At 43.1% G+C, this 121,896-nt stretch overlaps 1 protein-coding gene across 1 annotated transcript; it reads right to left on the reverse strand.

Annotated features, from left to right (window-relative positions):
• Positions 1–45,998: 45,998 nt before the first annotated feature.
• On the reverse strand, positions 45,999–109,457 carry OSTF1 (osteoclast stimulating factor 1). The gene is made up of 10 exons (XM_082243541.1): positions 109,406–109,457; positions 91,587–91,633; positions 88,658–88,708; positions 72,462–72,525; positions 70,716–70,769; positions 69,239–69,346; positions 64,148–64,197; positions 60,849–60,927; positions 56,467–56,565; positions 45,999–46,326 (listed from the first exon to the last, which is right to left on the reverse strand). Exons 1-10 carry the CDS (start codon positions 109,437–109,439, stop codon positions 46,268–46,270), a joined length of 645 nt encoding a protein of 214 aa, XP_082099667.1. The 5' UTR covers positions 109,440–109,457; the 3' UTR covers positions 45,999–46,267.
• Between the last annotated feature and the right edge of the window lie 12,439 nt (positions 109,458–121,896).

The following is a 121,896-nucleotide window of genomic DNA, read 5'->3' on the forward strand; positions in this document are numbered from 1 at the left end:
TCAACAAAATTTCAAAAAGCTGAAAGTGGGCTCATTGCTGGAAACTAGTCCAATCAAGGTTGCCAAATCTTAGGAAATTTGTCCCTAGCATCTATGAATATCGCCGTAAGCTTCTCGTTTGTACACTTCTCGTTCATTGGGAATAGGGTCCACATCCACTAGATCAATGCATGTCCACAAAGAAGACGACTCCCCAGCATATAGCTGTATCAGAGGTGCAATTTGCACTGCTTTTTAGTAGTGTATCAAATTTGGAACTCCCAAACCACCTGCATGCTTCTGTTTGTATAGCACCGCCTGATTCAATCTTGGTCTGGTCAAACCCCAGACAAATTTAAGAATATGATATTGCAAAGAAAGCAAGAAATGTGGGGGGGACTGAAAGATTATAGACTTGTCCCACGATTCCAATAAAGGGGTGAGTGATCTGATAAGGGAGGGATAATTAGCCATATATAATGTACAGTAAATCGAGGTTAAATGAATCCCCAAATAGGTAAGAGAGGGTGACCACTGAAATGAGAAGTCAGTTTCTAAAGACCGTTGAACTGAGTCATTTTGTGCATGGGATTTAGTGTGATTAATTTGAAGTCCCGATAAGGAGGCAAAACCGTGCATAAGTGAGAATAAATTAAGGAGACTGGTATGAGTAGACGTGACATACATTAGGACGTCATCTGCGAACAACGCCAATTTATGATGCACTCCTTCCAATTCCAGCCCCCGAATATCGGGATTCAAGCGAATGTGTTCCGCCAAAGGTTCAAGGGCTATTATAAAGAGAAGAGATGATGGGCAGCCATGACATGTACCACGTAAAATGGGAAATTTAGAGGATTCAAACCCTATATATTTGACTGAGACCTTCGACTGGGAATACAACTTATCGACCCGTCACAGAAAGGTATCACCCAGGCTTCTATAGCAGGGAGTTTCTTTCAAGTATGCCATAATAAAGTGTCAAACACCTTCCTAATGTCCAAGGACAATAGCATGAGGGGTATAGCTCGGTGATGGGCTAGATGGATTAGAAAGAGCGTATGGCGTATATTATCAGTGACCTGCCAGAGATGTAAAATCTTGTTCAAGCAACTAGCGAGCACCTTGGTTAGAAGTTTAACGTTGATATTATTAAGAGAGATCGGCAAAAATTCGCCCATGACTGTGTATCTTTCTTAGGTTTTAGAAGCATCACTATTGAGGCCTGTAGCATATCCACAGAGAAATGGTCATCCTTCTTCAGACAATAAACATAGCTGTATGATGAGGGACCGAGGGACCACTATATTTGGTAATTTTATATAAAATAAGGCCGTAAAGCCATCCGGCCCAGGGCGCTTATGCACTTTAAGTGCTTTAATTGCAAGACGCACTTCATCTTCAGTGATATCAGCCCCAACTTACGACTCTGGGATTGTCATAGAGAAGGTAAAGCAAAGTTTTGTAAAAAGACTTGAATCTCAGCAGTAGAGGCAGTAGCCCGATGAATAAAGCTTCGCTAGATAAAAACGAAATTCATCCAAGATTTTAACTGGATTAGAAGTTCAGGCCTTAAACCTTGTTTTAAATGATAAAGCTGGTTTCTGGAATTCAAAGGATTTAGATTTATTAGCCAATAACAAACCTATCTTGTTAGCATTGGCATAAAACTTTTGTTTAGTCAAGCGTAAGTGGCGTTCCGCCCTATCCGTCAAGCAAAGGTTAAGGTCATGGCGCAATTTGTCAACCAAACCTCTATTACGAGTCGAGGGGTGACGTTTCAACTTAGTAGTAGCAGAAGCCAGTTCAGCTTCCAGATGGCTAATCTCAACCTGCTGCTCTTTCTTCCTCCTCTGTAAAAAAGGATGACCACAGATCACTGCTTTATAGGCCTACCAAAGTGTAGACAGAGAGGAAACTGAAGAAACGTTGAGTTGAAGGTATTCTGCCGAATGGGAACGTAAGTCGTTGACAACCGTATCATTGGATAGGAGGGAATCATTCAGACACTGGCTAGATAATGGGGCCTTAAGCAAAAGTGAATCACAAGCTACCAAGATCTGGTCATGATCTGACCAGGGCACCATTAATATAGAAGCCAAGCAGACTCGAGGAATAAGCTGGCGAGAAACATACGCATGGTCAATATGAGAGTAGCATGCATGGGGGTGGGAATAATAAGTATAATCTTTTGTCAAAGGATGTAAATCTTTTCAAATGTCCACTAAACCCATAGTATCTAGGAGGTCCCTGTAGGATCTGGAGGGAGAGTCCTCATCCCCTGTGTCAGGGACTGAGCGGTCCAGACTGGGTTTGAGCACCATATTAGAATCTCCAAAGAACAACAAATTGTCCTTTGAATGGGTGAGTACTAGGTTAAATAGATGAGATAAGAAAGGGAGCTGATACTTGTTGGGAGAATATAAGGAACAGATTGTCACCTCCAGATCCATCAGGGTACCCTGAAGTAACAGATAACGGCCCTGTGGGTCTGCAATGGATCTCTCCTATATGAAAGGAACTCGATTGTGAAACTTTTAGGATTCCCCATTGTTTGGTAGAGACAGTAGCGTGATTCAATTCGCGATAACGGGCGTGAAAATATCGTGGAGTCAAGGAAGATGCAAAGTGCGTTTCTTGTAACAAGCTATATCAGTTCTATGAGAACAGAGGTAACAAAAAATCTTAGTACATTTTTGGGGCAAATTTAGTCCCTGAACATTCAGCAAAAGCCAATAAGGGACATAGGAAAATCCTAAAGAATTATGGGCAGGACATCGACTGAAATGGCCATAGGATCCCAGGGGCAAGAGAAAAAAGAAGAGAAAGGAAAAATAGTTAGTAGAAAACAGAAACCAAAGAACTGAAAACAGAAAAGCCTCAGCAAAGAACCAGCCCAGCTGGGGGAAATGTCTGGTTCCGAAATGGTACACGTCGCATACAACACTCGAAGGGGAGGAGCCAACCAATGGTTGTAGATAAGCTCCGCATCAAGGGGGACCCATCTCAGCCAATGGAATGAGGAAGGCATGAATTACTTCAGGCGCAAAGGGCCTCCCAAGCAAAAGATCATCCTTAATAATGGCAGGATGCCCATAATCGGTATTATGGAGGGAAGAAAAAAAAAAACACACACAACTCTCTCCATAGATCTATATCAGGTACCCAACCATATCCCCATTTATGGTAACTTCTGAGAAATTTAGTTATGGTTCAGACCACAGTACATATAAGTATTACCATTAGCAGGTGGGGGGGGGGGAGGAGGGAAAGAAGAGAAAGGGGGAAGAATAAAAACAAAAAAGGGGGGGGAGGGAAAGGAGTATGGAGAGGGAAATACAAATTCTATCTGCTAAGAGCATGAGGTGGAAATGGAAAAAAAGGCACAGATATGAAAACTTTATGCAGTAATAATACGTATATTGAAAAACAACCTAAAAAACCAACTGCAATAACAATAGGTTCCCCGCAGTGTGGCATAGAGGCCTCCAGAAAGACTAGCCTGCCAGTGAAGGACACGTAGCCCCCCTACTCTAGGCCCAAAAAATCAATCACAGGGGAAGGCCCCCAGGGGCCAAAAGAGTCCAGAAATTTGGGCCCAGGCCTCACCACAAGGAGGGAAACCCCCAGAACCTTAACATGATGGCTCATCATTGCAATAGAGTAAACAACAGTTAACAACTCCATGAAGAACTTTCACATGTAAAAGTAAGCAGAATAAGTCCCGCCCCCCCTCCCCCCCCAGAAATAATATGCTGTGTACATATTTATCTGAAGAAGTCCAGAGTAGCTTGTAAAAAAAAGAAATACACTACAAGCCCCCCCCCCCTTCTCCCTTTTCAGAGAAACACATGTAGCCATACTAAATGCATGACAGATTGTGAGAGTCACTAATTAGAAAAACAGTGGAAAATCCCATCACAGGAGATGACAGCCATTGTGATGATCCTAAGGGTAACCAACTCCCGAAACCCAATATGTTCCAACACTCACAACAGTACGTCACCCAACCATTGGCCAAGTCTATTTGGATAGAAGATAATAGAAGCCAAAGATAGCATCCAAGAAAATTTGCGGTTGCCCACAGCCTGGAATGCCTGGGAACCAAGGACTTGCAAAAGGCATGCCTGTGACTTTTGAGAGCCTGGCTTGTGATTTGGACGAGTGAATCCCACTAAAGTAGATCTTGTGGTGCGCTGGTTCTCCACTGTCCATTTTCACTGGCTCCTTTCTCCACTCTTCTCCGTCCATTTTTACTGCTTCTTCTTCCTTCTCTCCTCAGTCCATTTTCACTGTCTCCTCTCTCCACTCTTGTTATTTCATTTTCAGTGCCTCCTCTCTCAACTCTCTGCAGTCCATTTTCACTGGCTTCTCTGTCCACTCTCCTCAATCCATTTTCACTGCCTCCTCTCTCTGCTCACCATTTTTCTTGGAAGGCTTCCAACAAAATGGGGAGTGCTGACACTTTCTGTGTGAGATCAGTGACTCCAAGATTGTTCCTGGGGTGAGCAATGCGTTCCCTATACTAATGATTGGCAGCACTTTAACCACTTATGGATCACCTCACGAAGATATACTGCGGCAGTGCACCCTCCTGCACGAATTCATGTACCTATACATGATTTCATGCACAAGGTCTATGGCACGCACAGTGGGAGAAAATCAGCGGGTCCAGTGGACACAATGTCCGCCGGGACCTGTTGATCATTCATTGGAGAGGCAGAGCAGCGGTCTGCCTATGTAAACAAGGCAGACCGCCGTTCTGTCAGAGAGGAAGATGGAGATCTTGTGTTTCTGCGAAGTAGAAACACGGATCTCTGTCTTCCTCCAGTAACGCCATCCCCCACACAGTTAGAAAGCACTCCCTAAGAGCATACTTAACCCTTTGATCGCCCCTGATGTTAACCCGTTCCCTGCCAGTGTCATTAGTACAGTGGGAGTGTATTTTAATAGCACTGTATTAGTGTCACTGGTCCCCAAAAAAGTGTCAGTTAGGTGTCCAAGTTGTCCGCCACAATGTCGCAGTCCCGTAAAAATTGCTGATCACCGCCATTACTAGTAAAAAAATAAATAAAAATAACATAACAATATCCCATAGTTTGTAGATGCTATAACTTTTGCGCAAACCAATCAATATATGCTTATTGGGATTTTTTTACCAAAAATATGTAGCAGAATACATGTTGGCCTAAATTGATGAATAAATCAGATTTTTTACATTTTTTTTATTAAATATGTTTTATAGCATAAAGTAAAAAATATTGTTTTTTTTTTCAAAATTGTCAGTCTTGTCGTAAAAAATAAAAACCGCAGAGGTGATCAAATACCACCGAAAGGAAGCTTTATTTGTGGGAAAAAAGGACATGAGATGTATTTGGGTACAGCGTCGCACGTCCACACAATTGTCAATTAAAGTAACGCAGTGCCGTATCGCAAAAAATGGCCTGGTCATGAAGGGGGATAAACCTTCCTAGGCTTAAGAGGTCAAACATTGGTGTGTTTAATTGATATCTCTGGTGAGTGCAAACCCTTATGGGAGAGGGACTCACGTGGTGACAATCTGGGGATTTGTACATGTAACAACCCTTAATCAATACGAGGCTAAAAGGATATTGGGCACCAAGAGACTTTCTTTTCACATACTCACAGGGTGGACTCTAATAACCTATGTGGTCAACACATAATTGTTGGCCAATTGTTGAGACTTTGGATGGAGCGCCGCTATTAGTATTTTGACTATTCTCAATGCTTTTATGTGTTATAAAAGTATAATATATTGCACTTTTTACTACCCCCTCTGCCCACTGTCCTCAGTCCATTTTCACCCTCTCCTCTCTCCACTCTTTTCAATCCATTTTCACTGCCTCTTCTCTCCACTCTTTTCAATCCATTTTCACTGCCTCTTCTCTCCACTCTTTTCAATCCATTTTCACTGCCTCTTCTCTCCACTCTTTTCAATCCATTTTCACTGCCTCGTCTGTCCCCTCTCCTCAGACCAATTTCACTGTCTCGTCTGTCTACTCTCCTCAGTCCATTTTCACTGGCTCCTCTCCCCACTCTCCTCAGTCCATTTTCATTGTCTCCTCTCTCTACTCTCCTCAGTCCATTTTCATTGTCTCCTCTCTCTACTCTCCTCAGTCCATTTTCACTGTCTTCTCTCTCCACTCTCCTCAGTCCATTTTCATTGTCTCCTCTCTCTACTCTCCTCAGTCCATTTTCACTGTCTTCTCTCGCCGCTCTCCTCAGTCCATTTTCACTGCCTCTTCTCTACACTGCCCTTAATCTAAATTCTACTGTGAACTCTACTCAGCCCATGTTCACTGTCTTCTTTGTCCACTGTCCTTAGTCCAATTTCACTGACTCCTCCCTCCACTCTCCTCAGTCCATTTTCACTGTCGCGTCTGCCCACTCTCCTCAGTCCATTTTTACTGCCACTTGTCTCCACTCCCCTCAATCCATTTTCACTGCCCCTTCTCTCCACTCTCCTCAATCCAAATTTCACTGTCTCTTCTCCCCACTCAGCTCAATCCATTTTCACATTTTATATGTGTTAAAAAATATAATATATTGCACCTTTCAATGCCTCCACTTCCCACTGTCCTCAGTCCATTTTCACTGCCTCCTCTCTCCGCTCTTCTCAATCCATTTTCACCACATCCTCTCTCCACTCTTTGCAATCCATTTTCACTATCTCGCCTGTCAACTCTCTTCAGTCCATTTTCACTGTCTCTTCTATCCACTCTCCTTAGTCCATTTCCACTGGCTCCACTGCAGAGATTGAAGAGGTGGGGAGGTCAGCTTGTCAATGCTCAGATCATACGCCGCACACTGCATCAAATTGGTCGGCATGGCTGTCGTCTCAGAAGGAAGCCTCTTCTAAGGATGATGCACAAGAAAGCCCACAAACAGTTTGCTGAAGACAAGCAGACCAGTGTTAATTTTGGCAGCAAATTTCAATTTAGTTTTAGTCTTAGTCTTAGGACTAAAATGGCATTTTAGTTTTACTCCCATTTTAGTCTTCTGCAAGTGTTTTAGTTTTAGTCGTATTTAGTCGACTAAAACTCCAGTACATTTTAGTCGACTAAAACGTCCTACATTTTAGTCGACTATAACTCACTTTAGTCATCTATAATCGAATGGGTGTAGTTCAATTGTAATGCATTATTTAAGCACTTCTCTCATAGGTGTGCGCAGTCCATTGCATTAGGGTGTGCACCCAAAAGCTCAGACACATGTCTTTCTCTGCAGCCTTAGCTGCACGGGGCAGCGAATAAATGGGAAGTGCTCTGTGCTGAGTGGCTTCCTGTTCATTCACAAACTGAAGCATAGTAAGCACAGCTATGAATGGACATAGTGAGTGAGTGTGTTCACTGTGTTCATTTAAAAAAGGAAGGGGCCAGTAAATTACATATTTACTAGCCCCTTCCGCTGTTCTCCATTCTGAAACATCACCCGCAGCAGCTGAGAGGAGAGGAGAGAAGGGAAGCCAGCAGAGCTGTGGGGGGAGGCACAACACGTGGGGGGGGGGAATCCTGGCCAAGAGGGGGAATCAGCACCGCACATAGTGATTAGGGTGTGCCCAGGCACACCTGGCACACCCCCTGCGCACGCCTATGACTTCTCTACAATTTCCAAACTCATTATATACTACTGCTGGTCCTGGAGTGAAAAATCGACTATGTTATTATTTATGCTATTAAGCTTTGAGCATGCACCAGTGTTAATTTTGGCAGCAAATTTTGATTTAGTTTTAAGTCTTTTGACTAAAATGCCATTTTAGTTTTAGTCGTATTTTAGTCTTAAGACTAAAATGCCATTTTAGTTTTAGTCGTATTTTAGTCATCTGAATTGTTTTCGTTTTAGTCGTATTTTAGTCGACTAAAATTGTGTTAATTTAGTCTACGAAAAAGTTTTAGTCGGTTTTAGTCGACGAAATTAACACTGAAGCAGACTAAGGAAATGGATTACTGGAATCATGTTCTGTGATCTGATGAGACCAAGATAAAATTATTTGGTTCAAATGGTGTCAAGTGTGTGTGGCGGCAACTAGGTGAGAAGTACAAAGACAAGTGTGTCTTGCATAGAGTCAAGCATTGTGGTGGAAGTGTCTTGGTGTGGGGCTGCATGGGTGCTGCCGGGCACTGGGGAGCTACAGTTCATTGAGGGAACCATGAATGCTAAAGAAGCTGTTGGTAAAGGTGATGGACTAGCCAAGCATGTCTCCAGACCTAAACCCTATTGAGCATCTGTGGGGCATCCTCAATGGAAGGTGGAGGAGCGCAAGGTCTCTAACATCCACCAGCTCCCTGATGTCGTCATGGAGGAGTGGAAGAGGACTCCAGTGGCAACCTGTGAAGCTCTGGTGAACTCCATGCCCAAGAGGGTTAAGGCAGTGCTGGAAAATAATGGTGGCCACACAAAATATTGACACTTTTTTTTAATTTTTACTCAGAGGTGTACTCACATTTGTTGCAAGTGGTTTAGACAATAATGGCTGTGTGTTGAGTTATTTTGAGGTGACAGAAAATTTACACTATTATATAAGTTGTACACTCACTACTTTACATTGTCGCAAAGTGTCATTTCTTCAGTGTTGTCACATGAAAAGATATAATAAAATATTTACAAAAATGTGAAGGAAGTACTCATTTTCGTGAGATACTGTGTATATTGAACACCAGAATTGGCAGGTCCACTACTGGCACTCTGTGTTTTTCACAGATGAGAACAGGGTCACCCTAAACACATACGACAGACGTGAAAGGGTCTGGAGAAGCCGTGGAGAATGTTATGCGGCCTGTAACATCATTTAGCATGACTGATTTGGTGGTGGGTCAGTGATGATCTGGGGAGGCATATCCATGGAGGGACACACAGATCTCTACATGCTAGACAATGGCTAGACTGCCATTAGGTATCAGGATGAAATCCTTGGACCCATTGTCAGACTCTACGCTGGTACAGTAGGTCCTGGGTTACTCCTGAGGCACAACAATGCCCGGCCTCATGTGGCGAGAGTATGCAGCCAGTTCCTGGAGGATGAAGGAATTGTCCTGGTCCAGATCTGGGAGGAAATACCCCAGAACACCATCTGTCATCTCATTAGGAGCATGCCCCAGCATTGTCAGGCATGCATACAAGCACGTGGGGGCCATACAAGCTACTGAGTACCAATTTGAGTTGCTGCAATGAAATTGGATTAGTGTTTTTATGCTGAACATTGAGAATTGTATATGTAAGTGTACTATTTTGATTTATTCAAAAAATTGACACTACTATGCTATTGAAGATCCCGCGCTGCTGTATTATCAGTCTGGCTGGAGGGGAGTGTTAGATGGACTAGCAGATTTAGAGAAACTAACAGATTGAAGTCAAACTCCAAGTAATACTTTGTCAGAAACCATGAATCAGACAGACAGAAAATGCAGTCATAATCACACTTTTAATGTAAAGGTAAAAAATGGTACAGAATAGTAAAGGTAGTCAAAACATAAGCCAGGGGTCGGAAGCCAAAATGGCAAGTCAGACGAGCCAGTGTTTAGGAAACCAGAAATCAGCGTAGGCAGAGGAACAGGATCAGGAACCAAAAGGAATGTCAGCCAGGCAAAGTCTTTCACAGGAACACAGCAGAGAAACTCCAGATATGTTGACCAGGCAAAGGCAGGAAAAGAATGAACAAGGCAGCCTAAATAGCTAAGGGTGGTGGCTGTAGGCCAGACTGACGAGCGGATAATGATAACCAGGTGAGCCAATGAGGAAACAATGCGTGCTAACAATTATCCGATAACTGAGCAGGCTGCGGCCCAGAGAAGAGAGTGGCTGCGAGCCCAGCCCTGACATACTTTAAAAAGACTTACTGGCAAGGAAAAAAACAAGTAAACCGTTGGTGCAAAGCACCTGTCCCTTGCGCTCTGAGTGGTGCAATCCTCTACCCAGCTCAGCTAAAAACTTGCAGATGTTGAAAACTATTGACATGGCAACTCTGGAAAGCTTTGGCCTTGCAGCCCCTTACAAGACCAGGGTAGTCTGGGAACACTACAAATGACAAACAAACATAGGGGTGCACCGGCCTAGTGCATTATCCTTCAAACAGGTTTATTTAAAATAGTGGAATAAAAATACTCACAAACGAGTTCTTGCTAAAAGCACATCAGACAACATTTTAAATCCTCAGCATCGAGATTGGGAATGAGTCATCCCCTAAGGCTGTATACTGGATAATGGCAATGTCCAGTATATAAAGCATAGGCTTAGACATGCTTTCCAGGCTCTGAAGAAGAGGCGCAGCCTTGAAACGCGTAAGCCTATACAGCTTCGGAGGACGACACATTCCCGATCTCGATGCTGAGGATTTTAAATTTTGTCTGATGTGCTTTTATCAAGAACTCGTTTGTGAGTTTTTTTATTCCACTATTTTAAATAAACCTGTTTAAAAGATAATGCACTAGGCCGGTGCGCCCCTGTGTTTGTTTGTCGTTTTTACTGGCAAGGAAAGAAAGACTAATGCTGTCACCACATCTAAGAATTGGTAAGCTGCCATATAATAAATGTTTACCTTGGAGTTATTACCACTCATTCATGGTTCCCTCAATGAACTGTAGCTCCCCAGTGATGGCAGCACTCATGCAGCCCCAGACCATGACACTCCCACCACCATGCTTGACTCTAGGCAAGACACACTTGTCTTTGTACTCCTCACCTGGTTGCCTCCACACACGCTTTACACCATCTGAACCAAATAAATTTATCTTGGTCTCATCAGACCACACGACATGGTTCCAATAATCCATGTTTTTAGTCTGCTTGTCTTCAGCAAACTGTTTGTGGGCTGTATTGTGCCTCATCTTCAGGAGAGGCTTCCTTCTGGAATGACAGCCATGCAGACAAATTTGATGCAGTGTGCAGCATATGGTCTGAGCACTGACAGGCTGATGCCCCAACCCCTTCAACCTCTGCAGCAATGCTGGCAGCACTCATACGTTTATTTCCCAAAGACAACCTCTGGATATGACGCTGAGCACGTGCACTGAACTCCTTTGGTCGGCCATAGCGAGGCCTGTTCTGAGTGGAACCTGTCCCGTTAAACCACTGTATGGTCTTGGCCACCGCGCTGCAGCTCAGTTTCAGGGTCTTGCCAATCTTCTTATAGCCTAGGCCATCTTTATGTAGAGAAACAATTATTTTTTCAGATCCTCAGAGAGTTCTTTTTGAGAGAGTGAGAACGATAACACAAAATTTAACACACCTGCTCCCCATTCACATCTGAGACCTTGTAACCCTAACAAGCCACATCACCCTGGGAGGGAAAATGGCTAATTGGGCCCAATTTGAACATTTTCACTTAGGGGTGTACTCACTTTTGTTGCCAGCAGTTTAGACATGAATGGCAGTTTGTTGAGGTATTTTGAGGGGACCACAGCAAATTTACACTGTTATACAAGCTGTACACTCACTACTTTACATTGTAGCAAAGTTTAATTTCTTCAGTGTTGTCACATTAAAAGATATAATAAAATATTTGCAATAATGTGAGGGGTGTACTCACTTTTGTTGCCAGCAGTTTAGACACGAATGGCTGTTTGTTGAGGTATTTTGAGGGGACAACAGCAAAGTTACACTGTTATACAAGCTGTACACTCACTGCTTTACATTGTAGCAGAGTTTAATTTCTTCAGTGTTGTCACATGAAAAGATATAATAAAATATTTGCAATAATGTGAGGGGTGTACTCACTTTTGTGAGATACTGTAACATTTCGGTAGTCCATGGAAGTATTGAAGGACATTTTGTAGTAATATAAGCTACTCTACAATTTGGCTGTGTGTGGCATCACGTAAACATGAAATGTATTAGAGCGCAGTGCCATTAGTCTAATGGTCCATGACTACATTTTGGATACGTTTATTTTTGCCTCTATAGCGGATTTACCAATGCTATCCCATGTTAGACATTTTTGGTAAACATACATTTTGTTACACCCTGAGCAGGCACACTTTTGCTAATCTACGATAGAATTTTAGGTAGTTGCTTTGCTGTATAAAATGTTTGCTTTGTGGTATAAGCCTTTCTTTGCCTTTTAATCTTTTTTTTTTTTTAATTTCACTTTGAACAAAATTAAAATTTGAGATGGAAATGATAAAACTAACGCTTCAAGAAAGATTAAATCCAGACACTTGTTAAAAGAGAGCCTTGTGGATTAATTAATTTTTGTACACAAAGACCACATGAGGTTAATGAAGAAATTTTTACCAGGAGCCATTTTTATAATGAAAAAAAAAATCCCAGTACCTCATTTGTCGTAATTGTGGTGACCTTTAATTACTTAGTTTTGTTTTTCAAGTTCACATATTCTGATACCTTTTTAATCTGCAGTATTAGAATATTTAACAGCACTTACATAACTTCACTGATTGCTTACATTATCATGTAATGTATATTTCAACAGGAAGCAGTTAAAAGATGTTGTTGAACCATCTTCAGATACTGACATGTATTTTGCTATTAGCGGATCAGATTCTTCTTTTATAACAATCAGGCCCTTTTGAAATTAAACTTTCACACATGATTCGTATTCACTGTTAAGATCAAATACTCCCCATAGGCATTACTGGCCTATCTGTGCTAAGTCAGCAAAGAACAATAGGAAGGTACACTATATTACCAAAAGTATTGGGACGCCTGCCTTTACACGCACATGAACTTTAATGGCATCCCAGTCTTAGTCCGTAGGGTTCAATATTGAATTGGCCCACCCTTTGCAGCTATAACAGCTTCAACTCTTCTGGGAAGGCTGTCCACAAGGTTTAGGAGTGTGTCTATGGGAATGTTTGACCAGTCTTCCAGAAGCGCATTTGTGAGGTCAGACACTGATGCTGGAGAGAAGGCCTGGCTCGCAGTCTGTGCCTCCACCCAAAGGTGTTCTATCGGGTTGAGGTCAGGGCTCTGTGCAGGGACAGTCAAGTTCCTCCACCCCAAACTCCCTCATCCATGTCTTTATGGACCTTGCATTGTGCACTGGTGCGCAGTCACGTTGGAACAGCAAGGGGGCCATCCCCAAACTGTTCCCACAAAGTTAGGAGCATGAAATTGTCCAAAATGTCTTGGTATGCTGACGCTTCAACAGTTAGTTTCACTGGAACTAAGGGGCCAAGCCCAACCCCTGAAAAACAACTCCATACCATAATCCCCCCTCCAAATGATTTGGGCCAGTGTACAAAGTAAAGTCCATAGAGATAAAGACTTGCTATGTGGATGAGAGAGTTTGTGGTGGAGGAACTTGACTGGCCTGCACAGTGCTGACCTCAACCCGATAGAACACCTTTGGGATGAATCAGAGCAGAGACTGTGAGCCAGGCCTTCTCATCTACATCAGTGCCTGACCTCCCAAATGCGTCTCTGGAAGAATGGTCAAACATTCCCATAGACACACTTCTAAACCTTGTGGACAACCTTCCCAGAAGAGTTGGAGATGTTATAATTGCAAAAGGTGAGCCAACTCAATATTGAACCCTACGGACTAAGACTGGGATGCCACTAAATTTCATGCGCGTGTAAAGGCAGGTGTCCCCATACGTTTGGTAATATAGTATATGTGCATACAATAGGAACACATGCACTAGTTAGAATACCTTTTTATAGTCACAGATGATTGTCAGAGCTGCATACACACACCATTATATTTATTAAGGAAAAGAATCCGCATTTTGGGACAATTTTTTTTTTGTCCAGTTTTTGATAGCAACATCTTGTGAGCATGGGTAAAATGTATCAACTAGCCCTTATAGGTGCCTGCTGATATATGCTCCTGCAGAGTTCACCTTTGACCCTTTTTTCCACATACTTTATAATAATCTGTTGAATGCTGTTGCTCCTGTTGTTTTATTTTTTTTGGCTTATCAATCACCTGACATGTAGATACTTGGAGTAAAAATACTTGAAGGGCAAGTGCTTTAACTGTAATTAAGGGCTGCATTAAAGAGGAAGAGTTAGAGATTTTTTGCAGTGGGGGTCTTGTCCCCTAAGTGCCCAGTACATTTTGTGACCACGAGGGCCCTTATTAAAAAAGAACTTTAATGCGGCCTTTTAAAAGCGATCAACATCTGTCTTAGTTAGCCTCTTTGAAGTTCATACAGTTCTCATATGTACACATCCAAGCAAGGTCACTTGTATTAAGTAGCATTCCTGCTAAAAGGAGAGGAATATGCTTACCTTTCCAGTGATCTGTCTCTTAAAAGGCTACTGCCTTGCCCCTGCAAGTATTCATACAGTCCGAAGGGTTGAAGACCTATTTGCTCTGCTGCACACAGGGTTCCTTCTACCTGTTCCTACATATTGTAGCAAATTATGGGCTGGCAGGAGGAACCACAAAATGCAAAGGAGGAACAGGTATTCCAAACGCTTGGATGTAAGAATACCTGCAGCTGTGAACAGAAAAGCAATGGTGTTACAAGATATGAGTTGCTGGAATGGTAAGTAGATTTTCCTTATTTTTTTTTTTAGCAGATATGCTTTTAGATATATGATTTTATTAAATAAGTGCTAAAGCCCCACAGTTTTTATCCTAAACACATTAACGGAACCAGATATATAAAACAGAATCCAAGGGCACCCTACTGACCAAGTCCATTTTTATTGGGGATTGAGCAGGGCAAAGCAGGGGCATGGATAATAGGGACATGTGAAACACACTGCATCAAATGAAATAAATAAAATAGCGTAGCATCATATCAACATATATATAACAGTCCAAATAAAGTTATATAATCAATGTAAAGTGCTCTTGGGTTCCAATCTTCTTAAAAGTAGAAGAAGATTGGAGCCCAAGAGCACTTTACATTGACATTTTATTCTTCTTAAAAGTAGAAGAAGACTGGAGCTCAAGAGCACTTTACATTGATTATATATACCCTTTATATGGTTATATGTTGATATGATGCTTGCGCTGTTTTATTTCTTTCATGTTTAAAAGTGAATCACACTTAGTGCACAGCTGCTGCTAATTATTCTTTTCTTTTCACTTTATTTTTACCATAGCGCAGGTATTTATTTTTATATACACTTGCACTGCATCAAAAGTTGGGTGTGGCAAAATCGTCCTAACAGTGGGGGTGGCTTAAATGGTTAAACCAATTCCGAACCGCCCAACGTGCATTTACGCTGCTACTTTGACGTAAAATACCGGGGTTATGGCAGCAGATAGAAATAGCTGGCAGATAGAATTATGGCAGATAGCTACCATAACCCCGGTATATTTTTGAACGGCAGACGGTCCGCTTTAACCTAAAAGTGGTCCCAGTAGCGGATTTGCTATGGGATCACATTTATGGGCAGTCTGGGAGGTACCCACCTCCCACCGCTTCCCAGAAGTTTCCACTGCCTACCAGAGAGATCGCCAGTGGCAGAAACGATCTGATCCTGTGTACAGATGGGCAGGAAGTCGAGTGAGGGCAAGATGGCCCCCGATCAACTCTATGCCCTTGGAGGATTGTATGCCCCGGAGGATTTGGCTGCTCAAACACCAGGGCCTATTTTGCGATTCGGCACTGCGAGACTTTAACGGACAATTGCGCGGTCGCGCGACACTGTACCCAAATTAAATTGGCATCCTGTTTTTCCCACAAACAGAGCTTTCTTTTGGTGGTATTTGATCACCTGTGCGTTTTTTATTTTTTGCGCTATAAACATAAAAAGAGCAACAATTTTGAAAAAATAACAATATTTTTCACATTCTTTTATATGAAATTCTCTAAAAAAAATGTAATAATCGAAATTTTTTAACATTTTAGGCCAATTTGTTTTCTGCTACATATTTTTGGTAAAATATAAGCGTATATATATATATATATAAGCACAATAAGCGTATTTTGATTGGTTTGCTCAAAAGTTATTGCGTTTACTAACTACGGGAAAGATTTACATCATTTTTATTGTTTTTTTTTTAACTAGTAATGGCGGCGATCTACGATTTTTTTTGCGGGACATCGACATTGCGGCGGACAGATCGGACCCTTGACTGGCCTTTTTCGACCCTTTTGGGGGTACCAGTGACAATACTACAGTAATCAGTGCTATACATATGCACTGTTACTGTAAAAATGACACTGGCAGGGAAGGGGTTAACTTTATTGGTGATCAGTGAGTTAAATGTGTCCCTAGGGGCGTGATTCTAACTGTGAGGGAGCGTGGCTTGTGATGTAACCACAGAGACATACGATCCTACATAGCAGGATTGTACAGTCTCTGCTGTTACACCAGGGAGAATGACAGGAGGCTTTGTTTACATCAGCCGCCTGCCTTTCTCCCTCTCCAGCGGGAGATTGCGAGTGGCCGGCGGACATCGGAGCCGCCGGTCACTCGCGCGGGGATGTCAGGAAATGAGCGCGGGCGGGAGCCCGCCTCTGGCGGCGTGCGCTCGCCCCCTGCAGGCTCCTGGGCGAGCGACGTAGTCCTACGTCGGTTTGCCCAGGAGCGCCAGACTGCCGCAGTAAATAGTCGTGCGGGCGGTCGGCAAGTGGTTAAGTGTAGATGTGAGATCTGAGGTCTTTTTGACCCCAGATCTCACATTATAGAGATCCTGTCCTGCTTATTTCTATTACAAGAGATGTTTACATTCCTTGTAATAGGAATAAAAGTGATCAAAAACATTTTTTTAAAGGGACGCAGAAGCGAACGCATACACGAGTCGTGCCCATATATGTAAACTGTGTTCAAACCACACATGTGAGGTATCACCGCGATCGTTAGAGTGAGAGCAATAATTGTAGCACTGGATCTCCTCTGTAACAATAAACTTGTAACCTGTAGAAATTTTTAAATAGCCGCCTATGGAGATTTTTAAGTACCAAAGTTTGTCGCCATTCCACGAGCGTGCACAATTTTAAAGCATGACATGTTAGGTATCAATTTACTTGGCGTAACATTATGTTTCGCATTATAGAAAAAATTGGGTTAACTTTACTCTTTTCTTATTTTTTAATTTAAAAAAGTGTATTTTTTTCCAAAACATTCCATTTGTAAGACCGCTGCACAAATACAGTGTGACATAAAGTATTGTAACGATCCCCATTTTATTCTCTAGGGTCTCTGATAAAAAAAATTATATATATAATGTTTGGGGTTTTTAAGTAATTTTGTAGCAAAAAATACTGATTTTAACTTGTAAAAAAACAAGTGTCAGAAATAGGCCTGACCCTTAAGTGGATAATAACACTTAATTCTGCTTTGCTCTGGGTTAAAGGCCCTGTTCACACCCGAGCGTTTTTCAGCTCGTAAAACGCTTATCTCTGAAGTCTCAAAATGCCCAACAAGCAAAATCCCATTCATTTCAATGGCCTCTGTTCACATATGAGTGTTTTGTCGCCTGAAGCTCAAAATAGTACATGAGCTTCTTTTTCTGCAGATTACAAGCACTTTTGTTAGATGTCAATGCCTGCCTCCAAACACCTGCAAAAAAAACGCCCAAAAAAATGCCTGAAAAGCGGCAAAAAAAAAATGCCTGAAAACGATACGCTTAGGTGTTAATGGAGCCTTAGCGTGCATAATATGTACACGTGTAAAAGCAAAAGCATGTAAAGCACATACACCTCAATTTTACTTATTGGACCTTGGCATGGCATTGCTGGTGAGACCGTACAGTCCACCATCTGCTGGGGGGGGTTCCCTCCCCTTACCTCCAGTGATAGCACCTGTACAGCCGCAGAAGGCACCAAATACTTTTAGGATGAGGAAGAGTCTGTGGCATCAGACTGAGTCCGTCACCTCTCCAGCATCCCCATGCCTTGCTCTGCACAGGCAATCACCAACATACTCATGACACAGTTCATGTCCCAGGATGCATTTAGAGGTAGCTGCCAGCAGAGGGCTCTTCAGTTCAGTAAAGTAATGTCACAAAGTGCTATTGGTGTCTACTACAACAAATGTACTAATTTGCCACAGGGCAGCCCTCTCCCCGTTTCTCCACATTATAAAACTGTACATGGGCCAGCAGCTGTATTCATTCATTCAAAAGTTAATTTCATACTGGACAAATATATACAAGTTACCAGAATCCACCCTGTAAGTATTTGAAGGTATTATTACAGGTATAAAACTCTATTTAGGAAGCGGTCACTACATGGTTATACACAAGGTCAGACCTTTGCATTGGTCTGATCATTTTTTTTCTACAACCCCCCCCCCCACTTCAAATCAAAAAAGAGGGGCTGCATCTGCAGTCTGGAGCTCTTCTTTTACCATCAAACCAAGGAACATCAGCCAAGATCTATGAGAGCATCTGATCCATCTTAAGGGCATTGATTGGTCTCTGCTGGTTTCCGAGTATACCTGTCTGTGGTGACAGTGTCTATTACGGACGTTTGCTGGGTGTCCAGTATGCCCCTGTGCTTTTAAGGTGGGGTGGGCTCCTTCCAGGCTCCACTGCCGTCTGCCTATCCATTATAATGAATGTGCTCCTATCATTAGGGCTCTCAAAATGTATAGAGTTAGGACTGCAGATAATACTGGGGTGCCTTGTCATGGCCTCTGCAGATTATGCATGTTACTGTATTTACAAATGTGTGCAAACTAAACTGTTTTTCACGCAAATTGTTAGACAGGATAATTCAAGTGGTTACAGGCTGGCTAGCGAGTTGAGCTGGGAATTTTCTTTGGTTTTGTTTTATTACAGATGTTTATTTAAAGTTATGTGTTATCGCTAATATTGTGAACGTTTGATATTTTCCGATAAAAATATCTGGTGGCAGAGTAAAGAGTTAACTGTGTAGTTAAAACCCAGCAATGATTGCTGGCTGGCACTTAGATTGTGATCCCACAAGCTGGAAAATATTGCTGCATGGTAAGACTGAGAGTACCATTATCGCGTAATAGTGACAGGGCAGTGTGAGTTTGACCAGCCATTTGTCACAAGTTGGTGAAGGTGGCTGGGGTCTGACGCCACGTCCATTACGCATAGGGCCATGCAAGACAACAGAGCCATTCAAGAACAAGAAACCTGCAGCAGTGCCAGGAAAAAGTAATCTAGCGCCCAGGGCAAGGATGCCAAACTGCGCCCCCTTTCCCGTAGGGTTAGGGTCAAGGTGCCCCCCCATCCCTGCAATAAACCATTGCGCCCAGGGCAACCGTCCCTCCTTCCCACCCTTTGTACTGGCCCTGACCTGCAGCAAGGATCGTTGGACCAGCTTAATACAGAAAAAGGGCAGACTTTTAAAGAAGCAGCAGCAGACAAGGACATAAAAGCAAAGGTAAACTGCTGTAATTTCTTTTATAATGTTAGTTTTTTTTAATAACACTTTACCTGCGCTCACCCTATTCACAACACTAAACAAAACTAAGCTGCCACAGTGTACAAACTGTAAGCATACAAAGAAAATCTGATCAATCAAATACTGGAAAGATAGTCTCAGAGGTCATACATGATTCATTTTCTTTTGCTCAAAGAGCAGGTTGAACAAAAGAAAATGAATCAATTTTCCCATGCACACATTCGAGGTGGATGGGGGAATCCCTCCTGCAGAGCTATTGTATTCTGACAGCGGGGAGAGTTCCCTACCATAAGAATACACTCATCAGCACTGCTGACTATAGCCAAAGACACTTACTGAGCAAAAATTTTCCAACAGGTTGGTTGTACAAAAGTCGATCGAGAGATGCCCATAGATGGATTGAAATGCCCATAGATGGATCGAAATGTGGTCGGTCCATGCTGAACATGAACAGAGCTAGCCACTATTCATTATATTTAAAGTGGTTGTAAAACCCTCACCTATACCCAGTGAAAGGACTATCCTCCTACATAAGTTTTACTTGTTTATCTGCAGTCTTCTCTTGTCTACACCCCTTTAAAAGGGCAGAAAAGTGTTAAAATTCTTCTCCATCTGTTAGTATCACAGAGGTGGGGGTGGAGAGGCAGCATTTACAGTGTGTGAGCGCTGATTGGAGGAAAGGAACACACCCCCCTCCACACAGCAGAGTAAACAAACTGTCTGCTGAGCTCTCCCCCCCACCCCCTGACACAAATGTATCTCATGTGTTGGGAAAACTACTCAGAAGTGACACTTAGAACTTTGGAGAGAGATAAGTAAACACTACAGATACTGTATATGTGCTTTGCTCAGATTTCATGACTGAAGTTTACAACCATTTTAAACAACAAGTGCTTATATCATGGCATAAATCTTGTGAACAAGAACAAATATTAATATGATATACAAATCATGCGATCAGTATTTTTTAAAAAAAAAAACACCGTAAGACAACAAACTCCCTAAAAGTCCAAACAACGTTCCTGTGTTCATCCACTTCTTTGAGCCAAACTGTACTCCCAATCACCAGGTCTCTCCTTCTGGACATATGCTCACCTGGCCTATATCCTTTCTATTAGAGAAAGGACAGAGCACCCACATCTATATTAAACCTCATCTGACATGTGGCTGCCCATCTCTCAATTGTAATTGCAAGGACTTCCTGTAACATTGTTACATCCTGTGCTGCGTTTATTACTCTGCATAGCTTGTTGTTATGAGCAAACATCAAAACTGAACTCTTACTTTCGACCTTGTTATCATTTATGAACAAGTTGAACAGTATCGGCCCCACAACAGAATCTTGGGACACACCACTCACAACCTTATCCCATTTAGAGAAAGAACCATTTATCACAACTCTTTGGGCACGTTCCTGTAACCGGTTTTCAATGCATGCACATACATTTTTTTTAACGCCAATATCCCTTAGATTGCTCATTAAGTATTTATTAAGTACATTGTCAGATTCCATGGTAAAATTCCAGTGAACTTCATCTGCTAGACTTCTTCTTCTATCTAATGTACTGCTCACTTCCTCATAGAACGTTATCCGGTCTGAAAGGAACAGCCACAGTGTAATTCATATATGTTGCAATACGGAAGTGGAAATTCTTTTTTGGTGCCACATACAGTATGTGCGGCATGTGTTTGTGCTGGGAGCATGCTCATGCACCCCCCAGCATGGAGACTAAGCTGTCACTGACAGCACTTCTGATCTCAGAGTAACGACTGGGAGTCAAAAAGAGTTCTTGTCTACGTGATCACTGTCATAGCCAATTACTAGAGGGGAGGACTGTGTAAACTAAAAATAGACAGTTGAAAAACAAGAGAAAAAGATAAAATAGTTATATTAGGGCTTAATCTAGGTTAGTGTCAGTGGGTTTTAGGTAGGAAAAAAGTTGAATATTTAGTATTAGTGTGTTTAGGTAGGAAAAAAACAGAATGCACACTGTTGTTTCTTGATTCTACTATAGGTAGAAAAAAAAATAGTGCAAACATATGTTGTATTCTCTCATACATGTCAGGTGATTCAACATGATAAAGGCATAAAATATACAGCTAAAGTTTTCAAAAGTACATATTTCACTATTTTGGCCCAGTTTTTCTATGATATATATATAAAAAAAAAAAAAAAAAACAGTACATATACATCAATATGTACTACCAAATGAATGCCCGATTTGTCTTGAAAAAAAAAAAAAAAGCACAATGTAATTTACCTGGGGTGCCTCAATATTTTGCAAGATTTTAAAGGGCGCCATAACTGTAAAAAGGTTGAGAAACACTGACTTAGCTTACAGAAGAATAAAACAAAGCAAACATTGCCACCTAGTGGTACAATTCACAATGGACCGGGCAGTTTACGAAATCGAAAAACAAAAACATTGTATTCTGATAACTGCATGTGGTAATACAAGTAATGATAGTATTCACGGTATGAATTCCATTTTTTGTCACATAGCTTTATTATTATTTATAGTGTTCTGCCTATTACAAGCAGATCCAGCTGCTCAGCAAAATGGCAATGACAGGGGTTCTGAAATTGCCAAGTGAGATATAAATGGTAATATTCTCTAGAAGTGATTGAGTAGTAATACTATCATTACATAACGGTATACAGTTATATGAATCCTATATTTTGCTCCACAGTGATCACAATTGAGAGCTGCTTGTTATTTAATACAAATACTTATAATGCTTAAAAATGCTCAATGGACCCCATAGTATATATGTTTGTATATGTTCGCAACCCATCAGTGGTATATGGGCAGTAGTTGTGGCAGTCACAGCTACTACTGGGCCTCTATTCCAAGCTGGCACACACATCCTCTCTCTTATCCACCATTCACACCTGAGCATGCTTCCTGAAGTGCAACAACCCTCATCGTGAACATTCCTTTTATATTCACATTGGCTGCCGAAAATACATATGTCAGGGTTTCTATGATTTTAAACCATGAAATATGACTTTTGAGGGATAATGGAATGGAATTCAGATCTAAGGGTCACATGACTGTTTACCAATCTCAGGATTACATAACAGGGATTTGCAACATGAAAAGTTTGTTCTGCAAGCAAAGTTGTGTACAAGTCAATTAAATTCATGGAGGTGAGTACAATGAAGAAATTTACTATCCACACAAGATGGTACAGCTGTCCTTGTGTTGTTTTGGGCAATCAGAAATACCAACAAGCTGAGTAGAAGAAGTCTATTAATTTAGTTGACTAAGGCAGTTCATGCATAGTCGATCGATCGATCAACTTGGGTATAACCAGCCTGCTGGGTCTTACCTGCGATTATTGCTAGCGGCTGCTATCAGAGTATTCTGCCAGCAGGGACGGCTTCCCCTGCCCCGAGAAGACAATGGCTTGGCAGCAGGGATTCCTGCATCAACACTGTCTGTGTTGAGGGGGGAATTGAGCAAATTGTTTTCCTGCAACCCGTGGTTGCAGAAAAGACATTTGCACTGTGTATGGTCAACCTAAGCTTTGGAAACACCACACTCTCTGCCTACACAGCTGGTCATTGTCTTTCTGTTACTAAAATGAAGAATATGTTTCTGGACATTTTTCTATAAGGCAAAAAATGGATTTTTGTAAGAACTTACCGTAAAATCCTTTTCTCTTAAGCTCATTGACAGACGTAGTCTTCTTGATTCTCAAGAGCTGGGTTATGTTGTCTCCGCAGGAGTAGGACTAGGCAGAATGACAAAACGTTCTGGCTCCACCCTAGGGGGCAGTCCCTGAGGGTATATCCTCCCTCTCTCTGCTACAGGGAATCAGTTCTGTTTAAAGCAGTACAGAGAAATTAACCCAACCCAACTCAATGATAGAGGGGCGGGTACTACGTCTGTCAATGAGCTTAAGAGAAAAGGATTTTACGGTAAGTTCTTACAAAAATCCATTTTTCTCTATCGCTCATTGACAGACGTAGTCTTCTTGATTCTCAAGAGCTGGGACATCCAGAAGCAGTGCCACAAATGAGGGGTGGGATTGACAAATCAAATCCAATCTAGTAGGCCCAACCGGTGCCAAACTAGAAGTTTTAAAGGCTCATTATAAACAAAGAATGAGACTAAAGAAAAAATTTCCAACGGAAAAAAACCCTCGAGGTAGACCACTGGTCTCCTCAAATTGCGGCCTGCAAAACCTTGCGGCCAAATGAGGCATCAGACGATGCCATTACATCAACCTTATAATGTTTTGAGAAGGTATGCACCGACGACCAGGTAGCCGCCTTGCACACCTGGACCACTGACGCCTGATGGCGAAAGGCCCATGACGCACTAAGTGCCCGAGTGGAGTGCGCCTTAACAGGGAACGGGGGCTCCCGACCCTTAATAGAATAAGCCTGCACTACCGTCTGTCTGATCCATCTGGAAATGGTCGCGGCAGATGCAGGCAACCCCTTTTTGGGTCCATCTGGGATCACAAAAAGTGAATCCGTCTTGCGAAACGAGTCTGTCGTTTTCAAGTATACCCTGATCGCCCGGACCACATCCAAGGAGTGCAAAGCAAATTCCCGAGGATGACTGGGCTTAGGACACAGGGAAGGTAATACAATTTCTTCATTCAGATGAAATTCTGAAACTACTTTTGGTAGGAAGGATGGATTCGGACGAAGAACCACCTTATCTCTATGAACCACCAGATATGGTGAACGACAAGATAATGCGGCCAGTTCTGACACCCTGCGTGCAGAAGTAATAGCCACCAAGAAGGCCACCTTCTGGGACAACGTGGGTAGAGGAATCTCCCTAATATCTTCAAAGGGAGGTTTCTGAAGAACCGACAACACTAAATTAAGATCCCAGGGGGGTAACGGCGCGTGCACTGGCGGAGCCAGATGTCGCACCCCCTGGATGAAATTCCGCACCAAGGAATGAGTAGCCAAAGGCTTCTGAAAGAAGATGGCTAATGCTGAGACCTGACCCTTGATAGTACTCAAGGCCAGTTTCTGCTCAACCCCTTGTTGCAGAAAAGCCAATATTCGACTAATCGAATAAGACCGAGGACGGAACCCCAAAGGTTCACACCATGCAATGTAGGACTTCCATGTGCGATGATAAATCTTTCTGGAAGTCGCTTTCCTTGCTTCAACTAGAGTAGGAATAACTGAAGCTGACAAACCTTTGTCCTTCAGCACCTGGGTCTCAATAGCCAGGCCGTTAAAGCCAGCGATCGTAAAGCAGGATGGAAGATCGGTCCCTGAGACAGTAGATCCTCTCTGAGAGGAAGTCTCCACGGGACGTCCGCCACCAGTCTGACCATGTCGGCGTACCAAGCTCGACGAGGCCAGTCCGGAGCTACCAGGATTACTGGGATTCCTTCCTCCTCTACCCTGCGAAGAAGTCTTGGCAGTAACGCGAGAGGAGGGAAGGCATATATTAGCTGGTATTGCCCCCACGGGGCGATCAGTGCGTCTGCGGTTTCTGCTAGAGGATCGCGGGAGCGAGCCACGAATCTCTGAACTTTCCTGTTGAATCGTGATGCCAACAGATCCACATCCGGGGTGCCCCACCGTAGGCACAATTGGTGGAAAACGTCTGGATGGAGGGACCATTCCCCCTGATCCAGGGTCTGACGGCTGAGATAATCTGCCTGCCAATTCTCCACCCCCGGAATGAACACCGCAGAGATTGCTGGAACAAATCGTTCCGCCCAGCGAAGAATGCAAGCCACTTCCTTGGCCGCTCGGACACTCTTGGTGCCCCCCTGGTGATTGACATAAGCCACGGCCGTGGCATTGTCCGACTGGATCCGAACCGGGCTGCCCTGGAGCTGCTCGGTCCAGTGAATCAGACAAAGTCTGATCGCTCTTGGTTCCAATACATTTATCGGTAATCTGGATTCTTCCGGGGACCAAAGTCCCTGGGCAGATAATTGACCGAGAATTCCTCCCCATCCGGATAGACTGGCATCCGTGGTCACTATCGTCCAATATATTGGCAGAAATGACTTTCCCTGGCTGAGCATTGGAGACCGAAGCCACCAAACCAGAGACTCTCTGGTCTGTTTGCTCAATCGTATCTGATTGTCCAGGGATTCCGGATTCCGATTCCATCTGAGGAGAATCTCTTGCTGAAGAATTCGGGTATGGGACTGGGCAAATGGGACTGCTTCGAAGGAAGCCACCATCAACCCCAGAACCCTCATGCAAGTCCGAAGGGAAGACCAGTTGTTGGACAGTAACAACTGGACTGCTGATTGAATCTTTCGAAGTTTCCCTACCGGAAGAAACACTCTTGTCCTGACTGTGTCTAGAATTAGACCCAGATATTCGAGCCTCTGGGTGGGAACCAGAAAAGACTTTTGCTGGTTCACCAGCCACCCGAATTCCTGTAAAGAAATCATAGTAATTTCTATGTTTTGTAGCAAGGTCTGAGGAGACTCTGCATGAAGCAGAAGATCGTCTAGGTAACCTAGAATCGATATACCTCTTTGGCGCAGAAGTGCCAACATTGGGGCCAACACTTTTGTGAAGACCCGCGGAGCCGTGGCGAGACCGAAAGGTAACGCCACAAACTGATAGTGGTTCTCCTCTACGGAAAAGCGTAGAAAACGCTGATGTCCTGCGAAAATGGGAATGTGAAGATAGGCGTCCTTGATGTCTATGGACGCTAGGACATCCCCTGGATGCAGGAAGGCTGCTACCGTGCGAATGGACTCCATTCTGAATCTTCTTATGTTGACGAAAGAATTGAGTGCTCTTAAGTCCAGAATTGGACGCACTTTGCCCTCTTTCCTGGGTATTGTAAACAGGTTTGAATAAAACCCTTGAAACCGTTCTGTCCAAGGAACGTGGACTACCACTCCTTGTTGTAGTAGATCTGTGACTGCTCTCCGCAGATCTTCTAGACGATCCGGAGATAGTCGGATATTGGAAGGGAAGAATCGCGCCGGTGGGAGAGATCGAAACTCGATCTTGTACCCTGACTTTATGACTTCGCAAACCCATTTGTCCGGGATTCTGGAAAGCCATGGATCCGGGAACCGGCGAAGACGTCCCCCCACCCCAGTTATGGGTGGGGGCGCACCTTCAGGCTTTGGATGGTTTATCTTCAGGTCTGGAGGGGGCGGGCTTTTGCTTGCCCGACCAACGACCCCTGACGCCTCCTGTAGGAACCTTGGAGGACTTCGTTTTTTCACCCGCTGGACGAAAAAACCTCTTGTGAGCAGAAAAAGAAGGCCCTCGTCTTTGACGAGTTCCTCTACCTTTAAAATTTTGCGGTAAAAAGGTGCTTTTTCCACCGGTGAGATCCTTAATGATCTCATCTAAGTTGGCTCCAAATAGACGTTCTCCTGAAAAGGGGATATTAGCCAATGCTTTTTTGGAACCTTGGTCGGCTATCCAACCTTTTAGCCACAGTGTACGCCTGAGAACCACTGCTGAGACTGATGCTCGCGCCATTAATGGAGTGGCGTCTAACGCCGCATCACATACAAACTGTAACCCCTGTATCATTTGTTCCAACAAATCTGATACCGCCTGAGGGACTTCTTCTAAGTCCCGGCGTAACCACTTGGTCCATTCAGTTACAGCCTGCGAAACCAGACCAATAGCAATTATTGGCCTGAAAGCTGATCCAATCAAGGAAAACATGGTGCGAGACATAGCTTCTATCTTGCGATCCACTGGATCTTTAAAAGACGGAGCGTCTTCTAAAGGAATAACCGTGGCTTTATTCAATCTAGCAATTGGTGAATCCACCACAGGTGGTTCTGTCCATTTCTTAATAAGGGTTTCCTCAAACGGATAACGCCTGTCAATGCGTTTGGAAATATTAAAAGTGCGTTTTGGCAGACGCCATTCTTCATCGATTGGATTGCCAAAACATTTGGGCAATGGAAAAACCTTTGCCACTTTGATGCGCTTTTTAGTCCCAAAAGGGATCTCAGTTTCAGCTATTTCTGATGGAATACCCTGTAACCTTAAAGTCTCTTGAACAGATACAATGAGTGCGTTTACCAACGCTTCCTCTCGGGCTATGGCAGATGCCGAAACATCCTCCTCACTGTCTGAAGAGACAGGACCCGAGACACCAATACCAGATGAAGTACCTGCAACTGCAGAAATAGGCTCAGAGTCTGAATCCGAGGTTTCAGATAATAAGGGGTTAGGCGGGGGTCGCTTTCTTGCGCCCTGTCCCTGACAAGCCACTTCCACCCGGGACACAAAAGTTTCCATAATGGCTGACAAAGATTCAATTGTCAATGGGGTGCTGGAGGATCCCGCAGACCCCTCGAGGGGATCCGGAGGAGATACATGAGTGGCAGGGTCCATGTTAATACAGGACACTTTTTGCCAGCAATAAACAAAAAAACTCTTTTTTTTTTTTTTTTTCGTGTGTCTCCCCCTAGCGCAATAGCGCCCCTCAGAGTACCTGCTTCTCGATCCCAGAGAGAGAGAGAGGGACCCCCAAGGCTCACCAACCGATGCAGTGCAGTTTCCAACAAACTGCAGCCAGCGTCTGTCTTACACAGACTGGAAGGAGCTGTTTGCTTTTTCCCGGGCAGAAGGCGTGGCTCCGCCCCCTGTGTACGCCTTCGGGCGTTCCCAGCCCTCCACGAGGAAGCTGGGCTCACAAAACATGGCCGCCCCCATAGAAGAGACATAAGACTCCAAAAACATGGCGGCCGGCGTGACCTGAGGACATACATACATACGGTCTACGGCAAAATGGCGGCGGACCGCCGATATCGTCTTCCCAGCACATCCACCTGCACTCTGCTGAGAGGTGACATATGGATCTACAGAGATACATTGCACATAAGGTAGGATTATACCTCCTATGTTTGCTGTAATGTTACAGTCTGCTGGGTAGAGTGTTAGCTCTTGAACCAAGTCCACTTCCCACAAACACATGCTGTATTACAAAGGGGACTTGTAAGTGTCAGATATATACTGATCATATATGGAGGGGCCCATAATATATACTGCCTCATAAATGAGGAAAAAAAGGGAACGTTTTACTCACCATACCGAACCGACAGGCACCCTCTCTTCATAATACCCTCTCCACCGAGGTGGGGGTTTGTGGACGCCTCGACTCTCTGGTCCTGGCGTCCAAGCGAGCTTTTAACTCGCAAAGTCAGTCCCTTTACTGGGACTCCGTCGCGGCCGACTCAGCGCACTGGTCTGCACGCGCTTTTAGGCAGAAACCGGGGTGACCACTGGATCTCACATCCAGCCCGTCGCCCGGCCCCGCATACTTACTTGAATATGTCGCGGCCGACCAAGCGCAATGCCTGGTCTGCACGCGCTCGTAGGCCGGCTGGGGTGACCACAAGTGTCGCCCAGTCCGGCATTTTTGCTTGAAGATCTCACAGGAAAAAAACACTGGAGAAAACTACCTAAAAAATGTCTTTTTCTTAAAGAAAAAAAGTCTTGCCAGGACCAAAAGATCCCAGCAAGGAACTTAGGTCCTTACTCCTGACTAGACAGAAAAAAACTGATTCCCTGTAGCAGAGAGAGGGAGGATATACCCTCAGGGACTGCCCCCTAGGGTGGAGCCAGAACGTTTTGTCATTCTGCCTAGTCCTACTCCTGCGGAGACAACATAACCCAGCTCTTGAGAATCAAGAAGACTACGTCTGTCAATGAGCGATAGAGAAATAATTTTAAATATCACAGACATGATTGGAAATAATGACTAAAACAGTAAAACCCTGTTCAATTTATGTATATAGCCAAGATATCATAGTATCTAAAAGAAACGCAATCATGGTAGGAATTAGTGATCGACCTATATCAGTTTTTCATTGCCGATACCGATATTGTGGCCAATGCATAACGGTATCAGCCGATATTTTCGTACATTTAAAAAAAAAATATTTAATTTGCCAGGTACTCTTGTGGAGGGATCTTGGGGTCTAAAAGACCCCAAACCCCTCCTCTGCATTTAAAGCATTCAAAACACCAAGTTTGGCTGTTTTGAATGCTGTCCTTTTTTTAAATCTGGCGGCAGTACCCGGAAGGGATGTCATGACGTCACTTCCGGGTTTTTGCATGGAGGCCCGATCGAAGCCGAATGCGGCTTTGATCGGGTCTTCGGCAGCCGTGCAGGATGGTTGCCCTGGTCTTCCGGTGGGACGGGAGACCCGGACGAGCCGCGGAAGGTGGCGGGGGGGCATCCCCTGGGGGATGTCCCCTCCCGCTCCTTGTAATGACAGACAAGTGGCTTCTCTGCCACATCGATTGTCATTACAAGACAGCCGACCGTCGGCTATGGGCACCGGTACCGGGGTGATACCTCTAGCTGCAGGCATCACTCCGGTACAAACACTTTCTGAAATAATATCAGTAACCTCAGGGGCCGATTCCGATATATCGGGGAAAGTGCATATCGGCCCTCGATATATCGGCTTTGCCGATAATCGGTCGATCTCTAGTAAGAATACTATTACCATGTTTATGTTTGATTGTAATCCTTATCATAAGAAATATGGGTGTTTCATAAGCTACAGTATATGTTTTCTGGAGTAAGGTTCCGTTCACATCTAGGCGTTTTTGGGAGATTTTTTAAGCCTCAGCTCTAAAAACATCCAACAAGACAAATCCTATTCATTTCAATGGCAGACGTTTCGTTGGCAGACACCTCCACCCGTGGTTGCTGGGCTCTTACCGGGAGCCCAAGAACATAACCATTGGCCTCAGAGGGGAGAGCAATGTGAGACAACAAAACCTCATATTTTCGACAGTACCAAAAAAAGTATTATATTGTGTGTGTTTGCATACATAATTATATATCGTGTGTCTGCTGTGTCCATTGACACCCTGCTCCCATGTCACAGGATTTGATTGACAGCAGCGGGAGCTAATGGCTCCTACTGCTATTAATCTGTCCAATGAGGAGAGAGACACGGCTGGAGCTGCTGTGCTTGTGCACATCGCTGGATGGGATCGGGCTCAGGTAGGGAAAAGGGGGGGGGGTCTTGGGGGAGCTGCAGCAGAGAAGGTTTTTCACCCTAATGCATAGAATGCATTAAAGCAGAACTCCAGCCCCCCACCAAAACATTAAAAGTCAGCAGCTACAAATACTGTAGCTGCTGACTTTAAATATTAGGACACTTACCTGTCCAGGGAGCCCACGATGTCAGCACCCCAGCCGATTTTTCAATGGGCTCTCAGGTGCTGCCACTGCCATTCCTTGTAAGGAAAACTGACAGTGAATCCTTGCAACTTCACAGCCAGCTCCCTACTGCGTATGCATGAAGCGCGCTGCACTTTGTGAATGGCATGTCAGCAGTGAAAGGAGGAGGGGGGGGCAGAACGTCAAAAACAGGTACTCACTCCCCCCCCCCCCCCGAAAGGTGCCAAATGTGGCAACGGGGGGGAAGCAAACAAGCAGAGCTTCCTCTATTGGGTGGAGCTTCGCTTTAAGGTGAAAAACCTTGAGGCTTTACAATCACTTTAAGAAACATTTGAGCAAACATCATTTGACATAAAAATTGCAACTATCAACTTTTTCTGCTTTTAGAAAATCTATATTGTTCTGGAGGTTCAAGTAATTTTATTCCCAAAATTAAGATTTTTTACAATGCAAAAAATAAAATAAAAAATAATCCCATAAACACCCTGGAGTAATATATACCCTCTAAGTAAATTGACCCATTTAAATTAATCTAGAGATAAAAACTATGTTATCTACTCTAGTCAAATAAATGTACTTTTATTCCCAGAAAACCTAATATAGGGATTTCTAGTCTTAGGGTGCCATCTGATGGACAAGTTAATCTATTGGCTGTGAAAAATAATTAGTTAATCAGTAATATTACTCCCAAATCAGAGGTGAGTAAACATTCTAGAATACACCCTCTGGGCTGATCCCAAGCAATTATCTTAATTCATCTTGAGATCATATTTAATATTAAACTTCGTCCATCATCATCCAGCTTTATCCATATACATCCATCTTGATCGATCTTGCTTCATCTTGAACCACCATCTTGAATCATAATCCTCATCTTCATCCTAAACTTGATCCTGATCCTCCCCATCAGCACGACCTCTTAGAGGTCACTCTCAGAATCCCTAAGATGCTCGATTGATCTCTTTGAAGGTCCTACCAGGGTGTGGCTCTTAACTCAACACTCCTCGGGTACAGTATAATTTGCTCATTATTTCAGAAATTCCATCTTACTCATTAATACAATTTACATAGAAATATTTCCTTATTTTAATGATAGATTTTTGCTTGTTTGAGGTGATATTCTGCTCACGGTATTGTAACTTCTTGGGACTGAATAATTATATCTAAGCTGTATTAACACAGCTTGTAGATAGACTCGGACCCTTAATTCTGCTGCAGGGAAGCAAAGGGAATGTTCTGATAAAGGTAGACATAGTTGCCTGCTAGGTTATATAGATATGTGATATTTAGTTATGATACCTACAAGTGGAAATTAAATTAATCAGCTCACTCTAGTTCCCAGGCATCTCTCAATTTTAGTTGTGTATAGTGAGGTATTTCTTTGTTGAATACAAATTTTACATGTCTATGTCACACAGTTTATTCTGCTGCTATAAATGATTGTTAGTGACTTAATTGTAAAATAATTTATTTTTCTATTTTCATAGTCTATACTTTTACATAATTGTATTGTGCTTAAGAAAATCTGCATAGAGCACTAATTTTAGAAAATAATTAACTTGGCCAGGTAATTATAATCATTTATTTTATATTGGAGGCACTGTCATATATTGATCAATATAATGATCAATATCGCTGACTTTATTAATCGTTCAAACTTTCTGAAACATGACACAAGCATTTGAGGGTCATCTTTGTGCATTTTTACACCAAACAACCACTCTTTTCCTTCTTGCATAACGAGCGAGAATGTCTCAAGAGCTCTGATAGCATAAGTGACAACACCGTACAGGAAAACCAGGAAGCAGAAATAAGGACAAGGATGACATATGATGTCATAGATGACATTGTTTTCCATTGGCTTAAACAAAAATGAATGAAACCCTAAAAACAAAAAAAATAAAAATAGAAAAAAGGTATTTGCATTGTATTACAGTAAAGCAAGATATAAAAATCGGCGCAACTATACAATAAATATGTGTCCTAAAATGACAAGTGCATGACTAATATGCGTAAAATACCTAAAAAATACAAAAAAGTGCACAGTGCTGAATGGTAAGTGGTTACAATATACACATACAAAAAACTATATGCATGTGATCAATGATCAAACATGCAATAGTTGAAATGATTAATGCAAAAAATGTGCAAAATACCGCACATAATTTAAAGTGTTAATTTGTGCAATGTCTCTGAATAAATAAATTATCCACAATTCATACCAAGATAAATGTAAAAATATCAAAAGAAAGAAAAAATGTTTTTGTTCTTAAAAAGTAGATTAAATTAATTAAAACAATGAAATCAACTAAATTAAATCAAATTAATAGTGGTCCACAAAAGTCCCAAGACAAAGTCCAATAAAGCACAACAACAATAATTGTGCAAAATGTGCAAACTGTGTGACTCTTCAGAGGTAAAGTGCAAATTGTGCCAACGCAGAGAGGCGCCCTTTGTGCTGCTTCCACCAATCACCCTCTAAAATGACTCACCAAATGGAATAGGTGGTAAAATTATAAACCAACAGTAGTGCTTTTTATAAATATATTTATCTGATTTCCCACTTCACTCAGTCCTCCTCAGACAGACAGACATGTAGATTCAGGTAGGGATGTATAGGAGAAAGGATAGGCTGACATAGTGTAATATAAAATACACTCACATTTTATAAGTGTCCTCCCGACACTAAGGCTTATAGCAGAGTTGCAGTATCAAGTAATTATGTAGGCATTATTGTGTTTTCAAATCGTCTGTCTCTGGCTACACTCTATACCGTCGTGAGACCAAGACTGACCTGCGCAGTGTGTTTCTACTTCCTAGACATGCCCAACTAGTTTCGTCGCTGTGACGTCTTCACAAAGCAGCCTTTGTAATTGTATTACAGTACCTTCTTTTCATGTCAAACTGTAATTTGTAAAACCTTTAATAAAAAAATTTTTGTGAAAAATACTTCAAAACAACAAATTTCCGTCTGAAAATATGCTCAAAAACTGCTTTAAAATCATTTGAAAATACTCACGCTCAAGTGTGAATTGGGGCTTACTGCCTCAGAGTAGTAACACCTACAGCATTAAAGTGCACAGCTCCAAGGATGCGATCCAATGTACCAAACTACGCAGGAAAGCTTCCTGAACCACTGGAGAATAAGGCTCCTTTCACACGGTCCACCTCCATAGGCGGATCCGTGCTGCTCAGCTCTCATCCAATCCCATCCGATCCGCTGGATGGATGGAAAATAGGGTTTCCATCCGTCTGGATTTCACAGATAGGATCAGATGCGGATGGCAGCGGGTGTCTCCGCTGACATCCGCTGCCCCATAGGGATGCATGGAGGGATCAGATCCGCCTAAAAAACTGACAGGCGGATCTGATCGGAGCGCTTGTGTGAAAGGACCCTAAAAGGCTGCTTCCCCCAGACTACGCTGGACAGCTTTGCAGGATCATCTGACTTCATGACTTTTTGACTCTGCCTAGGGTGTTGTGCTGCTGAAAGTTGTTAATACTGAGAGGAAGGAAGAGGAGGGTCGGTCAAGAATGGAGTGCATAGAAAGGGGTCCACTGCCTAAGATTTTCACTGGGGCCAACCCCTATGTAGCTATGCCACCTCAATCTACAGCAATATACTGTAAATATATAGTAGTGTATACAAAGAATTTACATTGGAGGCTCAGCTCCATGCAGATACAAAAAGACACCAAGTAGTTTAGGTTTTAACAAATAAATGCATGCATTTTAATTACAAACATAGATGAGTGATAGCAAAAAAAGACCAAGTGGTCCATCGAGTCTGCCCCATTTGTTTTTTCTGTTTATGGTTTTTTTTTTTTTTTTTTTACTTTTTTTGTCTTAGAATTGATCTAGATTTGTCCTAAGCATGTTTATTTATTTGTATTTTTTGCAGATAGCATAAATACATAAATTTGTCCAGATAACCATCTGTAATCTCCTGCATACCCCACTCCAGCCAGAAGAGAGAGGACTAGCACTAGCCAAGTGAGGTCTGGTGCAATATCCATGTACTTACAAAAACATGTTGACAGGAGTAGAGAGCAGAGTGAGGACCCATCATTGTTCTTTTGTCCATTCAAAATTTTGTTGCAGTAGGGTGATCAAATTGTGTTGCTTTGGTGAGCATTGAGGCTCTTGCTGTGCTGTCTGCCAAGAGTGACAGAGGGCTTGTTCACACCACAACACCCTGTGCTGCAAAGCATCTCTTTTTGTGTGCATTAGGCAGCCAACCCAAAATGCACCTCAATACGTAAAAAAAAATAGAGCTTAATACATTTTTTTGCAACACATTGTAAAGTACATTGTGGTCCACTGAGGCGTGTTGCAGTGTAGGTGCATTAAATAAACATTAGTATGTTGCATCACAACACATTATTGCAATGGCCTGGTGTGAATGGGTGCTGAATAAAAACCAAGGGTGCTGAATAAAAACCAACTTTTGGTAGATAAAACAGTTCCCGTAACTGTATTTTAATGGTATATTTAGCTGTTTTCCTAGAGTTCAGATTTAATTAGTAATGTGAAACAGGACACTGAAACGAGGTAAAATTTTCCGGAATTTACTTATCACTATTTCCTAGCTCCTAAAAAATTACAATAGGCTAAGGCAAGCAAGCTAAATTATGTTTTTTTTTGTTACTTTTGTTAAGAGGAAGTAAACCCTATAGGTACTGTAAATATCTCCTAAATATGCACTGTTTAGGAGATATTTACTTTGCATGCAGCCAGTGACATCACTGAGCGGCCGTTCCTTCAGAGCCCTGTGCCATGAACGTCGGCTCCCACGCGCATGAGGGACGTCATCGCGGCTCCAGCCAATCAGATGGCCGGATGCCGCAAACCCGGAAGAAGGGTGACAAAACATGTCATCCGTGAGAGAGGTGTGCGGTTGGCACTGCGGGGCTCCATTCTAAGATAAGTATTTCATAATGAGCTAGTTGTTTTATGTGTTTTTCTTTCAGGTGTTTTTTTTTTTTAATTCTGAGGTTTAAAACCTCTTTAACATCATAGATTGTCATTGACATAGGGGGCCACACCCCGAAATGCAAAACCATGCCCATCTTTATCACACATGACATCATCACGACCATTTTGTGGGCCTGCCACACTTCCCTGCTGTCCACAGTGGTTCTTATCCATGTTATTTACACACGCAGTCTGCTCCTTCTGCTGGTTCTTCCTGGCGCTGGATCTATGGACCAGTAAGTGTCCTACTACAGGATTTCTAGCTGCTGACTCTACAGAGTGGAGAACCACTTTAACCTAAATTAAAAAAAAAAAGCCCTATTAGTGTACAATAAAATACAAATATCACCCATAAAAAAAATCTCCCTTTTTAAAGGGAAGCTTTGTCGCAAAAAAAAGTTTCTCCTAGGAGGCCCTATCAACATAAAATAATAAACAATATACTCCCAAAATAAGTAAAAACCTTGACATAATGCCCACTAAAAACAAATGCCCATTTTTCAGAGAAGTCTTGCTGCAAAGAAAGTGGTAGAACATTTTTTACTTAAATGCAGGGGATGCATTAAAGTGGTTGTAAAGTCACTGTCCCTAATTACTAGAATCCCCTCTGTTATATGAAGCTATGTTGCACAGCGTCTTTGTTTTAGAAAAATTATGCAGCGCAATACCTTCTTTCGCAGTGCCGCTGTGCGGTTTCTTGACATCCTACCACTCTCCTTTCCCGATCTGAAGACAACAGTGGGAGGGGCTGAGAGTCCCCTTTGATGTCAGCCAGAAGAAGAGGAGTGCAGCAGGTGGTCACGTGACCACACAGCGACATTTTGAAATAAGATATTGAGCTGCATCCTTTTTAGAAAACAAAGACACTGTGCACCATAGCTTCATATACAGAGGGGATTTTAGTCATTAGGCATAGTTACTTTACACAGAATAGCAGCAGGAGGGGAGGGGGGCAGATCGGCATGGCTTAATAGCTGACCGGCAGGGAGGGAGGGGGAGAGACTGCGGGCTACCAGAGGCACATAAACTGACCACAGTATCATGGATCAGCAGCCATGATTACCATGGTCAGCATACACAGGGGGACACAGGCAGAATCACCCAGGTATTTTACAGCATAGTAAGGGACCAATGACTCCGCACAAGCACTTTGCTGTATATCGTGCTTTAAAGGAACAGGATCATTTTTTGTTTTGCTTAGGGTTACAACCGCTTTAGGGTACAAATCGTTTTACCTTAAGAACCACTTAATCTCGCAATATGTCGTTTGTCAGCTTTCCCTACAACAGTTTTGGGTTCACTGACACTATGGCTGCCCTGTGTCTGCCTTTATAGTTAGGAAGCTGGCTTATTGAAAAGCCCCTTTGTGGCCTACTGGCCATAGTTTAATTTGATTGATTTACTTCAACCTGAACCTCATCCCTAAGAGCCGGTTCACACCGGGGCGACCTGGTCGCCTGACAGGTCGCCTGCCATAGAGAAGCTGTGGACCCATTCTAATAGGAGCGACACAAGTCGCTCCGACTTAGAAAAAGGGTCCGGAGCTTCTTTGGGGCGACCCGGAGTGACCTGCATTGACTTCAATGTTATGAAGTCCATGCTGGCCGCTCCGAGGTCGCGGTGCGAGCTGCGCACCGCGACTTGTGAGGTCGCCCCGGCAAGTCGGATCGCTCTAATGTGAACCGGCTCTTATACTATCCTGGCCATGTACTAGTAGACTTTCGACCAAACATTTGTATTTGTACAAAAATTCTCAGTACATTTAACCACTTGCCAACCAGCCACTGCAGATAAACGGCGCAGGTCGGTAGGATCCCGCAAATTGCTGTACCTGTATGGCGCTGCACGGGAGCGATCGTGGGGGCATGCATGCGCGCCCATCCATCAGTGGGGTAGCTGATCTGCAGAGCCGGTGGCTGTAATTGCCGCCGGACACCCGCAATCGCTCCCTGTGTAGAGAGAGCGGCAGTCTGCTGTTGTAAACAGAGCAGGCCGTTGTTCTCTCAGCAATCATCACAGGGCTCCTGTGTTCCTCCTATTTAGAAACACGGGTCCCTGTGTTGATTCCAAACGCCCACCCCCCACATAGTTGGAAAACACCCCCTAGGCATACATTTAACCCTTTGATTGCCCCTGGTTTAACCCCTTCCCTGCCAGTATCATTAGTACAGTAACAGTGAATATTTTTAGCACTGATTACTGTAGTAATGTCACTGGTCCCCCCAAAAAGTGTGAAAAATGTCAGTTAGGTGTCCGATCTGTCCACCGCAATGTCGCAGTCCTGCTAAAAATTGCTGATCGCCCACCATTACTAGTAAAAAAATAGATAAAAATGACATAAATCTTTCCCCTAGTTTGTAGACGCAATTACTTTTGTGCAAACCAATCAAAATACGCTTATTGGGATTACAAACAGAATACAAATTGGCCTAAAATGATGAAAAAATTTGATTTTTAATTTTTTTTATTGGGAATGTAATATAGCAGAATGTGAAATATATATATATATATATATATATATATATATATATATTTTTTTTTTTTTTTTTCAGAATTGTCCCTCTTTTGTTTATAGCGCAAAAAATAAAAATCGCACAGATGATCAAATACCACCAAAAGAAATTAGGGAAAAAAGGACATCAATTTTATCTGAGTACAACCTCGCACGACCGTGGAATTGTCAGTATTGCAGTGCCGAATCGTAAAAAATGGCCTGGTCATTAGGGGGGAAAATCTTCCGACCCAGAAGTGGTTAATGACTTGACAAATGTTGTACGAAAGTACTTCAAAATTGTGTTTACTTTTATCATTCAAATTTGGTGTGAATGTGATTTCTCAAACCAACACCACATTCACCGTTTCATTCAAAAAAATTTTCCACCCTACTCCTTCGAATTTTCTTGTCATGATGGTCGAATACGAACAACAATTGGACTCCACTAATGATTAGAAAAATCAAACAGACATTCTTAGCGTATGCCCAGCTTCAGAGGCAGATTTCTTTGACATATTTGTAGATGATGATTCAAGAGATTAAACTGACATGTCACGACTGGTGCATGTAATATCCTATTGTAATCTAAATGTAAATGAATGTTTGCTTCTATTTGAAAATTGGAGCGCTTTGAACCAGTTCCGTTTTTTCCCATTAGCAGAGGACTTTACAACATGATTTATTTAACTTGCAATTAACTGAATACGGAGAGTAGAAACGCATTAAAGAGCTGGCAGTGCAGAAGGAAACATCTGTGCTATGCTTTAATATGTCTTAAAATAGTATTGAATAAAATCAGGCGGAATGCTGATGTAGAAAACCAATATTAATCTTTTAACTATCATAAAAGTGAGATGATGTGTGACAAACATCATTAAACAGAAGAGATGAATAAGTATTTCTGGTCTCCTCAAAAAGACAATATTTAAAGAGAACCTGTACGCTGCAAACTCTGTCACATTACAGTAAGGAAACTGAAGCAAGAGACACACAGCCCATAGTATTAACCACCTAAATTACCTTTACTTCGGTAGGGCGGCCCTTACGCGCAAAATCATGTACCTGTATGTGATTTTTTAAGAGGACTCTCTAGGGGGCGCCGTCACATGCCCCCGGAGCCACGCTCCCGCTGTGATTGGACACAGCGGGTACCAATCAGCAGGTCTGGCAGCCGCGATGGCTGCCGGCCAACCGTGATCGTTCAGGAGAATGACAGAACAGTGGTCTGCCTATGTAAACAAGCCAGACCGCTGTTCTGTCAGACAGGAGAGAGATATTGTGCCCCTACTAACAAGGAACACAGATCTCTCTCTCTTCCTGCAGTCAGTCCATCCCCCACACAGTTAGAAAGCATTTCCTAGGAGCACACTAAACCCCTTCCCTGCCAGTGTCATTTATACAGTAACAGTGCATATTTTTAGCACTGATCACTGTATTGGTGTCACTGGTCCCCAAAAAGTGTCAGTGTCAGATTTTCCCCCGCAATGCCGCAGTCCCACTAAAACTCACTGATCACTGCCATTACTAATAAAAACAAGATAAAAAAGAATAAAAAGTCCATAAATCTATCTCATAGTTTGTAAATGCTATATCGTTTGTGCGCAAACCAATCAATATACGCTTTTTGGGATTTATTTTACCAAAAATATGTAGCAGAATACAAATTGGCATAAACTGATGAAGACATTTTTGATTTTTTACATTTTCTATTGGATGTTTTTTTTTTTTTTCTTAGCAGAAAGTAAAAAATATTGTTGTTTATTTCAAAATTGTCGCTCTTTTTTTGTTTATAGAGCAAAAAATAAAAACCACAGAGGTGGTCAAATACCACCAAAAGAAAACTCTGTTTGTGGGGAGAAAAAAGGACATCTATTTTATTTGGGTACAACGTCGCACGAATGCACAATTGTCAGTTAAAGCATTGCAGTGCCGTATCCCAAAAAATGGCCTGGTCATTAAGGGGGAAGACCTTTCGGAGCTGAAGTGGTTAATCATAACTGGTGCCACTTTGGTTATTGGTATGGCTTCCAGAAATTAAAGAGAAAATAACCTAAAGCATGCCTGATGAGCATTTGACCCATCAAACTGCTTAGTGCTTCTTCTTTGCAATTCAGTCTTTGGACCCTGATAAACATCCCTAAAATTGTTGAAGTTATAGGCTAAGTATTATTATAGTCTCAATTAAGTATGCATAGAAGAAATATTCACCCCTTTCTACTTTCTAGGACATGTCATCCAACTTTTTTATATCAGTAATACACCCCTACTACGTAACCTGGCACACCTACTGTTACACAGGGTACCTGTTGTAAAAAAAAAAAATAGGACTATATAAATATATATATATATATATATATATATATATATATATACACACAACATTAAACACTGAATTTCAAAAAAAAAAAATTAAAGGAAAGCTTTTTAATTAGAGTGTAGCATCAAGTCAATTAAACTCCTGGGATATTGATCTGGTCAGATAAGTAGCAGATGGGGTTGTTAATCAGTTTCAGCTGCTTTTGTGTTAATGAAATTACCAGGAGCACTAGATGGGCAACAATAAGATGACCTCCAAAACAGAATGGTTTTACAGGTGGAGGCCACTGAAAATTTTCTGATGGTTTTTCACTAGTTTTGCATTTGGCTAGAGTCAGTGTCACCATCGGTAGCATGAGGCGATACCTGGGCCCTATAGAGGTTGCAAAGGCATTCCAACTCCTCCAGGATGCTACATCATTATGTGCCATTGCCAGAAGGTTTGCTCTGTCACCCACCACCATCTCAAGAGCATGGAGGAGATTCCAGGAGACAGGCAGTTACAGAGCTGGACAGGGCCAAAGAAGGTCCTTAACCCATCAGCAGGACTGGTATCTGCTCCTTTGTGCAAGAAGGAACAGGATGGGCACTGCCAGAGCCCTACAAAATGATGTCCAGCAGGCCACTGGTGTGAATGTCTCTGACCAATCAGAAACAGACTTCATGAGGGTGGCCTGAGGGCTCAACATCCTCTAGTGGGCTCTGTTCTCACTGCCTGGCACTGTGGAGCTCGATTGGCATTTTCCATTGAACACTGCTGTTGGCAGTGGTGGACCTGCTAACAGAATTGGCAGGTCCACCACTGGCGCCCTGTGCTTTTCACAGATGGGACCAGGTTCACCCTGAGCACATGTGACTAACGTGAAAGGGCCTGGAGAAGCCGTGGAGAACGTTATACTACCTGTAACATTGTTCAGCATGACCAGGTTGGTGGTGGGTCAGTGATGGTCTGGGGAGGCATATCCAAGGCTAGATAATAGCACCCTGACTGCTATTAGGTTTTGGGATGAAACCTTTGGACCCATTGTCAGACCCTACTTTGGTGCAGTGGGTCCTGGTTTCTCCTGGTGCACAGCCATGCCTGGCCTTATGTGGTGAGAGTATGCAGCCAGTTCCTGGAGGATGAAAGAATTGATACCATTGAATAGCCCCCATGTTTATGTTTGCCTGACCTAAATCAAATAGAACAGTTCTAGGAGATTATGTTTTGGTCCACCTGACGCCACCAGGTTGCACCTCAGTCTTTTCAGGAGCTCAGGGGTGCCCTGGTCCAGACCTGAAAGGAAACACCCCAGGACACCACCCGTCATCTCAAAAGGAGCATGCCCTGATGTTGTCAGGCATGCCTAAAAGCACCTGAACAAAAAAACCCCACTTATCCAACATAAACTTCTTTTTCAGCTTCTATCAGACTCCATCTTTGAGAAAATAATGCCTACCGTGTAAATGCCATCTTCTTTATCTCATGTACCTCTACACTTCTGTGCTGTAATGAGCAATGCCAGGATGTTTACTGGAAGCAAATTGAACAAGAGAAGTTTTTTTTACCACAATGGTGATATCATCATCAAATTTTTGGTAGTGCTAGCTACAGTTTTTGTTTGCATTTGCGTCAAACAATGAGAGCAGCGCTGGTTATGTTTCTAATCCTAACTGTTTAGTAGAAAAAAAAAATCCTCATTAATCACTTAATCATCAGCAAAAAATGAGTATCTCTGTACATGAGTGCCTTTCTTAGCTTTAGAATATTATATGTTACCAAAACATAGTACATTGGCTTAAAATTTAAGATGATGATAATGAATGAGTCCCTGCTGGGTAATTCAGTTCTATGTAGATTGATTGTCTTAGCACTATAAACATTACAACCTATTCATTGTCACCCTTGGATTGGGCTTTGCTTCCCTACCAAAAAATAATTCTGAATAAAGCTTTCCTTAGTACAGTGTAATATAAAAAAAAAAAAAATAAAAAAAAAAGAGAGACTGTGAATACCATTTTGGAGTGAAAATGTACTAGGTCACTTGTTTCTTCCTACTTACCAAAAAGCAGTTCACATTCTGGTTTATCAGGGAAGGTGATGCCTGGCAGGTGACTAGAAGAGACATCAATTGCTACTGCACCCCCATAAAAAGATAAGTGGTGTCAGGATCATGAATTTGCATGATTCCTTTAACTGCTCCTCGTGCACTGACATTCCTATGAGCAGTACCTAGTCGAGGCAAGTGCTTGTGTTAATGGCAATGACATATTCAAGTGTAGTTGGGTCTGGCATGTACGGTTCACCTCTATCCATGTCTATGTCGGAAGAGATGGCAAGGGTTTTTTGGGGTTTAATATGGGTTGATCATATTTCTTTCCCTAAGAAGCGCAAGCCTTGCAGGCATGTAGGGCCAGCTGCTGATGTGCAATCGAATAAAGTGGTAAATAAAACCCTACTAAAATAAATTTCTAAAAGGGCTGCATAAACTCTTACAATTGACTGTAGGGTCTTTGGTATTGTAGGACAGATGAGTACGACAGGATGGAAATTATTTGGAACCTAAAAACCGTATGAATGGAATGCATTGAACAAAACCAATTAAGAGGTTTACTGAGCTCCCACTTACACCAATCATGGGGCACTATTCCTCCCACAGACCCCAATGATGGAAAACATCCTCCAACAGACATAAATGGAAGGGTACAATTCATCCCTGACACCAAACTAGGGCTGCAACTAACAATTATTTTCATAATCGATTAGTTGACCGAATATTGGTTCGATAATCAATTCATCAGATAATAACCTTAAAAAAAAAAAAAGGCAATTTTTTCTTAAATATCTATATGCAGTGGTAAATATAAAAAAAAACAACAACTACATAATTAGGCAGAAAAATCTCTAATCCACTCTTAGAATAACAGACAGAAGAGACATACTGTTTATAATATTTGAGGTTGAATCTGGTCAATATCAGCAGACTCAGAGACCAAATTTTTTTTTTAAAGCGAGTGTAAAGAGTTAATTTTTATAGGGAAAAAAAAAACCACAAGAAACATGTTATACTTGCCTGCTCTGTGCAGTTGGTTTTGCACAGAGTGGCCCGGATCCTCCTCTTCTGTGATCCTGCCCCCTCCCTCCTGTTCAGTGCCACCACAGCAAGCAGTTTGCTATGGGGGTACCCGAGCCAAGTCACGGCTCTCTGAGTCCATTCAGACACCGAGCCCTGACCCGGCCCCACCCCCTCTCTCCTGATTGTCTAGCCGATTTTGATTGACAGCAGCAACCAATGGCGCAGCTGCTGTGTCTCAGTCAAACAGGAGGGAGAATCTCAAATGGCTGAGACACTCGTGGACATCGCTGGACAGAGAGGGAACTGCAGGTAAATGTATGCATACAGAAGGCTTATCTTAATTCATAGAATGAATTAAAAATAAAACCTGACTTTAAAATCCCTTTTTTTTTAAGGATATGATCATTTTAAATATAATGCACAATGGTAAAAGTTTACTTTAACTACATGACGCCCACGCTATAGCCGAAAGAAGGCTACAGTGTGGACCTAAATTGTATGGAGGGCGTACATTGACGTCCTCCCATGCACGAGCAGCCTGCAGAGCGGCCCAGCTTGCTCTGTGATCACCGAGTCCATGGGACTCACCTGATCACGGATCGGAGTAAGGGGGTGGACCGCCCCCTTACCATGTGATCAGCTGTCAGCCAATGACAGCTGATCATGTGATGTAAACAGCAGCCGGCGATCAGCTGTTTTTTTTTGTTTTCTCCTCACACTGTCAGTGTGAGAAAAAGAAAACGATCACCGGCTGCTGTCAGAGGGACTTCGGTCCCAAGGAGGAGATGGCAGATTGTGCCTACCAGTGCCCACCAGGGTCACACACCAGTGCCATCTACCAGTGCCACCTATCAGTGCCCATCAGTGCCACCTATTAGTGCCCTTCAGCACCACCTAGCAGTGCCCTTCAGTGCCGCCTTATTAGTGCCCAACAGTGCAGCCTCATCAGCGCACATCAATGAAGGAGAAAAATTACCTGTTTGCAAAATTTTATAACAAACTATAAAAACTTTTTCAAAATATTTGGTCTTTTTTGTTTGTTAAACCCCAGTAGTGATTAAATACCACCAAAAGAAAACTCTATTTGGTTGAAAAAAAAAAAAATGATAAAAGTTTTATTTTGGTACAGTTTTGCATGACCACGCAATTGTCATTCAAAGTGCGACATTGCTGAAAGCTGAAAACTGGCCTGGGCAGGAGGGGGTTTGCCCAGTAGGCAAGTGGTTAAATGTAATTTTAATGCCTTTTATTACCTCCAGTCTATCAGCCTCCACCTTCTCTGGGTTCAGATGCTGATCTTCCCTGCACAGACTCTAAATTGATTGAGGTTATACTTACCTGCTCTGTGTAATGGTTTTGCACAGAGCAGCCCTCATTCTTCTCTTCTGGGGTCCCCCACCAACGCTTCTAGGTCCTCCTGCCTTCAGAGTGCCCCAAAAGTAAGTTGCAAAGTATAGCATAAGAGTGCTCCTATAGCAAGGTAAAAAAAACAAAAAACTTCTGCCTTTACAACCACTTACTTCCTGCGCAGGACTACATGTCCCATGAGGCATTGCTCCTCACACATTCACAAGTTCTCAGGCACTTACTGACATGGATGGTGTACTAAGCTGTATGCGTGCTTGACTGTATTTCCAGATATGTAAACAAATAACGCATTCTGTATGCAGGCCAACTAATCAGCTGACCAACTAATCAATTATGAAAATAGTTAACTATTTTGATAAAAAAATTAGTTGTTTTGGCACACCAATTGAGAGGACACAATTCCTCCCACATACCCAAACAATGTTGCACTATTCCTTACACTGACACCAATGATGAGGCACTATTTCTTCCCCTAACACCAACAATGGGGCACTCTGCTTCCCACTGACATTAATGAGGCACTAATTCCTGCACCGTTCTTCCCACTGCCACCAACAATGGGGCACTATTTCTTCCTCCAAGGTAGTTCCATTTTATTTTCTCCCCTATAAATGACATGCCTTGTTTATAAAGCCAATTGTCAGTCATTATTTACAGGTAGATTTATTCCCTTAGAAAGTTGGAACATCTGGATTTATGTTTTATGTTAAAGTAAAATGTGTGAGCATTCAGTATAATTAAGATCCAGGCTCTGGGGCCGCAAACTTGACTTTGGCTTCAATATCCTGGTACAAGAAAAAATCTTAAGAATTCTGAAAACCTCTATTCCTAAAACGTGTTCCAAGACCTCACTAAGCAGTAAAAATCTAAGAGCATGAAGAACCCAGATAACATTATCCACAGAGCATGCACCTTTTAAAAACTATGTAGCAATGGAGCTTCCATATTTCTCACAAGTTCACTAGTGGTGCTGTATTCATAGGAGAAGTCAATTTGTTCGTAAACATTTCATCTTTTGCAAAAGTCCAAATTTACAGAATATTTGCTAAACATTTGAACAATACTATTTCATGCCTACATTAATCTCTTTGTAACATTCACCAATAAAATGTTATAAATACATGCAAATATCAGCAAGTCCAGGAAGACACATATACATAGATTCCCACGTTCTGGACTAAGCAGTATATATTTTTTTCACGTTTACATAAAAATCGAATTGAAAAACTCCTGGATTTGGAGAACAAGCAGACAACAGATTTTAAGAAACATTTATTACATATGCAAAACAAAATTAAATATTACCAATTTGATTGTCTAAACAAGTAGAAACATTTTAATTAATATTAGCCTTTTCTTTTAGTCATTAAAAAAAAAAAAAAAAAAAAGAAAAAGAAACTGAAAAAAAGAAAAAGAAGAAGATCAGGCACAGTACGTAGATCCAGAAATAAAACAAACAAAAAAAAAAAAAAAAGGGGTAGAAACAAAAGTCAAGTGCACAGTATACAAAAACAATGTAACAATGTGCTATTGCTTTTAATGTAATAAACAAAAAAATGGTAGGTACAGTAATAAAACACATTCCGTCAATGACGTTGCATAGTTTAGGTCCTGTTTAAATGGAGGTGCATACTGGAATGACAAATTTGCAGCTAAACCTGTTGCATTTATTTTTACAGCTGAGAACTAATCAGAGTCTTCATCGTCAAGATATTCTTCCGCATTACTGGACGTTCGTACGACTCCTGAAAAACAAATTAAAGACAAGTTACAATAGCAGCAACCTTTGCCTATATATGTTACGCTTTAAAAAACAATACAAAGAAGTAGTGGCTGTATTGCCTATAGTAATTCGGTCCTTCAAATAACTTTCATTTGATCTAGAATAATGACACCAGTAAAGAACGCTTTATTATAAATAATAAAACCTAACTTTTAGGTCTTAAGATAAAGCAATTCTAAAAAGGTAAGAATTAAAAAATAAAACAAAAAAAAAAACAAACAGGTTAGACTTACCTGCTCTGTGCAATGGTTTTGCACAGAGCAGCCCCGATCCATTCTTTTTTGGGTCCCCCACCAGTGGTCCTGGCTCCTCCTCCCTGCCAAATGCCCCCAATAGCAAGCCTCTTGCTTGTTGTGTCCATTCACACAGAGCGTGGCTCGCCCCCCCTCATTGGCTCAATGGCTGTGATTGACAGCAGCAATGGCCCCTGCGAGCCAAGGAGGAGAGAGAGACTTGGGAGAGCTGCTGCTCTAATGTACATTTCTGAATCAAGATGGAGCTAAGCATAAGGGGGGCTGGGGGGGAGCTGCATCGAGAAGGTTTTTTTACCTTAATGAAGAGAATTCACTAAGGAAAAAACAACCGTGAGCCTTTAGAACCAATTTATTTACCACAGAGCTTAGAGATATACATCTAGATCTATATATATCTATCTTTTTTTTTTCCTCATTTCCACTGTCCCTTATGTACATGTATTAACGTCACCTTTTTTCCCTCCAGGAAAAAAATGATTTCTCTCTCCCCTTAAGGGTATGTAAACCCTAACAATTAAATTATCCTATTTAGTCACTTTCAGTCTTTTATATATACACCAGTGAAAGGGTTTTGGTAGAACAGTTTGAGAAGTTAAAAAAAAATATATCTGTAGATCTTGCCAGCAATCCTGTGAGCTGATAACTTCCTGTACTCCGTCTCAGATGTCCGTCTCTGATGATTGATATCAGTTGGTTTGTTAGTCCTCAGCAATAGGGATGATCGAACGGTTCAGGTCGACCATCGGTTCGACCCGAACATTGGATGTTCGATATTCGGCCGAATTCCGAACTTTTTGCGGTAAAAGTTCAGAATTCGGCCACCAGAACCGCCCAAAATGCACTGGGACAGGAACTGGGCTTTAAAAGCCCGTGATTGGCCCAGAAACGTCAGCAAAAGCCAATGAGGGGGCAGGAGTCTCCTAGGAACGTGATTGGAGTGACTACGGGGACCAGAGGCCAATCAGGAGTGAATACGCCCCACAGTATATAAGATAGCCCCGCCTAAACCCTAGCACAGTGATACATAGCCTGTTGAAGAGAGTAGAAGCATTTCTCTGACTCCTGCTTTGCTACACTACATTTTCTGCATAGACGAGTGGTTCTAAAGCTCCATATAGCAGAATTGCATTCAGCTTACAGCCAGTGTAGTTAGATACAGCGATTGTGCTGGTTTTTTGAGTTACAAAAAAAAATTTTTTTAAAGGGACAGTGTCAGTCTTCTGCTGTATGGAGCTTTCTATTTAGTGTGAGGAAAGGGATATCTAGTGTAGTTAGGGAACTTTGTACCACAGTAGTTAGATGTAATAATTGAGTTTCTGTAGGGAAAGTGAAAGTGTGAGAGTTCTGTGTAGTGAGCACGTTGCACAGTGCTGCTGAATTGATATATCTACAGCAGGTATACGTGCTTGCTAGGCAGCAAAATACATTGCCTCAGTGACAACTTAACGCCTGTTCTTGAAAGCGTTAGGTCCACTGTGCAAAAGGCTTTGCAACTGTGAGTGACACGCATCTGCTGTGCTGTATTCAGCAACAACTGTGGGTCGCATAGCAGTGTGCGTTTTTCACTGCACACAGTTGCCAAAGCCTCAGTAAAAAATATGTCAGGTAGACCAAGAAAAGGCATACGTGGCCCTTCTGCGGAAAGGGGCACAGCTTCTAGGGTGTCTAGAGGCAGGGGTGGACGTGGTGGTCAGTCCTCAGCCAGGCCACCATTTGGATTGTTCTCCGGCAGTGGCCAAGCTATACGTCCACAGTACGTACAGGAGGTGGTGGACTATATTACCAAACCCTCATCATCGGCATCATCTGCAACTACAGTGACCCAGGTAGAGAAAAGTGGTCAGTCTTCTGCAGTTGGCAGAACAAATACAGATGAGTCCATGTCCACCTCACGTCCTCCCTTAGACCCAACTTCAGACATGGCAGAGGAGTCAGCTGAGCTGTTTGACCACAGTGTCGGCCATCTACTCCAGCCTGATGCTCAGTCCTTTATGGAGTCAGATGTTGGGTCTGAGTTTGAGGAGGAGGCAGAGCAAGCAAGAGGGGAGAGCAGACGTCCCGCTCCATCTAAGGCCGCACCTGTTGTCTCCCGGGCCACTATACACACCTCTTCTTGCTAGGCCTTTTTTGAGACATCCCATGCAAACAAAACAGTTGCGATCTGCAAGATTTGTAAGAAGTGTATAAAACGTGGCAAAAATGTCAACCACCTGGGTACAAGCTGCCTAAACAGGCATTTGACAACCCACCACTCGGCCCGTTGGCAGGAGCATTTGAAGAACCCACAAAAGGGCCAAAGATCGGTCAGTCGGCCTCCTAGTCCTCCTCGTGCTCCACCTGCACATCAGTCTGTTCCTGGCCCTACTATAGTCACTCGTCACCTGTTGGCAGCCTCCACTGACAGGGATGATGATATAGCAGGCAGTGTTGCATCTACCTCCAGCACACCACCAGCTGTAACATCTAGACACCAAATTTCGATTCCACACATGCTGGAACGAAAAAAAATGTATACTCCCCACCACCCACATGCCCAGCGTCTAAACAGTAGTTTGGCAAAACTACTGGCTCTGCAACTGTTACCATTTAACCTGGTAGAGTCTGCTCCCTTTTGCGACTTTGCAAAATGTGCAGTTCCACAGTGGCAGGTGCCAAGTCGGCATTACTTTGCCCGTAAGGCCCTGCCATCCCTATACGAACATGTGGAAGGCAATGTAGTGTCGTCCCTGGCCAAGTCAGTCAGCCGTAAGATAAACCTGACGGCTGACACTTGGTCAAGCAAACATGGGCAGGGACGGTACATTTGTGTCACTGCTAATTGGGTGACACTGCTTGGCAGCGGAAGGGATTGTAGCCAGGGCTCGGTGCTGCAGCCAGTGTTGCCCCCACGTCTGCAAACAGCTGGTGGTGTCGCTGATCCGGGTAGATCAATCACTTCTACCACCTCCTGCTCCTCCTCCTCTACCTCCTCCATGCCCTCCTTTGCAGAATGGTCCTTTGAATACGATGAGGTACCACATAAGCGTTCAAAGGGCTATTCTATGTCTCAGGCCAAAAGGTGTCACGCAGTGCTGCAGCTTGTGTGTCTAGGGGACAGGCAGCACACTGCCCCTGAGATTCTTGGGGCTCTGCAGGCACAGGCCCAGAGGTGGTTGACACCATGCCAGCTGCAGCCAGGGATGGTGGTTACCGATAATGGGTCAAACCTCTTGGCCGCCCTTCGTCAGGGAAAGTTGACCCATGTGCCATGCCTGGCGCATGTCCTGAATCACGTGGTACAGCGGTTTTTGAACTTGTACCCGGGAATGCAGGATGTGCTAAGGATGGCAAGAAGGGTGTGCAGTCACTTCAGGCGGTCGTACAGTGCCACTGCACGTTTGGCCGAAGTGCAGCGCCAGTTTCACCTGCCGGTACACCGCCTTGTCTGTGACATGCCCACCCGCTGGAACTCCACCTTGGCTATGCTGCAGCGCCTGTACACGCAGAAGAGGGCCCTCAGTGAAAATCTATGCGAGTACGGCACCAGCACTGGCTCTGCGCGCCTGGGCTTCTTTTCACCACAGCAGTGGCTTTTGATTAAGTATGCATGCGCTGTCCTCTCGCCATTTGAGGAGGCCACAAGGATGGTCAGCCGGGACAGCGCATGCATCAGTGACACCCTACCGGTACTGTTTTTGTTGGAGCACACTCTGCGTGGCATTATGGACAGGGCGCTGGAGGCAGAGCAGCAGGAGGAAGAGGAGGACTTCCTTGCCTCTCAAGGCCCCCTTTATCCTGAGAATCCTGACCCCATTATGCCTAGCTCCCAGAGGCCCGAGCAGGATCCAGGGGTGGAAGAGGAGGAGGAGGAGGACGATTCTTCTGGAACTTTTGCAGGCTTTGAGGAGGAGGAGGAGGAAGACATGCGGCAATCTGCAAGGCCTAGTTTGACTCCCTCGGGACACTTTGGAGTAGTGCGTGGCTGGGAGGGGGAGGAGGAGGAGCCCGTTCAAGATAATGTCGTTTTGAGTGACCCCGAGGAGTCAGCTTCTGAGGCCATTGCTAATTTGCGACGAATGGCAAACATCATGCTTCAGAGCCTGCGAAAGGACCCCAGAATCAAGGCCATTAAACAGACTGACCACTATTGGTTAGCCACCCTACTTGACCACCGTTACAAGTCTAAAGTCTCTGAGCTTTTCCCATCCACCCAGAGAGTCCACAGGATCAAATCCCTTGAGGACAGTCTCAAGAGGATTCTGGTGAACACGTTCCCCGACTCCCGTAGGGTGCAGGGGCGGGGACAACCTACCATGGATTCTACTGCTGGTCACGAGAGGAGCGTTGGAGAAGGCATGCGGTTGACGGATGCCTTTCGGTCTTTTTTTAGTCCTCACCGCCCAGGCATCTCAGCTGCCACATCGCATCGACAGCGTCTGCATCACATGGTGGACGATTACGTCAGGGCACAAAGTGACACAGAGGGCTTTTCATGTGACGAAGCCGATCCACTGGCATACTGGGTCTTAAGATTAGACCACTGGCCAGAACTGGCCCAGTATGCCATGGAGTTGTTGGCCTGCCCTGCTTCCAGTGTCCTATCGGAACGGGCATTCAGCGCAGCAGGAGTCGTTGTCACTGACCATCGAACGAGACTCTCCACCGACTCAGTCGACAGTTTGACATTCATTAAAATGAATCAGTCGTGGATATCAAGCTTTGATGCACCTGATGCAGACCTTGTAGACTAGGCTATCGTTGTGATGTGGCTGCTGAGCCTCAGTTTAAGCCTGGACCATGGTGCCACCCTCAAACCCTCCTCTCATTCTCTTTACGTTCACAGAACCTCATTTTGGTTATGACAAAAATACCATGTTTGCGCACCTGTTCCACAGGTGCACACCTTTATAATTTTTGGGCCTCCTTCAACACCAGCTCTATGGGGTTACGGTGGGGAGGCTCCGCCAACATCAAAACTACCATGTTTGCGCACCTGTTCCACAGGTGCACACCTTCATATTTTTTACGCCTTCTTCAACACCAGCTCTTTGGGCTTACAGTGGTATGGCTCCGCCAACACCCAAACAACAATTTTTGCGCACCTGTCACACAGATGCATATCATTGTAATTTTTTTCCTTACAAAGGCAATTATTGCCTTCATGACCAGCACTTTCATAGGGTTATGGTGTCAAGGCATCGTCGGCACCACCAAAGGCCCAATTTTTAAGCATCCTTTACTTCTATTCAAAGTCAAGAGACAACAGTATTCATCCAAAACATCTCTAATCTTGTTCACTCTGCACTACATTGTGGCCCCTACCCCTAACCCTAATCCTCAATGTATCCGTGCATATATGTCTGTTTCTTGTGAGAATTCTAGTTAAAGTGCACCAAACACCATTTTACATGAAATAAAGTGCAACTACATACATCTTTTGACTTCTTGAAAACATTTGGTAATAATAGCCCCATTGTGAAAATACACCCGTTAATTATATGCACATTTAAAGAAACAGCACCTTTTTCCAAAAAAAAAAACTCTAATCTTGTTCCCAGTGCACTGCATTATGTCCCCATCATACACATTGGCTGTGCCGTTGATTAGGAGCAAAAGAAAGGTGCGGTTAAGCAAAAAAGTCATTTTTGAAGGTTTGGTATGCTATAATTCTAGTTCTGGACATGCTACAGAGCTAAAACTTCACAGGTACACGTTTTAGACCCACCAGACACTAAATACAAAGAAATCTCTTTTTTTTTTTTTTTTAATTTTTTCAATAATTGGCTCTCTATCAAAAACGACAATTTTTAAGAACTTTTTTTTGTGTGATTAATAGTCCCTGGGGCATGACCCAGAACCCTAGGCACTTTTTAGGGGCATTTATTGGGTTTTAGGGCTTCAAATGGTGTTTTTTGATTAACGATGTTCGGGTCCCATTGATTTCATTTGGGTTCTGGAATCCGAACCGAACTTTCGGGAAGTTCGGGTGTTCTGGTCGAACCGAACCTTTGAAAAGTTTGATCATCCCTACTCAGCAATAGTTGAAAACATTCTAAATCCCTGTATGTTATAAAGACTAGCAGAAGAGCAGGGTTCTTCTTATCCTAATACTGAAAGTGAATACGTATTATTTTCCTTGGACTGAAAGTTTGTCACCAAGTCACCAGGTAAAAAAAATAAATAAAAAAAAAACTTGGAAAAAAGCACCACCACATGCAGGAAATCATGTGCAGAATTAAAAAATTTTCAATGACTTCTGGTATGCAGAAAATTTTATCCCAAATCCTTTTCACTTCAAATATCCAATCATGTTAGTATTTTTAAAAAAAATCTATCACTAGGTATTTGAACTGAGCAAGGTTGGGATGCAAATTGTTTCTTTAGTAAAATCAGCTTTATTTCAGGAGCGGTTTCATTTTTACAGCTGCTCTAACTCCAAAGCATGGCACTAGGTTATTGTCAGTAACAACAGTCGGGGAGCGGGGAAGAGGGAGAGGAGCAAGACCCGAGAGAGGAGTCCTAGAACTTTTTTCCCACTTTTGTTGAGAGAAAAAAAAATCCATTCCCCTCTGGGTGATCTCTGTATATTGCCAGGATTTTAACAAACTTTGTTGCAGATTCTTACCTTTTGTTATTCTGAAGAAATCATTGTTTGTTCCTCTGTCCTCAGTGAGCCTAATGGGAGTGGTTTCATAATTATCTATCAGCTGTAGCAGCTGCAGGGCACTAATGAGGAAATCTGCTGGGCCTGCATCCTTTAGACGTGTTCCTATTGGGAGTATCTCACCAAAAATGACATTTTTGTTGCAGGGGATGCCAGAAATCTGACTTGTATCTAAGTGCAGACTTCTGGGAAAATCAGTGAGCCAATTACACAAGCAAAAAATTATGTTTCTGGGGGGGGGGGGGGGACATTATTTGTACAGAACACCTCCAGGTCGCCATATTGCATTGCATTTTCATAAAATTAGAGAGCTGCAGATAGAAAACGAAAGGTATTTTTTAACCACTTCTGGACCAAGCCCATTTCAGACACATGTTGTTTTACAAGTTAAAAATCTGTATCTTTTAGCAAAGACTCTGAAAAATAAAAAGGCAGCCGTTGCAATATTTTTTGTGACCTGGTATTTGCGCAGCGGTCTTTCAAACTCCATTTTTTGGGTAAAAAATAAATTTCACTGCGTTTAAAAAAAAATAAACAGTAAAAAATTAGCCCTATTTTTTTGTATATTGTGATAGATGTCACGGTGAGTAAATAGATACCCAACATGTTACGGTTTAAAATTGCGCACAACCAAAACCAAAAACAAACTCCAGTACATAAAAATATCCATAGGCGACCCTTTAAAAAAATTTTAACGGTTACCAGTTTAGAGTTACAGAGTAGCTCTTTTTTTTAGAATTATTGCTCTCGCTCTGGCAATCGTGGGGATACCTCACGTGTTTAGTTTGAACACCGCTTTTATTTGCGGGCACAACATACGTATGTGCTCTTAGCGACAGGGGTGCTTTAAAGTTTTTTTTATTTTTTTTCCTATTTATTAAATTTTTTAATTTTAGCACAGTTTTTAAAAAAAATTAAAATAAATCTGATCACTTTTATTGCTGTCAAAAGCAATGTAAACATCCCGTGTGACAGTAATAGGCAGTGACAGGTACTCTTTATGGAAGGATCAGTGGTCTAAAACACCCCAAACCCCTCCACTGCACTTCAATGTATTCAAAATGCCAAAATCTGCATTTTTGAACACTGACAATTGTTTAATTTTGGCGCCTTTAGCCGCCAAGTAACCCGGCCATAATGTCATCACGTCGCTTTCGGGTTACTACATCGCAGACCCGATCAAAGCCGAATTCGGCTTTGTTCAGGACTCCAACCAGCCGTTGGACGTGCCGGCTGGTTGCTCGGGTCTCCCAGTGGGACGAAAGACCCGGGCAGAGCCGCGGAAGGCGCTGGGAGGGGGGACCTCCCCTCCCGCTCTTTGGGGTAACGGCCAAGTGGCTCCCGAGCCGCATCGGCTGTTATCACCTGAAAGCCGACCACCGGCTCTAAAAAAATGGTACCGGGTTGATGCCTCTAGCTGCAGGCATCATGCCGGTACAACCACTTCTCTGAGCCGACATAAATCAACGTCGATTTGCAGGAAGTGGTTAATAACATTCAATCACAATAGGACTATAACAATACGCTATATTATTTTTTCTTTATTTGCTAATTTTTTCCCCCCCACAAAAGTGGAGTTATCTTTTTAAGTATTTTAGAATGCATCTCTCACACTCAAAATCATAAGAGTATAACCCCCAGGCCACGGACCGGTACCGAGCTGAAGATTCCCCTGAAAGCACACACAAATGCCAGGCAACAACTAACAGTGCCAATCCCACGGCACTGCACATGAGGATGCGGGATTTCATGGACAGGACAGTGCCGGTCCCCAGGGACACCCAGGCAAGGGGGGGGGGGAGCGGTACTGCTCCTCTGTTAATAGAGAAAACTGCTTCTGGTAGCAAGTGACACGCTGCATCTGGTGGCAGACGAAGGTGGCAAGTGAAGCACTGCATCTGGTGGCAGGCGAAAGTGGCAAGTGACATGTTGCATCCAGGGACAGGTGAAGGTAGCAAGTGATGTTGGCAAGTGACACGCTATATCTAGTGGCAGGTGAAGGTGGCAAGTGATGGTGACAAGTGACTGGAGCAGGCGAAGGTGGCAAAGGAAAGCTGCATCTGGTGGCAAGTGACACGCTCAGGTATGCCACCGATTCTGCATTATGGTGAGTTAAACTATTTAAGTTTATAGGACAATGTTAGAATAGAAATAATGCGCCGCAATCATTGATGACCAGCCATTCCCCTGACAACACTGCCATGGATTCCCCTAGACCAGGGATCCTCAAACTACGGCCCTCCAGCTGCTGTGGAACTATATATCCCATGAGGCATTGTAAAACTGTGACATTCACAGACGTGACAAGGCATGATGGGAATTGTAGTTCCTGAACAACAGGAGGGCCAAAGTTTGAAGACCCCTGCCCTAGACAATGAGTGATGCACTTGCACTCCCCCCCCCGGAAAAAATCTACTTACGTGAAACCAGTCCCCAGTGGCAAAAAGGTTGGGAACCGCTGCCTTAAAGGACAAGTTCACCTTTCTGAACATATTACACCCATTTTTAGGTGTAACATGTTCAACATCACTTCTAATAAATTTTAAACATTAATCTTTCAACCCTGTGTACTGTAGGGTCACAAGACATTCACCAGTTTGTTCATTGGACATTATCTGTGATCATCTGAAATCGATCCCTGTATCCACAGACAGGACTTGTATTTATTCTTTACCACCTTTCTAGTTGTGCCGATTTGATATCACACATAGCAAAACTGAATATTTTTTGGTTTCTTGTTTGAAGCATTTGCTTTTACAGGTTCTAATTTAGTGTAACAAGCTTAATAAAAAGTGAATTTGGATTGGTAGCTATTACTGCTCTTTGAACAGACTTGTTATTGGTAGCTTCACACGGGTGCTGTAACAGACTCTCACACCTGCAATGTCTGGACCACTTTGCCAAACAGTCTTCTGATGGCCCAAATGTGTATTGAGCCATGAAGAAGCGCTGAGTTTGTGAAAAACGCAATGACTTTCCTCTGTCCCCATGAGGTTACAATGCTATTTTGGAGTGCTTTTACTACTACTATAAAGTTGGGTGCATTTTCTGGAGTACAGCCATCCGGACTTGTGGTTTGTGTACAGTGTATCGAGTCATTCAGACTGGGCACTTAGGGAACTTGGTGAGGGGCAGAAACATTTTGATACTTCATAACATTATCTAAATATATGCCTGCATTAAAACCAAAGTAGACATGTGTTACCTTGTGCCTGTCTCTTTTTAAGAAAGGAAGCACATTGAGCATTCGTTGCCATATCCAAAGCCAGCTTTTTCTCATTATTCCTTAAATCTGTTCTTGCTCCTAATCAAAAGAAGCAAATGTTAGTAAATTACCAGAAAGATGAAGAAAAAATACAAACTTAACACAATTATCTAAATCATATCATTTAGACTTTATAAATAAATCAGTGTACTTTAACTAAGCGGTTACCTTCTGAACAATTTCTGCGCTATTCTAGAGTCACTATCCCACTACTTGATTTATCGTTTTACTCTGAAAAATGTCAAACAACCAGCAGGAGAGAGCACAGCAGAAATTGTCCTGTAAGTAGAACTGCTGTCTGAATTTCTATTTAACATTAGGCCAAAGAATGCTACTGGAAACAAAAACATTTAAAGTGGATTTATGTTTTAATTTTACTTCCTCAGATTGCACAGCTCCTGATTTCCAGGAAGCAAAAGGTCATCCCTGAGTTAAAGCCCGATATGATGCTAGGGCCATTTATGGGTACACATTAGCAACACATGAGAAGAGGAGATTAACCACTTTACGACCGCTCACTGTGCCTCTACTGCGGCACAGTGGCTCGTTATCGTCCAGCGACGTAGACCTATGTCGCTGGACTCCTCCCCCTGTAGGCGGCGCTCGCACGCCGCCGGAGGCGTGCTCCCGCTGTTTTCATTCACAGCGGGAGTCGGGCCAGGGGAGGAGCGGCGGCGATCGCCTCCGCTCTTCCCCGATCGTCGGGGAATCTAGTTTGGAGATCCGCCCGCCTGTGTAAACAGAGTGGGCGGATCTCCTAAGTGACAGGGAGTGACAGATCGGAGTGTTCAGCATAGATGGACATCCGATCTGTCCCTGACTCACTCAGTCACCTCCCCCCCACACGTCAGTAAGCACCAGGCATACATTAACCCCTCCCTCTCCAATAAAATTAGCCCCTTCCCTGCCAGTGTCATTTTTACAGTAACAGTGCATATACTGTATATAGCACTGATTACTGCAGTAATGTCACTGGTAACCCCAAAAGTGTCAAAAATGTCAGTCAAGGGTCCGATCTGTCCGCCGCAATGTCGCAGTCCCGCAAAAAATGACAGAAATCTTTCCCTTAGTTAGTAAAACGCAATAACTTTTGCGCAAACCAATCAAAATACGCTTATTGTGATTTTTTTACCAAACATAGGTAGCAGAAAACAAATTGGCCAAAAATTTTAAAAAAATTTGATTTTTACATATTTTTTGGGAGGAATTTCATATAAAAAAAATGTTAAAAATATTGTTAATTTTTCAAAATAAACTCTTTTTTTGTTTATAGCGCAAAAAGTAAAAATCGCACAGGTGATCAAATACCACCAAAAGAAAGCTCTGTTTGTGGGAAAACAAGGATGTAAATTTCGTTTGGGTACGGCGTTGCACGACCGCGCAATTGTCAGTTAAATTCGCACAGCGCCGAATCGCAAAAAGTGGCCTGGACGCAAGACAGCAAAATCCTCCGGTGGTAAAGTGGTTAAAGGGGGATATGATCACCATGTATAAATACATAAAGGGTCCATATAGTGAACTTGGTGTTGAGTTGTTCACTTTAACCACTTAAGCCCCGGAAGATTTTACCCCCATTCCAACCAGGGGGTATTTTGCGATTCGGCACTGCGTGACTTTAACGGAGAACTGCGCGGTCGTGCGACGCTGTACCTAAACGAATTTGGCGTCCTTTTTTTCCCACAAACAGAGCTTTCTTTTGGCGGTATTTGATCACCTGTGCGATTTTTTGATCACGCGCTATAAACAAAAAAAGAGCGTCCATTTTGCAAAAATAGCAATATTTTTCCCTTTTTTTTATATGAAATTCCCCCAAAAAAAATGTAAAAATCAAAATTTTTTAAAATTTTCGGCCAATTTGTTTTATGCTACCTATGTTTGGTAAAAAAAAAAAAAAAAAATCGCAAAAAGCGTATTTTGATTGGTTTGCGCAAAAGTTATTGCGTTTACTAACTAAGGGAAAGATTTTTGTCATTTTTGTTGTTTTTTTTTTTTAACGCGTAATGGCGGCGATCTGCGATTTTTTTTGCGGTACTGCGACATTGCGGCGGACAGATCGGACCCTTGACTGACATTTTTGACACTTTTGGGGTTACCAGTGACATTTCTACAGTAATCAGTGCTATACATATGCACTGTTACTGTAAAAATACACTGGTAGTGAAGGGGTTAACTTTGAGAGGGAGGGGCTGTGTGTGTCCCTAGGGGCGTGATTCTAACTGTGATTGGCTGGGGCTTCAGCTGTATGCAGAGTGATCAACGGATCTACATAGTAGATCCAGATGATCAGCTCTCATACAGCGAGGAGAATGACAGGCAGCTTGTTTACACAAGCTGCCTGACATTCTCCCTCTCCCCCGCCGATCGCAGAGTGGCCGGCGGACATCGGGTCCGCCGGTCACACGCGTGGGGGGTCCGTGACCACTCGGGAGCGGGAGCGCGCCTCCGGGGGCGCGCGCTCGCTCCCTAGACCCTCACAAGCTAGTGACGTAGACCTACGTCACTTTGCCTGTGAGGGGCTGACCGCCGACGTAGATAGTCGTGCGGCGGTCGGCAAGTGGTTAAGGTCATCACAGAGGACAAGGGGGCACTCTTTATGTCTAGAGGAAAACAGATTTCGTCTCCAAATACGGAAAGGTTTCTTCACAGTAAGAGCTGTGAAAATGTGAAATAGACTCCCTTCAGAGGTGGTTCTGGCTAGCTCACTAGATTGCTTTAAAAAAGGCCTGGATTCTTTCTTGGGTGTACATATTATAAATGGGTACTAATATTTATAGGTAAAGTTGATCCAGGGAATATCCGACTGCCTCTCGGGGGATCAGGAAGGAATGGGTTTCCCCTGCTGTAGCAAATTGGATCATGCTTTGCTGGGGGTTTTTTCACCATCCTCTGGATCAACTGCAGGTATAGGATTGTGTATATGGGATTGTATGGTTGGGTTTTTTTTTTTTTTTATTGGTTGAGCCAGATGGACGTGTGTCTTTTTTCAATCCGACTAACTATGTAACTAAAAGATTGTTCAGCTGGTTTGAAAACCCCTCATTGACCTGACAATCTGTATTAGCCATAGCTTTAGCGCTGATGTAAGCAACTACAAGGCTCCTTTCACACCAGCCTGATGGACAGACTGGATCAGAAGCTCTGTATGCAGGTCTATGGGCAGGCTATGGACTTGTGCTTACAAGTGTCAAGGTCTGGAACTGGAATCTTGAGGGATCTGAGGCACCCTGATGTAAAAAGACACTCTTTACATCCGGCAGCCTATAGATCCAAAATTAGTCTGCCACAGTCTGCTGCCTAAATGTGGACGAAAAAAACTCAACAGGCAGAGAAGTCATAAAAGTGACATTTATCCAATTCTGCTTTAAATCCAGCAGGTGATCTGTTCATGGATGTCCTTCTGAATGGAACAGAGCATGCCCATGTTAAAGGGCCCATAGACAAAAAGTCACATTTCTGATTACAAGAGAGGAATGCTTCTGGGTTATGTCATGGAGTACAAAAGAAAGCCTATAAATTTAAAAAAATATAATAATTTGTGCGGGAAGCTTTAAAAAAAAAAAAAAAAAAAAAAAAAAAAAAAAAGGATGGCTAGGGCTCAACAAAACCAGGTGCTTTATGATCCCTGTGGGGTGGACACCTATTTTCTTTACTTGTAATTTAGAATCTACATCTACATCTTGCATCTCCCCAATGAAATGCAAACAGCCTAAGCTCAGTCATACCTATTACAACATAAACCCAGCCTGCCAGGAAGTAAAGCAGTGGTTTCCTGAACAGCAAGGAAAGCAGTTATAGAGCTGAGTGGTGGACAGACAGATCGTTATGGTGACATGATGCACATGATGCACGACTGTGACCACACCAAAAGCACAGAGCAGAGACGTATAACCCGCAGACAGGCCTAGGACCTACTTTTATAGCACATCAAATTTAAGTAGCCAAGAAAAGTATTTCCATCACAGTGTCTTAGAAATCGCTGGGATACCAAAGACAAAGATGAAAACAGAACAAGTTGATTAGCATCGCTTAAAGAAGGCTATAAATAATAAACAGCAGTCAATGCAGCAAAATAATGTGCCTAAACAATAATTGATGTATGCAATAAATCAGTGGACATTGTACAGCTAGGCCTGTCCACTGAACGTAATTTCCAAGAAAGATAAATTCCCACGGATGCTACTTAATGACAAATTTATAATAGGAATGTGTGTCATAACAAACGACTTTTCTGAGGTCTTTTGTCATCGACAAAAAAAAAAAAAAAAAAAAAAAAACGCAACGTGATAATTACTTTGCATGAATGATGAAACGCTAAATCTCACCTTTCAAGAGCAGCAGCTCTACGATATCAGCGTATCCCTTCCACGCGGCAGCATGCAGAGCAGTGTCTCCGAGCTTATTCTGCACAAAGGAGATGAGGGTTGCTTGTTATTATTTTAAAGACGCAACTACTGTAAGATTTTAACATTTTGATTAAAGTGCTAGCAAAGCCTTTTTTTCACTTGTACCTACAGGTAGGCCTACAATAAGGCTTACCTGTAGATACAATGAATATTTCCAAAACTTGCACTGTTTAAGAGATTTTCACACTGCATGATGCCGGTGAGGTCTCTGGCACATGAGCTCTGAAAGGGGCGACATACCCATGGCTGTCCCTTCAGAGCAGGGACAGCCATGTCTTCTGTCGCAGACCTCTCAGACAGCCGGAGCATGTGAACCCCAAAAGGAAAAAAGGAAGACCGGGTGAAGATGGAAGCCCTGTCAGCGGTGACAGCGTGGCGCTGGAGGGCTTCACTCTAAAGAGAAGCATTTCATAATGTACTAGTATGCGATGCATACTAGCATATTATGCCATTGTCTTGCAGGTTTTTTTTTTTTTTTTAAAGGATGTGGTTTACTACTGCTTTAAACCTGCCTAGAGAGCCACAAAAGTGTTTATTTCATTTAGTAAAAACAAACTGACCAATATTTTTTCAGTACAATAATAATTTAGGATGACCCCCCCCCCCTCCCCCTCAAACAATCAACTCATCTTACTGCATGTTAAAAGGCCAGAGTAAAAAAAGTTAACACATCTTTCCCTGTATACAGTTAAAGTAGTTGTAAAGCTCAGACTTGAAATAATTTCAAAGCATATGCCTCTATAGTGTGTACTTGTCTCAATCCAGAGTGTGATTTTTGTCTGCTGCCTCCTACCTCTGCTATAAGCAGAAGTCACTTCTGATGAGTTTTCCTGATACCAAAAGAAAAATGGTGATGGGGAGAGCACAACCTGTGATTGACAGCCTCAGCTCTGTTCATGTGTGTTGTACGAAGGGAGGTATGTTACCTCCCTCCAATCAGCTCTCCTCACTGATGAAACTTCAGCTCTCTGCCTCCTGCTTTTCAGAGCTGAGAGATTATGTGTAAATTCTGCACTTTGATAGGATGTATGGGAAAGACTGCTGTAGAGAAACAGATACAACTTATGCAGGAGGATTTTTTTAATCTCGATCACCTAAGGCCAGTCACTTTACTGGGTATATGCAGTGCTGTATCTTGGCCTAGGCCAACAAGGCCCAGGCCTAGGGCAGCACTTTGCAGGGGGGCAGCACGCACGAGATAAAAACAACCTCTTCCCGCCTCCCCCACTAAAAAGAGTCCCTGACGGCTTGCGCTACACACTTTTAGTATAGTGCCAGTCTTATAGGGCAAATTGGGCTGGAGGGCAGGGTCCAGGAGGCAAATCAGTCTGGCACCCCCATAAAGCGGTCACACTGCTACCTCCTGGTATGATATGGTATGATATGATGATGGGCACTGCTGAGGCTGACCTTATGGGAACTGATGAGGCTACACTGATGGGCACTGATAGACTGTGGTTGTGGTTTACAGATGACAGGGCGGGTCATAAATAGGAAGAGGTGTGGCCTTTACAAGAAGGGGTGCGTCATATTTAAATTAGGGGGTGCACAAGTTTAGTCAGGCCTAGGGCAGCACAAAACCTAAATACACCACTGGGTATATGTAAGGGCTTACAACCACTTTACCTCTTGCCGACCAATCCGTGTTTGTACTGAGGGGCGGTGGCTCCTACAGGCAAAATTACATACCTGTACGTCTTCTTCACATTCGGGTTTGCCGGCGACCAGCTCCTGCTGTGATTGGACACAGAGGAAGCCAATCAGTGGGTCCGGCTGACCCAATGTCCGCCGGGACCCGCCAATCATTCCAGACCGAAGCAGAATGGTGGTCTGCCTATGTAAACAAGGCAGATTTTTGTGACAAGTGAAGACCGAGATCCTGTGTTTCTGCTAAGCAGGAACACAGATCTCTGTCTTCCCATAGTGCAAGCACCTTCCACACAATGCACTCCCTAGGCACACATTTAACCCTTTGATCACCCCTGATGTCAGCCTCTTCCCTGCCAGTGTCATTAGTACAGTGACAGAGCATATTTTTTTTTAACACTGATCACTGTATTGGTGTCACTGGTCCCCAAAAATTGTCAATTCGTGTGTGATTTGTCTGCCACAATGTCGCAGTCCTGGTACAAGTCGCTGATCGCAGCCATTACTAGCAAAAAAAAAAAATGATTATATATATATATATATATATATATATATATATATATATATATATATATACATACATACATACATACATACACACACACATACACATACATACATACATGTTTTATAGCAGAAAAATATATTTTTTTTTTTCAAAATTGTTGGTCTTTTTTTGTTTATAGCACAAAAAAATAAAAACCGCAGAGGTGATCAAATACCACCAAAGCTCTATTTGTGGGGGGGGGAAAGACATCAATTTAATTTGGGTACAGCGTCCCACAACCTCACAATTGTTAGTTAAAATAACGCAGTGCCGTATCGCAAAAAATGGCCTAGTCTTGAAGGGGGGGTAAACCTTCCAGAGCTGAAGTGACTAATGAACAACTGTAATGATTAGTATTTAGAGCTAAATGTGAACCATACACAGGAGGCCAGCTCATTAAAATGGAAATAAACTGCTTTAGAATTTTGGAACCCCCCCAGGAGTCTTTGACATAATGTACAATGTAAGTCCCGTATATTTGAACATTATGGCAGACGTGTGCTTTGAATGGCTCTTTTCTAGCCATAGTAGTGCGATAGCTGTACTACTCCCTGTGGTTCCATCTTCACCAAGTCTTCTTCTGGGTTCAGAGTCTTTGGGCGCATTGATTGGCCAGGCATGGATGAAATAACTACAATCAAATGTACATGGGAGTTACTTCTTCCAGGCACAAAATCCTACTGAGACATGCACAGCTCAGTATATACTTGGAAAAAAAAAAATGTTGGCAGGCAGGGAGAAGCATCAATGATATAGGAGACATACAGAATCTCCCCAGTCATAAAAAACCTACCTCTCCATGTTTTTTTTAACCTGACTTCAGTTATGCTTTAAAGATCTGTCAAACAATTGGAGTTCCTGTTCGTATATTTATAACTCCGTCTACAAGAATAGTCCTACTTTGCGGCTAGAAACCTTAAAAGACAAAGCCATCTTCCCTTGCTGCATGTGCATTTACAGATAAAACAAATCATTTGCTTAGAGTCTAAAAGTCAAAAGCAACAAAATAGATTAAAATGCTTACCTGCTGGTTTAGCTCAATATTTGGTTGTGCAAGTAAGGCTTCCACAACATCTAGGTTAAAATGTAGAAAACAAAGAAGTCATAATTGTGTTCCTGAACAAATTCTAATATTTATCTAAAAATATTGCGGCTCAATAGATTCTTCCATCAAATACATTTACAGGTAAACTCTGGGCAAATGACCTGTAAAAAGCATTCAGAACCGCTTGCCATACTGTGCTTATAAGACATATAACCCAAAGGCCCTCTTCCTGATTAGGGTGCAACACTTCAGGACAGGTCACACCCAAATGCCCCCTGAATATTTCAAGTCTCTTCGAGGAATGTCTGGTTTACTCATTACTTAGACAAGTGGCTGGCTACACCCACTTCCATACTTCATTTAAAGCTGAAGTTTAGGTATTGTTATTTTTGCATAGTTATGCTGGTCCATCTTGGATCTTACTCAATGTAAGTACGCATATTCCATACCAGACTGTTACCTATGGAAGTTAAAAATCACTGCAGTAAAGACCACTACTACAGTGATCCCCACTAGCTCCTGGGTCCTGGAAAGGATTCTCTGAATGGATGAGGTGGCGATTGTCACGTCACCACCCCGCCTCTCTATCTCTTCCAACCACATAATGGTTTGCATTTTTAACCACTTGCCGACCGCCGCACGACTATTTACTGCGGCGGTCAGCCCCTCACAGGCAAATCGATGTAGGGCTACGTCGCTAGCCTGTGAGGCGCGAGGGAGCAAGCGCGCCGCCGGAGGCGCACTCCCGCGCAGTCACGGACCGCCCCCCCGCGTGTGGGCACTCGTGATCGTCCGTTACACCGGAAAAAAGGCAGGCGTTATGTAAACAAAGCCGCCTGTCATTCTTCCCTGTGTAAGTATGGAGATCAGACGGTTCTGCTATGTAGGACCGTTGATCTCTGTTCTTACACTAGTAGCCACAGCCAATCACAGTTAGAAACACGCCCCTAGGACACACTTAACCCCTCCCTCTCCAAGAAACACGCCCCTAGGACACACACTTAACCCCTCCCTCTCCAATACAGTTAACTCCTTCACTGCCAGTGTCATTTTTACAGTAACAGTGCATATGTATAGCACTGATTACTCTAGTAATGTCACTGGTAACCCCATGTAATGTCGCAGTCCCGCAAAAAAAAAAAAAAAAAACGCACAGGTGACGTCAAATTCGTTTAGGTACAGCGTCGCACGACCGCGCAATTGTCCGTTAAGGTCACGCAATGCCGAATCGCAAAATAGGCCCTGGTCAGGAAGGGTGTAAAATCTTCCGGGGCTTAAGTGGGTAAAGAAAATATAAAGTATTCTCTGCATGCTGCCCATGCCGAGTGAATGACTCCCTATGTTCATGAAGTAGCAGGGCAGCTGCTTGAGATGGGACCCGGCACCTAGCGGAGATCACAGTAGCAGCAGTGTCTACTATAGCAATTATCAGCTTCCACAGGGATTGACCAGGTACAGCACATGCACAATGAAAATGCTCCAAGCTGGACCAATGTAACTATGCAAAAATAGTCATACCTTAACTTCAGCTTCAGGTGACTAGCAGATTGTACCATTCGTTGCAGTTAGCAGCTACCATTACCATGGGCTACATACATACTAATGACAGCATTGACTGATTTATTTTCATGTAATTTAACATTTCTGAAATATTAGCAAAGTTTACAATTAAAACTAATCTGAAATGTAATCTTCCATATAGTAAAATTTGAAACCAGCCTCAACCACTCTAAACAGATTATGAAAGAAACTAGAACACCCTCTATTTTCTACACTGTTCGATACACTAAATGAAAAGGTTTTCTTTGAATATATGCTATTTAAAAAGAACTATACCATGGAAAAATTCAAACAGCAATGGGACCCATGACCCAGGATGTGCTCTTCATATACAAATATGACATATTCCGTCAATGGAGACTTGGAAAGCGTACTTTTTTTCTTTTTAACATTGAACCAAGACCTATTTTAGGGACTGGTAGGTTTATTAAAAGTGATTGTAAAGGATTAACTTGTAAAAAAAACCCCATTCAGTTTAAAACCTAAATGAAAGGCAACACATTTTTGTATGGATAAAAAAAAAAAAAAAAATACATAATTACCTTTTTCCCCTTTTTTATAAGTGATTATATTGCCTCGGTTTTCAGCTGCTTAAGAGCTGGGGGAGGAGGAGAAGCAGCATCACACTGAGCTTCCCTGTGAATGGCTGTGCAGCAGGGCCATGTCAGGACAAGGAGGAGAGCACACTTCCTGCATAGCTAGAGAACTGACCACGATGTGTTCCCTTGCTTAGTATGGTCAGATTCTAATAGGAAAGCAGAGGGACTGGCAGGTATTTCACATAAAAGGAAGCAATACAAAAAGAACAGGATACTTTCTCATATAAGTACATAGTACAGCAGGCACAGATCAGGAATATGAAGTTTTGGGGTAACAAACACTTTAAGTTATATTGTTATAGGACCAAGAATGGTTTGTGTACCCAACAAGTTATACAATACTCATTTTGTCTCTCTGAAAGCTAAAACTTTGGGCTAAAGAAATATTATGACCAAATATTGTCCAATTACAAGAGCCACGTGTATTCTTACTTGAATCTTGGTGCCTTTTGTGTACTTCCATATCAGTGCAGCATTCTACCATGAAAGATCTCCTGCACTTGACCTCGGAGTAAGAGTTTTCTGTAAAAAGGACCAGTCACTGCTGCAATCTCTCTGTGTGACTAGTCTTTTATCGCCCCCAGCCCCATTGTAGCTTTCTGCAGTCTGTCTGTAGTGGGCTGGTGGATTCTGCTGGGTCCCTTTCACTTTAAACACACAGTGATGATGTTACTGCTTCTTTTACATGGCAAGAACTGTTTGCAATGAATTGGATGAAAACTAAGTGGGTTTACAGCTATTGAAATACCCACACATACATATACATTACATACACACACACACACAGCTCAAAAAAATTAAAGGAACACTTTGAAAACCTACAGAGAGCTGAATTCAAAGACACCCCGAAAATCAAAGTGAAAAAATGATGCAGCAGGCTAGTCCATTTTGCTGAAATTTCATTGCAGCAATTTAAAATGGCACTCAGTAGTTTATATGGCCCCCACGTGCTTGTATGCATGCCTGACAACGTCGGGGCATGCTCCGAATGAGACAACAGGTATTTCTTCCCAGATCTGGACCAGGGCTTCACCAAGCTCCTGAACAGACTAAGGTGCAACCTGGCGGCATCGGATGGACCAAAACATAATGTCCCAAAGGTGTTTTTTTTTTTTTAATTTAGGTCAGGCGAGCGTGGGGTCAATCAATGATATCAATTCCTTCATCCTCTAGGAACGGGCTGCATACTCTCACCACATGAGGACGGGCATTGTCGTGCACCAGAAGGAACCCAGGACCCCCTGCACCAGCGTAGGGTCAGACAATAGGTCTAAGGATTTCATCCCAATAGCTAATGGCAGTCAGGGTGCCATTGTCTAGCCTGTAAAGGTCTGTGTGTCCCTCCATGGATATGCCTCCCCAGACCATCAATGACCCACCACCAAATTGGTAATTCTAAACGATGTTACAGGCAGCATAACGTTCTCCACGGCTTCTCCAGACCCTTACGTGTCTGTCATACGTGCTCAGAGTGAACCTTCTCTCATCTGTGACAAATACAGGGCACCAGTAGTGGACCTGCCAATTCTGGTGTTCAATGGCAACTGCCAATCGAGCTCCACAGTGCGAGGCAGTGAGCACAAGGCCCACTAGATGAAGTCGGACCTTCAGGCCACCCTCAGTCTGTTTCTGATTGTTTGGTTAGAGACATTTACACCAGTGGCCTACTGGAGGTCATTTTGTAGGGCTCTGGCAGTGTTCATTCTGTTCCTCCTTGCACAAAGGCGCAGATACTGGTCCTGCTGACGAGTTCGGGACCTTCTACAGCCCTGTCCAGCTATCCTGAAGTAATGGTCTGTCTCCTGGAATCTCCTACATGCTCTTGAGACTGTGCTGGGAGACACAGCAAACCTTCTGGCAATGGCTTATATTGTTGTGCCATCCTGTAGGAGTTGGAATGCCTTTGCAACCTCTAAAGGGTCCAGGTATCGCCTCATGCTTCCAGTAATGACACCAAACCTAGCCAAATGCAAAACTAGTGAAAACCAGTCAGAAAAGATGAGTAGGGGAAAAAAAATGTCAGTGTCCTCCACCTGTAAAACCATTCCTGTTTTGAGGATCATATCATTGTTGCCCTTCTAGTGCACCTGTTTGTAATTTCATTAACACCAAAGCAGCTGAAACTAATTAACAACCCCTCTGCTACCTAACTGACCAGAGCAATATCCCAGGAGTTTACTTGACTTGATGCTGTACTCTTATTAAAAAAAAAGTGTTCAGTTAACATTTTTAAGCAGTGCATATATTATATATTACACACACACAATTTTTTTCTTCTTTTTTTTAATGATAGTGCTTGTGCCTGGACTTCACCTTTAAAAACTGTAGGCCAGATGGTTTTAAAGCTAATCTCCTGCTTTTAGAAGTGTACATAATTAGTTTGGATCAATCTAATTTCCTTCACCAAGATGCAGCAGCTGTGTGCGCTGTATAAGCCGTGTTCCGGCTCTGTAATGGGAACTCCCTGTCCCACAGCTGGAACAAAATCAGCCCTTCACAGGGGGCATTATACTCTATTAATGAATATAAACAAGAGTCAGAGATTGTGACATCTGCCCATCTCAGCCAATCAGATGAAGTTTTGTATTCATTCATAGAATACAATGCCCCCTGTGAAAGGCTGAGTGCCGCTTAGCTCAATTTAGTTCTGTTCCGGGTGTGGAAAGGAAGTTCTCATCCCACTGCCAGAACACAGCGATGTATACTGGATGTAGCCGAGGCTACATCCAGCTTATAGAGCGCACACAGCCACTGCATCTCTTACTGAATGAAATAGTTTGCTTGGGTCAGTTTGGTCTAAACATCACTAAAAGCTGGAGATCTGCTTTAAACTTTTATGTTATATTTCAAACCTAATAAACATCGAGTCATGAAAAAAAAAAAAAAAAAAGAAGAAGAAGATGAAACCAACCTTTATGTCCTCCATGGCATGCCCAGTATAGAGCAGTGCTTCCAGCTTTATCCAACCCATTAACACCAACTCGGTTTTCCAGACACTCTCTCAACCAACTCAGGTTACCTAAAATGTTATCAAAGGAATTAGATATCAACACATTAAGTACTAAGGAAGGCCAACTAAAAATGTATGGTTTGGTTTTGTGCTAGAACAACAAGCAGTATTAAACCCAAGAACTAAATTGTAATATACTGCAGCTTACCAATCTTTATATTTGGCGACTGCCTTATTTTGGATAGGATAATCCTCCTCGCTGCGTCTTTGTATTCTGAAAGCTAAGAGACTTTCCCACCATCAGAATACACTGTTCTGTGCTGCAGCCGATTGCTTGTGGTGCTGATCAAGCGAACATATACCGGTACAAATGCAGTAACCACAACTAGGAATTGGTAAGCTGCAATGTAATGTTTGTTTTTGGGTTTAATGCTGCTTTAATTGGCACAATCTAGGAGCTGTTAGGCGCAATCTAGCATCTGTTAGGCTCACATAATTTATTGAAAAGTCATCCAACACCGAGCACATACACTTGCAAGCAAAAAAAAAAAAAAAACATTGGACATTGATGAAGACCATTTACATGGGTCAGTTTAAAATGGGACCACAAAAAAAAAGTGTGCTTTTGAATTTCATATTATACTTCATTCATTTTGGGTAGGCTTGTCTATAACATAATTTTTGCTAAATAATATTTCCCAAAGGTATAGTCTTTTATTCATTTTTAGATATAGAGAGATTAGCTTGAGATACATAGAGGCAGCAGTTATTTACTTAGAACATACATTAAAAAAAAATAAAAAACAAGTCTTATTTTTTTACATTTTTTATTGTATTTTTCTCTCTTCTCTTCTTAGTTCTTTCTTATGGTTGAAATTCAAAAAAAAAAAAAAAAAAAAAAAATTAAAAAAAAAAAATGTCTGCTTCCTGCTTTGCAACAGCTCTGTCCCATAGTACAAATATATGAGCTAGTGAAACCTATACAAGCTCCCATGCAGACAGTACCTTATCCAATTAGTTAAGCAGGAGATCAAATGAGGACGATTCATATACTTTCAGTGGCTAATTTGCAAAACTCTACAATTAACACAACAACAAAAATATAAAGGACCAGGCGCAAAAAAACATGTGATGGCATCTAAAATAACTTCAATGCGGCAAACACTACAAAAGTATCTTGTGTTCTCTTGCCCTTTAACTATGTAGATCCACATCTTTACCCACAAGAAACTGAAATTTACATATAAAACTAAACATTTCAGCCTCCATTTGATTAGATGTGTTCATAACCAATAACCAAAGGTTTAATATTAAAAAGTACAGTGGATATAAATCACTGAAGGAAAGATCACCACAAACAAATGCGGAAATGTGTAAAAGGGATTTTGGCTGAAGGCTAAATCAAGTTGTCCAATGCACAACAATGGATAATACATACCCCGTTTAGAAGCTTCATGCAGTGGATTGTCAATTGACTCTGCTTGTTCAGCAACTAAAAAAAAAAAAAAAAAAAAAAAAAAAACACAATAATATGCAATGATATTTTTATGATCTAGATCACCTAAATACGTATAAGTTTTACGACAATGTGGGAAAAAAAAAAAATGATTTACCTTATTAGAGTATGTTCATACTTCTTGCACCCTTTCAGGACCGCTGCTAGGAGAACCCAACACTCACAGGCTTAACCTACAGAGATCTCCTCTCCCCAATTAACTAACAATCTCCGATACATGATAAAATGGGAAACAGACTTTGGAGAGAACAGAGATCATTTTGATCTCTGTCCAATAATGTCCTGACCCAGGAAAACACCCATAATGTTCTCTTCTGCTAGTACATGACACCATCATGCAAAGCAAAATTTACATTTGGAGGCTCTCCAAATTGCTTCCAAGGTTGCAATCAGGCAGGTTCTTTACATATTTGGTGGGAAGGTCTCAAAATTAAAAAAAAAAAAAAAAAAAATCTGGATACATGTCTACAATCTAATTAGATCAATACAAGACATCTCCCACCAAAAGAACTCCTGGAAAGCTCCATTACACAGACCCCTATGGTATACAAACACAAAATGTAGGCTTCAGTCCTTCGTAGTTTTGGCCACTAGACAATTTCTCGAGCCTGGAAACAACCAACAACTCCTTAATGGAGGTAAAACAAAGGATATTGGGTAAAATGATACAAAAGAAAAATGACGCCCATTCTAAAAAACACCAGGAAAAACATCCACCAAAACTTCCACCATTATATATCTACAGTCGACCCTTAACTATTCCTTTTAAAAAAGGGATCAATGTCTGAGTATTCCATTTCCCAGCCAGGCCCTCCCAACTAGTTCCAGACCCTACTTATCTAAAAACACAGGGGGCCTTTCTTCACTGACTGCCAGTGTAAGGCAGCCCTTTACACTGACAGCAAAGCAATGGGCCCTAACCTCTCCAATGCAAGGGGGTCCACCTCCACCAACAAGGACATTTACACTCACCGCCAATGAAACAAGGGTGTTACATTAATGGCCAATGTAATGTGGGTGTTTTTACTGACCGTCAATTTAACAATGGCATTTACACAAAAAAAAAAAAAAAAAAAAAGGGGGGGGGGAGGGACAGTGCAGGCTGCAAACTCAAGCCAATGAAAGAAGGGTGTTTACACTCACTGTTAACTTGTCTTTCACACCCACTGCCAATGCAACAGGGGCATTTAGGCATTTACAACCACTGCCAATGTAAGGGGGAGTTTAAAACCACAGTCAATGTGGCAGAGCTTTTATTAAGCCGACATCATTTCTAATTGCCACTAATACTCAGGAATTTGTGAACGGGGGTGAAAAATCCAAGGGATGCTCTGGCTTACACAGTGTAAAAGTAAGCGGGTAAATAGGTGTACAATATTAGCCACTGGCCAGCAGTGGTAAAGGGGTATATTATTGCAGGGGTAAAATGGCAGGCACAGCAGTGATTTCAATGGAAAAGAGCCAAAACTGCTTGTGCTCCGCCTGCATGAAAAAAAAAAAAATGGGATCTCATGCACTCTGACTAAGCACCCAGTGTGCATGGTTCCATAGGCTATGCGTTTGGCTCCAGAGCAGTGTCAGAATCATTTAAGTTGGTTTAGTGCACCATAATAAAATCAGATCATCCTTCTTAAAGACACAGATCTGTTAAACAGTTGAATAGCTTACCGTAATTGCTTGGTACGAGTCCTGTTTTTCCTTTACAAGTACCTTTCCACCAATTTGTATCACTCTGCAAAAAAAAAAGAAAAATTACTTACAATAATTTGAACACACTGGATTTAAACAGAACATAAGAAAAACGATTATGTGATTAGGTAAATCCAGATTTTTTTTTTTTTTTTTTAAACAGCGAAATTATCAAATTAAAATTAGGCAGAGTAAAAGTGCTCATCTCAAATATAAACACACACATATAGACTAAAGTGAATGACTACACCGAAGATTGAAGCCACTTCCCAAAGAGACCAAATGAATTGCTGTAAGGTGAAAAGTTCAAGTGAAGCCCTGAAAAGTTGCTATGGTTAACACCACTCTTTTGAAGTACCAAAGTGATCAGTAGTGGTGGATAGTAAGGAAACAGTAAGGTCATCAACACCAGTAGGGTTGCCACCTCATCCCTTTAATCCAGGACACATATTATTCAGGTTCTGAGGCTGATATGCACATAAGGTACCAAGTGAGTTTAATTATCACCTTAATAGGCCACAGAACCTGTGCAATTAATGTGTGTCCTGGTTTAAAGGGATGAGGTGGCAACCCTAAACACCAGGTGCACTAAACATGGCTTCTCTGATAGGCAAGTAGCATTTACCACATCTCAAAAATATAGGCCATCTTTGAGTAAAGGGAATTTATCACTTAAACTGAACATAAAAAGTAACTATTAGTATAGAATAGATAACATCTATGATATCTCACTAGCTGGAGGGATCTCTGGCTAAGTGACAGCCTCAGCTCTGTTCCTCTGTGCTGTGTTGAGAGAGGGGGGCGCATCTCTTCTCACTCTCTACCACTTTCCTACCACACAAACCAGAAAAACTAATATTTAAAAGTAGAACTATAGATATAATTTTTTTTTTCTTTGCATTTTTGAGTAAGGGAGGGTTATAACTCGTCGATTTTTATTTTTTTTTTTTTTTAACATCTGTGTCCCATTGCGGAGATTTTACTTCCTGCCCCATAGCCAAACAGGAAGGGAGAAGAAAATCACATTATCGGCTTTCCAGCAATACAAGGAATCAAATAGGAAATGTAAATACGGAATCAGAATGGCTAAAATCAACTTCGAGAGACAAATAGCGGAGGTTAGTAAAAAGAACCCTAAGAAATTCTTTAAAGCGGAGTTCCACCCAAAAGTGGAACTTCCGCTTTAAGGAGTCCTGACCCCCCGACATGCCACATTTGGTATGTCATTTTTTGGGGAGGGGAGCGGGTACCTAGTTTTGACAGGTACCCACTCCCACTTTCGCTCGGAGCGCCGCGGCGCCCTGAGCGGAAGTTCTCCTCTCCCCCTCCCTCCCTGCAATCTTCTGGGACACGTCAGAGGTCCCAGAAGATTGCCGGCCAATCACGGCGCGCAGCGCGACTCGCGCATGCGCAGTGGGTACCCGGCTGTGAAGCCGCAAACTGTAACAGCCGGGTGCCCACAGCAGTGATGCCGGCGCCGAGGGCGAGGATCGAGGCTTCCGGCGGCCGCATCGCTGGACCGTTGGACAGGTGAGTAAATGGCTGGAACTCCGCTTTAAATATATCAACAGCAAAAAAAAACAAACAAACACAGTCAGAGCATGTTGCACACATAATTAACGATGATGGGAGGATGGTTACAGAGGACACAGAGAAGGCAACCGTGCTTAATGCTTTCTTCTCCTCAGTCTTTACACAAGAAAAGGAGGGGTACACTGACCATGACTGTTTGGTTAGCAGTACTTCACTGGACTTGCCGCTATGGCTAACACAGGGTGACATCAGGGAAAGGCTGGATAAAATGAACACAAGTAAATCACCAGGCCCGGATGGCGTACATCTGAGAGTAATCAAATAACTCAGTAAGGTTATATCTAGACCACTGTTCCTGATAGTATTTTGACAGGAACTGTACCAGGGGACTGGAGGTAAGAGAACATGATACTGATATTCAAAAAAGGGCAGAGGCATATCCCGGGAAATTATAGGCTGGTCAGCCTGATGTCAATAGTATGTAAACTTCTTGAAGGGATGATAAGGAAGTATATCCAAGAGTTTGCTAAAGACATCATCAGCAGTAATCAGCACTGGTTTACTAAAGGGCATTCTTGTCAAACCAATCTGTTCACATTCTACAAGGAGGTGAGCTGTGAGCTAGATAGGGGGAGACCAGTGGATGTGGTGTACCTGGATTTTGCTAAGACGTTTGATAAAGTTCCCCACAAATGCTTAATTTATAAAATAAGGTCTGCAGGCCTCGACCACAAGGTTTGCTCTTGGATACAGAACTGCTTAAAGGGCGTGTCCAAAGGGCAGTAATAAATAACGCATACTCAGACTGGTCTGGGGTGGTAAGTGGGGTCCCCCAAGGCTCGGTCCTGGGACCAATCTTATTCAATTTATTCATAAATAGCATTGAGAACGGGATCATTAGCTAAATGTCAGTTTTTGCAGATGAAACAAAATTAACCAGGGCAATAACTTCACATCAGGAGGCAGGAATCTTACAGAATGACCAGAACAAAATCGCAGAGTGGGCAACTACATGGCAAATGAGGTTTAATGCGGAGAAGTGTAAGGTATTGCACTAGGGGACTAAAAACGTAAAAGCAAAATACACTTTAGGGGGGGAAACTCTGGGGAATTCAAAAAATGGAGAAAGATCGGGGGGTCTTAGTAGAAGATAGACTTAGCAATAGCATGCAATTTCAAGCTGCAGCTGCCAAAGCCAGCAGAATATTAGCATGCATAAACGAAGGGGATGTATTCCAGAAATAAATCTATAATCCTACCACTTTAAAAAAAAAACTAGTCCGACCGCGTCTGGAGCATTCTGTCCAGTTCTGGTCGCCAGTCCTCAGAAGGGATGTGTTGGAGCTGGAGAGAGTCCAGAGAAGGGCAACTAAATTGATTAGGGGATTGGAGGACCTTAATTATGAAGAGCGCTTACAAGCGCTTGATTTATTCTCCCTGGAGAGGAGACATGATAGCGATTTATATATACCTCAATGGGGATCTCAACATAGAAGAAAAAAAACTATTCAGTCGCAAGGAGGCCATACAATGCGATTAGAGGAGAAGCATTTTAACCTCAGGCTACGCAGTGGGTTCTTTACATTAAGGGCTACAAGTATGTGGAATTCTCTACGACAAATGGTAGTAAATGCGGGGAGTATGGCTACTTTTAAAAGACTCTTGGACGTACATCTCGAGGATCAAAACATTCAGGGGTATGTAAAATGATGATTACGGCCACACACACCTACACAGGTTGAACTGGATGGACTATTGTCCTTATTCAACCTCAACTACTATGTAACTATGTAAATCCCTGCAAATTAAAAAGGGAATTCCTTGGGGCCCCCAGGTCACCAGAATCAGTGTCCCTATTGAAAGATTTCCCCTCTATTATTTTTCTGGGGACAACCCAAAATTTGGTATTAAACTTTTAACGATAATGGTAAAAAGGACAAATGGAGAAGGTGAATCGGGAACACAGACAGCAATAAAAAACATGACAGGTGTTCAAATTTCTCTCCACTCTATCCAAAACGGAAGTATAGATTGAAAGCGCTTGCAATGGGCACCAGCTGCTTCCCCAAGACAAGTGTTGTCACAATGCAAATGGCAGTAATAATTGCCAAATGTACTAATATGTATTTAGACAATGGATCCTAAGTAGACATCTGCGGTTCATTTAGTTCCGAATATTTAGACACTTCTCATTATTCGGAGATTCAGTTATATATCCGAATCCCTGAATTACAGTACAAATTAATTTGATAGAATTCTCTGAATAACTAAACAAAATTTGTTCGAATTTCCAAAATTTGAATTGAAAGTCAACTGAAATTTTACATCGAATTCAATTTGAATTTCGAAATGTAAACATATTGTTGAAATCAAAGATTGTGTGTGTTATTAGTGTACCATTTCAAAACAATACTGTTTTTGTTGAGCCAAAGGCGATTTAAAGAGTCATTGTAATCATTTGATGAAGATTTTTCTTTTGTTCATTTTGCAAGTGTAACATTGATAAAAAGAAACCAGTAAAATATAAAATACTTAAAGCATCTGTACTTGACATTTTTTCTCAGCTGGCTAAGTATTTTACATAGTAAAATGTTGAAAAGGAAGAGAATACTTTAATTAGAACACTTTGCATATAAAAGGGTTATTATTAATACAAATCAAGATCAATGTGTATAAAATAACAAATCAGATGCTTGGTTATTCGGCTGCCACATTAAAAAAAAAAATCAAAAATTTTAGATTCAACCAATCCGCAATGTATCCATTTAAATGTTTTGAAATCGAGACAAAAAAAAAAAAAAAAAAACAGTCAATTTGAAGAAAATTCGAAATGTACATAGAATGAATTCTGAATACAAATCCCAAATATGACTTGAATAAAATCAACCGAATTTAACTAAAACAAAATAACTAGATTAACAAATCTAAATGAAGCAATTTTTTTTTTTCTACATGCACATGTTTAATCATGAGTTCTTCTTTGATGCATATCTGCCTTTGGTCATCTTCATTTAATGGGGAATAGGAGAAACAGAAGCTTACAGAGGAAAAGGCACTTCCAGTTTAGCTCACAGGAAGTGACAAGGACACTGAATTTTTGGCAAAGTCAACAGGTAGTTTTGTACTTGCTGAAAATGATCATAGACTGAAAATGAAGCAATGCAATTACCACATCTAAGGACTGCAATCTGTTATGTTCTTATGATTATGTATCACGTTATTACTTTTCAAACTTTAGAGACTGGCCATGTACGCATATTTTTTTCCCTTTGACCTCGTTTTTCATTTTCTTAAAGCCATGTGTCTACTTAATACACTGCACAGCAGGAAATACGACATTTTAAAAAAAGTTTTTGGTTTTTTAGACACCCTTAAGGCAGGAAAGTCTCACGCTAACTCTGACTGAATATTTTAGAATGACACAGGTACATTTCACATAAATGTACAAGTTTCTCCCAAAGTGCTAATTATTTCTAAATAATAATAGTATACTATAAAAGCCGGTTCACACTAATCCGACTCAAAGTCGCACAGACTTTGAAGTCGCCCGTGCAGCGCGACTTCATCGTGGCTTGCAAACGACTTCTCATAATAGAAGTCAATGCAAGTCGCTCCGACTTCGCCAAAAAATAGTGCAGGAACCTTTTTCTAAGTCGGAGAGACTTGAGTCGCTCTGATTAGAACGGTTCCATTGCACAGCATTGGCAGCTACTTGTTAGGCGACCAAGTCACCTGACAAATTGGAGTAGTGTGAACCGGCTCTTAAGTAAAGTTTATTATTAGTAAAACTAGAATTTTCAAAAATCAGACTTTTGCCAGCTTTTTAAAATGTTAGAAATTGTATTTATATCCGAGTTTACTTCAGATTACTATTTGCATCCTTCCCACACCTTATTAATCCCTACTCTAAACGACTAAATATCAAGGTGATCTTGTTTTAATACATTTGAAAGCAGCCCTGAAAAGGACACTGCAGCAAAGTCAAGGACAATAAAGCAGTAGGTAAGCAGCTAAGTACCTTTTCAATTAGCCAATTTTACTAAATGAGAGGGTTAGTGAATTAAACCCAAAAGTAAACATATAGTATATTGCAGCTTACCTATTCTTGAATGTGATGGCTGCATTAGGTTTTTTTTTTAGCCCTTATTTTCCCCTCTGATCTAGCCAATAAGTCTAGTGTTTTTCAACAGGACAAGCTATTCTGTTGATGTAGCAGTTAGCAGGATGGGTCAAACCATCTACCACTGACAGGGGCAATTACAATGATTAGCTTTTATGTAAAACTTATCCAGTAAGGAAAAAAAATGGTTTGCTGTAACTGCATATAACGTATTAGTTTGAGTTTGGCCTTAGTTTAGTAGTGTATTTAAATCTGATAGTGCATTTTACCCCAGACTGACAATGCTGTTGTCCAAAGGTGGCTCCTGTGCTCCTTGAGCTAGAGTGGGGGCACTATAATATAGGAGGTGTGTTACTGGCCAGATCACCAGGTAAAACCAGAGGGGGGAAAAAAAAAAAAAGAAAAAGATTAAACCTAATGTATTCAACCACATCCGATGATTGGTAAGTTGAAATACATTATGTTTTAGGTTTATTACCGCTTTAAGCAAACCTGTCGCCCCCTGACAAAGTAAAGTGACAGCAACCTTTAATGGTAAGCACATTCCATGTGTTGATATGCAAGCTCGCTCCATTATAGTGTCTGGGTACCCCAAAAACTAAGGTTTCACTGTAAATAAAACCGGTATCAAAACCAAAAAATAACGTCAGACGTGGTGGCTGCACAAGGTTTTATATTTAAGCTTTTCTTCCCCCCATTTTCACCTGGCAATCTGGACAGTAACACAAGTCCTGTATTAGAGTGCCCCCACTCTGGATGAAGAAGCATTGTCAGTCTGGGGGGAGGGGAGTGTTAGCTGTACTAGAAGATTTATATAAAACAAAACAAATTGAAGCCAAACTCCAGATAACACTTTATAAACAGTCTTGTTCCTTTTGGGATAAAGGCATTACATGAATAAATAAAATCTGACCAATGTAACCACCTCTGTAAATGGCCTGATCATCCCACTAACTGCTACATCTGCAGGACAGCTTGTTTTAAAAAAAAAAAAAAAAACCAACAACAAACACACAACATACTTACTGGCAGGATCCAGTAGCCTACAAAAAGAAAACCAAGGCAGACATTGCATCTAAGAATGGATAGGCTGCAATATAATAAACATTTGCTTTTGGATTTAATACCACTAACTACTGACCAGCTGGCCCGGTCCCTTCCTACCTACTCTGCTTTACTACCAGCAAAACTGTCCACACAGTGATGGGACAATAGAAAGGCATGCGAGATGGAAAGAAGTGGGGCCAACACCAGTAACTAGAGCACTGGTCAGTGGGTTTTCGGAATGATTTTATGTGGCATTTTACTTAACATTACACATATTTTAAATTTTGATTAAATCTTTATTTTGGAGTAAAGTGTAAGTCCACCCTGACAGTAAAATCCCTGCACCTACAGACAGCCACAACAAAGCCATCTAGCCCTGTAAAGAAGAAATCTGTATACATACCTTTTTTTTTTTTTTTAAGTCGATCCGGTCTCCCCCCTTTCTGTCAAGCAGCGCTGGACAGGGACAGCGTGGCACTTGCAGAGATAGAGATAGAGATAGAGAGAGACTGGAGCAGCACACTGTGAGCGAGGGACAGAGAGGCTGTGAGGATACCCCCTGCAGTGCCAGTTGTGGGCCTTGCCACGGACAACCGAGAGTGAGTGGATATCTGTTTGGAGGAAGTGTTGCTGTGTCGCTGGGATTGGGCAGAGGCCCTTGCGGCCATTATCTATGGCTGTTATTAATTGCAGTGTTGGCACTTATAAGTTGGTTTTGTGTCGCAATTTGGGCACTCGGGCTAAAAAAAGGTTCGCCGTCACTGGCTTAGTGTTAGTTCGTGAAGTTCTGTAGATACAGGGATTTTAGTGTTAGGGTGGACCTACACTTTAACCAGTTGCCAACCACCCGCCGCAGATTTAATCAAGGTGGCTTGGCTGCGCGAACCAACTTACCTGTACGTCGGTCGCGCGCAGGGCCCGATGTGCCGATTTGGTTCAGAACCGATCATCAGGTCCAGGCCAATGATTTTTGGCCTGGACCTGGTGATCGGTTCTGACCAATTGCAGAAGGTCCTGTGCCTGTGTAATGTAAAACACAGGCACAGGAAATAATGCAATTGTCTCTCATGGAGCCCTTTTTCGGTTCCAGTGCAGCACCCTCCTAGGTAGGTCCTAGGAAAAAGCATTTATATGGCCCTGTCTGCTTATCAGAGGGGCCTGATCATTCAGCTAGGCTGTCGTGTGTTTCCAGGGGTATCTGTGGAATCTGGGGAGTCTCCCCACTGTGTCCAATGAGGGCTCTTGTTGGGCAGTGGAGGAAACCTGGCCAATAGCGTCCTGGGGTTTATATCCATCTCAGTGGGCAGAGTCTGCCGCAATGCACCTGGGATGGGGTAGAAGTCTGAGGGGAGCACATGACAGAGCGTCTTTGGCAGGAAGCAGAGTCCCAGGAGTAGGCTGATGGCTGTCTCTCCTCCTGTCAGAGCTAGAGAGAAAGTGTCTTGGGCGGTCGGCCTAGCGGACGAAGGTTGAGCTGGGCTGCAGAGAGGGATCCAGCGTGCTGTGGACCGAGTGGAAAACCAGTGTTGTGAGTACTGGAAACTGCGCAGGAGATTGCCTAGAAGAGGGGACCACTCCAGAAGGTCAAAAGGGATCCGGGAGCCAACTAACCAGTAGAGAAGACTTAGAAAGGGGGTGCCAGAGTCTAAGCCCTGAAGAGAGTGAAAGGGGGCACCGGTGCGGGCCCTGAAGTGTTCAGCAGTGCAGCAGTGTATACAAGTAGCTTGCTCAGCAAGGAGTGCTTAAGGGAGCTTAAAGAGGACTTATTTATCCAGGAAAACAGTCAGAAGTGAGTTTAGCGTTGACCGGCATCCAGCCAGCGTCAAGTAAGCGCCAATCGGCACTTTTTGATTTGTCCCTAGCAATTTGTGCATAGTTGAGCCAAAGGAGTATCCCACTCATCCCTTCTCCCATCTAAGTTACAAAATAAATACAAAAACCCAAAGATACTGGACTAATCTTTGTCTCAGTGCTCACACTTGGAAAACATGCTTAAAATGTGCTGTTGTTGCTAGCGGTAACCCAGGCGGACTCATATCCAGCAAAACGGCTGGGAATTGTGCTACACCAGCGTGCGAGAAGAGAGCATCAGACAGTGAGTACACAAGCACTACACTGACACTAGTACACATAGGCACACATTTAACGCCCTGATCACCCCCCTTTTACTCCCTGTCAGTGTCACTATATAGGAGTATACAGATAATTTACTGATCACTGTATTAGTGTCACTTGTGACTCCAGTTAGGGTACACGCCATACATCCTCTAAGATTTAACCCCCAGATCACCCCTAGTTAACCCCTACATTGCCCTGTCACAGTGTCACTGTTAATATTTACCGGTATATAATTATATAAAATATAGTCTACCTATTGACATGCTCTTGCGTCAAACAGTATGTGGGCAGAACTATTCGCCCATTACCGGAAGAATTAAATGAACATATAGCAAATATCTAAAAAGGTTTGACTAAACATTCCTGTAAATATCATAATCGCGATCAGAGTGGTACAGAATTCATCATTGACAAATATGTTCCTCCTTGGAGGGGGGGAAGCGAACATTAGGGGAGTCTCACGTCTCAAGACGTTTTGGTTTTCCGAGCTACATTCTTACTCTCCGTAGAGCATGAACGTCGAGTGGGATATCAATGCTTTTATCAAAGCCTAGTTCTCCCTAGATGTGTAGGATTAATATTAAAATTTCTCACATTTATTCCTATAACTTTTTATTTATATTTTATGGTCTATGAATATTATCTTCTTTATTATGGGACCTCAGCTGGATAGATCACCTGAGCTATCATCGCTTGCCATGGATGATTTTTTACGATTTTACTTTTTATTTATTCTACATCAGTTCTACCCAACCAATATATAATTGCTTTAATATATTTTTTGTTTATCATTTCGATCCATTTGGCACTGTGGCAATTAAGTATTTCCTCCATAACTATAATGAGGTTTGACAGAACAAGCGAGGAGGTATGCAAGCGCCTCATGGCCAATGGAGTAGCTTGAAGTGCTATTCCTCCTGTTCATGATAGAGGCTTGAATAGTTTGAGTTCCGAAAGCGAGGCTTAAAACTCAGGCACCAACACCATTTTGTCCGCCAGTTGCTGGTGAGATATTGTTTTACACTCATGTCCAGCGGTGTCACGTTCTCTAATATATATATATATATATATATATATATATATATATATATATACGCAATGACAAAGAATGGTTGCATACCCCAGATGAGGTCTTGTTTGACGAAACGCGTCGAGCTCCATTTGTGCCATTGTGTTCCATGTTGCCTACAGAATACCATATTGAAAGGGCTTCTTTATCTACCGAATTGTAGGTGTTCTTAACCTTTAAATAAACTCTTTACTGTGTGGTTTTACACTACGTGGAGTTTTTTTTGTCTTTTTCCTCTGGCTATTCATTAACCGCTTGCCGGCTGCCGCAAGTAAATTTACTGCGGCGGTCAGCCCCTCACAGGCAAAGTGACGTTAATTAACGTCACTAGCTTGGGAGGGTCTGGGGAGCGAGTGCGCGCCGCCTGATGCGCGCTCCCGCGCGGTCACGGACCCCCCGCGCGCGTGTGACCGGCGGACCCTATGTCCGCCGGTCACTCGGCGATCGTCGGGGGAGAGGGAGAAAGTCAGGCAGCTTGTGTAAACAAGCCACCGGTCATTCTCCTCTGTGTAAAAACACTGATCACACGGTTCTACTATGTAGAACCGTTGATCAGTGTCCTTACACCTCAAGTCACAGCCAATCACAGTAAGAATCACGCCCCTAGGGACACACACAGCCCCTCCCTCTCAAATAAAGTTAACCCCTTTGCTACCAGTGTATTTTTACAGTAACAGTGCATATTTATAGCACTGATTACTGTAGAAATGTCACTGGTAACCCCAAAAGTGTCAAAAATGTCAGTCAAGGGTCCGATATGTCCGCCCCAATGTCACAGTACCGCAAAAAAAAAAAAAAAAAAAAAAAAAAAAATCGCAGATCGCCGCCATTACGCGTTAAAAAAAAAAAAAAAAAACAACAACAATCTTTCCCTTTGTTAGTAAACGCGATAACTTTTGCGCAAACCAATAAAAATACGCTTTTTGCGGTTTTTTTTACCAAACATATGTAGCATAAAACAAATTGGCCGAAAATGTTAAAAAATTTTGATTTTTACATTTTTTTTTGGGGAATTTCATATAAAAAAAATGTGAAAAATATTGTTATTTTTGCAAAATTTACGCTCTTTTTTTGTTTATAGCGCAAAAAGTAAAAAGCGCACAGGTGATCAAATACCACCAAAAGAAAGCTCTGTTTGTGGGAAAAAAAGGACATCAAATTTCTTTAGGTACAGCGTCGCACGACCGCGCAATTGTCCGTTAAAGTCACGCAGTACCGAATCGCAAAATACCCCCTGGTCGTTTAGCAGCCAAATCCTCCGGGGCTTAAGTGGTTAATTGGAACATAACTGGAGAAAATGTTATCCATGTCTTATTGTGACTTGGTGGATTTCATTATTGAGTTGTTCCCATTGATGGTGGATGTGGAGTATTCCGAGGTGTGGAGAACAGAGTGAAAAGAGGCGGGAGAGATTTCAACCACCTCCTTCCCTTCCAGGTGTATATACACCACTGCCCGTGTTGACCCAATAGGCTTAGGCCAAACTGGGTTAATTTGCTCTGAGTAAGCCTCCTTGATGTTGGTGGAAGTTGATCTATTCACATTGTTTTCAATATTCACTTGGATCACATATTGAAGATGCACGTATCCACATCAGTTTGGACTTTTGATTTGTGGACTTTTTTTTTTTTTTTTTTGTTTTTATTAAGTAATTTCAATAGGGTCAGTCATGGTACTCTCAATATGTACCACTTACCAATTTGTAATTCACTGCATCATTTGTATTAGGTTTCATCACTTTTATAGTTACACTATGGTTTTTTGTGATGACAATAGTAATTTATTCATTATTATCCTGTTATTTTATGCACATTTATTTCTCAATCACAAGAGATATCCTAGATATAATAGCGCTGCACTGTTTCCACTATTATAGTGTACAGATCTTTTTTCTGATCACTGTATTAGTGTCACAGGTGACATCAGTTAGCGTTAACGTTAGTTAGCGTCGATACAGGACTGCGTCAGATTGGCCGCCGCATATTTAGTAATATATTTCAACCCTTTGATTGCCAGTGACACACAATAAACACCTCCATTACTACTATACTGTCTGAACGGATCAATATCTTTGATCTGATGAGAACTATACTAGCCTCCCTAAATAGTTTAGTATAGTGTTCCCAAAATGCAGTTAGCAGGATCAGCCCCGACACCTTCCAGCACCTGCGTTTAGCCCCTCCGCCCATCCCCCAAGAAGTGCAGTTTCGGCAGATTACTGTCACTTCCAATATACAGCACACTAAATTGCAGCGTTAAGAGTCAGGCCTGATCTCTGCTGGCAGTTAAATTTTTTTGGTAGTGGTTCAAACAGTCCTTGACAACCAGGTGCTTTTTTACCAGTGAGTCACACTAGGGACCTATAAATTTATTGCCCAAAATGTCCAACCAGAGGTACACTAGTGAAGAGGCCTACACAATGCTGAGCATAACAGATGAGAGCGATGGGGAAGCCTCACTGTCAGAATCAGGCTCAGTATTCAAACCTGTAGAGAGCAGCGGCACCCTGACAGATAGCAGGGACCACTACTCCATCCTCAGAGCTAAGGTCAGGCATACCCGACCCCATTCTTCTGTTGCTGAGGTGCAACAATCGCAAGGTTCTCGTATGCAGCTGAGTGTCGGTATTAGTGCCGTTCAACCTTCTGGTGAACTGGCAAGCACCAGCGGCCTAGTACATCCTGGTCATAGTCAAACCAGCACTACAGTAACACTTGGTGATGTGGGGAGTCCCATAAGTATAGTTCAAGCTGTTGCGGTGGCTAGCACAGTGTCCCGCAGCCACCAAGAATTCGAGGACAGGCCTGTAGAGCCCATAGTGTCCTTCCTGATGCACTTGCAAATCTTGAATGGGAGCCTACCACTTCTGCAGCGCCCGTACTTCACCCATTCACTGCACAACTCGGAATTCAGGTGGAAACAGTAGATTTTACCCCCCCCCCTGGTTTTTATAAGCGTTTTTTCGCGGAAGATCTGTATAGATCTATCATGGACCAAAGCAATTTATCTGCCGATCAATTTATCGGTGCAAATCCATAATGGACTCTTGCCATAGAATTTCCATGGAAACGTTTCACTGTTTCCAAACTTAAAACCTTTCTGGGCCTATCCTTCCTCATGGGCATTACTACAAAGAGTGAGTTGCGGTCATATTGGTCCACTGACCCAATTCATCATATGCCTGTGTTCTCTGCTGCCATGTCCAGGACTAGATACAAGCAAATCTTGCGGTTCTTGCACTTCAGTGACAATGAACTGTCGTCCTCAGGGTGACCCTGGATATGACTGGCTCCACAAGATTCGGCTCCTAGTAAATCACTTCAACTAGGACATTGCAGCCTTATATATGCCCCAACAAGCAGTCTGCGTTGATGGGTCCCTGCCTAAATTTTCTGGCCGCCTTGCTTTCAAACAGTTTCTCTCCAGCAAGCATGCCAGATATGGGGTCAAGATGTAAAAGCTCTATGACAGGGCAACAGGCTATACATGTAGTTTCTGGATTTATGAGGGAAAAGATAGAAATGGGGATCCCCCTTCTGCCCAAACTACATGGGGAGCAGAGGCAAGACTGTTTGGGACTTGGTGTCACCCTTTTACCATTTATACGTGGACAATTATTGCACAAGCGTGCCACTTTTTAGTCAACTTTTTGATTCTGGAATTGGCGCATGTGGCACCGTGTGACCTAATTTCTAGGGCTTCCGCGAGCGGCTTGTAGATTCCCGACTTAGATGGGGGGGAGAGAGCCTGCTTGAAGTGTAATAAATTGCTTGCAGTGAAGTTGAGGGACACAGAATGTTTTCATTCTGTCCTCCATTCACGAAGATACAACAGTCCAAATTGCAACGGCAACTGGTGTTGTTGAGAAGCCCCTCTGGGTCCACAAATACAACCTTAACATGGGAGGGGTGGACTTCAATGACCAGATGATGGCACCATACTTAATTGCCCCTAAAGTCAGAAGCTGGTACAAGAAAGTGTCTGTATACTTATTCCAATTGGCCCCGCTGAACTCTTATGTGGATCCTTCCTAAAATTCCATTAAGAGATCATCACAGTCCTTCTGTATCCAGAAGGTGCTGTAGCCCAAGTTCACAATCTAGATGCAGTGAGCCGACTGCATGAGAGGCATTTTCTGGATGTCCTCCCTGGTACCCCTACCCAAAAGAGCACCCCAAAGCAGAAGTCGTCCCTTCTGTCCTTACCAACCTGGTCTCTGCATCAGGGACTGTTTCCGTCGCTACCACACACTAGTAGACTATTAGTATAAGGTACAGCAGTCTAGGGGACACTTCACACAGGGTCCCAAAAGATATTAGATGGTTATCGCATTTTGAGAGACCCTAGGCTGGAACGTATAAAAGTTTTTTTTACAGTTACAAAAAGAAGAAAGAAGAAAGAAGAAAGAACATTGCATGTATGTCCATCATTAGAAGTGGGTGAATTCTGGGAGGTCTAATGGTGGGCATAACCACACACTTTCTTGCAGAGATTTCTTCATCCACATCGATCGATGTGAATGGAGGAATCTGTTGTTAGGTTCTCTTTTTTTTCATGCAGCCCACAGGCTGCATGAAAAAAAAAAAAAAATATCTTACAATATATGCCTGACAAGAACCAGCAACATACTGGTACGTCGCTGGACTTTGAGTGGTCATTTTTTTTTTTTTTTTTTTTTTTTACAGCCAGCGGTCATCTTTCATCTAAAAGCAATCCTAGTAGATAATTAGCCCCTAGACGGTACATGTGGACGGAACACCCCCCCGCCGCCTTCAACGGTTTTCTCAGGCTCTCCTGTCCCACCAGGAAACCCGAGACCGCAGCCGGTGGTTCCGTCAGCTGACCATAGAGCTGACTGGAGACCAGAATGGCTCTTGGTGTGGTCAGATGCTTTAACCTCCTTAGTGGTATTCCCGAGTGGGGCTCGGGATTAACTTTCAGTACCAAAAGCGGTAACCCCGAGCCACACTCGGGATTACCCCGCAATGCGCTCCCCCGCCATCCTCCCCGGCATCCTCACACTCTCTCCCAGCTCTGTGCATGGCCGATTGCCGGAACTTGTTTTCCGGTTCCCTTCTCTGCGAGCGTTGTGATGCAGGGGGGAGGGGGGGGGGTGGAACCCGGCGGCAAATTCAAATGTGTAAATACACAAATTACATGATACAAAGCTGTGATCCTAAGGGATCACACTGTATCATGCCATTTCAGCACAGGATTGCACATGGTGAATTTCCCAGTGCCCTGCCTGTGCATTTCCAGTGCTCTGTGCCTGGAAATTTTGAACGACCATGGCATCCAAAAAGCGTTCTTTTTGCGCAAAAGCGCTTTTAGACGAACTGGAAAATGACAGCTAAAAGCGCTTTGCGCAAAAAGAACGCTTTTTGGACGCCATGGTCGTTCTCAGTTTTCCAGGCACAAAGAACTGGAAAAGCACAGGCAGGGCACTGGGAAAGTCACCAGGTGAAATGGCATTATACAGTGTAATCCATTAGGATCACGACTTTGTATCATGTCATTTAGTGTATTTACATTTTTGAAATTGCTGCCAGTTTTACCCCCCTGCGTCAACGCTCGCAGGGAAGGGAATTCGGAAGACAGGTGCCGGCATCGGCTGGAAGGACAGCGGGGGATTGCAGGAGATGGTATTTTCCACAATACAAAAAGGAGACACACTGGATATTATATAAAAACGGATTACCTATTTTTTACAATGACGTTAAGGGTTTTTTTTGGAATTAAAGAGGTCATAATGAGGACTCCTGAGCTGACAGGGTGAGAGGAGCAGAGAAGACAGGGAAGACAGGGGTTACACATAAATTTTTTAGAAAACATTTTGTTTTATTCCAGGTTTTTTAGAACATAGACAGGGGTAAATGACACAAACACTGTGCTGTCTATCATGCTTTAAAGCAGGGGTCTTCAAACTATGGCCCTCCAGTTGTTCAGAAACTACAATTCCCATCATGCCTAGTCATGTGTGTAAATGTCAGAGTTTTACAATGCCTCATGTGATGTGTAGTTCCAGAACAGCTTGAGGACCGTAGTTTGAGGATCCCTGTTTTTAAAGGATCAGGATAATTTTTTTTTCCCCAGAAGATGACATGACTGTGTTTAAAAAAAAAAAAAAAAAAAAAAAAGTAGAATATTGTACATACCGAAAATTAAGACATGCTCTGAAAATATGCCCTAGTGTGTTTTTGGTAGCCAATCTTAATATAAGACCCAGTCTTATTTTAGGGGAAATATGGTAGTGATAGTATATTAATGTCTATTTAACTACAAACTCACCATGTCGGCAATGTAAAGAATATCCCCTTCATCGAAATACAGTTCATCAGGCTGCAAACCAGAAAGTAAAAAAGAGATTAGAACACATGGGTTAACATATGAAACCCTGTTTAGAAAACCAGCATTGGCATTGCATTTGTCTGCAAGGCCATGCTTGGGGTACAAGGCCTTGCTTCTTCCTGCCTCTAGTGGTAATGCAAGAAGATTAAAGCTCCCATGACCAGTTGGAGTGCCGATAGCGAAGCGCTGGAGGGCACTGTTTGACAAGCAAGTCTATCATAATGGGCTAATTGGCAGTTCTTATTAGCACACTATGGCATAAAACTCCTAGGGCCCATTAAAGAAAATTCTGCTTTCTGATTTACTATAACTGGAGAATGCAAAATCTGCTGCAGCTCTGCATAGAAACCAATCAGCTTCCAGTTTTTTTTTTTTTTTTTTTTTTTGTCAAAGCTTAACCTCTTCCTGCCCACGCTATAGCTGAAAAATGGCTACAGCACGGGCTCACAGTGCTGGGAGGGCATCTATGGACATCTTCCCGTGATCACGCTACCTGCGCATCAGCAGGGACCTGTGATTGCTGTGTCCCTAGGACACAGATCAGGGTAAATAGTCATTCCCAATGGCTCTTTACCATGTGACCAGCTACGTCCAATCACAGCTGATCACAGTGTAAACAGGATTTGTCAGTTATCAGTAATCATCTCCCCACGCGCTGTGGAGGAGAGCCGATAATGGCAAATCCACACAGGGGGACATCTGCTGTAATAAGGGCACTGTTATCAGTGCAGTCCCAACAGTGTCCACAAATGCTGCCAATTTTTACCAATCAGTGCTGTCCGTCAGTTTCCACCAGCGATGCCAATCAGTGCCGCCGCCTATCAGCGCCTCTTCGCTTCATCAGTGTGCCGCCTCATTAGCGCACATGAGCGAAGGTGAAAATTTTCTTATTTACAAAATTTTATAACAAACTAAGAAAATTTTTTCAAAATTTCCTTTTTTCGTTTGTTTAGCAAAAAAGAAAAAAAAAAAAACGTAGTGGTGATTAAATACCACCAAAAGAAAGCCCTGTCTAAAAAAAAAAAAAGGATAAAAATTTTGTTTGGGTACAGTATTGCATGACTGCGCAATTGTCATTTAAAGTAGGACAGCACTGAAAGCTAAAAATAGGCCTGGGCAGGAAAGGGGCAAAAGTGCCCAGTAGGCAAGGGGTTTATTGAAAAAGCTGATGTTAGTAGCCAATTGGCTACCATGCGCAGCTGCATCAGATTTTGCATACTCCAATTTTAGTAAACTAACCCCTAATGCCTTGCTGCATCTGTCACACAGGCAGGAACAGCAGCTGGCAGTGCCGTGTTCAGCGATACTGAGCCTACACCCTGTACAGGCTTTGTGTCACTAAAGAGGCTCACTGTGGGGTCAGGCAGCGAGCTCAGTAACACTATGGTTTTATCAGACTCATCATTACTGAGCTGTGCCGAGGATGGAGTGTCCGGTATTGGGTACATCTATTGCAAACAAATAAGGAAGTTTTCACATATACACCTGTGAGTGGTATGAACAGCTTGTTGCTATAAAAGGCATTGATATTTAAAACTGAACACAGTAACATGTGAAATACATCAGTAAAACATAACGCAATAAAGCATTTGCAACACTTTTCCTGGTGTTATGGCTGTAAATGAAATTCCTGTGCCAAACCCATGAAAGCTGTGTTTAATGTGACAGTTTTCTCGCTATTCCTGACACCTGTGACCAACTCAGGCACGTGCAGCACTTTATATTCTGGTGCTATGGCTGCGAAGAAGTCATTAAGACTATTTATGATAAAAAAAAAAGTAGAGGCAAATAAGACCTCTTCCATACTGAACTAAATTGCATGGCACGTGTAAAGGCTAGTACACACTATAGGAAAATCAGGCAAACGCTTTTGTCCGAAGAATTTGTGAGACTTTTATATAGCATGTACACAACTTTCGACAGCCGATTCTGAGTTTTCGGAAGAAAAGTCTCAAAGCCACAAACTCTGAAATTTTTTTTTTTTGTACGGAAACAAAAAAAAAAAAAAAAAAAACACAACAATTTTCGTTTTATGTGTAACATTTTGTACGATTTTTGTTCAAGAAAAATCAGAAAAGAAAGTCTGCGCATAATAAGAAATTAAAAAAAAAAAAAAAAAAAAAAAAAGCCTTTGCCGTACAAGGATTTTTGGTTCTGATTTGCTGTGAACAACGAGGAAAATCGGACGATCATTCACCCGATTTTCTTATGGTGTGTACCCCACTTAAGTATTGTGTCAGACAGAATTCTGCCTGAGGCAATTCTACACAGATTTTTCTTAGGCCTCTTTCACACGGTCTGCCTTCGTAGGCGGATCCCTGTTGCTCAGCGGGGATCGATCCGCGATCCCCGCTGAGCCGGCGGACGACAGCTCCGTCTCCGCTTGCAGAGCGGAGAGGGAGGTGTCTCAGCCCCCGCTGCCCTCTATGGGGGGATCGGATGAGAGCGGACCGCCTGTCTGCTCTCATCCGATCCGATTACTGAACAGATGGAAAAATAGGGTTTCCATCCGTCCAGATTTCACGGACAGGATCGGATACGGGTGGCAGCGGGTGTCGGCGGAGGTGTCTCCGCTGACACCCGCTGCCCCATAGAGCTGCATGGAGGATCCGATCAGATCCGCCTAAAAAACTGACAGGCGGATCTGATCGGATCGCCCATGTGAAAGAGCCCTTACCGACAGTTGCATCAATCTGGTCGCAAGTTACGCCATATGTGGCATTGGTGAGAGACAATCTCCATCATACTCTTTATGAATTCCAGAGTTCTATGATCGCCCTAAATACAAACTACATATGGATTTTGCTGTTCCGATCACAAAAGTAAAAACAAGGATTTTTGACAAAAGGGTACCGATAAATATAATTACCGTTCTTGGTTCAAATGTGTACAGGGCCCGAAACACTTTGACTTGCCCTAAAAAAAAAAAAAAAAAAAAAAAATGTAAAAAGGCAACCATAAGAATTACTATTACACATATCTCAATTTCCAAAGCATTGTGAAAGATGTGCCCAATACAGCCATTGACATCTACACTTGAGATATATATACTTTATTATCCTGTTTATTTAAAAGTAATTTCCTGATAAAAAAAAAAAAACTACAGCAATGTGATTAGAAATATATGTGAAAATGGTAAAAACTATGTCATACGAAAATATGCCTTTTACGCACCAAAATAAGAAAGATCTACATGTCAAAGTGGAACTAAACTCACTAAAATCGACATTAAAGTGGTTGTAAACGTTTGACTTTTTTGTTAGAAAAATAACAAACATGCCTATCCTTACCTTTGCACAGAGCAGCCCTGATCTCCTTCTGGGGTCCCCTGCTGGCACTCCAGGGTGCTTCCACAGAAAGCTTCATTCCATGGGGGCACCTATGCTCGCTCCCTTTGTCCATTGACACCGGCAGTGGGACTCGGCCCCGCCACCCACTCCCGATCACAGCTTTTGTTTGACAGCATCGGGAGCCGATGGCTCCCGCTGCTATCAATCTGTTCACGGAGGAGACAGACAGCAGCTGGAGCTACTGCGCTCGTGCACATCGCTGGATCTGATCAGGCTCAAGTCAGAAAAAAAAAAAAAGGAGGAGGTTTCTCAAACACTAACTACTTTTAATCCTTATGCTACAAGCCTTAATAAAATTAGAGAGAAAAGGTTCATTATATTTGTTTTCATTTTTTTTTTTTTTACATTTCTTCAGTTCCTTTCTGGTTTCTGGCCTTGGTGAAAATCATGTCATAATATTATATCCCAGGTGTCTTCAGGAGGGAAGGAGGGGTATTCTCAGTTAAGCATACCATTCTGCCTGCATGCCTGGTCTAAGGGCTGGTTCACAACAGATAAAGTCCAGTGCAATTTTATTCTGCATCAAAAATGCATGGACGGTGTTTAACATGGATTCCAATGGCCCCAGTTTACACCAGTGAAGTGCGTTCCAGTGCAGTCAACAAAAGAAGAACATGTTGCATTTTTTTCTGTATAGAACGCATCTGGAACACAGCAAAATGCATCAAAAATGAACTTGTCCTCAACTGAGATGAAAACAAAAACGAAAAAAAAAAAAAATATCTCTTCTACCTTTACAATCACTTTAACTGAGGGAGGTAAATATGTCCACATTCTGGCTGTGTTATTATTTCATGTGTTATGAAACATGCTGAAGTTTCAGAGTTATAACTGCTAACCTGTCTGCAGGGATGTGCCATTAGCCACCCCCTCCAACTGAGTTATTTACGACCGGTATCCGTTAGTTCTCTGGATTGCCCAGCTTGCGAGGGTGACAGTTTTATTATGGTTTCTAGATTTAAATTGTGGATTGGGTAATGGAAAGGTATGTGTGTGTCTGATCAATGGATTGATAAAAGGTCCTGGCATCAGTTAACAGTTTCCATATTGTATATAGTAAAGGAGGGGGGGGGGGGCATGGGAAGAAAATAGAACTGCTAGATTTATGGTTTTAAAACAGTGAAGCCAATGACAAACAAAATATAATATCTAAACGTGAACAAAATGGCTGCCACACACACTGCTATTTGTGAGCCCAGTACGCATGACCATTACACTAATAAGTTGCAGAGATTTTCCAACTTTGCTTAATGAAAAAACACGCACCGCTCAGCAGTCTCACTGTCACTTAGGACCTAATCCATTACCAGCCTCTTTCTGATTAGGTCCGCCTGTTGGTTTTTGAGGTGGACCTGATTGGAAGTTCCATTTGAGTCTGTGGGCAGTCAGAAGTCCCAAAGACTGGAGCATCCTAATATTTTGGTGAACTCTGTTGGCACTTTAAGTGACGGATGCCTGAAAACCATTTAAAATCCTGCTAGGTACACCAGGTTACATAGTTACATAGTAGTTACATAGTTAGTGAGGTTGAAAAAAAAGACATCAGTCCATCCAGTTCAACCTATTATGTGTGTGTGTGTTTGCTTTTAACCGTACATTGTATACCCCTGTATGTTGTGGTCTTTAAGGTGCCCATCTAGTAGTTTTTTGAAACTATCAATGCTCCCTGCTGATACGACTGCTTGTGGAAGAGAATTCCACATCCTTACCGCTCTTACAGTGAAGAACCTCTTACGCATTTTAAGGTTAAACCGCCTTTCCTCTAGTTTTAGTGAGTGGCCACGCGTCTTGTTGTATTTCCTTACTCTGAATAGTTTGTTCCTTATGCTAGGGTCGCCAGTACAGTATTTGTACATTGATATCATATCCCCCCTCAATTGTCTCTTCTCTAGAGAGAATAGGTTCAGTGCTTGTAGCCTTTCCTCATAGCTGATGTCCTCCATTCCCCTAATTATTTTTGTTGCCCTTCTCTGGACTCTTTCCCAATTCCAGCACATCCTTTCTGAGGACTGGTGCCCAGAACTGGACAGCATACTCCAGATGTGGCCGGACCAGAGTCCTGGGCCTGCAACTGCCACCCTCCTTTTTCATCTTCAGTAAAATCCTGAGTGGTCTGGTAGAATGTTTCTCAGAAGCTGCCTCAAGAACAACCACACCCACACCCTTAGGCCCGTTTCACACAGGCGTCTCCGTGAAGAGGGACTTGCTTTCTCAGCATGGGGGATCTCTGAACTGATCTCCGCTGAGCAGGCGAATGATAGGCCCATGACGGCTCCGCTATGCAGAATGGACACAACCCACTCGTCTACAGGGCAATCAGATGGAAACAGACCACCAGACCATTTCCATGCGATGTGATCCACCAGATGGATAGGGAATAGGTCCCCCATCCATCTGTTTTAGCCGGACAAGATGGGATCGGCGGGTGTCAGTGGACGTGTCCGACACCCGTCGCTCCACTGAAGAGACTGGAGGGTCTGATCAGGTCCGCCTGAAAAACTGATAGGCGAACCTGATCAGATCGCCCGTGTGAAAGAGGCCTTAGCGTGGATTTAAGGCAAAAAAAAATAAAAAAATTGTGAACAGGCAGGCTCTTTTACTGCAGAAGAGATATAAAATGTCTTACCCGAAGCTCCATAAAAACCCTGACTAATCTGGCTGAAAGATTATAAAACTGCTGAGCGACCTTTCTGACTGAAATACATTTGAAACATGTCCTTGCTCTCACTACAACCAAAAATAAATGCCATAAATACAATGTTCTGTGTAAATACAATATTGTTTTACTGCAGCTGAAATGTTCCTTGGTGTGCAGCTGTATGAATGCATGTGACCGATCATTTATGCCCACAGTGATGTAAGAATCGGTCATGACAGGAAATAAAACGTGTTGAGACATCTTTCCTGCACTCAAGGTTCCACCCCGTATTCATTACAAGCTCACGCCAAACTACTTCAAATAGACATGCATTACATTACATAATGGAGACACGATTGTTCCACAGGCATATTTTTATCTTCCATTGACTAGGCCGACCAGCAGTAAGGTTAGTGTTCTGTGTATATCATTAAATACAATCAGGAACAGGAAATCACTAGCTATACACCAGTAATTCATTATAAAAGAAACTGCTGGAAGAAAGAAAAAAAAAGGTCCCTCAAATGAGGAAATGTTACAGATTGCGAGATCATGGTGGAAATTGCCCTCAGTTATCAGTAGGCACAGCCCACATGAGAGTGAGAAATAAAAGAACAAAGGAAAATACAAATTCTGTATCTTGTTGCTGCCTGTGCTCTGTCAGATCAACAAACAGAAGTCACATTCCATCAGCTGACTGACCCAAAATACTTACTGCGCATGCGTTCCACCACTAGCAGTTTTGCTAATCTGACATGGCAGAAGGCGGCCGCGGACATCTTTTTACACGCAGCCAAGTCTTAAATTTTACACTCATAGCAATAAAGTGATCGTATATGCTTATATACAGTATTTTGAAATCTGTGAGACTGTTTTGATGTGTAAATTTTGAAAGCCTAGAAGTATGGCGCTGGGCAGTGCAGGGCATACCAAGATGGCCGTTGCCACTTTCCGACTGCAGGCTTTCAAAAATAAACATCAAAACAGTCTCAGGGATTTCAAAATACTGTATATAAGCAAATATGCTCACTTTATTGCTATAATGAGTCTAGACTCGGTTCACACTACGTCGCTCCGACTTAGACCCCGTTCACACTGGGGCGACTTGTCAGGCAACCTGGTCGCCTGACAAGTTGCCATGGGTTGCCTGCCATAGAGTAGCACAGGACCCGTTCTAATAGGAGCGACACAAGTCGCTCCGACTTAGAAAAAGGGGGCGACCCGTGAAGTCGCGTGCAGCGCGACTTCGGCACGACTTGCATGGACTTCATATAATGAATGTCTATGCAAGTCGCCTCCAGGTTGCCCCGAAGTAGTACAGGACCCTTTTTCTAAGTCGGAGCGACTTGTGTCGCTCCTATTAGAACGGCTTCTGTACTGCACAATGGGAGCGTGATGGACCGCGACTTGTCAGGCTGACAAGTCGCGGACCAAGTCGGACTAGTGTGAATGCGGACTTAAAATCAAGACTTGGCTAGGTGTAACAAGATGTCCACTGTAACCTTCTGACTGCAGGTGTTCTGTCAGATTAGCAAACCTGCTAGCAGTGGAACGCATGCGTAGTAAGTATTTTTGGTCAATCAGCTGACAGAACGTCACTTCCGTTCCCTGATCTGATGGGTTCACTATTCTGACAGAACACCTGCATAACATATACACCAGTGATGGCGAACCTTGGCACCCCAGATGTTTTGGAACTACATTTTCCATGATGCTCATGCACTCTGCAGTGTGTAGTTAAGCATCATGGGAAATGTAGTTCCAAAACATCTGGGGTGCCAAGGTTTGCCATCACTGATATACACTATGTTACCAAAAGTATTAGGACACCTGCCTTTACATGCACATGAACTTTAATAGCATCCCAGTCTTAGTCCATAGGGTTCAATATGGAGTTGGCCCAGCTATAACAGCTTCAACTCTTCTGGGAAGGCTGTTCACAAGGTTTAGGAGTGTGTATGGAAATGCCTGACCATTCTTCCAGAAGCAAATTTGTGGTGTCAGTCACTGATGTTAGTTCGCAGCCTCCGCTCTAATTCATCCCAAAGGTGTTCTATTGGGTTGAGGTCAGGACTCTTTGCAGGCCAGTCAAGTTCCTCCACCCAAAACTTGCTCATCCATGTCTTTATGGACCTTGCTTTGTGCACTGGTGAGCAGTCATGTTGGAACAGGAACTGCCACCCCCAAACTGTTCCCACAAAGTTGGGAGCACGAAATTGTCCAAAATGCCTTGGTATGCTGACTCCTTAAGTGTTTACTTCCCTGGAACTAAGGGCCCAAGCCTAACACCTGAAAAGCAACCCCACACCATAATCCCCCCTCCACCAAATGATTTGGACCAGTGCACAAAGCAAGGTCCATAAAGACATGGATGAGTGAGTTTTTGGGTGGAGGAACTTGACTGGCCTGCACAGAGTCCTGACCTCAACCCGATAGAACACCTTTGGGATAAAACAGAGCGGAGACTGTGAGCCAGGCCTTCTCTCCTATCTCAGTGCCTGACCTCACAAACTTTCCCATAGAAACTCCTAAACCTTGTGGACAGCCTTCCCAGACGAGTTGAAGCTGTTATAGCTGCAAAGGTAAGGCCAACTCAATATTGAACCCTACCGACTAAAGCCTCGTACACACGATCAGATTATCATCCATTTTTTTGTCCATTTTTTGTTGCATGCTAGTCTCATGTGGAAAGTGAAGAGGTTATTTTCATACGAATTTTCATACGAATTTTCCCGTACGACAGAATTCTACTTCAGAAGTGAAGTCATGTGTTGGATTGTTTTGTATGTGTTCTTTCGTCTCTGAGCATGCCGAGTCTTGCTCTTATGATTTTTTTCAGACGAAAACTATTAATTATTAATTAAACGAAAATCGGATGTTGTGTTGATGTACGATAAAAATTTTTAGCCTGCACATCAAGTTTTTGTCCTCCGAAAATCCGGAATCGGCTGTCGAAAGCACTATACTAACAATCAGAAAATCGGCAGATTGTTCCTCAGACAAAATTTTCCTTCTGATTTTCGTATCGTGTGTACGGGCCTTTAGACTGGGATGCCATTAAAGTGTGTGTGTGTGTGTGTGTGTGTGTAAAGGCAGGCATCCCAATACTTTGGTTAATATAGTGTATGTGCAATCGCAAAAAAAGAGTTGGACTCACATATGCGTGCTCCCAACACAGATATCGAGCTGTCAAAAGGCAGGGGTGGGAGCGCAGAGACCCAGCTGTCAAAGACAACTCTCAGGTTCCAACTAATGAGCTGTAACCAGGTGGACTGGCTCCTGATCATGTGACCACTGACAGCAAATCACAGAACCGCAGCTCAGCACCACAGCCCTTCTGAAAGAGACCTTCCATGTTTCACACAATCCGCCATGGTTCACTTTGCAGGAGGCATTTAACATGGAAATATGAAAATGCCACACCACCACGCTGCAACCGCATGCAATACATTTAAATAGATAATGTCTGGCAGTGGTGGTGCAATTTCTTGTCGCCATGGATGCCTAGGATTTGAGAGATTGTATTTTATATTATAATATATATATATATATATATAATTTTTTTTTTAGTTTGCTTTTTCCACTTGATATTTAGTTGGGATTATTATTAAACAGATCCAAAGTTGTGACGTGATCACAAAGACAAAGTCCAACACAAATCCCCTTGGTACACCCTATGATAACGTTTTAAATCTCCCTCTCTCTTCTGGTTTTTAAAGACCTCTTCAAAACTTTCCCTACTGGTCCTTGCACCCTGAGTCTTTAGGTCTTGTCCATCTCTGTTTAGTTCATCAAAAGCCCTAGCTAGTACATACTCAGGGAGCAAGAAGTGCTTCACCAAGTTGCTAAGGCTTCCAAAGAGTTCAAAATTCATCATCCAGATGAGCAACCTGCTCACACCCAACACAGAAGTATTCATCCTCAAACAGATGTTCCAGGGCGGCATACATCGCACAAGATGTACATTCCAGTGGTTTTGTCCTTATCTCATTAAACAAAAAAGTTTTGCATACTTTCTTTTTGGTTGCTTTAGTCCCCCTGTGGGAAAAGTGCATGTAGCACTTCTTCCTGTCGTCTATGTGGTCTCTAAGCCAAGCTAGAGTGGTCATCAGCACAAATCCCACTGCTGTCCCACCACGCAGCTAGCAAGGAGACAAAAATATAATTCGCTCTGAGTGACAGCGTGCTTCTCTTGGTCAGCAGGAGCAAACAGAGACGAGTGCGGTTACTACTTATACAGTGGGAATGAGAAGGATGCGAGAAGGAGAACGAGACTGCCAATGGGAATGGGGGGGGGGGGTCGAATACGGATGCCAGAAAAGAAGAGTATAAGAGGAGGAGCGTGGGATTGCCAGCAGAAGTTTGAGGAAGAGGAATGACCGTGGAAGGGAACAGGGAGGAAAGTAGGAGAATGAGACTGCCAGAGGGAGTAGGGGAGAGGAGGAAGAACTGCGGAAGTGAAGTAGATAAAAGAAGGAGAATGGGATTGCAAGCAGGAAAATGAGACTGCCAGAGGGAGTCAGGGAAAAAGAGGAATGACTGCAGGAAAGAAGAAGAGGATAAGAGGAGGAGAATGGGATTGCCAGCAGAAGTTTGAAGAAGAGAAGAGGGATGAAAGTAGAAGAACCAGCCTGCAAGGACTTCAAAAGGGAGTGGGGGCGGGGGGAATGACTGCAGGAGAGAAGAGGATAAGAGAAGTAGAATGGGATTTGCCAGCAGGAGAATGAGGCTGCCAGAGGGAGTCGGGGAGAGGAGGAAGGACTGGAAAAGAGAAGTAGAAGGGGATTGCCAGCAGGAGAATGAGGCTGCCAGAGGGATTCGGGGAGAGGAGGAAGGACTGGAAAAGAGAAGTAGAATGGGATTGCCAGAGGGAGTCGGGGAGAGGAGGAAGGACTGGAAAAGAGAAGTAGAATGGGATTTGCCAGCAGGAGAATGAGGCTGCCAGAGGGAGTCGGGGAGAGGAGGAAGGACTGGAAAAGAGAAGTAGAAGTAGAATGGGATTTGCCAGCAGGAGAATGAGGCTGCCAGAGGGAGTCAGGGAGAGGAGGAAGGACTGGAAAAGAGAAGTAGAATGGGATTGCCAGAGGGAGTCGGGGAGAGGAGGAAGGACTGGAAAAGAGAAGTAGAAGTAGAATGGGATTTGCCAGCAGGAGAATGAGGCTGCCAGAGGGAGTCGGGGAGAGGAAGGACTGGAAAAGAGAAGTAGAATTAGAATGGGATTGCCAGCAGGAGAATGAGGCTGCCAGAGGGAGTCGGGGAGAGGAGGAAGGACTGGAAAAGAGAAGTAGAATGGGATTTGCCAGCAGGAGAATGAGGCTGCCAGAGGGAGTCGGGGAGAGGAGGAAGGACTGGAAAAGAGAAGTAGAATTAGAATGGGATTGCCAGCAGGAGAATGAGGCTGCCAGAGGGAGTCAGGGAGAGGAGGAAGGACTGGAAAAGAGAAGTAGAAGTAGAATGGGATTGCCAGCAGGAGAATGAGGCTGCCAGAGGGAGTCGGGGAGAGGAGGAAGGACTGGAAAAGAGAAGTAGAATGGGATTGCCAGCAGGAGAATGAGGCTGCCAGAGGGATTCAGGGAGAGGAGGAAGGACTGGAAAAGAGAAGTAGAATGGGATTGCCAGCAGGAGAATGAGGCTGCCCGAGGGATTCGGGGGGGAAAGAGGAAGGACTGCAGGAGAGGAAAAAAAGAAGAGGATAAGAGGAGGAGAATGGGATTGCCAGCAAAAGTTTGAGGAAGAGGAATGACCTCGGAAGACAAGAAGGATGAAAGTAGGAATGACTGTGGGAGAGCAGAAGATTGGAGTTGGAGAATTAAACTGCTAGAAGAAGTCAGGGGGAGGAGGAATAATTGTGGAAAAGAGAATGAGAGTAGAAGAATGAGACCACCAGAGGAAAAAGAATGGCCACTGGAGAGAAGAAAATGAGCAAAGGAGAATAAGACTGCTAGAGGGTGTCAGGGGGAGCAGAAATGATTGTGGTAGAGAAGAGAATGAGACTGAGTGTATGACAGGAGAGGAGGAATGACCACAGGTGAGAAGAGGACAAAAAGTAGAACGAGACAGCCGGCAGAGATTTGGGGAAGAAAAAGAAAAATTGCAGGAAACAAGACGATGAGTAGGAGAAAGAGACTGCCAGGTGGGTGGTCCAGCCAATAACACACCTGCTTTCATAGGGTGTCTCCACTAAGTAAGTGGCTTCTATCACACCTGCAAATGCACCTGTCTCCATCTACATGTGAGAACCCCAGAGATTAGCTGTGGGAGGCAGCCTCATCAAAAGCAATGGGAGGCTGACGCTCCTACAGCTAATCGCAGTCGCTTGCATATAAACGTTCATTCAGTGATCATATACAGGTGATTGGCCCTGGATGCAGGCAGTCTGTGTCCAGGGCTGATCACTTGCATGTGATCGCTGCATGAGCGATTACATGCAGGCAACCGTGATTAGCTGTAGGAGCATCAGCCTCCCATTGCTTTTGCTTTTGATGGGGTTGCCTCCCACAGCTAGTCAATGGGAACCCCCCCCTGGGGTTCTCACGTGTAACTGGCATTAAGCTGGCCACAGACAGTTCCAATCTTGGCTGGTTCAGCAGGAACGGGCTGAATGAATCACGTTGATCAATCGATTATAGTAGCTGGTATAGCTGCTAGCAATAATCAGTCTTCTCCCAGCGGAACGGCTTCCCCTGCCAGAATACAATGGAGGAGGGATTGCCGCATCAACACTGACTGGGTTGAAGGGGGAATCATGGGAATGGTTGCCGGAAAGAAATTGGCACCGCGCATGGCCTGCCTTAAAGTGGTTGTAAAGGCTTATGTTTTTTTACCTTCATGCATTCAGTGTGCAGCTTCCCCCTCAGCCCCCCTAATATTTATCTAACCCCAATCTCAATCCAGCGCTGTGCACGAGACCTGAGGCTCTGCTGGGTCTCTCCCTCCTGATTAGCTGAGATGCAGCAGCAGAAGCCATTGGCTCCTGCTGCTGTCATTCACAACCAGTGAGGTGGGGGGGGGGGTCAGGGTTGAGCCACGCTCTCTGTGTCTTATGGACACAGAGAGCCTGCTCGAGAGCGAGAATGCACGAGTGCCCCCACAGCAAGCGGCTTGCTATGGGGGCACTCGGCAAGGGGGAGAGGGCAGGGGACCCGAGATGAAGGAGGATCAGGGCTGCTCTGTGCAAAACCATTGCGTAAAGCAGGTAAGTATGAGATGTTTATTTTCTTTTTTGTTAATAAAACTTTTTCCTTTACAATCACTTTAAGCTTCATTCCCATCTAGCGATTTGGAATCTCACTGAAATTGCAGCAAAATGCACGCTGCATGTTTGGGTTTTGGGATGCCAATTGAATGGCACCAATTTGACTAATCGATGGTCACAAAAGGGGTTAAAAAATGTGCCAGGCTCAGGGCCAAAATTTGGCCTTGAGTTTCTTTGCCGTGACAAATGCACATAGGGCAGTGCCCTGTTCGCAACAAACGTATATACATATATATATATATATATATATATATATATATACACACACACACACACACACACACACACACGTACATACATACACACACACTGTACTTTCTGGAGTATAAGACTACTTTTGAACCTCAAAAAAATCCTCCAAAAATTGGGGGTCGTCTTATACGCCGAGTATAATATCTCCAAGGTAACCTAAGTATAAGTATTACCGGTAGATGAAAATTAGGGGGGGTCGTCTAGTACGCTGGACGTTTTGAATTCTGTGAGTTCGGCTGAACTTGCATGATTTCAAGCCGGCATTTCAGTCCGACTTCACAGACTGACATCTGTGCACAGATGTCCATGGAAATTGCCCCCCCCCCCCCCAAAAATCACCAAAGGTAGTACAGAAACTACTTTTGGGAATCGGTGCGGTGCCGCAAACTCGGCGTCACACCGATTCGAACTGTGCCATTGCCGGCAATTGCCTCCGATTTGACATGTCAAATCAAACCAATTTGAACGCAAGCTTAAGGTTATGCTGGATAATTTTCATGTGGCATCTCATGAGATGCTTGTCAGATTTTACCGACCCCACCAAAAAAGAAAATAAAAAAAAAAAAAAAAAAACACAAACACTAGGGTTTCATTAGGAAGTTTGTAGCAAAGTAAAGATGATCTATTCTCACCATTTACTCGGAAAATCAAAGTAGTAATGTGACAGGTTGCACACAGAATGACACATTTCCTCACCACAATCATGCTTCAGTATCGCATAAAAATTTCTAAATATCAATTGTACACGGTCATCGCACAAACCTATTCAGGAATTTTCTAGGCCTAGTAATTGGTGTCAGGTAGGAGGCTCCTTCATTAGATTCATGGACTTTTATTCATGAAGTGGGCACTACGATCGATCGGAAGTTGTTCTAACAGAGCAACATGAACAATTTCAGCCTTCCAGGCACACAATACTTACTATGGCATGTACAGCACGTGTACCAAGACATGAAAGTAAGACACACGGAGCTTTCAAATCCGCCAACACCAACTGGAAATGGACAGGTTACTCAATCGCACATTACTGACATAGTTAGCATACACTGCATTCACAAATTCTATTATAGCATGCATATTTCTGCGCTCGATTTTTCCCTATTAGTCTCGGTTCACACTAGGTCGCTCCGACTTCGGGGGCGACCTGTGAAGTCGCGTGCACCGCGACTTGCACGGACTTCATATAATGAATGTCTATGCAAGTCGCCCCGAAGTAGTACAGGACCCTTTTTCTAAGTCGGAGCAACTTGTGTCTCTCCAATTAGAACGGGTCCTGTAGCACTGCATGGACCGCGACTTGTCAGGCTGACAAGTCGCGATAGTGTGAATGGACACTTACAAGGCTTTGTTGCAAATCAGTCTTGCAAATCTGCTGTCTGTCGGCCGAAATCTGTACTGACTGGCGAACAATCGGCCGTTCTGGTGACGGCCAACAAATATTTTAAAGTCTGCACGACAGATTCTGTTCGGCCGAAAATGCGCTGTCGGCTGTCGGAAGCATCATACTAACAAGCCTACAATCAGCCGATCGGTCGGCGGTCGAATATTTACGGCCGACAATCGGTAAGTGTGTACGGGGCTAGAGCTGTCAGGTCCCCATTCTTCTCTATGGGGGAATCGGATGGGAACGGACCGTCTGTCCGTTCTCATCTGATCCGATCCACCAGATGGATGGAAAATAGGGTTTCCATCCGTCCAGATTTGACGGATCGGATGTCAGCAGACATGTCTCCGCTGACATCCGATGCCCCATATAGAGATGCATAAGGCATCCATTCAGATCCGCCAAAAAAATGGACAGGCGGATCTGAACGGACTCCGTGTGTGAAAGGGGCCTAAAGCACAAAGTTCAATGTATCTCCGTACCATGTTTATGCTTTGCCTGTGTATTCTTTTTTTTTTCTTTGTATCCCAGCTGAAGTCGGCGCCATCTTAGCTCCCGTCTGCCACTTCCTCCCCGCAGCATACTTCTGCCCTTTCCTCTGTGTCACCCTGCGCATGCGCAGTGCTCTTGCTCACTCCACTGATGCTAAGCAGCGATGTTACACCCCCTGTAACTTAACAAGGAAAGTCTGAAAGAGCCCTAATAATAAAATGTAAAGAACAGTCACGAGGTCTCAATTCTCCGGGACGGCTGCAGAGCGGATTGCACAGGGGTCCTGTGGGTCTTTGGCTTTGTTTCAGGTCCGAATTCAGGCAAAAATTTGGAACTGATTTGCCCCTGAAACAGAGAACAGGGGTGCCCCGGACCCCTGCTGTAAACTGCTCCGCAAATAGTGTGAACCCAGCCTGAGTGATTCGCTCCATCCTGCTTATAAGCAGTGATTGGTAGGCACAGACCATGTGACCTAGATTGCCTAGGCTAGGAGTAGACATTAGGGATGAACTCAGGCATCTGAATAAGAGTCCAAGCCTGCCCAAGAAGCGGTCAAAGCCCACAGCCGGCAGGAGGAATCCTGGCCTGGCAGCTACACGTATGCATGGGGTGTGTATACATGTAGCTAATACCTCCACCACCTATGATTGGCTGTGGGCTTTGACAGCTCAGATGGGTTTAGACCTGCCTGAGCTCATCACTGGTAGAGAGGAGTGTGGACATCCTCTATCTGAGCATCAAACATTATGCCACAGGTGTCAAACACAAGGCCCGCGGGCCGAATGCGGCCCCCCCAGGCTATTTCATGTGGCCCTCACACCTCTCCTGCAGCTGCTGCACCCCCCTTGTCTCAGTAGTCAGCAGAAGAGAGGACAGAACTTCTTTGCCAGATCCTGCACGCCTCTGTGCAGCTTCAGAAAGGCTTGTCTCTGCCCCCCCCTCCTTTTCCCAGCAGTCCACAGCAGAGAGGAGGGTAGAACTCCTACAGATCCTGCACCTCTCTGTGCAGCCGCAACACCACCTTGCCCCTGGCCTCCCCATTCAGCAGACTCTGAAAGCTGAATCCAGCCCTCCTCTGGTTCATCTCCAGACCCTGCACTTTCTTTTTCCCAGATCCACCCGCATCTTCTTCCTGGCAGCAGTACAAGGTAAGGGGGTGCATTGTGATGTAAGGAAGGGTGGGTGACTCTTGACTTCTGATGGTGGGATGGCTCATGTAAGGGTGTAAGGGGGTGTGGGGTGCTCTGGACATCTAATATTACAGATATAATCATGTTGTAAAGCACTGCGCAAACTGTTGGCGCTATATAAATTCTGTATAATAACAACAATAACAGGCCCTTTGAGGGCAACCATAATGCTGATGCGGCCTGCGATGAAATTGAGTTTGACACCCCTGCATTATGCCCTTCTTCACTCCAAACAGCTGGGGGCTGGGTCATTCACCATGTAAACAAAGGGGTGCGGTGCTGGTGATGCCAGTGCCCTTTTAGCCCTGGTTCACACCGAATGCGGCTTTGAAACTGTGCAACTTCACTTGAAACTGCAAGTTGTCATAGCCGCAAGTCAGTGCGACTTCAAGTGCAACTTGGATGACATCTGTGCAAGTCGCACCTGAAATCGCCAAAAGTAGTGCAGGAACTATTTCTTCAAATTGGTGGGGCACTGCAAAGTCAACATCGCATCAATTGAAACAGTTCCATTGACAACAATAGGATGGGACTTGTCATGTGATTTGACCTGTCAAATCACATGACAAGTTGCTCCGGTGTGAACTTATGGACACATGCTAGAACTGCAAGATTAATCGATAAAAAAAAAAAAAAAATCGTGATCTCGATTCACCCCCCTCGCGAACATAAAACAGCATGTCCTGATTCTTAGACCCCGTTCACACTGGGGCGACTTGTCAGGCGACCTGGTCGCCTGACAAGTCGCCGTGGGTCGCCTGCCATAGAGTAGCTGTGGACCCGTTCTAATAGGAGCGACACAAGTCGCTCCGACTTAGAAAAAGGGTCCTGAGCTTCTTTGGGGCGACCTGCATTGACTTCAATGATATGAAGTCCCTGCCGGCCGCTTCACAGGTCGCCCCAGCAAGTAGCGTCGCCCCTGTGTGAACCGGCGCTTACAAAGCCGTTCTCTGCTCACTCACAGCTGTCAAAGAAAAAAAAAAAAAAAAAAAAAGAGCCTCCAGCAAATGTTTATCAACATTGTTAAGGCTGCTAGATAACTATAAACACAGTGTTGTACAATGTATCATTTCCTTCTTTTAAAAAGGAATGAACTTTTGTCTGTAAGGGCCGGTGTTCCGTGAGAATTACCTACCCGTGAGAAAAACCTACCCCTCGTCACTTCCGGTTCACGGCACTGTATGGAATGCAGCTGTTACATTAAAACAACTGTGCTGCAATACGAATCATCTCCGCTCCTGTGGCTGTCACTTCCCTGCTCTCGGCAAGTAAATATAAAAGCGGCAGCGGCTGTATGAAAAGATAAATCACGGAGACGCCAGCCGCTTTTATATTTACTTGCCGAGAGCAGGGAAGTGACAGCCACAGGAGCGGAGATGATTCGTATTGCAACCCCGCTGTTTTATTTAACCGCCGCGTGGGTAGGTTTTTTCCACGGTACACCGTGCTATTTCCATACTAGTGCCCATGCGCACTAGTCTGCTCCTCTGTCGTCCCTTTAGGTATCCGGCCCTGTGAGCATGCGCACTGCTGCGCTGCTCAGCTGTTCCTGGCCGGAAGTGACGAGGGGTAGGTAATTCTCACGGGGTAGGTAATTCTCACGCTACACCGGTTCACACTTGTGCGATGCGGGAAGGCTGCGAATTCGCAGCCTGTTCCCGCATGGCATCCGCACAAGAGGCAGTTCACACTGCCATATGCAATACGCAGGGGGTGTTAACGACACCCCCAGTTTGATCGCATATCACAGTGCGATCTGACAGTTCACACAGGATCAGATCGCCCAAGTGTGAACCACTGTGCGATCCGATCCTGATGGGGCTGGAAAAAAGGGTCCTGTGCGTCTTTGCTGCGGGTGCAGTGCAGATTTCAGCCATACAAAGTGTATGGCTGAGTTCGCATCCGCACCTCTGATCGCATGTAATGAAGGAGCAGTGCACTACAAATAACATGCGATCTCCGCAGCCGCACTAGTGTGAACCGGCCCTTAGGGTTCTTTCACACAGCCGCTCCAATTTTTTATTACGCTGCGGCACTTTTTTATTTTTTTTTTCACGGAGCGCATGACATTTGTGTCATCCGCTCCATATGTCCGCATATCATCCCATCCGTTTGCGGATGATATACGGACATAATGTAAGTCTATGTGATTCGGATGTCAGCGGTGTCATCCGCTGACATCCGATTTTGCGTCCTTTCCATCTTTTTTAAACGGAAGAAAAATAGGGTTCTGTTCCGTTCCTAAAAACGGAACAGAACTGAAAGGACGCAAATCGGATGTCAGTGGATGGTCATCCGCTGACATCCGCAATCCCATTGACATTCATTATGTCCGTATATCACCCGCAAACGGATGGGGTGATATACAGACATACGGAGCGGCCGTGTGAAAGAGCCCAAAGTGAGGGCAGATTAATCTCCTAAAGACCCAGCCTTTTCTGACATTTGTTGTGTACAAGTTAAAATCAGTATTACTGCTAGAAAATTACTTAGAACCCCCAAACATTATATCATTTTTTTTTTAGCAGAGACCCTAGAGAATAAAATAGCAATCTTTTATGTCACACTGTATTTGTGCAAAAGTCTTTCAAACTGTTTTTTGGGAAAAAATACACTTTATTGAATAAAAAAAAAAAAAAAAAAAAAAACAGTAATGTTAGCCCAATTCTTTGTGTAATGTAAAATATGATTCTACGCCAAGAATCGCGATTCTCATTTTATCCAGAATCGTGCAGCTCTAACACATGCCAGTATTTAGTAGGAGTGTCATTGGCTAAATATGGTCATATGTGTATATAAGAGCACTGACAGCACCAGCATCCCACCCCTTTGTTTACAGGGTGAGTGACCCAAATGAAACGGGGGGGGGGGGGGGGTGGAGGTGCGGTTTTGATGGGATAGAGAGGAGTTCAGAGGATGCCCAAGCTCATCAATAGCTAGGAGATAGTGGTACTTTATTCATCACAATCATTCTGTGATTTATTAAGTATGGAATATAACTGCGCTAACTATTGTGTTCCAGCAGCGACTTAAATTGCGACAAACAATCAAAAACGTAGGGAATGGGTAAGTCGCGCTAATGAATGATGTTGTCAAATATTCGCATAAATGTCAAATCATATAAATCGTGAAAAAGTGTCCACATAGACCGTCCAATGGTCAAATAAATGTCCCAAAACTCAGGAGTTCTTCCAAACTTTTTCACGATTTATATGATTTGACATTTATGCGAATATTTGACAACATCATTCATTAGCGCGACTTACCCATTCCCTGTGATTTATTAACACTGACAAGGCCCCTCCTGATTTTGTTGACATATCAAAAATAGGTCTACTTTGGGGCTCATTTATTTATTTAGGGGGGGGGGTAAAAATGGGTGACTGGGCCGCACATTTGCAGCCCCTATGCTACCCACCCAAACAATACATGCCCCAGCCTTGATTCTTCGAGTTTGGAACTTGGGGTGCAGCGTTAGACAAGTGACATCACTTATCGAACTTGCCCATTGAGTTGATGTGACTGCAGCAGGGTGGTGAAGCCTTCCAGATTTAAATCAGCGATAGAACAACTCCTCACTGCCTGTCACGCACCCTCTGACAAGCGATCTGAACATGGATCTCTCTTTAGAGGGCATGGCAGCCCTTCCTGCAAAGCTTTTTGCTGAAAGAGTCCAAGTTTTGTTGCATTGCTGATCCCCTTTCTGAAAATGCCAAATGCCTGGCTGTCATGCTCTTTCAATGACTCCGGATCGCCGGTATCCACAAAGAGGCAGATTGGGGAAATCAGACTGATCGTCCCAGGCACCGAGCAGCCAGGCAAGCAGCATTTCCAGGAGGTCAGCACGTGATATGACAGTGGGTATTGGGGAAGTTGGTGAGTGTGTATGTAGAAGTGCGAGTATTGGGCTGGGTGTCACCCCTTACAGATAACAATGTGGAAGAGCCTGGAGACAATACATGGCACAGGTCAGATCTCCGGAGAGGTGGTCATAGGAGGACCCCAAGTCATTAGAAGTCTCCTCCCGGGCCGGTGTATGATCAGCAGCATTGCGGGGGACATTACCGGGCCGGACTGTCACAACTTCCATTGCAGGGGGGTGGGATGAGGTCTCCCCCCCCTCTTACCTGGCTTGACTGGTTTGGGCGGCGGCTTGGACATGGTGATCGGACACACAGCGATGATGGAGGAAGGCTGTCAGAGCACACCGAGCCCTGGGAATGAGGAAGTAGAGGAGGGGGAGGAGCCGAGTCTGTCACCTCCCTCATCCACGCATGCACCCGCACACACCTCATGTGACGTCACTCTCCTCCTCCTCCTCCTGCAATGACACCGACTCTTCCTTCATCCACACCTCTCCGCCGACGGGGACTAGGTACAAGAGCCCACCTCCGACACCTATTAGCACCCTGCCATTTCCTATGTTCTATCCCCTTTCTAACAATCCTCACATCACATCCTGCAGAGTCACTGCTTCCAGGGTCAGGTGGCCATACTTCTATGACTACTGTAGGTGGGCACCTGGGCTTCATGCTATTCACCTACCTCTTGTTCCCTGTGTGCTGCCCATGGGAGTCCTGTCTGTAGTTCAGAATATCCCATGTAGTTCTTTTCCTTGGTGATTTACACCAATCAACCATAACATGATTTTTTGCAATATAAACAAAAAAAAAAAAAGCGACAATTCTGAAAAATAAAAAACAACAATATTTTTCACATTCTGATATATAACATTCCCAATAAAAAATGTAAAAATCAAATGTTTTCATCCTGTTAGGCCAATTTGTATCCTGCTACATATTTCTGGTAAAAAAAAATCCCAATAAGCGTATTTTGATCGGTTTGCGCAAAAGTTATCGCATCTAAAAACTAGGGGAAAGATCTATGTCGTTTTTATTTACTTATTTATTTATTTTTAGTAATCGCAGCGATCTTCATCTTTTTGCGGGATTTTCGGACCCCTAACTGACATTTTTGACACTTTTGGGGGTACCCGTGACATTATTACAGTAATCAGTGCTATAAATATGAACTGTTACTGTAATAATGACACTGGCAGGGATGGGGTTAACCCAGGGTCAAGCAAAGGGTTAAATGTATGCCTAGGGGGTATTTTCTAACTGTGGGGGAGGATGGGCTTGTGGAATCAACACAGGGACCTGTGTTCCTAAATAGCAGACCGCCGTTCTCTCTCCACGGGGAGCAATTGCGGCCGCTGGCCCCGTGAATCAGCTTCCCCACTGGCAAATGGAGGCACATGCAACCCCAGGATCGCTCCCGCAGGTTGCCGTACAGGTACGGCGATTTGCGCAGCCGAGCCAGCCTGCCGCAGTATATACAGTGGGGATCCAAAGTTTGGGCACCCCAGGTAAAAAATTTGTATTAATGTGCATAAAGAAGCCAAGGAAAGATGGAAAAATCTCCAAAAGGCATCAAATTACAGATTAGACATTCTTATAATATGTCAACAAAAGTTAGATTTTATTTCCATCATTGACACTTTCAAAATTACAGAAAACAAAAAAGTGGTGTCTGCAAAAGTTTGGGCACCCTGCAGAGTTAATATCTTGTACTGCCCCCTTTGGCAAGTATCACAGCTTGTAAACGCTTTTTGTAGCCAGCCAAGAGTCTTTCAATTCTTGTTTGAGGTATCTTTGCCCATTCTTCCTTACGAAAGTCTTCCAGTTATTACTATTATTATACAGCATTTATATAGCGCCAACAGTTTGCGCAGCGTTTTACAATGTGAGGGAAGACAATACAGTTACAATACAGTTCAAATCAGGAGGAACTAGAGGGCCCTGCTCGTTAGAGCTTACAATCTAGAAGTTCTTTGAGATTTCTGGGCTGTCTGTCACGCACTGCTCTTTTAGGGTCTATCCATAGATTTTCAATTATGTTGAGGTCAGGAGATTGTGAAGGCCATGGCAAAACCTTCAGTTTACGCCTCTTGATGTAATCCCCCGTGGATTTCGAGGTGTGTTTAGGATCATTATCCATTTGTAGAAGCCATCCTCTCTTTAACTTCAGCTTTTTCACAAATGGCATCAAGTTACCATCCAAAATTTGCTGAAATTTTATTGAATTTATTTTTCCTTCTACTCATGAGATGTTCCCTGTGCCACTGGCTGCAATACAACCCCAAAGCATGATTGATCCACCCCCATGCTTAACAGTTGGACAGAGGTTCTTTTCATTCAATTCTGTGCCCCATCTTCTCCAAACGTACCTTTACTCATTCCGGCCAAAAAGTTAAATTTTAACCTCATCGGGCCACAGAACTTGTTTCCAAAATGCATCAGGCTTGTCTATATGTTCATTTGCAAACGCTGATTTTTGTGGTGAGGACGTAGAAGAGGTTTTCTTCTGATGACTCTTCCATGAAGACCATATTTGTACAAGTATCTCTTTATAGAGGAATAGTGTACCACAACTCCAGTGTCTGCCAGATCTTTCTGGAGGGATCGTGCAGTCAAGCGTGGGTTTTGAATTGTTTTTCTCACAATCCTGCGAGCTGTTCTGTCTGATATTTTTCTTGGTCTTCCAGATCTTGCTTTAACTTCCACTGTTCCTGATGACTGCCATTTCTTAATTACATACCGAACAGAGGATATTGACATCTGAAAACGCTTTGCTATCTTCTTATAGCCTTCTCCAGCTTTGTGAGCGTCAACTATTTTCAGTTTCAGTTTTCTAGACAATTGCTTAGAAGATCCCATGGTGCTGATTGTTGGGGCAAGGTCAGATGAGTCTGGGCATTTAAAACCTTTGAGACTGACATCACCTGGTCTTCCCACACGATGATTGAGAACAATCCATGACACTGGCAGGTCTCAGCCTTGCAAAGGGGGCAGTGCATGCTATAAATTCTGCAGGGTGCCCAAACTTTTGTAGACACCATTTTTTTGTTTTCTGTAATTTTGAAAGTGTCAATGATGGAAATAAAATCTAACTTTTGTTGACATCCCTAGTGGTCACCAGTAGCAGATTCTTTAACCACTTGCCTACTGGGCACTTTTCCCTCCTCCAATTTTCAGCACTGTCGCACTTTGAATGACAATTGCGCAGTCATGCAACACTGTACCCATATTAAATTTTTATTTGTTTTATTTTTTTGAGACAGCTATAGCTTTCCTTAAGTGGAACTTCACTCTCCCAAACAACACAGTTTATTTTAAATCCTTATGTTGCTAGCATTCGTAAATAGATAGAAAAGTATATCATATTTACTTGTTTTAAACTTTTTTTTTTTTTTTTTTTCAGTTACTTCCTGGTTTCCTGCCTAGACAATTGATGTCATACATCCCAGGAGTCTTCAGGAGAGGAGGAGGGATTTTCTCAGCTAAACACACTCTCCTGTATGCCTACTTAAACTAAGGGCAGAAAGAAAATGCTACATGAATAATTTGCCCTCACTTTAGATGGCCACAGCCAGAAATGCTAGGGGTTGATTTTCAAAGAAATGTCTCACCGAAATAAAGCATGGAGACATGGATGGATTGGGGGAGGTTGCTTTGAATAGCAATTAGCATTATAGCAATAGCATTTTTAGTTTGTGGTGCATCGAAGATCTACTTTAATCACCACTAGGTTTTACTTTTTTTTTCTGAAAAAAAACAAAAAAAAGACCAAAACTTTTTTTTAAAAAAAGTTTTTCTTCGTTTCTGTTAGAAAATTTTGTATATAAGTAATTTTTCTCCTTCACTGATGTGCACTGATGAGGCTACACTGATAGGCTACTATAGTGGGCACTGATGAGGCTGCCCTGATGGGCACTGATGAGGCTGCAGTGACGGGCACTAATAGGCTGCACTAATGTGTACTGATGAGACGGCACTAATATGCAGCACTGATGGACACTGAAATGAAGCATGGATGGACACTGAAAGGACGCACAAATAGGCAGCACTGATGAGGGCTGATAGGTGGCACTGGCAGGCACTGATTGTCAGCACAGGTGGGCACTGATTGGCAGCACTGATGGGGCTGCACTGATTGATCATCAGGGCACTGGTGATCAGGGCCCTGATTGTCAGTGCAAATGTCTCCGCTGAGTAAAACCTCACACCAGCTCTCCTCTCCTCACACACTGTCAGTATGAGGACAGGAATGCCGATAACCGGCAATTCCTGTTGACTCTGTGATCAGCTGTGATTGGACACAGCTGATTACTTGGTAAAGAGCCTACATCGTAGGCTCTTTACTGTGATCGGTGATGCTCTGTGTCCGCGGGACACAAAGAACCATTGATCGCCGCACGCCCAAAATGGTAGGACATTATATGATATCCTCCTAGAATAAGAGTGCTCCCGCCTATCTGTCATTTCACTATATGCTGCTCTTTACAGACACACTGGGCTGCCAGTCATTCCTAATGGCACCCCATGCATCTAAAAACACAGCACTTTCAGGTAAGGGAACCGCAGGGAAATCGCATGGTGCTTTTCCTGTCCGCTGTGGCTCAAAATTGGTACAGAAACTTCTTTCCTGCATGAAATGCAGGCACAACAGCCCATTCAAATCAATCTGCTGCTGTGCCCCAGCAAATGTGGCCCAAGACAATTCCTCTTTCTCCAATGTGGCCCAGGAAGGTAAAAAGTTTGGACACCCCTGTCTATAGTGTGTACTTTTCTCAGTTAAGAGCACTAAATTTCATTTCTGTCTGCTGCTACGTTCTGCTGCTATTAGCATGAGTCATTTTTGACAAGTTTTCCTGACACCAAGAGAAAAATGGTGACAGGGGAGGGACCCTGGTTGACAGCCTCAGCTCTGTTGCTGTGTGAAGGATGGTTTGTCTCTTCCCTCCAAACAGCTCTCACTGAGCTCAGCGGAGTGCCATTTTCAGTTTTCTGCCCCCTGCTTTCTGAAAACTCAGACAAGCTTTTTAAATGCTGGACTTTGAACGGATGTAGAAAAGAATACTGCAGATAAACAGGTACAATGTATGTAGAAGGTTTTGTTTCATCTCTGTGTATCATCTGAGGCCAGTCACTTCACTGGTTATATGAAAGCGTTTACAACCACTTTAACACAAAAACAAGGGTCCCCCTGCAGGTTAAAGCCATAATGTGCTAGTATGCACCAAATACTAGCACATTATGGCAGACTTGCCTAAAGAATGGATCCCTCCAGCAGCACGCTATCACCTCTGACAGAGATTCCATCTTCCCCCAGTCTTCCTACTGGGTTTGCGGGCTCTGGCCTTTCAAATGGCTGAGCTGCAATGATGTCACTCCCACGCATGTGCACGGGAGTCACGGCCACTGTACAGCGTTCTGAGTACCTGTCAGTGGTCATAATGTTATGGCTGATTATTGTATATGATACAGATGCCATTAGAGACACAGGTTGTCTTTTCACAAATCTGACCTGCATGTCAGAAAAAAAAAAAGAAATGCAAATAACACAACATATACTACATTTCTAGAAAGACTTCTAGATCGTTTTTAATAACAATCTCTTGGCTTCTTGAATTAGGAGTGTGCACATTATATCATGGTATTTCTGCTATTGGTATATGTACCCCGAGGGGTCATTTTGATTCAGTCTAGATCAGCCTTTCTCAACCTTTTAACCACAGGGGAACCCTTACAATAATTTTCAGGCCTTGGGGAACCCTTACTGAAACCAATTCATCATGGGTCAATGGGAAACATGCCCCTTACATTGGTGATCAATAGGAAGAATGCAACTATTACAATGGTGGTCAGAATGCCACCCTTACAGGCAGCTAAAAAGATCATTGGTGTCATGCTGGAGCTCTGCAGGCACCATCAAATGGGGGACAACTAACCACAGCCCTTAGCAACCGCTTAAGGAGCCCTAAGGTTTTCACAGAAACCTGGTTGAGAATGGCTGGTATAGAGTGTTGGTGGTCATCTAGAATTTGGATGTGTACTCTTACCTCTAATGACTTGCCTTTTGAAATTTGAAATCTTGTCTACCAACTTAAAAACATGTTTTATTACTTTTCTGCAGGTAACATGGGATCTTTTTTGAGGCTCAGCGAGTTGTAAAAGCTCTCCCTAAGCAGAGTCTCGACTCTGGATGTCTTGTAAGTATCAGAGTATTTGGATGTGGTTAACACAGCATTTTCAAAACTGCAGGTTATTGAAAGTTTCCCTGGGGGTATTATTATTATTATCATTATACAGGATTTATATAGCGACAACAGTTTGTGCAGCACTTTACAATTTGAGGGAAGACAATACAGTTACAATACAGTTCAATACAGGAGGAACTAGAGGGCCCTGCTCGTTAGAGCTTACCATCTAGAAGATTCTGTATTTATCTTGTAGGTGTGAAAAGGGTATAATCTGTGTGGTTCTCCAACGCCCGGGAAAATTGAGGACAATTGTCACAACTAAAGAATAAAGAGATTTGGGGAGTTTACACTATCCTTTTGTTTTAGGGAGTGCTTTATGATCAGATTATTTACATGTTGCCTGAGATTTTTGATAGTCCAAATGAGCTTATCAATTGATACAAGGGCCCCCTCAGAAGCCTTTACACTGAAGCAGGCCAAAAAGTATGCGATTTTCTTAACTTCCGCCACGGGTGGATGGAAAAGCTTGATTACCCCATCAACACAGATAGTGGATGTTGTTGGGGGAATCCCTCCCACAGCGCTATTGTGTTCTGCCAGCGGGGTACGGGATGCCTTCCTAGCCAGCAGAACACATTGATTTTTGCTAGCAGTTATAGCCACCGGCAATAATCGCATGTAAAAAATACAACAGGCTGGTTGTACCCAAGTTGATCCATCGATCTTGCTTGGGTACAACCAGCCTGCCTATAAATGGATCAGTCCCTGCTGAACCAGCTGAGATTTGATCCATCTATGGCCGACTTGAGCCAGAGTTTGTGTAATAGGCTGCCAATTGTACAATATGGGCAGCAAGATAGTAAGTAAATACTCGCAAAACTGCTTGAAGAGGAATTTCCTTGCAAGCCTTGGCCTATTGTCATTCCAAATAAATTTGATACAGATGTAGAAACCTGGCCTGGGATACCATACCTATTGTTAGACCAATTTCTATGGTGTGCAGGATAGAGCTCTGCCCCTTTGCTCTACTATACAGGTTGGGCCACTGCTCTTGTACACAATGTCCATGATTCAACTGTATTTGGCAATACCGAGTAACGGTGAAGCGATAAAACTAAAAACTGTCATTGTCCGATTCAACAAACTGATCAAATCTGGCATCAATCAAATGAAACAAAAATGGCATGGTAGAGTGATGAGGGACAGATAGTGAGGGGTTTTATCAACCCAAGTCCATTGGGTGTAGCAGAGAAAAAATTATTTGTACAGGGTCAGTCATTGGCATTTTTTGCACCCTTACTTGTAGATCAATTGTAAGTGATATCCAAGGGAGCCAAAAACGCCACTAGTTGACCCTGTAGATGATTTTTTGCCACAACCGATGAACTTAGGTTGACTGAAACCATCACTATATGTTGCTCATTGCTCAGCCAAACCATTTTTGCCATTCTTGATCAATGTTGATTTTATAATTTTGTTGAATCAGACATCAGTTGCTCAGTTTTTTGCACTGTGTGATAAGCCCTTGTTTATACTTAGGGGAGGTAGAAACACATTGTTAAGCCATGTTTCTACCACCCCTCAACTGCCCTGCCCTTAAACCACAAAGGCAGGGAACAAGGGTGTACTAATGTTTTGCATCAGGGTGCAGTATACATTATCCCAACTGTTTCATCAAATGCAACCTATTCACCCGCAGTTGTGGTGCAATAGTGTGGGTTTTTAGGGGTGAAACAAGCAGTGAAGAGGTGGCATAATGCTAACATGGGCTAACATTAGTGTAAACTAGCCCTAGTAGTGATTGTTGATAGTGTGCAGTATTTGTACAACACTTAATCCATCCATGGATGGATCGAAATATGGTCAGTTCAGCAGGGACCAGCTGATTTCCAATTTTTTTAAACCATCTATGGGTAGGATTGTTGTGCATAAATGGATCTCTCGATAGACTTCTGTACAACCTCTCTCGATCAACTTCCTACAACCAGCCTGGCAGTTTTTTTTCAATCGATCAGTGCCGTTGGCTATAGCTGGCAAGACTGATCGTTGCATTTGGATGGCGGGGATATCTCCCTGGTGTCTGAATACAATAGCTCCACAGGAGGGACTCCCCCATCAACACTCACTGTGTTGAAGGGGAAATAGGATAATTTATGGCCTGCTTAGCAGTGCCCTACCTCACCCACCAAATTTTCTGTGTTTTGTGCAAGTGGAGATTTGCTATGTCATCCTCTGTTACCCATCTTCTCTGTCTGACAGAAATTAAGTCTAGGTAAGCTCATGGAGAGATCTCTGTTCTAACTATGTGTTTTTATTACCGCAATCTCCCTACTGAGATCCCCCCCCCCAGAACACACTGTTCAGCGCTCGCAGCCATTGGCATGATCGTTCGACAGAAGCTGGTCGTGAGATTGGCTTCTGCCAAACAAGGACCTATACACACCGGCCAAATGTCAGCCAGTTTCTACTGTACAGGCTGATTTAGACCAATATTTTTTTTTTGAAAAACTTTTTATTCATATCCAACACAAAAATCATAAAAAACACATGGTATACAATCCAAAAAAACAGAATACATGTATTTAGACCAATATTTAGCCTTTGTGTACGGGGCTTTACTTTTACTGCCTGTTTTCTTATGGAAGCCTAAGCAGAGCAGCTAGTGACTAGGGATGAGTTGAGGAATATTGGTGACAAGATCCTCTATTTTTCCTATATTTTAGGCTTAGGTGAAATTTTGCATGAAAAAAATTACCTTTTACCTTTAAAATGAAAAAAAAAAAAAAAAAAAATCACTTTTAAGAAAGCCTTTTACATATTACTTTGTAGAGTGTTTTTTATGTCCTTCTTAATGGGTAGATTTTATTGTTGTTTGATTTTTCACAGATTAAAAAAAGCAGAAAAACATAAAATAAAAGGCACATACATTTACTATTGAAATTAATGGAAACACATTAAAACAGACATTGACATACTTTGTAATCTTGGATTGTATGTCAACATGTGTAAAAACACACATCAACTTCCGTCAATACTGGTGACCTGCCAGGCTGATGAGAAAAACCCCCCGCTACACTTACCGCTAACGGTATTTCCATGAATTGTCCAGGACAGTTACTTGGGGAGAGGATTGACTCCGCCCTCTACAGGAAACACAAATCAGACATAATTTAAAAGGCCCCCCCTTTCCTCTGACCCTCAGTTGGTATGAAGATCAAGTAAACCTCCACCAATGTGTACCAGGCAGAGGAAAAGTAGAATCACTCACAAATCCCCACCACCAGAGTAAATAGGGAGACCAGTGTATAAAAGAATAGGGTGGGAATCTAGACGCTGTCCTGGAAGATTCATGGAAATACTGTTACCGGTAAGTCTAATGGGGGTTTTTCCCCTTCATCCTCTAGGACAGCTACTTGAAGACGATAAGCAAGATTCTATACTTTAGGGAGGGATGACACCCTTTAAAACTTTCCTTCCAAAGGAGAGGTCCTGGCTGGAGAGAATTTGGGCTTTGTAATGCTTTATAAACGCATGAGAGGAGGACCAGACAGCAGCTTTGGATATTTCTTCCCACAATGCTCCTGCTCTTTCTGCCCATGATGTGGCCAAAGATCTAGTAGAATGAGCCGAAACCCTGATGGGGGGCCTGGCCTGAAGACCTGTAAGCCTAGCAAATAGCTTCTCTGATCCATCTGGAGATTGAGCCCCTAGAGGCCTTGGATCCTCTTTTGGGGCCACTACAGGAAACCAACAGTTGAGATAATTTCCTAAGGGCTCTTTCACACGGGCGATCCGATCAGATCCGCCTGTCAGTTTTCTAGGCGGATCTGATCGGATCCTCCATGCAGCTCTATGGGGCAGCGGATGTCAGCAGAGACACCTCCGCTGACACCCGCTGCCATCCGCATCCGATCCTGTGCGTGAAATCTGGACGGATGGAAACCCTATTTTTCCATCCGTTCAGTAATCGGATCGGATCTGATGAGAGCGGACAAGCGGTCTGCTCTCATCCGATCCCCCATAGAGGGCAGCGGGGGCTGTGACACCTCCCTCTCCGCTCTGCAAGCGGTGACGGAGCTGTCATCTGCCGGCTCAGCGGGGATCGCGGATCGATCCCCGCTGAGCAACACGGATCCGCCTACGGAGGCGGACCGTGTGAAAGAGCCCTAAAACTACTAGAAACCTGTAAATAATGCAGAAAACATCTTCTTACATCTTAAAAACGAAACCTCTCCCAGGGGTCCAGTGCGTCCCTGTTCTCTTTTTCAGGGACGAATCAGGCCTGAATTCAGACCTGAAAATTATCCAAAGACGCACAGGAGCTTTGTGCAATCCTATCCGCAGCAGCTACAGGGATGTGTGAACCGGCTCCATTAAGAGACGGGCACACTCCTCTCATACGAATTGGATGCAGGGAAACCCACATCCATTTGGCAGTAGTATGGACTCGGCCCTAAAGAGGAAATCCACTTTTTTTGGGAAAAAACAATCCTCTCTGGGTGATCTATGTACATTGTAAGGATTTAAACCAATTTGTAGCAGACTCCTACCTATTTATGCTCTGAAGAAAAAACTGTTTGGTTATGGCAATGTGCAAAGTGATTCTGAATGGAAGTGACTTTTCATTATCAGTCAGCTGATGCACTTGTAGGGCTCTAATTAGGAAAGTTGCAGGATCTGCATTCTTTTAGAAGTGATTAACCCTTTAGGAGAACCTCCCCAATATAGACATTTTTGCCCTGCGTGGCTAAAATCTGACTTGTATCTTTGTGTAGACTTCTGGGAAAAACAGTGAGCCAATCACACAAGCAGGTAATGACATTTCTGGCAGCATTCCAAACACCATCTGTGTACAGAACCCCTCCAGGTTTCCATATTGCATTGCGATTTACAGAAAATTACACTGGCTGCAGATTGAAAAGGAATGTTATTTTTTAATAATCTACAATTACAAAAGGCCTGTGTGGCAATTGTATATGCTTTATTTTTATTTTTTTAACCCCACAAAAGTAGAGTTAGCCTTTAAAATTGGCATAGTGGTTTAAAAAAATAGATTCACTTTTCAGAACCTTGGTTTGGAAAGGTAAACAACACAGAATCTGATTATCCATCTTACAGCTCCCAAAAGATGAGGGTGGTTTGGCTGTCCTCTCTGCAGATCTATATTTTATGGCGAGCCAGTTGCAACACTTTTCCGGATGGGGAGAATTTGATAAAGCTATTCCCATTCAATCTGCTCTGCTGTGTAGATCAAATAAATACCACTTGCTGGCTCATTTGGAGGCTAATGTTCTCAGTACCCTACCTTGATCCTTATATCCAAAGTTTGGGTTGAAATGAAGAGAATCATGGGTTCTGTTGGTATTTCTCGCTACCACCCCATCTGGGAGAAAGGCCGATTAGAAGAGAGTAAACTGCAAGGTTTTACTGATTGGTACTCTAAAGAAATACTTTTCCTCTACCAACTATTTCTGAACGGCCACTTAAAATCCTTTGCAGAATTGCAAAATGAATCCAATCTCCCTTCTACCCATTTCTTTCAGAGTCTTTAGCTATGGCACGCCCTTTTAATTCAGGCTAGACATAACGCCTATTAGACAGATTTATACCCCAATTATAGATTTGTTAGCTAATATTACTGAGAAGAAAGGCCTTATATCCTCACTCTATGAGTCGCTCCCAGAGTCACTTGCAGCTTTTGGGAAGGAGAGGGTGGTATAATGATACCATGGCCATAGATGGAGACATTTGGCAGTCCGTGTTAGAACTAGTACCCTTGGTTTCTTTATCTCCAACCCAATGCTTATCTCAACTGTTTGTTATCCACTGTGCTTACCGCACGCCGCATAAGCTACTTATTACTATTTAGATGAATAACTCTATACGTCACATGTTCATACCGCTATCACTAGGCTATTGTTTCTAGCCCGCAAATGTGCTCTGTTGAAATGGATTGCCCCTATGCCTCTTATATTTGAGGATTGGCGCACACAAGTTATTTCTACCCTACTTAAAGAGAAACATATTTTAAAATGCCAGGGTACTCCCTGTAAGATTCTGGTACCTCTGGTACCCTTATTTTCCACTTTTCTTTCAAATATGCGTCCCACCTTTCTAATTAGGTGGTACGCATACACCTTTAAGACGGATGACGTCATCGCCGAGCGCCGCAGAGCGGCTATTTCAACTGCCGGCGTTCTCTCTCACATTGTTCGTTCAACCTGCTGTGTGTCCACATGCTTACAAGCTTGCCTTGCTACCGGAACCTCCAGCTATTCCCTTTACTTGGAAACAGACCGGAACCTCGCTACCGATCCCTGTATCTCGCTACTGGATCACTCCCTTACTACTGGACCCTTCTACTACTAACTTACTAGTGATAAGTACCCCACAGGGGAATCCTCCATAACCTTACTTACACTATCTACCTCTGCACATAAGGACTGTTACTATCTATGCATACTAATTCTATCATCTGCACTGTTACATAGATTGCTAGCTCTTGAGACTACTACCATCTATCCTTGCACTGGGTTAGTCTATCCTGTATTTGTCATCTGCTGTCCTTACCAC

The sequence above is a fragment of the Pelophylax lessonae genome (genome assembly GCF_965119305.1).
Source record: "Pelophylax lessonae genome assembly, chromosome: 1".
Classification (NCBI taxonomy): domain Eukaryota; kingdom Metazoa; phylum Chordata; class Amphibia; order Anura; family Ranidae; genus Pelophylax; species Pelophylax lessonae.

Excerpts from the sequence above, each read along its gene's own strand:
- OSTF1 (XM_082243541.1), bottom strand. The coding sequence starts at position 109,439 with ATGTCCAAGCCGCCGCCCAAACCAGTCAAGCCAG. Across the intron at positions 72,526-88,657 it reads TTCTTTACATTGCCGACATG|AGTGATACAAATTGGTGGAA; the intron begins GTGAGTTTGTAG and ends TTTTTTTTGCAG. Across the intron at positions 56,566-60,848 it reads AGAGCTGCTGCTCTTGAAAG|GAGCAAGAACAGATTTAAGG; the intron begins GTGAGATTTAGC and ends TCTTTTGATTAG.